The sequence below is a fragment of the Pelmatolapia mariae genome, unplaced genomic scaffold (genome assembly GCF_036321145.2).
Source record: "Pelmatolapia mariae isolate MD_Pm_ZW unplaced genomic scaffold, Pm_UMD_F_2 NODE_ptg000123l+_length_129325_cov_1, whole genome shotgun sequence".
Taxonomy (NCBI): Eukaryota; Metazoa; Chordata; class Actinopteri; order Cichliformes; family Cichlidae; genus Pelmatolapia; species Pelmatolapia mariae.
In genome coordinates, this window is record NW_027051833.1 from 1 (window position 1) to 129,325 (window position 129,325).

At 38.3% G+C, this 129,325-nt stretch overlaps 4 protein-coding genes, 3 long non-coding RNA genes and 2 pseudogenes across 10 annotated transcripts; 3 read left to right on the forward strand and 6 right to left on the reverse strand.

Annotated features, from left to right (window-relative positions):
• Positions 1-4,786: 4,786 nt before the first annotated feature.
• LOC134622662 (complexin-1-like) lies at positions 4,787-7,925 on the forward strand. The gene is made up of 2 exons (XM_063468056.2): positions 4,787-4,963; positions 6,275-7,925. Exons 1-2 carry the CDS (start codon positions 4,808-4,810, stop codon positions 6,464-6,466), a joined length of 348 nt encoding a protein of 115 aa, XP_063324126.2. The 5' UTR covers positions 4,787-4,807; the 3' UTR covers positions 6,467-7,925.
• A 728-nt stretch (positions 7,926-8,653) lies between these two features.
• Positions 8,654-31,144, reverse strand: LOC134622661 (tropomodulin-1-like). 3 transcript variants are annotated; one of them, XM_063468053.1, is made up of 13 exons: positions 30,864-31,144; positions 27,551-27,628; positions 27,370-27,429; positions 26,995-27,131; positions 20,453-20,609; positions 17,475-17,591; positions 15,743-15,832; positions 14,275-14,405; positions 13,916-14,023; positions 13,008-13,151; positions 12,493-12,637; positions 11,730-11,829; positions 8,654-10,861 (listed from the first exon to the last, which is right to left on the reverse strand). In XM_063468053.1, exons 4-13 carry the CDS (start codon positions 27,115-27,117, stop codon positions 10,843-10,845), a joined length of 1,134 nt encoding a protein of 377 aa, XP_063324123.1. In that variant the 5' UTR covers positions 27,118-27,131; positions 27,370-27,429; positions 27,551-27,628; positions 30,864-31,144; the 3' UTR covers positions 8,654-10,842. The 3 variants fall into 3 exon arrangements, with proteins under 3 accessions (XP_063324123.1, XP_063324125.1, XP_063324124.1); XM_063468055.1 differs by lacking the exon at positions 15,743-15,832; XM_063468054.1 differs by lacking the exon at positions 11,730-11,829.
• Positions 31,145-32,684: 1,540 nt separating this feature from the next.
• On the reverse strand, positions 32,685-48,461 carry LOC134622669 (tudor domain-containing protein 7B-like; annotated as a pseudogene).
• Positions 48,462-50,128: 1,667 nt separating this feature from the next.
• LOC134622670 (stimulated by retinoic acid gene 6 protein-like) lies at positions 50,129-58,842 on the reverse strand. Its single transcript, XM_063468060.1, has 18 exons — positions 58,817-58,842; positions 58,322-58,394; positions 56,705-56,805; positions 56,004-56,134; positions 55,799-55,919; positions 55,532-55,577; positions 55,247-55,372; positions 54,509-54,582; positions 53,390-53,498; positions 53,117-53,270; positions 52,758-52,833; positions 52,549-52,630; positions 52,390-52,438; positions 52,015-52,132; positions 51,795-51,914; positions 51,212-51,375; positions 50,601-50,744; positions 50,129-50,484 (listed from the first exon to the last, which is right to left on the reverse strand). Exons 1-18 carry the CDS (start codon positions 58,840-58,842, stop codon positions 50,264-50,266), a joined length of 1,935 nt encoding a protein of 644 aa, XP_063324130.1. The 3' UTR covers positions 50,129-50,263.
• A 569-nt stretch (positions 58,843-59,411) lies between these two features.
• On the reverse strand, positions 59,412-61,158 carry LOC134622668 (probable pancreatic secretory proteinase inhibitor). Of its 2 annotated transcripts, none has more exons than XM_063468057.1 (4): positions 61,095-61,158; positions 60,513-60,544; positions 60,223-60,335; positions 59,412-59,543 (listed from the first exon to the last, which is right to left on the reverse strand). In XM_063468057.1, the coding sequence occupies exons 1-4, from the start codon at positions 61,144-61,146 to the stop codon at positions 59,498-59,500; spliced, it is 243 nt and encodes an 80-aa protein (XP_063324127.1). In that variant the 5' UTR covers positions 61,147-61,158; the 3' UTR covers positions 59,412-59,497. The 2 variants fall into 2 exon arrangements, with proteins under 2 accessions (XP_063324127.1, XP_063324128.1); XM_063468058.1 differs by having other exon boundaries at positions 60,513-60,538; positions 61,095-61,154.
• A 304-nt stretch (positions 61,159-61,462) lies between these two features.
• LOC134622663 (phospholipid-transporting ATPase ABCA1-like) lies at positions 61,463-96,948 on the reverse strand (annotated as a pseudogene).
• A 796-nt stretch (positions 96,949-97,744) lies between these two features.
• LOC134622667 (uncharacterized) lies at positions 97,745-102,645 on the forward strand. The gene is made up of 5 exons (XR_010093054.1): positions 97,745-97,846; positions 97,930-97,974; positions 98,836-98,886; positions 102,200-102,231; positions 102,371-102,645. It is a non-coding gene; the product is annotated as an uncharacterized LOC134622667 (long non-coding RNA).
• Positions 102,646-119,024: 16,379 nt separating this feature from the next.
• On the forward strand, positions 119,025-119,537 carry LOC134622665 (uncharacterized). The gene is made up of 3 exons (XR_010093052.1): positions 119,025-119,087; positions 119,190-119,402; positions 119,488-119,537. It is a non-coding gene; the product is annotated as an uncharacterized LOC134622665 (long non-coding RNA).
• A 3,674-nt stretch (positions 119,538-123,211) lies between these two features.
• LOC134622666 (uncharacterized) lies at positions 123,212-124,908 on the reverse strand. The gene is made up of 3 exons (XR_010093053.2): positions 124,712-124,908; positions 123,825-124,103; positions 123,212-123,305 (listed from the first exon to the last, which is right to left on the reverse strand). It is a non-coding gene; the product is annotated as an uncharacterized LOC134622666 (long non-coding RNA).
• Between the last annotated feature and the right edge of the window lie 4,417 nt (positions 124,909-129,325).

Here is a 129,325-nt window from a genome sequence, read left to right on the forward strand (position 1 = left end):
AAGCTATCATCCTTTATTCTATTTGAACAAATATGATCTGAATGCACAAATAGGATTTTGTGAAACCAGACCAAGTTTATTTTGGTTTGATTTAGTGTTGTTAAAATAAGAGCTGAGGGCCCTTTTCACCGTGTTTTCCTAGGGAATTATTTGACAGTGAGGCTCAGCTAGTTGTGAGTCACTGCATTACTGACAGGATTCAGCAGCATTGTTTACACAGCTTCTGTTGGAAATATTCCAGATCTGGGCCATAAGCTGATCTTGAAGTCCATGTTTATCTGGGATTTTCTGACACTGACAGTATCGATTCATGTAAACATTTATTTCAGTTTCCATAGTTTCGCATAGTGCCGTGCCTTTTTCCTGACTAAACCAGTGGTCAAAGAATAGTGGTGTTTCAGTTAGTAGTAATCATTGTCTGGGCTGGTAACATTCAAAATGTCTTAACTTAATACAGCAGGTTCTCTACTAATTGGAAGGTTGGTTGATTGATCCCTAGTTCCTCCAATCTATGTGGTGAAGCATCCTTGGGAAAGATACGGAACCCCGAGTTACCACCAATGCATCCATTTGAGTGTGTGTGTGTGTGTGTGTGTGTGTGAATGTTAGATAAAAGTACTATATATTCTATAACTGCTAGTCCATTTACCATTTAAATGACACCTTTTCTCAGCACATATGAAAACAATACAATGTTTATCATCGTGTGAACATGTGTGCACATTTTAGTATATGAAATGTGCACTTGCATTCAAAGACATATAAAACGAAATTGCATAACCATGCAAAACCTCATGTTTGACCATATATGTTGACAACTAAGGACTTTAGCTGTAACCTCCCTCTCTTTCACTGTCTGATACAGATGCAGACTTGAAAGGAGCAAGTATAGCATGCTCTGCCAGATGTTGCTGTGTTGGCTTCTATGTGCTACTCATCCAATGCTGATGCAGCTAATACCTCACTTTACCTTGTATTTCTTTCCTTCCCTCTGAATTTATTCTCTTTAATAAAGAGATTCTGTCTTTCTCTGTCCTTTTCAGTTTAATACAAGTGGCTCATTAATGCTGTTGATAAATTGCTTTAAATGCTGAAAAACGTGCTGCTATTGCAATGCTTAAAATCTTAGTTGAGGATAAACTCACTGCTGGTTGGGTGTGGATAAGCAGGGAACACAGATGTGGAGTGAAACTAACTTGCATGAACATAATTTGTATAGATGGAAAAAGAAAAATGAGTTTCCTGGTGCAGTAAACTAATAGGTCAATGTCACTGAAATTCAGTTTGGATTGTTTTTATTCTCACTGAATGATAGAACTGAAGGAATTTGGAGTATGAACTTTTTCAGCCTCTGCAGTGGGAAAAAAGTCTGAGAACCACTGAGCTTATTAATAATTGTAGCTTTGCTGCTTTACACTTCCCATACAACACCTGTTCAAACTGTCTTGAGATTACAGTCTTCTTTCCTAGCCCCTGGGCTAGAGCTATTACTAGTTCTCCAGTTGTCAATCCCTTATTTTTGCAAGCCTAGCAAAGTATAAGTGGGTGAAACCAGCCGTAGGTGGTGTAGCTCCAGGGTTAGAAAAGTTTTCCTCCCCTGTTATAGATTTTATTTTTATGTTTTTTAACATTTAGAACATTAATGTGTTCCATTTCATACACGAGTTGGAGCTTATTCCGTTGAGTGTACTTTTTTACATAAGCACTGGCACAGTGTGTGTGCAACCTGAGCTGTCAGAGTTTGTTCTGTGCAGATTTACTATTGTTTTAAGTCTTCTTCCTTTGTAACAAAGTCTCTGTGAATCTGTGGAGCCCCAGAGCCTTAGAAATAGCCTTGTAACATTTCTAAGACTGATGTCTTTCAATCGCCCTCTTCCTCATTGTGTCTGGAGAGCTTTTTAGATTTCGATATTGTGTTCTTCTAGGGGATCTTTCAGCATACTTGACATGTTTAATCTGTTGCATTAAATATGACCTTTTTAATTTATTTATTTTTATTGAGGTTATAGATCAAATGAGCTGTAGGGCCTTTCTTACAGTTAGAATTTTTCAAAGAAATGTATTATTTGGGGGTTAACTAAGAGAGCAAACAAGCCTACTTCTCCACACAAGCCCAGATATCCTATTTTGCTTATGTGCATACGGGCATCCTTTAAAACTTGCGTTTTGTGACTACTCAGGTTGCTTTGTTTATGCTAAATTCTGTTTGAATATTTGATGCAATTTATTTTGAGATGTGAGCAGAAGAACTGGTGTCATTTATGTTTTCTTAATTACCCAACACAAAAATTTGTTTTTCATTTTCTGTCCTTCAGCACCCTTGCGCTCGCCCATTGCCAACTCATCTTTTCTCGTCCTCTCCCGTAAATGTCTTTTTATCTCTCTCTACATTTTGCTACAGTTTGTTTTTATTATGCTGATGAATCAGAAAAACTAACAGCACCAGGGGAAGACTGAAGGAGTAGTCAGTCTTGTGTCTTGGTTGCTTGATTTTTCTCGTCCGACGTCCTTGCCCGCCTCTTATCTTGTCAATCCCACTCTTCGTTCTAACCTCACTCTCTCGTTTACTTCACTGTTTTCTAACACAACTTATTCCTTCATCCAGCACTTTCTCCATATTGCTTCCTTTCCAACTTTCCCTCTCTCTGTGTCACACTGTAACTTCACATGAACTGTTGGATAATCCCACTAACTGGAACACTTCAACAAATTGGACTTGATTATTTTTGACAGATTCTCTCCTTCTCATCACACTCTTCGTGCTTCCCTTCTTGTTTTGTCAAAATGTTCGGATGTAGACTGCCTTGACATCCTAGATTCCTTATTCTCCAGTTCTTCTTTCCGCCTCTTCACTACTTATCGCCTCCTGTCTTTGCCAAGATTCTTCAGACCACTGGTTTTTCTCCTAATCTTTTATATCATGATGCTTGATGACAGTAGTCATGTTTGCAGAAGTCAACATTTTCTGTGCTGAAATCAGGAGGTATTATTTTATTAGATGTATAACTCTGACAGGCACAGGAAGCAGATTTGTGTAAAGCATATTCAAAGGCTCATGCCTTGTAGTTTAATATACAGAACTGTGTACTCTCTGAAATCTGTCACCATTCTTTCATCCTGTGTCATACTGATTATACTGTTAGTCTCTTGAGTACGTCTTTTTTTCCTGCTTGCTTCTGATTGTTGCAGAAACAGCATATGCCGTGTCATCTGGCAAATAACTGTATACATCAACAGTGTGCTATGCAAAAACCGTTTGATCCATAGCCTATCTGATATCATCTTTTTTCTTCAAATTCCACATTGATACTTATTAGGACTGCAGCCATTACTGGGGTCACTAACATTTAAACTACTTAGTTAATGCAGAATTCCATTCAGTTCAGTTATATTTACATAGCACCAACTCAGGTTGCTTTATATTGCAAGGTAAGGACTCAACCATCAGGCATTTACCTAGCAGCAACACTCGGCAATAGTGGGACAAAAGAACTCCTTTTCAACATGAAGATTCCCAGCACAACCAAACTCATTAGGGACAGGTTATGGGATGAGGGGAAAGAGAAGAGAGAAAAAAAGGAGAGCATAGTGACACAAGGACAAAACACAAACTGTGGGAGAAAAGACTACATTTCATATTTTTTTATTTTTAAAATGCTTTTAATGATCTCATCTACAAGGGACTTTCACCTGCAAATGCCTTTACAGCAGTATTAAATAGGGTTGAGCATAAGGTTCTTTTTTGCTGCCTTTTTTGGTATACTTTGCTGTCCATTTCATCAAAATGTGTCTCAGTTTTGTATGAGTCAGACGATTGTCGGGGCCAGATCATCTGCACTGGTCTTTCAAATAGACTTTGCCTGGTATGTTTTGGTTTCATTTCCCAAAATCAAGCAAAATGGGCCATACTGTGAGTTCTGAATTAATAACCAAGTGTTACCAGCAGAGGGTGAACATCATGGTCAATGCAGACATCCATTTCCCTCTATTTTATTGTGACACGACATGTGAGGGCACCAACTATAAACACATATTCCCCAAATGGACTGTGAAACAGTATCTGGTTGGAATTAGAATAGAAGAATTAGAGAGCCAACAAAGAGCAATGACAATAAAGCGAAATTATGGGTGCTCCACGGCAACTGTGCAGGACTAAAAAAAAATACAAAGAGTAAAGACATCAGGAATAATTTCAGTCAGTTGTGGGTAACTGAGGACACTACAGTAGAGTACTTGTTTTTATTGGGCGCCCTTATAGTGCAGTGTTTGCATTCAACAAAGTGGATGGCATGCTAGATTAATAAGAAGAACTGTGGTGTCCAAAGCTAATCATGAGTAAAGGTAAGCCCTTGCTTTTGTGGCGTAGCTCGAAGTACCACATTTTAATTTAAACCATGCTTGTAACTAACTCAGGCAGCAAAGGAGCTGTGCTAAAAGAATCTTTGAAATCAGCTTGTAAACATATTAGAGGTGCCATTAATAACTGCTCAGACAGTATCTGTTTAAGAAAATTAAATAGTGAGTGAAAAGGGCCAACAAAAGACCAAAAACTGAAATGTTTTTGCATTTGATGTCAAATAGCATTGGATACTGGCAGATAATAATAGCTCTAAGGTGAAATGCTGAAGGTTGTACCTGTGTTTGTGAAATACATCTGTCTCTATTCCATTCAGTCAGTTTATCTGCTTGTCATCTCGTGTCTCGCAAACTAATTTGACAGCTCAATCTTGAAAGCCTGCTGGAGCAGTCTAATGTGTTTCTTTTTTGTTTCTTGTGTCTCTCAGGAGGCCCTCCTGATGTTGGCAAAATGCTTGGTGGGGAGGAAAAGGAAGAGGACCCTGATGCAGCGAAAAAAGAGGAGGAGAGACAGGAGGCACTGAGGCAGCAGGAGGAGGAGAGGAAGGCCAAATATGCCAAGATGGAGGCTGAGAGGGAATCGATGAGACAAGGCATCAGAGATAAGGTATAATGAAAAAAATGGATTTCGCACTGTGCCTAACTAAGGTAGTCATAAAGTAAAATTTACAGTTATCAACCCAACAAACAGAACTATAGTAAGTCAGTCAGTCTTGTAATGAAAACAACCACCAAAACAAAGACAATAAAGAAACAATTAATGCAGAATTAAATAATGTCATACAATGAGCACTGCTTACTGCGCGAGAGATGCATATGGGCAAATTTTGTGACATTCATGTGAGAAACTTGGATTTTTAGAAGCCATTCTCTCTTTTGTTTTTCACGTACCTTCTAAAGGCTTATCATCTTGGTGGCTTGACAGCACAACTGTTTATTTATATATATATATAAAAAAAACTTGTTTAAAATAGACTACCGTGACATTGTTGTGCTTGCTTTGTGCTATTTTTAAAGCTCTCGTACCCATGAAATAGATCAGTAGAAGATCAGGAAGGAGCTGTAGAGAAGTAAAAAGCTGTTGAAAAATGAGATGAGCTTGGATTGATTTAGAAACAGTAATGGTAGCCAGGATACAATTGAAGCTACATATACATATATCTTATTAGGCCATTATTTGGACGTTTGTCTTTTTCCATGATTACACACTGTATTTCTTTTATACAAACTAGTCAGGGCTGTAGAGACGCTGAAACTGCAGTGGCTGCAGTGTAACCACTTCACTGCAGTGTGAAAGGCAGGCAGTCTGTGGGTGGGACAGGTCTGAAGGGAATAGCCCACTGTGAATCAGCGGGTTGAAAAGCAGCACTCCTCCCTTGGCTCGTCACCTCGTCTATACTTCTTAAGTTCTCCCGGAGGAAAACAAAGAGTGAGGAACAGCTCCTAAAGTGCTTGGCACCAAAAGGACACTGTCAGTTTCCTCCACAGCTTCATTCCTTTGTGCCAGATTGTGTGAAAAATGCCCACACTATGTGCATGTCCTTGCTGGAGCATGGCAAAGCTAGCAGTGTCACATGCATAGCTGCTTTATTTTATGATTACCAAATTACTTGACTGACATTTGTCAACCAGAAATGGCATCTTACAAATGTAGTGTGTAGGCGTCTATAAAAATGTGATTCACAAGAAGCACTCACTCTTTAAAAAGCTGGCTGACAGCGCAATAATACTTCTTTTTCCATGATGTTTTGATTGCAACATTTTTTTTTTAAATGGATGCTTTTTTTTTCTTTGTGTGCTTTTGTCAAATACAAATTTGCAATGTATTTTTTGTCTGAACTCTTATCAGCATATAAACAAAAAGCAATAACCCACAAATCAGTCATACTTCAAACTTGTGCTTCTGTTTCAACTCTAGTATGGCTTGAAAAAGCGTGAAGAGGCCGAGGCTGAGGCAGCAGCCGCCCAAGAAGAGCCTGCAGCGGGCAGCTTGACTAGACCTAAGAAGGCTGTGCCAGCTGGCTGTGGTGATGAGGAGGAGGAAGAAAGCATCATGGACACAGTGATGAAATACCTGCCAGGCCCACTGCAAGACATGCTCAAGAAGTAAGCTAGGTAGCTAGCTAACACTATCTAGCTTAGTTCACAGGCTACAGTTACTTTAATTTGGTTTTTCTCCTTTTCCAAACACATCTAAACAAATAACATGAAGTTAAATTTTGGCAAGGTGTTATGTTGTTTGGCAAGTCAAGGTTTTGTGATGAAGAAATGCACCAACAGTGTGAACTGCAGCCATTGGACTAAGCTAGGCTGGCTTACCGGCCATGTGAACGTTAGTTATGTTACAAAGCTAACAGCAAGCAGAGGGCAAAGACAAATGTTAGACGGTTTATCCTTCTAGTCTGAGAAGTTTTAAACTCCCTTTTCTGTCCCCTCCAAGGGATGCAAAAGCTTTCTTGCACCACTGGAAAATAATACCCTTGTACACCATATTCATTCAGTTTGTACATAAATAAGTCAGTGCATAACAACCCTCCATGTGGGCAAAAAAACAATCAAAAATATTATATATTAAAAAATATTATTCTGTATGTCTGTCTTTAAAAGAAAAAAGTAATAACTTGATAAGCCATATTTTAAAAAGGAACTTTAAAGACTACTCTTGTGTGCTCCTAAAGCTCGTTTTATGTTCAGCCTTGTCTAAAATAAATGTGAAACCTTTTGCACACAATGTTAAAATCTCTGTAAAATTTCTGTCTACCTTCCTCACACACTCCCACAATGCCCTTCATGTAGTATAGTGTTTAAAATGTTTCTATTCTCACACTGTGTCTCTTCACGTCCTGCATGCCATTTGTCTGTAAGAGTTAGTCTTGTGAATATGTGCTCCCATCATCTCGGTCTCCTTTTATCCTCTTTGTTATCATGCAAAAAATAATATGGCAATAACACCTGAGTTTGACTGTGTTTTCATGTCTATATAACCGTTAATATTATTAGTAATTAAAAAAATATATGTATCTATAAATATGTATGCTTTCAGGAAGTTTAATTTACATGTTTGCAGGGTTTTCCTTTTTTTATTTTATTGTTTTGATGAAGAATGACTGCTTGGCTGTTCATATAATAGCCAAAAACCTTAAGCTTTCAGCCATAAAACCAGAATTTACAGCATATATACTATTACCATCAGGATCACTTAAAAGGGAAAGAATAACAACAAAACAGTGTGAATAAAAAATGTGTTTTTGAATAAGCAGCGTTGAGTCGAGAGTGAATTATAAGACCAGGTTTAGCATTATACAATGATTTGTGAGAAAAAGACCGCCTTCCCTCGATACGCACAGACACACAGTGAATACTGCAGTTTGCCTTCTAATTTAGCTACACAGAAAAAAGCTGGTGTGTTTTCAAAGACGATTTAAAGTGATGCTTGATTCAGTTTCTTATTGTTGGCTTAGATGTGATGATGGTCCAATGAGGGCAATGCAGGTTGCCATGAGCAATAAAGGTTTATCATGTATGTTTCTGCCTGAGATTCAATAAAAACTTAAAACATTGTTCACACATAAAAACGTGTCGCTGTCTTATTTGTGATATTCCATATTTAAATCATGATGGTAAGTTGCACTTTACAGTCTCAGTATACATGCAGTATTTGTTAGATTGGAACAATTAAGACGTTCTGAACGGTACAATAATAGAATATAAATATGTGTTGGTGTTTGCCGTGTTGAATTTCACTAAATTAACAAAAACTAAAGACCTTCCTTCTTGAATTTTATTTCATTTTAGTTACTTTTGTAATAACAAAATTCCATTTCCATTCCACAATTATCAGGGATTGTAACATCTAGCCCTTTTACTGAATCAGTTTCATTTCAATCTCATCAGTCTCATTTTTATTTTTTATCACGATTAACTAAAATCGTTTTAGTTTAGTCCAATTAACTGTAATAACCTTGTACTGAAACAAATGATGCATAAAACTGTAATTTTCCCCTCCAATGAAATTAAAATAATTTTTTTCAGATCGTTGCTTACAACCTCCCTGGAATGACAATGAGAACCTGTAATTTTTCATAAATATGACATGTGGATTTTTTCCTTGTTGCTGTATAAAATCAATTGCAACCAAGCGCCACCACTGAGGACAGTAGCCAAGAGAGCCAAGAGGGATGGAAAGCTTCACCAGCTTGGTGTAATTCTTCTCTTTCACCACAGAGTGGCACTGTGGGCCCTGCGGTCTTTGTATCAAATGTGCTGAAGGTGTATAAACAAAGACAATTTTCAAGCTTTATTTAATTCATAAAACAGAACAAAAAATGTGAACTATCTATGAAAAAACCGAGTCAAGCAGTACAATATGAAAAAGCCCTACACAGGAGAAAAGAACATGACACACAGAGACTGTGAGAGCAGAGTCCTCTTTCACTTTTAGCTTTCAATTCTTCATCTTTATAATGAAGATAACGACCATTCACTGGACATTGGCCTTGACACCGTCAGTAACAAAGTGGTGATAAATAATAACACTGAATGTGTTATTAACCCTTAAACATGCAATCAGAATTTTGAGCAAGAGTTGTTCACATTAGGAAGACATAAACGTTTCCTAAAGCAAATAATTCATCGACAGCTAATAAAAGCTAACAAACCATCCTGTGAATTTTACTGGAACTGTTCTAATTCCTGCTTATATAACAGCTAACTCTACTTTTCCCTCATTGCACTGCTGATTTTTAAAGTTATGAGAAATCCCGCTATCTGCTCCAAAGTATACAGCAGCATAAAATCAACATTTATTCGGGTGTTTTTTTTGGCCTATGATGAGAACCATTTCATTTTGATCTCCAAAGGATTAAGGTGCAATACCATATTTCTGATTTTCAGTACCTGTCATAGCTAGACATGCTTGTAAATAGTCTGTTTTTCATATGAATAAGGGGGATTGTTATAGTCTGAAAGCTGCAAAGACATGAAAGGTTTCCTGCATACAAAAATACAACAAACCTGGATTTAGGGAGTAATGTGAAACCTGTAGTAAAAAAGTCATTTCATACTAAAACACACATTGTAGCTCCAGTAAATACAAATCAACACAAACAATCAACAAACCAGACCTGGCTGAAAGTGTAAAACAAATCCATTCAAATATTCACAAGTTGCTTGGGTTAATATAATCTGCCTTGCACTGGTGACTGTAAGCAAAAACCCTCTTGCCACTCGGCAGCCATGTAACACTTATTCTAAAAAACTGCATGTAAAGAATCTCGTCAAATTTTCTGTTTAAAATTGTTACATTTTTTTTGCAGATTTTGTCCCATCACAAAGTTTTTCAAAAGCTTTTTACTCTCTGGGAGTTTTTTTTCTAACACCATCTTTAGTTTTGGGAATTTCTCTCAGAATTTGTTGAGCTTCTTGTCTCTCTCTCTCTCTCTGTGCTCTTACAATGCCTCTGCTGTAAACACTTCTATATAACAGTGCCGTATTCGCTGGATATTTAAAGGAAAATATAAAGCACATTACACTGGCATTTGAATATTGCACATTAACAGGCAGCGAGTGCTAATATAAACGCTGGATAATGCCACAGTGTAATTTGACAGTACATTTTCTTTTACAGCAACATTTTTACTACTGGTTATTTGATTATCCAGCATAGTCAAACCAAGTCATATGAATGGCTTCTGACTCTTTCCCAGGTCTGTTTCAATAAATACGTATGTAGTGACAAATCTCACAGTTGCCAGGTTTATACAGCTATTTGTAAATTGCTCAAGAATCTGTGTAGCTTAGTATCGAAATGAGTCACTAAATACTTTTTCACACTGAAAAATGAAAAGAGAAAAACATCAGAAGATGGGGGCAAAACCAGATGTATATTTTTTTCTCAATTCAATTTAAATGAATAATTCTGACATGGCAGAAATTCGTAGTCTTGTAAGGTGTCCTGGAAGCAACAGCAGTAGTGACAACACCACTCATTTACAGCACAGTAGTAATAATAATAATAATAACTATTAAAATTCAACTCAGCAGACTGCTAAAAGTTGCCCATCACTTTTCATATGGGACCACATTCAAAACCAGACCTTAAGCCCTTCACTGAGCTCTAAACACTCGATGAAGCATTGAAAGACTCAAAATTACAGAGTAGGAGTTGGTTTGTACAAAAAGCTGCAGTTATAGCTGTCCAAGCCTAGAAAATATGTCAAAATGCAAACTTCAGAGCACAAAGTAATAATATTAATGTCACTTTTTTTGTTGTTGCATGCACTGGAAACTCAGAAGGATCTGTTAATTAATCCAAATGGATCATTTAACATTTACTAAGTAAAAGTCTGTAAGTGAAAAAGTTCAGACACTGTCTCTGAAACCAAAACAATTGAACCTGATAGCGGAAGGGGGTGACAGATGGCAGGAGTTGAAGGTAGCCCTGGTTTCTACACATTTGTCCGACACTTTGGGAAAATGGGTCCTCCTTCAAGCCTTCTCTTTCTTACTGTAGACAGAGGGAAAATGGAAGGTTACAGGAGAAAGAAAGATGAAAGACAACATCAACCTCATCATCTTAAGCAACAGCACAGCAAAGCTGACCTCTTTAACTGACAGGAAGCAAGATAGCTGACAAAAAAAGCAAGGCAAAAAGAACATCACAACAAATTGGTGGCTGCAACGTGTAAGAAGAGTTCTTCGTGAATAAATACACAGGACAAACATAAGCAAGTGGAAAGAACAGGACAGCGTCTTCTCAAACGTGACCTTAGGAAATTGTCACTAATTACTTTGTGGTTATTGCGCACAATGAAACAGAATATATGTTCAGCTCTGAAGAAAATTCTGTCTCAAGATCACGTAATAATGAAAGTTTAACAACCAGAAACTAATTACTAAAAAGTGATCAGAGACTCCATGAGAGTCCTGTGGGTCCACTTTTGGGGCTTTGGAAAGGAGTGAAAAAACAGGAGGAACCAAATTCCTCCAAAAATGCAGATGAAAAGAGCAGAAAGACCAAAGACTAATCACTCAAAGTCAGTATAGAAAAATACAGCATAATTTCAAAGTCAAATTCTGTGCTATGAGATTCTTTCTTTTTTCATAGAGGTAGTTATCTCATCTACATGTTTCCAGAATTGCAAGATTTTTGCGCTATTTCAGGAATGCCGTGGGACTAAAGAGCAGTCTCCATAAGCTAGAGATGATTAAAAGAGTGAAGATGTGGACAAGCAACAGAAACTCTCAGAAGAGTATGGCAGGAGGCAGCAGAGCTTCCGGTAGTCCGGAAAAGAACTGGGAGATGTTGGCAGCAGAAAGGCAAGGCTGAGCGGTCATACAGTGTGTGACTGTACTGTACTTTTTTTTTTTTTTACTTAGTCTTAGACTTGAACTTTTTCCCAAAGGCCCTCTCCAGCTCAGGGACAGATAGAGTGAGGGTGAAAGAGCCGTCTGTCTCCGACCTGACGACCCGGGCTTAAAGATGACGTGGGGAAGAGAAAGCATCATAAATGATGTAAAGTGGTTTTGAACATTATATATATATACACAAAATACAAGAAGATAGTAAGAGCATTTAAAACAAAACACAAACAAAATCAAATCCACATCTAATTTAGTTTTGAAGCTACATTCTGTAGTGTGAATGTTACAGCAATCGAGTCAGAGAGGATTTATTCTGCCCTAGTTTGTTGTACAAAGTAAATATTTTTGGGGAAAAAAAGTTGAAAATCAGGTCAGCAAACACAACAATTACTGGTAAAATTTGTGCATGACAGGAAACACTCCACTCACTCGCTTCATTATGTTCTCTCTCACGCTCACATGCTTTTCTTAGTGCTGAGGTCATAACTCAGGAAGGTACTGTTATGATTGGCTGAGGCTTTTTGGCAGCTCTACTGAGTAACCAACTGATGATATCACTCTCATTCTTCTATTAGCCTCTGATTGAAGTAGAACTCAAGGAGATATAGTGATGATAAAGTGCACTCATGCCCATACTAACGTCTAACTCTGTCAAATGAAACATTACTAAAAGACATAACTAAAAGAATGAAAATAAACTTTAATTAGAGTATTTACTTGAAGTTTTGTCAGTTGCCACATCCATACAGTGATCATGCAGGTGTGTGTACCCACCCAGGTCATTGTTGTTCATCATGGCATTGGAGCCCCGGAGGCGTGGACCCTGCTGGGTGAAATGATACCCAAACTTCAGCAATGTGGTGTTTTTCTCCAGCATGTTGGCTATTTCCATCTCCACTTTGTTGCCTAAGGGCTGACTCTGGAGTTCACAGAGAGTGCAGGAAAGGATGGTGGAGAGAGGAAGACGAGAGAGGAATAGATGATTAAAGGCAAAAAAAAAAAAAAAATCAGTGCTGGGATTGAGGGTTTAAAAAAAAAAAGTTGATTTCAATCAATAACTGGACTTGAAAAGCAAAAAAGAAAGGGCCAAGAACAAGGAGAGAAACAAAAATAGGCATTAGTGGGCAATGAGTCACAGATGTCCAACTATGGCATATGAGACATTGCAATGCAATCAGCGGGCATTAGACCAAAGTGGCAATGATGAACTGTGTACACTGCATGACACATACATACTGTTCCAGTGTGTTTAAATCTGTCTGTACTCTATGGAGGGTGTGAGCTTTTACCTGATTGTCTATCTTGAGCTCCAATAGTGTGGTGTTATTCTGCAGCGACTCTATGAGGGCCAGGATTCCAGTCCCTGTTATGAAGTTGGACTCAACGTTCAGACTCTTGAGCATCGTGTTAACTTTCAACATCTCTGCCAGGGCCTGAGAAAACACACAGCACTTTGTATTCAGGAACAGCTTTGAAGCCAGGCTGTTCTTGTCAGGCTTTCGTTGTGGTTTGGTCCCCGTTTTGATTTTGATTTGGTTTTTCTTCTGTTCATATTGTACAAGTGTCTCCACTGTTTCCTACTCTTAGTCTCTGTTTTGTCTATATTAGTTCCCTCGTCTTGCTTGTTTCCATCTCCTGCTTCATTTTGGTAACTGCTATTCCTTGTGCGTCATCTGTGCCCTCACTTCCTGTCTTTGTTTTTCTTCTCGTTTCCTGCTTGTTTCCATCTGTGTCTTCGCCTATCCGAGTTCCTTCCACTGTGCTATCTGCCACTTGTGTCCACCTATGTCTCATTCTAAAATCTGGCCACTGAGTATATGCAAGTCTTTTCTTTTTCCCTTTGTCTGATCATCTGCTTGACTCCACGTGTACTCCTATTTGCGTCACATTTCTTTTCTGTATTGTTGGGACTAATTTTCCTTGTTGCCTTGAGTTTGGATATCTTGCTCTTGTTCTACAGAGCTTTTTCTTCTTTTTGTTTACGCCCTGCTTTTTTACCCTCTTGGTGTATTTTGATCTGTTTAGGAGGAACTTTGTCAAACCACAACATGTTTATTTTAATCTTCATAGTGGTTGTCAAAATAGTACTCATCCCCATTAATGGTAAAAAGTGCAAAACTGGGAAGCTGTTAAGATAAAAAGGAAAGAGAACTGAAAAAAAAAAAAAGCAACTTAGGTTGAAAAGCATTAGACTTACAAATGCTACAGGGTCATTGCTCCTTGTTCCTACAATACTGAACCTCTCCACCACTGTGTTCTTCATCAGAGCCTCAGCATATGCCTTCAGAGTTGGGATAGGAATATTCTGGGTACAGAAAAACAAAAAAATTAAATGTTGAAAAACTTATTTCTATGTATTTTTGCATTTTCCCTTGTCATAAACAGTAAAAAATATTAATTGCTGTGATTCGTAAGGAAACAAATGTTTGAAGTTTATGTATAAAACTTGAAACCAAATCCAATATACATCCAAATTTAAATATAATTTTTATAATAAATACAGATTATTAAACCTGCACTGTGTCTCTTTTTTTTAACACAACCCTGCATTCTTACCTTGATATTATTGAGGTTGACTTCTACCAGGTCAGGATCATTCCTCTTTACTCTCAACAGAGTTTCCTCTACATCAGTGGAGTTGGGCTCCTCATCAGGGACTGGCTTGTACTGGGTACACTGGATCACACCTGGGGTGCAACACACGTATAATATAAAAACATATTTACAAAATCAGACTGCTGATGGATAAATTTGCTTTACTCAGGGTCTGATTGGACTAAATCTCATTTCAAAAGCAGCACAAAAAATAAGCCTCTCCATTAACTAGTTGACCCAATTTCTGAATCTGCTGCTCTAAACTTTGTAAACAGCATTTTCTGGATGATTGCTTGAGACTTTGCTTGTGTCAAGCAAAGCGAACACATTTTGTTGGTGAAAGTATAGTTTTCCACATTCAGTGTTGCTTTTGGTCGTGGAGTACTCTGCTGGTTCAGAAATGCTGTTCTTCTTCTCCATGCTTGCCCCCTTTTTTATGGTAATCCAGGCTAAACATCTGTGTAGCTTCACATTTATTTTACTAACAGGGGATTGGTATCAATCTCAAGAAGGTGATTAAGCGTACTTCCAAAGATAGTTTTTTGCAGAGCACAGTACAGGCAGAGTATTAGTATTTGGCCACAATAACCTCAGGAGATTTTCAAAATGATATTTTTTATACTTTGCAAAAGCTGTACAGAGTACCTCGTTGTAAGTGCGCTGCAGCAGAAGATCTAAAATACGGAAAAACTAGAATCCGTTTGGTTTACCAGCACGAGAAATGTGCACCTACTTTAGTAAAGGATTGCAAATCTTTGAGATTCAGTCATTAAGGTTAATATGGACCAATGCTTTTGTAAAAAGGGTTTTTGTGCCCTCCTCTGTATCGCTACTCAAGACAGAGTGACAACTTCAGCAAGAGACTCTGGGTTGCTTTATAAGGTAGTCATATTTGGATGTGAGATGCTCAGTCTCTGTTTAGAGCTGGAAGCGTAACTATAGGATGAGCCACCACACAAGATAAACAATGGCTCATTAACCTGTGAAGGAGAGCTAAAATTAATCCCAGAATTCAATCGTTTACACGATGTAGCATAACATGAAGTGCAAACAGATGAACCAGCGATAGTGTATTCCTGGCAGGATAATAGCAAAATGTATGTGTGCTTATACTCTTTTATCTACCTATCTAGTTTACTTTAACCTGTTTCACATTATTTGTGCATGTATCAAGTGCAAAACAGAAAAAATATGAGCATACACTGTTTTTGGTAAAATAAACATTCTGCAAACATGAGATCACACTTTCTTCCAATCCAACTGCAGCATTTTTCTTAAATGATGCAATTTTTTTGATACTAGTTGAGTGATCTGCTTTATTTTAGAGTACTTTTACTTGTTCCTTGGAAGTCCCTGTAATTCATGTGTACTTGTGTCCAGTAGTATACACTTTGGTAGGTGAGTGCAAGCATGTATGTGTTTCACATACTGTTAAGGCCTTGCTTGTTGACTATAGTGCTGCTGGCCAGGGCTTCATAGTACTGCTGGTTACTCATCAGCGTGTGCATGCCCAGGATGGCTGGAAGAAGAGAAGGAGACTGAAGAATGAACATTTCTTGAGAAAAAAAGGGATCGAGAAAGAGAAAGCAAGAGAGCAGTGCTGACACTGAGTGGACTTATTGATTGGCTTGCAACCTTACACCAGACCACCATGCACCAGTCGCTTTCAGCATCACAATCAAGTCAAGCATGAGAAAAAAAGAAAGAAAAAAACCTGAACACTGTATGGATTCAGCTCCCGTGTACTGGCTTTAACTTCTGCAACCACAGCTGACCTTCTGCTCTTAGCAGGCTGAAGCCAAATCAATGTGCAAGATACTTTATTTGTTATAAAAAATAATGAGATATCAGCCAGCCAAGCCAAAAAATCTATGATGTGCTCTGGCAGCAGGAAATCTGAAATATGTTTCCAGCCAAGCAGTTACTCTGAGGACACAATTAACATAGAATCATTGCCTTGTTTCTTTGTCAGAGAGATTGAGAGTATCTGACTGTTTATTTGATTACTGAATACAGTGAAGTGCGTGTATTGCAACAAGCTAAGAGGCTTGTTCACCACGAGCATTTCTCATTTTAAATCTCTGTCTTCTAACAGCAGCAGGGTTGGATAATATTTTTGTCACACATGAAGTGTGCATTGTCTTGTAATTACTCTGACAGTGGTTAAAACTAAATGTGTTTACATGGTATAAGTAAGTATACTTCCCACAAAGTCAACTCACTGTCATCCTTAATATAATAAGTTCAGCACATTGACTGCAATAACTCAGGCAGGCTAAAAACAAACAAACAAAACAGACAGAAAAAACCCCTGAAACATCAGCAACACTGTTTTAATGGCAGCTCGAGTTTCTCCTGATGGTATGGACATTGAAAAAGTTATTATTTTATATTTTAAGGGAAAGAAAAATAACTTCAAACACTACTCAGACAAAATCCAGCAAATGACAATAACTGCAGTGTGTAAAGTAGAGCTGCGTCATATCATATCATACCTGCTATAGCGGTGTCATGCACTTACATTCCCAACTGCCGCCACCTGCAAGCTGCAAGCTGATAAAACACTGGGTGTTTTCTACATCGTCATTAATATCATTTTTACATTTTTTTGTGATGTAGCTTACATCGTCCTCCCCCACGATGCAAAAAAATGTACCAGCAGGTCCAATCGCCGTGCATGAACTAAGTTTTTTGTTAAATACAATGCACATGCAACAATACGCCGACTACAAAGTAAAACAAAAAGCACAAATGTCCCAGAAGACCAGAGTTGTTCCATGCAGGACTATGTGCAGCGTACAGATACCCTGGGCAGTGATGAACTAATAGATAGAAAGATCCAGAAAATGAAGGTACGGATGATGATAATGAAGAGTTGAACGGTAAGAGTGGAATGAAGATGAAAGGAGTGCTAGAGGAAATGAGTGAAAGTTAGATTAACAAGGGCTAGTTAAACCTATGGTAGTCTACTTACATTCATTAGTGAGAGCATGCCTAAAATCTTCATATAGAAATACATAGAAACAACTCTTGAAATGGATTGGAGAAAAGTTACAGTTCAGCTACATGTGCAGACGTAAAATCCAATTAAACTTAAGTACTTTTATTTGTTCATTTTCTTGGAAAAATTAGCCTACAGAGAGATGTTGTGTGATAGTTACCTGCAATATCACAGAGTTCAGCATCGGTAGCACTGGACAGGGCTTCTTCTAACTCCGGCTCCAGAGTCACAGACTCTATGATTGGATCCACTCTTGTTTTAGGCACCCAGGCTTTCCCTGTAATATGAGGGGATATATTTTATGCAAAGTAAGTGACTGCAAGCACTACTATTACAATGACAATTATCAGTAACTTTAATTTAGCATTTAGCTTACAAGTTACATTTGACAGACTCCAGTTTTTTCCTGGATTTTTGTCAATTTAGGGACCTCTATGGCTACAGATTTGCTTCTTAAGTAGCATTTTTTCTCAAAATTACCCAAAATTTCTATACATTCTGTGTGGTGTGACCGCATGCAGTGGAAACGCAGCTTCATAGTATATACACTGAATTTCTACCTAAGGTTGAATTTGTTGAACTGCTGTGTATTAAGGTTATTAAAGTTAAAACTAAAGTAATAAAAACTGAAACTAGGCATGAACACATATTTTTGTGAACTAAAATGAAAAAAACCCCCAAAAAACTACACCTTCGAAAAAAATAAAACTAATGGAAAAGGTTTTGTGAATTTTGAAAACTAAACTAAAATACAATTACAAATGAAATGTCTTTACTTTTTGTATTTGTTAATATGTTAAAATTTGTCATTTATTACAAACTGCCTGATGAGGATTTGATGAATGCTTCTATTGAGGCCAAAAAGTTTGTATTTATATTGTAATATCTACACTGATTTTTCAAAGTTCTTGCCTCTGGCGTTTGCGGTAAATAAAATAATAAGAAATACAGATTGAAACTAATAAAAGCTAAACATTTTCAAACAATAAAAGCTAAACTGAAACAAGCAAACCCACTCTGGAAACAACCTGAAACTAAACTGAATTAACAAAAAGTCAAAATGAAGTAAAATTAAAAACTAGTAAGAAAAATAAAATTTAAAAAAACTCTGATTTTTTTTTAATTTATTTGTTAAAATAATGGCATAAACAACTTTTTTCCACAAGTGAATTTTCCTCTCACAGCGAGAAGGTGTGTGGCGGGGGTTTCAAATCCACTAGACAGTCGGGGCGTTTCTGTGTGACGTTTGCATGTTCTCTCTGTGCCTGAGTGCATTCTCTTTGGATACTCTGGCTTCCTCCTGCGTTCCTCCCATGTTAGGTTAATTGGTCATTCTAAATTGGGTGTAGGTGTGTATGTGAACATGAATGATTGTCTGTCACTCTCTGTTTCAATTCCTGAAACACAGCAATCATTTTCATTGCTACTACCATTAACCTCCTAGGATGTGGTGTCCACATATGTGGACATCACATTTTAGGTTGTTGTTGGGTCTGTTCCCACAAACCCCGCTAGTTCTAGAGACTTATTCATCATGAAAGAAAACAAGACAGTCGATCGATCGATTACTTGCGCAAGGGAGGCCTCATCTGTGTCCAGCACGAAAATGACCCCAAATCCGGCCTCCTCTCGCTGCCTTTTATTGAGAGACAGTTCACACAAAAAGTAACGCCCACATAGTTCTAAGACAAGGCTTTGTATGTATATGTGTGAACTTCTATATGTAAGAAGGAATGTGTGTGTGTGTGTGTGTGTGTGTGTGTGGTCTCCTGCTGGGCAGGAAGCTTACATCTAAAGACCTTCACAAGGATGTTGCCTGTAATAAAAGACTACAGCCCCCCACCCAGAACCTCGAGAATTTAGGGAGGGGAGGACAGAAAGAATTCCTTTCCTCACACAGTTAAACAATGTAGATGGTAAGCATAAAAATGACAAACATTTAACAATTCACTCTAACAGTTGTCTAGACCAAAATACTAAATTTTGCTCTACAGGGGCCTGATATCCACTTACGAGGACATTATACTGCCTCTATTTTATCAAAATTCAAAACGAATGTCTTCATATGTGGCTCTCATTTTTCTTAGAAACAATAATCAGGTAAAAAAAAAAAAAAAAATCTGGTGATTCTTTGTTTTTACATTTATCAGGTCCCAATCAGCCCAAATAGCAAAGAGAAATTAAAAATGCATGCCATGAAAGAGTTCAGGTCTTAGGAGGTTAACAAAGGCTCACTCTTTTGTCATAGAAAGTCATGTATAAAAAAGACAGAACAAAAGCTAAGTAAATGTGAATTACAAAAACAATGAAGACCATCAACCTGTTAGAACCTATAACTAGTACTGAATACAGTACATACAATAGTATGGAATTCGAATGTAACTGTCAGTCTAAGGTGAGGACATGTAAGACAAGGTCAGTCCAGTTGCCAAAATCAGTTCTGTTACACAAGCTGTGTGAGGTGAGTATGCTTTCATGTCACACCTGACAAGTGGCTGTCACTGACTCTAGAAGCCCAGAGATGTCTTTACCGATAGGTTTGCTATGTCTGTATTTGTGTGGCCTGCTCCTCGAGTTTCAGCCAGACATTTTTTCTGATGCTCATATGAACACATGGCTCTGTGAGAGGAGTTGTGAGAGCAGTTTTTGGAAAGTCACGTGTGACCTGTCTTGGTTAAATGTCATGGCACCGCTGAGGGCACGGCAAAAGCTGTAGCAAGTGGAGTGAGTCCCAAAGCAACAACACCAGCAAATCAGAACGTAACAAAAGTCAGAAATACAGAAAGAAACTTATAGAGTTTAAAGAGTTTGACATGGCTGAAGTTCTTCACCACCAGTCAAGTCTGTGCCTCTGTGGATTTCTGATAAACCGAGTTTTAGTGCTAACACCTGAGCTACAGGTTGGCTGTTTTCACTCATCAATTTGCCTTTTTTAAATCCATCCATGAGTCCAGAGATATTTGTTTAATTATCATAAATGACAAAGTAACACCATCATTTAAATCATATTTAAGGAAGCTTTAAACAGCTTTCATTTATTAATAATAATAATAATAACAATAATATCTTAATAAAAAGATTAATCATGACAAAATATGCCTGATTAACTTGATTTTTATTAAACACACCAGTTCCTACCTCTCTTCTCCCCGGTGTAGGGCACCAGGTCTTCTCTGTCAGGATGCTCTTTGGCCTGTTTCTCCAGATGGGCCAGGAGGTCGTCTCTTTGAAACGTCCCTGTTGGTGCTTTCTTTGTCTGGTCCTTCTGGCGCATCCCAGCAGGCAACAATGCATTCTAGACACGGATTTACATTTACATTATGTTGGTATTGCATGTTGGAAAAATAACCCATACTTTAGCTAATTTGACCAGTCTATGCTTTACACTGTGTGAAGGAATTTTTAGATGCTTTTAGCCAGACTTGCTCCCTGCTTTACAATTCCGATCCAACCTAATGTAACTCAACATTCATTCCCCAGAGAATGAATCCTTGAGTTTCCCAAAGTGCCTTTCTACTCATTCTATCATGTTAAAAAGGTTTTCGTTTTTTTTCCACAGAACTTGGTAGCAGAGACTGTAAACGCTCCAAGAAGCCAATCACATAGCAACAACTTGGTCTCAATCATGCAGACATGGTCAAGACTACCTGGTGAGGTCTAAATCGAGCACCAGAACTGGAGTCAAAGATGATTTGAGCGACTTTGAATGTAACATTGTTGTTTTTGCCAGACAGGCTGGTCTGAATATTTCAGTGAGTGCTCATCGACTGGGATTTTCCCACACAGTCATCTCTGATTTAGAGTACAAGACCACACCTGCTGTCAGCTAAGAACAGATGAGATGGTGTGAGATGATGAGATTTTTTGCTGCTGCAACATTAACACTCCATGTCATAAAGCTCAAATCATCTCAGTGACAGTGAGTTCACTGTACGCAAATGGCCTCCACAGTCACAAGAGCTTAATTGAGCATCTTCAGGTGCTGATAACAAATCCGAAGCAACTGTGTGATGCTATCGTGTAAACATGAACCAAAATCCCAGAGGAATGTTTCCTGCACCATGTTGAATCTGAGCATTAAAGCATTTCTGAGTGCTAAGTCCAACCAAGTATCTCATATCTCACCTCATAAGGTGTCAAGATGTATGTAGCTTCTGAAAAGTGAAGTGACTTACACCTGCATTCTTTCTAATGGTCAACAGAGGGCAGCTTCTTTGACTGCAAAAGCAGGGCAGTGCAAAGTCTATGATAAAATTACACTAATCAGACTTTTCAATCACATCCTTCAAGCACAGCATAGCATATCTTTCTTTATATTAGGATTAAAGCCAGTAAGTAGCTTTGTTGGCACCGTCTCTGTCAGCAGTTATCTCATGCTAAAGTGGTCTCGAACAGGTGCTTATGTGGCTTTATTTTCTTTATCTTGTTCAAACTTCTCTTTTAGTTAAGTCTTGTAATATTTTGAAGCAAAACATAAAGCTAAGAACAAATGACTTTGATTTTTTTTCTTCTGTAACAAGTTTTATGAGCTGCTGAGTGAACTGTATGATGTCAGGCCTAGACTATGATACTTACTGTAGCATGACACCATATAATTCTCTCTCTCTCTTCTCTAGCTCAACACAGGACCAAGAAATTTCCCAGACCATTAGTGCACACCAAGTTATTTTGAACCTAAAGCAACATTCAAAACCATGCTCTTAGAAGTGCTACTTATAGCTGCATATCTTATCTGCTTCTCAGCACTTAGGGGCCTCCCTTTCTTTATAAGTCTGTTTCTCTTTTTGCTTCTCACTGTTGTTCATCTTCAGTCAGACTCTCTCCTTACATTAGGAGCTTCCAAATAATAATCTGGTTGTACAGCGATTTAAAAAAAAAAACCCAACCGAACATACCCAACATTTTGCGCAGTCAGCACAATCTAAGATATCACCAACACAAAGCTTATATCAGCTGTAGATTACAGCGCTCAGTCTCAGTATTTTATTTTTAACAGCATGAGTCGGCCTCTGTTTCTCTCAGCAACCATCAACTAACAGTCACATGTACAATACGTGTGTCTATGTGTCTATGAGCCTGAAGTTGAGACGATATCATTTCAAGATATACGACACATCAAGATCCATTTCAGATACCAGTATATTTATAACGCAAATAAAAATGACCACCTGCAACAAATACAAACAAACATCAGCACAGATTTCAACTTTCTCACGCTCTAATAAATATATCCAATAATACCTGCCAGCAAAACACCATCTCCACCTCCTCAGGAAAATATCCGTCTATTCTGTAGCTGCAGGCTCTCTACAACTTTCTTAAAATGGGAAGTTGCAGTCTCACAGCCATTTTGATGGTTTAATCTATGCCAAACTTTTCACTTTGATTGGAACTTTTTCTACGTGTGATTTGTATTAATCCACACAATCAAACAACTGAGTATGAAGCAAGCTTGGGTCAGTACACTTGTGAGGCAGTACTGTGTGTTGTAAAACACAAAATGTTCTTGTAATTATTGCTGAATAATCAATAATGGCAGACATGCATGCAAACTTTCAGTCTGTTTACTGGAACTGATGTGGGAAACCGTGCTGGGAATGTTACAGTCAGAGCAAATGGGCACTTTACTGTTGTGTAAGAGGTGACCCTCATAAACAGGCACAAACAAGGTAAGGACATACGCACTGCTTCTCTCTGTTTCCTCTGTTTACGTCAGCGAGTCCCTGCAGTCACTCACTGCTGGCATGAGCCTCGCTAACAAACACACGCACATATCTACTCCACATTATACCCTTCGAGTCATCCCCTTGGCACTGAGGGGGACTCCGGTCTCTTTATGAGGAGTTAGACATTCATCTGGCAGCTATTGCAGCAGCTGTCCACACCTCGACCCCTGATTTATTACTCGGTGGTCTGTCGGTGGACGAGAATCAAATGCAGAAATAAACATATCATAAAAAGCAGCAGCGAATAAACATGAGTGCTGATGTAGTATTATAAGTGCTTTAGCTGTACTTAATACAAAAGGAGAAATACTTTGAATAACAGGGAAGACTAAACAGTAACAAGAGGTTATTAATTTAAAAGTAGTCGGATTTTACTTTTTCACACTTTCACTCTTCATTTTTCTATTGTTTCTCCATTTCTACATGTATTACTGAATCAAACACTGCCACAGACACAAAAGACCTTCATGTTTAGTTGTAATACAGAGAATCTAATCTGCGCTCAGCAACTTCTAATACAGTCGCGGTCCAAAGTTTGCATACGCTCATTATGGTAAATACCCTAAATGATTTATTTGAACTGATATTTTTCCAGGGTGGAATGAATATACAGCATCTATCTTTAATGACTTCAAAACATAAAAATAAAGAATAAAGAATTTATTTCATTTAGGATTTTCTCTAATTCACACAAGGTCAAAAGTGTGGATTACACCCCAACTAATATTTGGTTAAACGTCCCTTAGAAAGTTGCACCTGGAATAGATGTTAAACAAATTTTTCTAAGCAAAATTGGTGGAGCTCATTTATTTTGGCTCATTTTGTGGCACGGAACCAGCTTTACAGGTTATCCCAAACATTTTCAACATGGTTAAGGCTGGAGGTTCGGGAAGGCCATTAAAGAAGCTTAATGCTGACCTGTTTTATTTGGAACACCCAATTCTGCCCATGTTTAGTCTAGTGTGAAGTGAAGTTGAAGAATTCCATCTATTTGAGCAATGTATCAGTACCACTAGCAGCAAAACAGCCCCAGAGCATGATGCAACCACCACCGTGCTTGAGAGTTGGTACAGTGTTCATTAGTGCTGGGCGATATGACGATATATATCGTGTGGACGATAGAAAAGTGTCTATCGTGCCATTTGTCTTCTATCGTTTATATCGTACTAACCCAAATTTTATAAATTATTATAATAATTTTATAAATTATTATAAAATATATAATTAACCCTTTACAACTGGTCGGAGCAGGTACACTCCGTTTTACCTAACTATTTTTAAATCCCTGTAGAACTGGAACCACGTAAGGTAGTGCAATAATTTTTTTTTTGCATGTGAAACCGGAGTTGTACTTACATCTTATGCCATTAGCTTGTCCAAAGTCACGGTTTCCTTCCACATATAACTTTGCAAAAATTGCATAAGAAGCACTTGCAGCAACAAAAACACAATATTCCAAACTTGCAGCAACAAAAACACAATATTCCAGAAACAGGCTTTGCCGACGTTCAGAAGACTTCCTACGTTGGCATATACGTCAGTGCGAACTATCGCACGTCCGCCATTACCTGCCCGAAACCGGAAGTGACGTCATTTTCGCGAAAGGGCCTTATAAGCCTATGTTGGTGTTTTTAAAAGACATGTTTGACTTTATGTTTTTCTGTATCGTTTCTGGGATGCTTAGAACTCAAATTACACTGTTGGAAATAGTTTATTTTGATGCATTATAATATTTATTTTCATTTTTCCTGTAGTATATAAAAATTAGTGTATCTCAAAAATAAAACTATGAAGACACTCAAAATAAATTTCTCGTGGTTGGAAACTTTTGTATTTACAGTTTTGAGGGATACACCTCTTAAATTTTTTTTAACTAGAAATATATGTAAAAAACAAAAAAACGATTTTCAATTTTTTTGTAGTTTATTGCACTACAAGTTTTTGCAATTTATGTAGTTACTATGGACTTAATGCATACATATTATTAAAATTTGGGCTATAACGGTTGTATTGATATATGGAAACTTGAAATACTCCCACAAATGGCACTACAGCATGTAAAAACATAAAGATAAGCTCTGGCGGACTTGGTTCTATGGTAGGTCTTAAAGGGTTAAATAGCCTGTGGCAAATATATTAGTGTTGTCTTCTCACTATACATGCTCTTAACTTTATGCAAGTAAATAATATGGTATAAAAAAATGATATTTTTCGCAAAGAAACTCCGTCTCGTGGTTTGCTGCTGTACGTGCACCCAGATTTGCGACATACTTTACGGTAACTCAAAACAAAGACTGCACCCTCGGCACTCGCTGTTTACAGACTGCGTACTTTCCAGATGACCACAGGTCAGGTCGTATATCGTGATATATATCGTTATCGTGATATAAAATAATTCATATCGTGATAAATATTTTTTCCATATCGCCCAGCACTAGTGTTCATAGGTTTGAAAGCCTCATCTTTACTTCTCCAAACATGCCTGTTGCCATTGTGGCCAAAGAGCTCAATCTTTGTCAAATCTGACCAAAAGACTTTTACCAAGAGGGATTTTAACTTGTCCATGTGGGACCCTCTCAGTGCATGGCGATATAAAACTGGCTTCCCTGTGGCAGCTGGTATTCCAGTAGTTTCTGGTTTCTGGTAACCTTGAACCTGGGGTTTTTCCTGAACAACCATCCCTCATCTGAGGGTGACAGTTTGGGTTTTCTTCCAGACCCTGGCAAAGTGGTGACACATCCAGACAAGATGTGCTTACGCATAATTGTTTTTAATCATCTTGAAATGTGCACTTGTTTAGAAATGGCTCCAAGAGACCTTCCCAACCTGTGCAAATCTACACTTTTTAATTGCTCCGAGTAGTGACCAATAGACAACTGCTATGAAACAAATCCTTTTTATGCTGGCAAAGAGAAAGTACCAGTTGTAGGCCTTGGCTTTGTCAATGTAAAAGAGACTATGGAACCTTCAGCACCGCTTATGAAAAAAATGTGAGTGTATGTATATTTAATTTTATTTTGTATATACACTTTTGACCGGTGTGGATCAGAGGAAATCCAAAATACATTGCTGCTTGTGCACCCCATTCTTGTTTTTATAGAGATATATGCTGTTATAATCAGGGGTGCACATAAGTGGTCTGCAGGTGCGCATTCGCTGTCAAAATAAAAGACGCGCACTAGATAAGAAGTTGCAACGCGCGTTTGAGTACATAAGACTTTCTGGAGGAGGACAGACATTTGTTTACAACTCTTAAAGATGTCGAAGAAGCTCCTTTAAGCAATTACTTTGGTGTTCCTCCACCTCCAAAGAAATGTCCAAAGGAGTCCGAACCGCAAAAGAACCGCGTATTCTCAGAAAAGTGGTTGCAGGAGGTGAGCTGGCTTCAAACAAATGATGAACGCACAGAGATGTGGTGCAGAATATGCTGTGAAAATCCCACTCTAGCGGACAAAAACAGTGGCTTTTATATGTACGCAAACGCGCGTTGCAACTTCTTATCTGGTGCGCGTCTTTTATTTTGACAGCGAATGCGCACCGGCGGACCACTTATGTGCACCCCTGGTTATAATCAATGCACCCTGGGAAAAAATGTCTCAAAGAAATCATTAAAAGCTCAAAATTATCATGACATTCAAGCCCATGATGAGTTTATGTAAACTCCTGACCATAAATGCCATGGCTTTGTAGACTTTTGTTTTCAGTCCTTTCCTTCAAACATATTTTAACAATTGCTACTGTACTACCACTATAAAAACTAAGATTTATGTTATTTTAAAAACAGAAATTACCAGCTAACAGCAACTCAAACGAAAGCACACTGCAGCTCCAGTGATATACAATGTGATACATTACATCGTGCTGTCTGCTGAGCATGTATGCCCCCATTAATCCCCACTGACACCAACATACTGACATAGCTTCTCCTTATGGACTTCAATGTTATAAACTTACATCAGGATCCAGCTCCTCTAATTCATCCTCTAACCGCTGCAGCTCTTCTTCTGACAGTTTCTTCAGCAGCTCGTCCTCGTCTATGTCTCTGTACTTCTCCATCTCCTTCCTCAGAAGTGCCATTGTGGACAGCACACCTGGGGGGGAAAAAAAAAAAAAAAAAAAAGAGTACAATATCTTGGAAAACAACAGAAATAAAATATTTACACATCAATTATGAGCAATGACTGCAATCAATTTGACAGTTATACTGTTTGAGGGCATATACGTGGCAATAAAGCATAACAGTATTTATCATTTTCTTGTATTCTCTTTGCTCTTTGTTATTCTTGGGATGTGTTCAACAAGTGAGGCATATTCAAACTGTTCTCTCACCTCAGCAACGCCTCCAAATGAAAAAGGCAAACTGTAGGAGATCAGGAGCCTAGATTATATCTATGGATGGAAACAACCAAGAAGCGAGTAATTAAAATGAATGTTGGAATAACAGTGGGTTTGAAGGATCAGAGAAAAGCAAGGCAATGCTTTAACAGTGGAATTCAGAAGACAGACTGACCTTAATGACCCCCACCTCGGGTAAAATAACAGCAAAGGCAGCCAAGTGCCCGTAGACCTCTTGGGAAAGCAATTACACCTGAAAGAGGCACAAGTAAATAGTGTGAAGAGAGATTAATAGCTCGCAGAATTAGAAAACAATACTACGTCATGAACATGGAAAGAAGTGAAACATCATATTTCTCTGCTTGTCATCTCTTCTCTACTACTCCGATTTCTCAGAAAGCAACTGTCCGGAAATACACAAGGCTTGAAAATACGAAATTCTTTGAGTGCAAAAGAAATGTATGAGAATTTGTCAAACATTTTCACTGGTAATGCTTTAAATGTTCTTCTTTTCATTTCTCTTATATCGTCACATAGTTTTTGAGAGCTGTTGGAGTGTTCATTTTCATGCCCTCAAAAGGTTTCCATGTGCCACACTCACATCTTTAGATTAAATATGACGCTACAGCCAGCAGGTTAGTACAACTTAGCACAGAGTGAAAAGATAAAAAGCGCTAACCTAGGCCTTCTCAAAGCTAACAATTCCCATCTACCAGCAAATATACAATTAAACTGTTAACAGAATTGCTAGATGGAACTGCTCCTAGCCAAGACAAGTCTGGTATATAACTGCATCTTTATGCTTTTATGCAGGTTTTTGAATGACTTAATACTCAATATGAATGAGTTTGAAAATGCAGACAGGTGGAGAAACTGCACCGTTAATTATTATTTAAGGTGAAATATTTTGAACCCTTCTTAGGTGTTTTGTTATTCTTCTCTGCAAGAATTTTTCCATTTATTTGTCACCATTTCAATTCAGTTAGACAAAAAACAGTTGTCTGATTGAATTGGATTTGCTTACAAGTTTTCACCTATTTGCTTGACACTTGATAATTTTGCACATATCCTGTTGCTGATCATCTGCTTATTTTCTCCAAGTGTTGCCCTGAAAACTTTATAAATGTTGGATAGGTCAAATATGTTGTCCGTAAATGTGTCTCGCTCTTGTTTCTTTCTCAAACAGCTATGAAGACTCATTCCAAATCTTCCTCTCGAACTCTGTCTTGGCTCTGTGACCAGATGACTGAAAATGGATGAGCTGCAGTGGAACATTTGTGGACCAGAGCACCAAACACTGGGCACGCACACGGTCTCTAAGCCCCAAGTTCCTTAAAGCTCTAGTTCAGACTCTGACAAGTGTTGAGCTGCTACCGATGGATGCCCACATAACAACATTAACTATAACTTCACTGAGCTTGTATCAGGCGATGGGAATGATCTCAAATTAGGCAGAAAATATTGAGCTGGAGCTCAAAGTGCAGAAAATGGTGTTTTTGAGGAGCACAAATGTGAAAGAAAGCCTATCTTTTTGATCTTAGGGATGTCACCAAGTGTGCTTTGGCTTTAATCCTAAAAAGCGGGGTCAAGCGTGTTGTTCTTTTGTTCTGCTTTCTCTTTTCACTCCATGTCAAGACAAGTTTCCAAAACCAGAGATGAAGAACTGGGCTGCACTCCAAATAGCACTGCAAGCCTACTGGAAGACTGCAACCTGTTCTGATGATATCGAACAGACACTTGCCTGTATTTATAACATTTCTATAAGCCTCTGCTTCATACAGGACATTCACTGGGCAGAAAGAGCAAAACAACTAAAAATGACCTGAACCAGAATGTACCCTCTGCAGTCATAAACATCTAACTTGCCTCTTGCCCTTGAAAGCAGGCCTATCCAATCCTTAGGCCTCTAAGAATAGCTACACTGATACGGGATAATTAATCAAGTCAGATATGTGTAAAACCTTGGGAGGGCAACTGGTCTTGCATGAGCACAGCCTTTCACTAACTGAGAGCAGAAGATAAAAAGAAGATTTCAGAACTAAAGTCTTTTTAAAACTGCGTGTATACAAGTTAGCTACTCCTGGGTGAAGGCAAGATTTTTTTCAGTCATGAAGTACGCAGACATTTCTGCAATATTCACAAATCCTCTCAGAGTGAAGAAAACTGAAATATTCATCACAGAAATAAGCTCATGCAGCAATATTAAAGTAACTTGATTTTTCTTTTTGCAACTCCTCGTTAACTGCTTTCAAACAGCATACAAACAGGCTGCTGAAATGACCTCCACAACATCTTTGTGCATAACTACTTCACAGATTCACATTCAAATATAAGCATAACTCTACATATCTAAAAAAGTAAATTAAAAGTGATTTTAATTGATTCAATTACCCCTAACATATCTTAGCTGCTCAGTTTGTTCTAGGTCTGATGCTGAAATGGAATAAAACTACAATAATCACACTTAACTCTGCTCATTTTTGGGAAAGTTGAAGAATTAAACCCTAGTTTTGTGCCACACAAGCTAAAGGAAAGATAGCAGTTGTAAAAATTGCACAGATATCTGAAATGTCCCAGCAGACAACAGCTGAGAGACAACTGTTCTCCTTTACTCAGCCACATGTCACAATGCATGTGGCAGAAAATAAGCTCTGGGGAAAGGATGGCGTGTTTTATTACTGCCACTCCAAAGAAAAGCCAGTTTGGTTTGTAGATTTAAACCTGGCATTGAAGTTGTGCATACAACCAAAACCATTAAACGCCACACGTTAAATAAACCTTCAGTTTGCTGAGGATATTAAACACATCTGTGGCCATTTTATTTTTTTGCTTTGGGGCCAGCACAGAGTCATATATCATGATCTGTATACCAGACCAAGTAGCTCACTTGCTGCCTTGGACCTGGGGTCAGGCCATTTGTCCATTCTGAAGAGGTCAAAGTGTCATAATGTTTTTGTCAAGTGTAATATCACCAATGAGTGCTGTTATAATCCAGCTGATAATATAATACACGGCTAAACCAGGAGGTAAACAGCAGACTTCTGAAGCACCATTAAGAGCTGTGCTCATAAAATAAAAATGACTGACAAACAGAAGTTCCACAGCTTAGTTATTTCTAGAGTGGATGTGTGGAGGTCACAGAAAACCAGCAACTTCTGAACTCCTGTTTCTGCAAAGTTGTAATAACTTTAATAATTAAATTAAAAAATGTAATTATGATTGGTCCAAATACAGTCACTATAAAAAAAACAAAAACCACCCAATCTGCATCTTTCAGTTTAATATTTAACCTTCAGCAGCCAAGATAAATGATGAAAAACAGAAACGGGGAACTTATGTTTGGTGTTCATTTTTCCTAGAAAACCACTTTCCCACTTTAAGTAAATGTTAAACTGTAATCCAGTTCACGGTTTTAACACGGAGAAGTGACCTTAACTTATTTGACTGCTTTGCTGCCCGCAGTATAATATATGCATTAATTTCCCTACCTCCTCCAGCGCTATTTATAGCCGACTGGTCCCGCCGGGTGACAGCAACGAATACTTTGACCAGATATGGTTTCCTTCACAGCCGCCTGGAGTCGCAGCAGTGCGAAGTACGGTCCGCTGCAAGCGCGCAACTCCGGGAATCCGCCAAATTTCCCCTAAATCAAACCGTCCATGACCCGCGGACAATCTTGAATCCAGAAGATTTCAGCGCTCACAAAGTTTCCTCCCCCGGCTCTGGTCAATTCTCTGTGGAGCTGTTGGGACTGAATCTCATCTCCAGCAAAGAGCAAACCAAACTTATGGGGAAGAGATCCTCCTCCTCCTTTCCTCGCTCACGGCTGCTGTGTCACTCCTGTGATGTCACGAAGATGCGCTGCCTCTATTATCGGACAATGGTTCACTATGTAGCGTAGCTCACGATAACGTTTATGGTTTACATTCGAGCTGCAGGAGTCTGGGTAGGATATCGGTTAGTTTGGTGACTGTTAACCGCTTAAGTGCTGGACTCTGGATCCCTATTATTTTACTGTGCAATAAGTTATTGTATTCTTACAAGTACAGTGAGCAAATCAGTTTATGTTGGTTCTGCAATAAGCACCAATTTAAATTTAGGTTGGCTAAAGCGCAGACAGATGACTGTCTGTTAAAAAGAACTTTTATTTAAAACACTGTGTAGAATAATAAGTGGAGTAACAGCAGATGTTTGTTCGGACACGTTACAGTATTCTTCTAATACTGACAACTTAAGTCCACTCAAATCCATTAAAATTGTGAAATTATAATTCAGTCAGATTCAGTTTGTACAGACAGCAAAATAAAACTGTTTAAAATACTCATTTTAACGTAGGTGAAGCTACAGTTCATAATAAGTGTGTGTGTGTGTGGGGGGAAATCTGCAGTTAAAAGGACAAAGTTTTTTTATTTTCTACTTTGGTGATTAAATACATTCATCATAATAATAATAATAATACTAATAATAATGTTAAATATTATGTAGCAAAACTCAAAGCTGTTTAATAAGCACCTGATAAACAAGCAGCACTCTCCCAAGGCAGCTCACTCTGAACATTATTTACTTTAAAGGGAATATTACTGTATTTCATGTATATTAATTTTATTAGTTTTTTTCTTTTTAAAGCTACTTGAAGACGTTTGTAGTGCAGTTAAAGTCAGGTCAGGGTAGCATGACAGATGTTTACTTGATTACACAGACATTATGTAGGACTAAGATCGATACCTGTTATCCGTTACCTATTTTAAATAACTGGACATGAATAATCTGAGCTCCTTTAATATTACAAAACATATTTCTAACTTACTAGACAACTCTTTCGCTTGACAAAGGTGCCTTTAAAGGTTAGAAGAAAGGTAGAAATGTGAAATGTAAAAGTGAAATCAGGGGTTAAATGTGCAAACACTAACTTTACAATGTTAAAACTATATTGGCCAGTATACAAAATGATACTGGAAGGCAGAGGTTAAACTTGAAATCTTTATATGGTACTTACTTTCTATATTTTGAAAATACACATCACACTTGCAAGAATCTGCTTACAAGAAATTGCTGTTTATTTATATATTATATAAATAAACAGCTGCATTCACTGCAATATCAAACTCTGCAAAGTCAGCTCAGCTTAAAGAAAAAGCAAAACATGCAATAAAGAACACATGGCTTAACTAGAACCAAAAGAAAAAAATGCAGGACTTTTTTTTATTAACCTCAAGACTGTGACCCTACCAAATCTCAAAAGTCTTCGTACAGATTGAAGAACACTGAAACAGAACAAATGACATTTATCCCCATGTTGCGTTTCCATTCTAGGAAGTTCAAGACAGCTCGGCATCAATCGCAGTCATAACTGTGTGGATCCAAAGGTCCTGATCATCCACTGTGGTGTCCACTAGGTAAACTGTCAACCTGCGCTCCCAAGGCTCACCTTTGACCTCCGACACATCTTGCACACTGTCCACCACTGCGACCAGTGCACGATTCTCTACATGATTTCTGAATAACATCGAGGAATCCTCTGACCATTGGTGCTGTGTTACACCTGTGTGATCAGGAAAAGGAAACAACTAGTATGTGTACACCACAGATTTCATATAAAACATGGACATGTCTACTACAACACCCCCCCACGGCCTTTTGCATTTTGGCTTCCACTATATTGAATGTTAGTAGTGACTATGTTTGGATGGATGGATGGATTATCTCCGTCATACCTCTCTAATCTTTCAACTAACAAAACCTCCAAATAGAACTCTCAGTCAGCTAGTAAGTTGCTTCTGGTTTTCCTAGAAGCAGGCTAAAACAGGCCTTTGCAATTGCGGCGCCCAAACTTTGGAACAGTCTGCCTCTTCATACTAAGATCTCTCCAACATTCGACATCTTTAAAACCTGCCTGAAAACACATCTTTACTCACTAGCTTTTAATTTTGACTGAGTTTTTGTTTTGTTCTTTGTGTTTGTTCTACTTTTTACCTTTTTAAAATGTTCAGCACTTTGGTCAAACTGTTGTTTTTAAAAGTGCTTATAAATAAATTGATTGATTGGATACTAAGTTGGGCCGTCAAATTAAGTCATATGCAACAAGATTTGCTTGTTGAACACTTCTTTGCAAGTGGCAAGCAGTCCCATGAAGGACATTCCAGGTTTCAGATGGCAGCTAACCCTCAAACAACAGAATTTTGCTATTCCATGGTAGACATTGTAATTGTACCTAGGGCTGTGCGATATGACCACAATCTCATATCCCGATATAAGACATTTATCATCCCGACAACGAGCGATATATATCAAAAATTTTACATTTTCTGTAAATTCTGTGAGTCTCGGGCAGCTCTACTTGCGTGAAGTGTTTTCAGCTGGGCGTCGTGTACTGGGAGTCGAGAGTTACATAAGTTGAAACTGCCACAATTTTCTTTGTATTTTCTTTTGTATTTATTACACTGCGTGCTGCAGGGAAAAGCCTGTTCTCCGGTTTATTTTTTAGCACCTGACGGCTCTTTTTAGCTTCTCGTCCGTAAACACTCTGCATACTATTTCACATGATGGTTTTGTTGCTAACGACAACATATAAAAACTGCATTAGATTGCTGCAAAAACTATGAAAATCACAAATACAGTGGTAGGGCTGGACCATATCATACCGTTCACAGTAATACCGGTATAATGTTGGGCAACGATAAGAAAATGAAATATCGCGATAGAATATGGGTACAACGCGCATGCGCAGTGCCTTTGTTTTCATACGCACATGGCGAAAAAAAGCACGGTAGCGACGGAGAACGAGAAGGGCGAAAGCAGATCATTGAATGAAAAAGATTAACCAGAATTGGTTTGTAAAATTGCTGCAACTTCAGTGGTGTGGAACTGGTTTAGCTTTCATCCGTCAGATACACAACAAAGGACTATTTTTGGTAGAGAATGCTAGCGGGCTGTCATTATTACCTTGTTTTTTTAGAAAATACGGCATACTTAAAATCAATCCTTTGATTTTTCTGAAAATCAACAGTGCCCCTTATGTATGAATTCTGGTCGTGTTTACTGACCTCGAAACGATTTTATGTGGTACACGGCGCTCGAAAATCTGTTAAATGTTTTAATACGACTTTGCTAAGCTATGAAGCCGCACCGCTTGATGGATTGTCGGAGCATTACGGCCATCGTAGGCAGGAGCCTCGCGGAGTGATAAGTACTGTGCTTCAACATAATATTACTGTATTGTGTGTGTAGAACCTCTTTAAGTTTTGTGGATATTATACATGGTTATGCTGAGGATATGTCGGCCAATTTCCACTGGAAATGCCTTTTGGTTAAACTGTCAGCAAGGAATTTGCATTTGCACTGTTAATTTTTTTATATAACTTTAATGCACATGAAAAACAGCTGCTTGTTTAAGTGAAAATACACTGATGGGTTTTTTTGCACTAATAAAGTTGTGGAGTTGTAAAGTATTTTGTTTAGTGTCAGTTATATCGTTATCACAAATTTTCAAATGTATATCGTGATAAATATTTTTGGCCATATCGCCCTGCTCTATACAGTGGAGCATTAATTGATGAGTCTTAAATTATATATATTTAAATGCATGTGAACCAGTGAAGCTAAATGAAGAGGATAACTCACCTGCAAGTTGTGCAGTCATAGCCTGAAAGGGCAGCTGTCTGAACTCCTCTATTAAGGGCCTGATGAGCGTACTGTGGACCAGCTCATGCTTACCGTAGTCCAGCTGGTAGACAGACACCAAGCCATTGGAAAGACTCCCCTTCACCTTCACACGGTGCCAACTAGATACAGGTAAGCATCAGTTAAGCCATTGACCCTGACACAATAGCAACTTATTGATTTTAAACTGTGAACCTTGGCATCACACAGTAAAGCAGTTGAAGGTTTTCCTCCTAATATAAACTTATAAAGGAAGAATTCTTTAAGAATATCTTTAATAATTTTGGAGAAGACAACAATGTGTTAGGGAAGGAGAGAGAATAAGTGAAGTAGTTGATTTGTTTTGAAAAAACTGACAGACCTTTAGCAGCCATGTGTCAACTTACTTTTTGTCTATCTTGGCAGCATAGATGTTTCCTTTCTGGATGGTGGTGGTTGGGTTGGTCTTCCCTGTCTGGTTGTAATAAAGCATCATCTCCCCCATCAACACCACCAGCTTATGCAGGTCATGCCAAGCCTGCAGCACAAAGTAACCAGGGTGGCATGCCACTGGTACGAACACATCTATATTCTGACCAGGCTGAAAGAAGAGGACAAGGAAAATTACTTCTTGGTACTCCAGCTGTTTTGGGTCTGGAACAACCCAAACCCATATTCTTTACAAATTTAATTTGGCCATAATCTGTAAACCAATGTGAGAAATTGCCCACACACACACACACACACACACACACACACACACACACACACACACACACACACACACACACACACACACACACACACACACACACACACACACACACACACACACACACACACACACACACACACACACACCATACTTTGGACAAATTTGAAAAGCAAGATTATGTTGAACTTTAAACTGGACCAATTCTATTCCTTTTTTAATGCTTCAATGTTACAGTTTTATTGTTGGACTGTAGTAGAGTAACTGCATGTTTCACCATGCAAAACAATTGTTTTATTTTAAACTAAGCCCTGATGAACTTCAGTTTATTCTCTCTGAAACAAACCACTTTGGCTTCACCATGCTCCCTTTTAAACCAACTTTTTTCTGATTGGCTTCCCCTGGGAACAAAAGCATTTAGGGCTGTGTGCTTGAGACTACTATTCTTGCAGCCATCTTTTACTCCAAATAGAAGGTTATCTCATCTTCACGCACCAAGGGGAGATCCAGCAGAGGTGGCAGCTGAAGTAGTTGCGTCTGAGTTTTGGTGGGAGCATCCCCGCCCCCTGCTATGTGACGTAGCTGGGGTGAAGCCTTCACAGTGGGATCTGTAGGATTCGAGACTGAGCTGCTGAGAGACGACCTCTCCATCACAGGAGTGAGACCTACAAGTTTAAACAGCACCCAATTCAAAAAAGCACTGAGCTTTTAACAATTAAATGCCATCACTCTTATATTAGAGATTATGTGCTTAAATAAAAAAAAAATAAAATAAAAAAAATAAAAGTTTCAGGTCAAATGTTGACTGCTGGTGGGAAGTATTTCACACCCAGAATGTTTATGATGTGCACCATTACCTGTATTCATGTTGCAACTGGTGATTGTGTTATTGTTCTGCATTGTGAGCTTCTTCCACAACTCTGACTGGGCCAAGTGATGGTTGATGCTCTCGTCCAACTGCTGACCGTCAACGCCAGTGAAAAGATACATATAGACAAGTGTGTCCTTTGTGTCCTGGTTTAGTTTCAAGATCTGAAAATGAAAAGAATTGTTAAAAGAATACATGGACAAAATGTACAAATTGAGAGCTTACATTTATCGTGACTGCTTTACACAGTTGCACTTTGGAGTCAACTGATACTTAACTGCACATCTACTAATGAATCAAAATACGACAACCGTAAGTCTACCACACTGTTAGAACCTACAAGACCTGTGATTTGCCCTGTGATGAACAGCACTAATTACAGTGCCAGCAGATCCTTTATTTTGTGCATTTTGAGTGAAAGAGCCAACACAAATCATATTTGGTCCAACACATTCTCAACATCCATTAGAAGTTCATGGTTTGTGGATCCTAGGGTGGGCGGTATAAACGGTATATGGTAGAAACTATATAAATTTGGCCAACGGTAGAGATTTTGACTATACCACTCTACCGCGATAGCGCATGCTGATGGTGTCATCAAGCTGCGCCTGTTTTGGTCGAAAGCATTGCAGCAGCTGCAAACAACATCATCTGCAAATTATGCCGGGCGACAGTAATAGCAAAGAGACTAAGCACTTTTGGAATATGGGGAAAGCCAAAAACTTCCTCAAGTTCCGTACCATTGATTCATTAATGCTGAATTCTCTCGCAGCTGCTCTATTCCCATGTTGTTGCAGTATATTAATGACTAACTTTGTATTGTGGATGGATTATCTCAGTTGTTCTAACTGAAGTTTGGTCCGTTTATAACATCCTGCCATGCAATTGCATGTGTCCCTAACCACCAGAAACCCTCACGTTAACTTTTATCAAGTGGAAAAAAGTTAGCGTTCATCCTCCAGCTTCACTGTGCTAATGTTATGCTAACGTAGCTGTTTTACTAGCAATCGCATAGGACATCATTATATACCAGCTAGTCTGACTTCAGTAACCCTACAAACGTCACTGCTGTTTAGTTTTCTCTCTTCATATATGTTGGAAGTGACAGCAGAGCTGTACGATTTAATTTTTTCAGAAATCTCTCAGTCAGAACATGGCATATCATGTTTAGGTGGAAACTAGCGAGCTAACTTCCTGCTAACATCTAACTCCGTTGAATTTAATAAATTCTGTTTTCATGGATGCCTGGATGTTAAACTTAACTGCTACACCTGGTAAAGCAGCAACGCTGATCATTTTATTAAAAATGAAAGAATTTAGACAGTTTTTAACTCTCAGTGTGCCGCAGTGTTTGTTTTACTTTGAGACCTCAAGCAGACGGCGTTTTGGACCCAGATTACTTCACGAGGCTCCTGACTACGGCAGCCTTAATGCTTCGACCAGCCATCAAACGGTGTGCATTCATAGCTTACCAAAGTCGTACTAAAACATTTCTTGACAGATTTCTGCGCGCCGTGTACTACATAAAATCAGTTCAAGGTCAGTAAGCACAACCAGAATTCATACATAAGGCGCACTGTCGATTTTTGAGAAAATTAAAGGATTTTAAGTGTGCCTTATAGTGTGTAAAATACGTTATACAGAAAAGAATATATCACGATATATATCGTTACCGCACATGCTTCAAATTATACCGTGATATGGATTTTAGGCCATATCGCCCAGCCCTAGTGGATCCTTAGACCAATGACAGTAGATGCTGTCCATAGTTCTTCCACTACCAATGCTGGTTATGGTATGTCTCAACAGTCAAATCTTTCCTGTTTAGAGATACTTCATTCCATTAACCTGACAATTTGTCAAAAATCACTCCGGTCTTTCACACTGGCCATTATTCCAGAATGCAATTACAAGTTACTGTGCTTCAAAGTGAAGATTTTATTATCAGCAGCATTTACCCAGTCTATTTTTTGATGTAGATATTACCTTCATTTTACAGGCTTCAGAGCCCATAACAGCCTCCTTCACCCACAGAATGGCTTCTTGGCTCCAGTCTCCCTCAGGAACAGGAAGGTCAGCTAGGCGACATTTAATAGCCTGGGGAAGACACAATTACAAACCTTTACATGTGTTACAAGACTCGTGAAGCCTGTCTGACCACTGAGTTCTCCATCACCTAGAACAAACACAAGTAACTAACCTGTGGTGGGATGATGATGAAGTCTTTCAAAAAAAGAGGGGGGATCTCCCGAAGATCAGTGAGTTCTACTGTTGCTGGGACACCAAAGTCAATGAAGGAAATCTCCATCACTCTGTTACCGTACATGTTGGTGATCTAAAAATAAAAGCAACAAAATTTAATTTGGTGCCAAATTTCCAAGAAGAAGACGAAGACGACGAAGAAGAAGACGAAGAAGACGACGAAGACGAAGAAGAAGAAGAAGAAGACGAAAGAAGAAGAAGACGACGACGACGAAGACGACGAAGACAAAACAAACAACAAAACAAAACTTACTGGTCATGATTTTTGACATCCTCAAAATATTTCTTTAAATTATTTTTAAGTCTTCAAACAAATACATTGCCAATATTTGTTTCCTACCTCCACTCTGGCCCATTTTCCTTTGTAGCGAGCTAGACAGAACTTGCCAATGAAGGGCCTAGACACCAGGAACTCAGATGTCATCTAGTAAGAAGGGGAAAGAAAAAAAATTTTAACATGTAAAAATGTAACAGTGTTAGAAAGCTTCGCCCATTCCACAGGTGAAACGGCAATTGCAAGGAACTCATATCTGAGAGAAGTACAAATAATGAATAAAACCGAGTAAATGACAAAAGTGTCTGAAGTCTGTGGCAGGGATCAAATGCACTGTCAAGGAGATAAAGACAGGCACACAAAAAAAGAAAGGAAGCCATTCGTGCTCAAAGGTCATCCTTAAGGGAAAACCTCCAACAAGAACATTCTTTTAAAGACGATGTTTTCTGCATTCATTGTTCTTTGTATTTAAAATAAATGCATGCTTCTGAAAAGAAATTTAAACAGCCAATGTCAGGTACAACAACTGTACAAAAACCTCGTTGTCCCTGAGGCCCAGTATGGGGAATGTATTTTTCCCTCCTTATCTTTATCACTACACTATCAGCTGTTTATAACTTCTCACAAAAACACATGCCGAAAAATACAATCCTGCACACGTAGTATGTGGAAATGGCCTTATTCCACTTTCTTCCACTCTTCCATGAATGTATGTACTATAAAGTGTTATATACCTGGGAAATGAAGTAGGCCTCTGTTTCTTCTAGTAACTTGCTCAGTCTTGCAGTTCCACGGGAAGGGAGCTGGCAGTACAAGGTGCCATCTTGACACACATTTGTGACAGACACATCCTGATAGGTAACATTTACCTACAGGCAACAATATCATATTAGAAGTCATCAAAAACTTGTGTGATGCAGCAATGATGCTAATGATTAGAGTCTCACACACAAAACAGTCTTTGCATTTTCATATTATTTCTGGCTATTTAATGAGCTAAAATGAGTGCATTACGCTTCAATAAATGAAACCCAGATTCATTTATTGAAGCATAATGAACTCATTTTAAAAAGCAGTTTTATTACTACAATACATAAAAACTACAATAAAGATAATGAAAGTTTTGCTGCACTCCCAAAGTTATTTGTGTACTCTTGCATTTTTAAATTAAGTAACACATGTGTTTCTCAGGAAAAATAACAAGCATCAAGCTCTGCCTGAGGGCTAACAAATCACTTTGCTCCCAGCTGAATATAAAACTGCAATTTCCAAACCTCCCACACACGCAAACACACACCCCTACTGTAACATAAGACACAATAAAGTACGGGTAACACAGCACCACTTAGTGGTTATGTTGAGTTTATAAGGAAAATATGAAAAGGGGAGGGAAAATAATTACAAATCTAACTCTTCCCCACACGTAAACCTACAGACAGAGGGTTGTTCATGGTCTTGTCCTGTAGAGCCTTCAGGCAGGCGGAGTTGATGTTGAGGTCGTCATCCTGTGAAGTATCATAAAGTACTGCTGTAGGTACTTCACTCTCTTGGCATGGCTCTAATGTTTCCATCAGCAGGATCTTTCCAACTGCCACATTATCCATAAGCGAGAGCACCAATGGATGGGAGCTGAATCCTTCTAGGCCTGACAGGAGGATAGTAAAGAAACAGAAAAAGATGAAGATGACGGCAAGAGCATCAGGGTAACAGTGACTCCTAAAAACATTTCCTTCTTTATCTAGAGATTGAGTTTGGTCTGTATACAACAGTCAAACAGAATTTCCTAATGTTCTACATACCTGCAAGCTGAACATTAGTGGCTTGAAAGGGCAGGGAAAGAAAGTCCTGTGTAGTTCCAGCAGATTTTTCATGTTAGTCTCTACAGAGAAGCCATAGTCCATGTAGTAAGCCTGACAGACACACAGAGAGGTTCTTTGGTTTCACATGTCTACGTATATACACACACACACACACACACACACACACGTTAAATATTATAAGACTTTTGGAGACCTTTTAATAGACACTGTATTGTGATGGAGCTTAAACATCAGTCTCACACATGTTGAGACTGAACTTACAATAAAAAAAACAACAACATACAAAGCATTAATTTTCAAAAGTAAGAATGCACTCTTTCTAAGTAAGAGTGTACATAAAGTTGGTTTAGTTTAACATTAGAACCACAGAAGGGGTCATTTTAACCCCTTGGCATTTAAAAAAAAAGAAAAAGAAAAAAAAAAATCATTTTACCTCTCTGAAAATAAAACCCCATCATCTCATATTCCTACACAGGGCTTATTCATCACATACTGAATTCCTAGGTGTGCTGAATTTTAAACAACTGTTTTGACATGAAGGCTGCTATAACATGAGCCAGAGCTAGACAGATGTTAGTATCTGCATACATATTTAGATAAAAAATAAAATAAAAATTAAAAAAAAATTACTGCCAAGGTGAGCATGGGATTCTGAACTAAAGCAGAGTGGGTAAGAGGTGGGAGTGTGTGCCAGTGGAGAACTGGCCATTTTACTGACTGTACAGAGCAGCGAAGAAACCACAGCTGAACGCAACAGAGTGCACAGTATGGAGAACTAATCAGAGGGAAATACATTTTTTTGTTGCAAGAGAGGTCAAAATGACACTTTCAACAAGTTCGAAATCCTGGAAGTTAGTGTTAAGAACACGACATACAAATGCATGAATCTATGAATGCTTAGGGTCATAAGTGTGCTACAGCATATCACAGCTGTCTTAAGTGTGAGGGATGTGGTACAGTCCATTGCAGGGATAATACAGAGACAAAACCATAAATTCAAATTTCTTTGTATCGTGAGAAACTTGAGAAACCCATGCAAATACAAATATTCCAGTGTGTCAAGGTTAAAACACTTTCAAAGCAAACCATGTTGCATATCTTAATTTGCGTGAGCATGCCACTTTCGTAGGCCACTTGTCCTTAAACTTGCATTTTTTTTTTTTTATTTACATAGACTAACAGCCACACTATCAAACTTATCTACTTAAACTAATTCTTAAGAAAGGGAAACAGTAGTACCATTAGATTTTAATCCACCAATGTGTGGGATCATCTAGACTGAGAATGAAACAAAAAGAAGAGCTTTGAATGACCTTCAAATGCCTGGAGAACTCTTCCTGAGCACCACTTAAAGAAATTCCAAGAAACAGAGTTCAATCTGTGTTAAAGAGTAACATGTGAGCATAACAATATTGACTTTCCAACTTTATATGCTTTAGCTCTATTCATGTTTCATAAATCACTGCCACCATCTCTGATTTCCCAGCAAAATATAGAGAAATGAGACATGGATCAAGACTTTTGGACAGTTAAATGCTCTTACACTTAAAAACTGCCTGATGGTTTAGCCAAATTAAAAAGCTTGGCTCTATCAATATAATTTACTGAAACAAATAAAGGGGATTAAAAAGCAACAACAACAAAAACAGTGACATTGTGTGTCAGAAACTCTCAGGGTGACTCAAATTGTAGTGGGTGCAACTAAATATTTTAAAAATAAAACATTTAGGACTTTTAAGACTTGTAAACACACTAGCACAGAAATACGGTTAAAAATAAATAAATTCAAGAAATTTACCTTGACCTTGTTGGGGCCTGTGACCTCTAAGACCTGTCCTCTGGCCATCTCAGCTCCATCCTCACCTCTGACGGCTACAAGCTGACCAACAATGGGATTAGACACAGGATGCTGAATGGAGCTTTGGCTGTAAAAGCATTGCATGGCATCCTCCATGGCTTCCTGGGCGTTGGAGTAGTTCTCACCTACATACCTGAAGACAGAGAGATTTATCACTTCACATATATTCAATTTGTCATAACTTACTGTGGGGGAAAACATTTTTGTATTTTCAAATTAAATCCAAATAATGAAGGTTGCAAGACATGATTTTAGTCATAATAAATCCCAAACAAACAAACACAAAAAAAGACATGGAGGACAAACTGAATTGATATTATGTAATAATAATAATAATAATAATAATAATAATAATGGATTGCATTTATATAGCACTTTTCGAGACCCTCAAAGCACTTTACAATTCCACTATTCATTCACTCTCACATTCACACACTGGTGGAGGCAAGCTACAGTTGTAGCCACAGCTGCCCTGGGGCAGACTGACAGAAGCGAGGCTGCCATATTGCGCCATTGGCCCCTCTGGCCATCACCAGTAGGCGGTACGTGAAGCGTCTTGCCCAGGGACACAACCAAGACAGACAGAGCTGGGGATCGAACCGGCAACTTTCCAGTTACAAGATGAGCTTCCCAACCCCCTGAACCACGGTATGTTTATACTTTACTATATTATATGTTTGTATGTCCTATACTGGCCACACAAATGCTGTCTGGTGCACTGACTCAAACTTGTATTTACTGGATGAGAAGTTTCTTCTGCAGCATGGAATCCTTGATTAAAATTCATACACTCATTTCACTACTGAACTGCCTGATTAAAAGTCTCTGACTTATGACTACCGGGTATATTTCACATTGAAAGATTTGAACAAAATTATTTTTCAAAGGTTTTACATTTTTCTCTTCCATTTTGTTGACTGAGTTTAAATTATTTTTTAGATTTAATAATGCATTAAGAAGTACAAAAATGTCTGCATTAATAAAGTCTGTCTCACCTTACAGTAACGGCATTGGTGGTCTTGACTTCAGTAACCAGCACTGATGGGTATTGCACTGAGGGAAGAACTAAAGAGGGAGGAACCACAGGACTCAGGACCTTCAGACCAGAAGGAAGAGGATGCCTTATACCCTGCTGGTTTCTCGACCGTCTGTGGGTTTTATGTCTGCTCTGCTTGATTTGTAGAGGATGGCCTGATCACAGGAAAGAACGAAAACATAACCATTGTTAGAATCATTGTTGTTTTAGCTGCAAACAATCACCATTTTCACCCCTACAGTTTCTGTGTTACCCATCAGAATGCCTACTGCTGTTTACTCAACTAATACGTCACCTACACTGCATCAATCTCTTACCTTCTTCTTGTCATGTGGCAAGGGGTACTCCACATTGCATATATCAAGCAAAAGAGACAAGTTGTCCAGCACATGCTCAGGGAATGGCACCTTGTATGTGTCCATAAAAAGTTTGGGCAAAGCATGGGCCCACAGACCCTGGCTGTATTTGGAAAGGAGCTCCTTTATTTTCTGACGAACATCAGCTGAGACAACAGCACACGGTTTTGATGGAGGACATGGTGTAGAATCAGAAGTGGGACTGAATGTAACTTGTGTACAAGGGCTTTCAGGTGTTGAGGGACATGAAGAAAAATGTGTGCTGGTAGTGCTTAAATTGTTGGGCGATGCTTGTGGAGTGCTGGTGGTGCTCTTTAAAGAACCAGGAGATTTCTTGGTAGGCAGAGGAGGGTAGACCAGCCGGTCGGCTCGGTTGGTGGAAAGTTGCTCCACCTTTGGAAGAAGATAAATGAGACACACAAAAAATAGAAAATCTTAAATAAAGCCGTTAAGCATACAATCAAAGACAGCAACACACCTCCAACTTACCCCATCTCTAACACCCTTCTCTGTCATTCTAACCTTCTCCATGACCTCCTTCATTAAATCCAGGAATCTTAAATGTACTCCTGCCTGGCAGCTCCATTAAAATTCTTTGTCTAATAAATCCACTATACCTCATTTGCACACTTCCAAACCATCTCAACCTTGCCTCAAACTTTGTCTCCTCAAACTTTGACTCATTTTTAATCTTGTCTATCCTGGTCATTCCCAGTGAAATTCGGAGCATCTTAAACTCTGCTACCTCCCTCTCATTTTATACGTGTGTATTCTGTCTCGCTTCCAACTTTCTTCTTCACTCCAGTGCATACCGCCATCTATCCAGACTCTCCTTCACCTGCTCGCTACTTTTACTACAGATTGGTGCTCACAGATGACATTGCAAAGTCCAGGGAAACTCCTACCTGACCTCATCTGTCAACCTGCCCATCACCACCGCAAGCAAGAAGGGACTCAGAGCTGATCCCTGATGTAATCCCATCCCCATCTTGAACCCATCTGTCACTCCCATTACACACCTCACCACCATTTCAGTGTCCGCATACATATCCTACACCACCTCACATGCTTCTCCTTGCCACTCCTGACTTCCTCGTGCAATACAATAGTTAGTTGGCACCTTATCATATGCTTTCTCTACATCCACAGAGACACGGTGAAGCTCCTTCTAGTGCACTCTTCTGGCATGAAGCCATACTGCTGCTCATTGACTGCCACCTCTCTTAAGCTAGCTTCAACAACTCTGAGGCATAGCATAACTTTTTCCTTTGCTATAGGTCTGAAAACTAGTACTGGTAACGATTTCAACTGAAAATACTATCACTTCCTAAGAGTTTGTTAAAAAAAAAAAAAAAACTTGACTAAAAGTACTTTTTTTAAAAAGCATCACGATACCTCCACAACCACCCTTACTAATCCTTTTTTGGCATTTTAAACTACAAGTTTTCAAAATAATTGATTCTGAGACTGCAGAACTGAGTGTGAAATTGAAAACGGTCACTGGGTTTACAACCTAACATAAAACAAGACATTAAAAAGAACAAAAAAACAAAAAACTCAACTTACCATACACACGTGTGTCCACTTTACCATGTCCCTGAGCACCTGAGGATGGAGGTTCTGACTGAACATATCACAATAGAGTTCTGAGAGTTTTGACATCCACAGTCCACTGTAGTACTTCTCCAGGAGCTGACTTATTTGACTCTGCACCAGCTCCACGTCATACTCACTATCCTGCATGGAGGGATTTGAACGATCATGTGTTGTATTGCCACCTATGGGTTAAAACTTTCTACTATACCATATTATCAAAACTATGCAAAAGTTGTTTTCTTAAACAGAAAGCATCTGATGTGCCTTCAGTGATCAAATAGTTTAACTGAAAGAGTATAAATATGGATTCTAAGTGTATTTATTTACTCAGAAGTATTAAGATTGTCCTGACCATCTAAAGAGCACACTTTATATTCTAATATTGACAAAATTAACAGCAACAGACCGTACCTGGGATTGGCTGGGAATAGATACTCGCTGTAGGTTCACTTCTGAAAAATGTTTGAAAAGATAGAAATTAAGTAAATACACTTTGATACAAGCCAGTCTCAAAAGCAGAGCACTGCTGTTTGTTGTTAATCTTTATATATATGCTGTATTAACTTATTAAATCAATCATTAGTACTAGAGCAAAACTTTGTTTCATTTCAGATCCTATGATTATTGTGACCATGCATTGTCCTGAGCACTATAGCTGATAAAAAGTCAAACACTTCAATATGGTGCTGGTTAAACTGTCATCTGTGCAGCTAAATACAAGAATAATGGATTGCATTTATATAGCGCTTTTCAAGACCCTCAAAGCGCTTTACAATTCCACTATTCATTCACTCTCACAGTCACACACTGGTGGAGGCAAGCTACAGTTGTAGCCACAGCTGCCCTGGGGCAGACTGACAGAAGCGAGGCTGCCATATCGCGCCCCTCTGGCCATCACCAGTAGGCAACGGGTGAAGTGTCTTGCCCAAGGACACAACGACTGAGACTGTCCAAGCCGGGGCTCGAACTGGCAACCTTCCGATTACAAGACAAACTGCCAACTCTTCAGCCACGATCGCCCCATATCACAAGAGTGATATATTGTGATGCTGCACAGCCAAATTCACTTTACTAACAAGCTTGGTACTGTTTGTACTTTTCTTTAGTAATACATTACCAAGCCTGACTTGAAAAGATGTAAAAATATGCCCAAAGAGCAGTTTAAAAGCAGATATATGTAAAAGCACTATATTTGTGTAACTCTTGCTATACTTGGATTTAACTTAGAAAGTTGTGCTATCAGAAGAAAAAAAAAAGAAAAGAAAAATCTCAAATACCTTTGGAGTTTTTGGAGTTCATCAAGTTCTTCTCTTTCCTGTTAGCAACATAGATATCTTACAGCACAATGTGACTTCATAACAATAAGCTGTCATTCAACAGTGATATTGTTTTTCATTCAATAGTAAGCTAAATAACTTGGCCTGGTGTCTCACTCAAAAGTTTCTCAATTATTCTTTTCTTGGTTTTGTCACATTTTCAAAGCCATCAAATCTGACTTTAATGCTGATATAAGATTACTTGGGCCATGTTTTAGTTTAAACTAATATCATAACTGGAGTAAGGACACAGAATTTTGCATTCATGTAGCTATGATTCTTAAAGGCTATACATTACTAAAATTACACAGTACATTTTTTTGAGGACAGCTTAAGTTTAATTTGCCCACAAGTGTATCTTCACCTGTTAGGTGTAACACATGCTGGTTTTAAAGCTGGTTGAGGAGCTGGTTGTCGGTGTTCAACTGGTATGATGGAGCTTAAACCTTGGTCCAACTTCCTAGCATTTGGGAAGATTTGGGAAGAGTATGACAGAGTGTGACAAAGAATTTCTGCAAAGCTGAAATTACAGTTACATAAAGCTATTGTCTAACTATTGCTTATAATTCCTTGAATAAATAAATAAATAAAGCAGATATTATTTACCTGTAGTCCCCTGAGGCACTGAAACCTCTATAGCCACCATAGGGCCAAGAACGGTTTTTTGGTGAATAACATTTACTATGAGCTGAAGGTTGGCGGAGTGAAGTCCTTGGCCTCACTAAAACCAAGGAAAGAAAAACAAACCATATAAATAATGACCAATGTTTCCCCACAGATACGGTGTATGAAAACCTGCCCAATCATTATGACATTAATCTATTTTTTTTCTCTGTCTAAGACGAGACCATGATTAATTAGTTGTTCCAACTAAGAAACACCTACCATTGAGCATGTATGCGTTGGGAGGCTTGAATCTCATCTTGCAGTTCACAAGCTGGGAGCGACCAGATTTCTTCGAGGTTTTCTGCCTGGCAACCAATTCAGCAATGTTGGCAGTCTCCTCATACACTGCAGCTAAGCACTGTAACTAAGGAAAAGATTAATAAAAATTTGTTTAATAAAAATTTCTAGCAGTTATAAGTCTCCCAGTTCTTTGATGAGGCAGTAGTGTAGAGGGAAAACATTTTTTAAACAATACACTCACCTGACCCATGCTGTGCTCAAGTTTCACAACGGAGGGAATGCTTCTGAGGTAGTCCTCGAGCTTTGAGAAGCCAGCTTCTCCAGTGGGATGTTCTCTCCACACAGTGACCGGTACTCTGACTGAAGGTTGTCAATTGACACGCCGTCTTTGCTGGACTGGAGGACAGCCCGCAATATCCTCTTGACGAACTCAGCATCTGCCATCTTGGCAAACTGAGACTTGCTCAGAACTGACAAAAACAGAAAGCAAAACATGTTCTTTAAAAAAAAAAAAAAAAAAAAAAAAAAAAAACATAGAACATTGTAACTCCAAAAAAGTGAGCTTCGACAGCACATTTCTTATTTTCAAAGAGCTCTGATATATTTTACAGTTTGGATACTTTAAAAATCGACAAATCTTTGGTCCCTAAGTTAACATACCAACACGTTTGGGGCACACTTATTATGTCCGAAATCTTTTTTTTTCCCCTCTCCACTCAGGTTCATGAATTTAGCCTGTAAAGGGAGTCACAGGAGTGACCAAAGATTAGGTAGGAGTTTCAGGTGTCGAAAACCTCACCAATAAGTTTGGTGTGTGAGATTTTGGTATACCACGTTTGTATCATTGATGCAAAGAGCAAAATCTCAGTGTGTCATTACTGCACTCCTTTTTAATCCTCATGGAGAAAAATGGCGCAAAACACGGGAGTTGGCTAACGGCTGACTGTTAGCACAAAGTAGCTCGTTCGGAGGTCGGAAATAGTCCTTCATTTCGACCCACAGTTGACATAAACTATAAACCAGCGAAAAAACATCTATATTGCGCAATTAACATCAACTTAAATTTGGTAATTTTATCGACAGGGAGACGGTTAAAATTTAATAGTACCTGCACCTGTTTTGAGTCGATAACCAAACGCCTGGAAACTCTTCTCTCGCGAACTCAAAATCTCGTGCACGCCCACAACTCCCAGTAGTTAATTATCCTGAATAGCGCGATTTTGAACCGCCTCATATACGTTTAAACATTACGTCGCTTTTTTTTATTTGTCTCGTAAACATTTAACTAGCTAACACATATTTTCTTACATCACACAAAAAAGGTTCAATCAATTTTTGCGAAAAGCTGCTTTTAAGTGTTGTGGAAAATTTAAAGTTTTATCGCAGAAAAAGACTATTTTCACTATTCTCAAAGCAAATGTTTCTTGTAAATTTATTATTAGCATGCTGTTTTGCATCATTCATACAATATACCAGTAATTTTGCATCTGGTATACATTATCCTTGATTAATTGTTCAAAGTATTAATCCAAATAACATCAACTCTAGGATTTCTGGTATCATTTTATTAATTTGTGTTTTGATTTTATTTTCAGCTGACAACCTACACTGGCCTTTCTATATATGTACTACTATAAAAATTGTATGAATGCTCACTATTAAACACAACCAGACATTTAAGGAAAAGTAGTGTTTATTAGCAGTTAGATTTTATGCTGCCAAGACAAAAATAAAAATAACAAGCACAATAGCTGTGTAGTGTAGGTCAAGTAACTGTATGGCCACCTCCAACTCGAGATGTTATAGAGGTTGTGACAATATACAAAGGTTTGTTTATCCCTGCATTTATACATTTATATATTTTTTAATTTGCCTTCACAGCAGATGCTTTCATTCTGAGTCAGGGAAAGAGATGGCATGAACTCATGTTTGAATTCTTGTGCCAAGTCTGAGTAAAAACTATGTATTCCTGAAAACAATAAACACACATAATACAGTTTGTGACCCTAGGCCACAGAACATTAAAAAGAAGTACATTCACTAACTAGCAAATTAGTGAAGTTTTTTTTAAACTTATTTATGGCACTCTCAGCTGGTGACATAACAGGTAGTGAGATTATCTAGGTTAGTCAGATGGTAGTGCTGAAAAACTTCCTTCTGCTTTATAACAAGTCTCCATTAAAGGTCTTCGTCATTCATTGGATTTCAGCTTATATTTTTTTAAAGAACCAGAATCAAATGTGTTATTAACAGTCTTCTTCTGGTGGCAATTTGATCTCTGGTGGCAGCTCTGACGATAACTGTTGCCTCTGTGTTTGAGATGCCAAAATCCAAGCCTGCAGCACTGTGTCTGCTGGGGGAGATGATGAGGAGAGGTGGTGCTTTCTTAGCATGATCAGGGGAGGGTTCCTTAGTAATGTGTAAAGCAAAGCCCAACGCCTCCTGGTCCGACTGTTCACAGGGGGTTCTGAACAAACGGAAAGTGATAATAAAACAGAAGTTTAAGAAAGATTAGATGACAGAAAGGTCAAAGCAGTATAAAGGTGTCTATAAATGGAAGAGACACACAGACACACCACTGACCTGACACATTATTGTCGAATGTGGAGTAAGCAGATGAATTGTGTCTCTGCAGCTTACTTGACACCAGCATCTGACAGAAAGATACCATGACTGGGTTGTTGTGATAATGATCAGCAAAGATCATCCCAATCCATGTAGTGTAGCCTGGATAAAATGGGAAATACAATTATCAGTATTCAGAGATACAAATTCACACACCATCAGACAGGGTATTGCAGTAACATAAGAACAAATGAGCACAAAGCTGTCATTTTACATGTTTTTTTGTGAAATAATATCTTTTTGTTGTTGTTGTTTTTACTAGCTTTTATCAATATTTGACTGATACCACTTGAAGATTGGAGAAATTATCTCTTCTAGATTTATTTCAGCAATCCTGCCTGCTTTTTAATTCTGCCTTGAGACAAAGTAACTTGTAATTCTCATTGAAATGCTGCCATCTCGTGGATGCGTCTGAATGTGGAAGGCAAACGGTCTTCTGGACATCAAATAATATGAATGATAAAATTATTTCTTATTATTACTGCAGTATATTAAAAATACCAAAGAGTTTAGGTTTGGCTGTGATCTTTTTTTCTTAACTATATGTTTTTAGTTGAATCTAAGCTTACCAGCATCCATGTTCTCATACCCCCTCTGCATAATAGTTCGGTCTATGCGAGACACCAACCATGTTCCCACCACAATGCTTAAAAGAAGCCTCAGTATGCAGGTGGTCATCCCCATAACCACGTTGTAGAAAAAGAAGAAGTAGTTGAAGCAGTGAAATGCCTTCCTAAAAAGGGAGAAATTGTGATTTCAAGTTAATGTGCTTTGAGTTAAATCCTTTTGTCTTATTACTATTTGAAAAATAATTGTTAAGTGACGTTAGTATTGGAAATCAATATATATCTATTAACTATTAACTATAATTCTTTATGACTCTGGTGGTCATCTGGTTGCTTGTGAATATGCAAATCTCCTTGAAAAAGTGCCAATAATGCTTTCATACTACTTTAAATATTTTGTATCTGCTATCTAATGAGCCACTTACTGAGTATGTGAGATTTACGAGAGATTTTTGGATTTTTAAAATGTGGGTTAGTGAAATTACATCAGCCTTTTGGCATTTTTCTACCACGACTAATTGCTGCCAAATGAAAGATCTGAGTGTTGGTGTGACTCAAGAACACACTTTATATGAGATACACCTACCTGTTGTTGAGGGCTAGAGGTTTCTCTTTGTCTGTGGCATCTATTTTGTTCTGAAGGAAGAAGATCTGAACCAAAATTATTTGAAGAATCACCAGGCTAATTACAATGCAGATGGTCAGACTAAAAGAGACACGGAAAAAAATTAAAGGTCAGCCAGAGTGCACATTAATTTATATATGTAATCATAGCAACACAGTTATGGAAAGAAAAACAGCCTTACAATATAGTTCCCAGTGTGGAGAGCATGCTAAGCACTTTTCCATTCATTATAGGAAGAACCACCACGTAAGCAATCAGCAAAGCAAACAGGAAGTGGACAAAATGGACAATCAGGTAGCCTAAAAAAAAGCAGAAATAATTAACAACTGTAAAAATATTTTCATTATAATAGCTGCCTGTATAATAAGTCAGACAGCTTTTCTGTGATTAATTTCATCTACTGGCATAGATTACATCTACATAGATTTGCATTTTGATGAAAGCTACTGTATGAAAATGATTCTTAAGATTTGGTTCTCAAGTCCTAATACAGGATGTCCTATTTAGATCAGGGCAGTTGTCCTTGTTTTGAAAGTTTACGGTAAGAAAAGCTTACCCCAAAGTGTGAAAGCGATTTGCCAGCCCGAGTATCTTGCAATGGAAGCCTGGTAAAATTCATGGCACAAACGTTTTTGTGTACTTTGTTAAGAATGCAATAATTTAAAATCACTTCAGCTCTACAGTATGTGTGTTTGCATCCAAGTGTTTTGCTTACCACACTCGTAGCAGATCTAGGCTTATGAAACTTCTCAGGAAGAAAGACTTTCTGTCCTTTCCAGAGCCTCCTTAAGTGTTTCCTAAAGCAACAGTAAGCTCATTAAATTACATTTATCTGTTTGTCTGCTTGCTGGTAGTAGAAATGGTAGTCTTGCTGTAAACTAAATATAGCTAACAGTCATTATACCCGTTTCTTAAATTTCTTACCTGTAACATGCCAAAACATGGAAGGTGTAGGCAACAGAGTTAAGACTGGCAAAGATGGTAGTGGCTAGCCAGGATTCTTAAATAAACAAAGAAACATGAATGCAAACATGCATAACTTTATATTACTGTATATTACTTTGTATTCTTATAAATGGCAATGGCCATTGTGTTCCTAATATTTAACAAAAATATTATTCAATTTTCTAATACAGGTTTATTTGGTAATTCCTACTGGCAATATTAACTCTCGAAACAGCAGGAAATAAAATGTGTCTGATATACACTTTACACATAATATGTGATATTAATCACATGGTTCATAAATGCTCCCCCTCTAAAAGTCTGAAGGAACAACTTACTCCTGGCCACGATGATAAATTCTTCCAGCTGTGGTACCATGTATCCCAGGGATTCTGTCTCGTTACATGCAGTAGCCACATCTTTCAGTGTATTTTTCCAAGTTTCAATTTTGTCAAAAGTAGAACTACTGACACTGTAGTCTGCTAGTGTCATCTAAAGAAATGGAAAAGACAAATGAATATAGGAGAAGAAGCATAAATCATTTAAATAACACCAAACAAAGGGAATCAATTAGACGATTCAAGAAAATCATAAAATATACTTTTCCGTACCGTATATAGGCCTATTAGGGATATTACAACAGTGCCAATGATTCTGCTGGGAAACTTGAAGTAGGGGTCCCACTCATAAACTCTCCTTTGGAACCAGGTAAGTGGCATACTGCAACACAAAGATGGATTAAAAGTTTCAATTTGTCCTATTCTTAGGTTCAATAGCAGCTGCAGCATTTTTTTAACAGCACTGAAAATTCTCTACAGAACTGTGACACGTGTGATTTTCAATTAGCTGGATTGTTAACTCTCACATTTTTTATACTAAAACCTTTTAAAATGGCTTGAACACACCAGACTGGACTTTAAATCAGTCTGAAGCTCGGTTTCTATAAAATGCAATCATTAAAACTTAACATCCAATGTTGAGTCACATTTTATATTAGAATGAAACTAGGATACCCTGAAGATTTGTAAAAATACATAAAAATTCAGGAAATCTCAAATATTTCCCTGCTTGGCTTCTCATGTCTTTGTCTAGTCTAACTCTAACCCTCTGAGAGTCTCTCAGTCTTATTCTCTAAAACTTAAAGAATTATGAATTTGATCAACTGGTCCCTTAACGAAATTGACACCCCACTGAGAAGCTTGTTTCGCAGACCAACTGCGAAACTGGAAGGCAGTTGTTCACACTAACCCAAACAACCATCTTCTTCACTCATGCGGCTCCAGAACAACAAATTCTTCTCCCTGATAACGGGAGCGTGTTTTGACTCTGGTCAAAACATCCTTCAAGGCCACCTGCATCGACTGAAGGACTGTTGACTTTCGGTGTATGGACACTTTCTCTTAGTTAAACACGGGACACACAGACACACACGCACGCATACGCATGTACACTGACACAGACATACAACACACCCCCCCAGATGCATGCTGTCTATGCAATGAGGGGGGATGTCTATTCTGTTCTCTATTTTGTTCTCAAACTGATCTCACTTTAGGAGCTCAGTATCAGTATGGGTGGAGTTCTTTTTTCTCCTCCATTGTTCTACCTCTCTGACCTGTCTTCCCCATGTGATGTCTGTGTAATGTCTGTACGGGAGAAAGGGTAAGATGGCGCTGGTTGCCGGCAGCCTTAAACCAATTTCATTCGTGTACATGAGTGGGTGTATTTACCTATGTCCGGGTGTCTTTCGCAGCAGTCTCTTAACATGCTGAACCTGGTGTTGCTCAGTTAGCTCTGCAGAGTCCTGGCAACAGATTCAGACATTCATACTCAGACAAAATTCACTATATTCATAAAAAATTGTAACTTTCTAGTCTATTACGAAATTATTTTTATTAAGATAGCAACTGACATCGACTTCAACCAAGGCAGCTACTATCTGGGTAGTATTCATTTTATTATCTTTGTATTTTTAATGTATCAATTTTGTTTTCTTTGTTCTTTTTTTTTAAATGTAAGGAAGTTTGTACTGCAGGCTATTGTTGTTTGCCCTTCTGAAGTCCATTTCAATAGAGAATACCTGACATAATTTTTATTGTAATTATTTTTAGTAAAATGTGTATGTGTGTTGAAAATACAAACTACACTGGTAAGAATAATAGTTTGTGTGATGAGGTAATGAGACTTTTTGTCCATTTTTAACCAATAGATCATTAAGTTCAACTTGAAGACCTTGGTGAATGTAAGTCAAATTTTAATGTAATGTTAACACATCCCCACTCTACACCCTTACAAAGTTTTATCAGAATCCATTCAAAAATATTTGAGCTATTGTGTTTACAGGCAGAATGGGGCACATGCACACAAATTTGCTACCAACAACATAATATTCTTGATGGCAGTAATGACGTTATGTTGTACACGTATTTAGTAGGAATCATCACAATCCATGTATTGGTATTTCTGACCTCTTGTTCCATGTGCAGGCGTATTCGAATAGCTTTGACCAGGATGTAAATAAATCGCCCGAAGAGGAAGATGAGGGAGAGCATACGGGGCCACTGGGAAATCACCTTCTGGTATTTACCCAGTATCTTTAAAACCATAAACACAGACAATCATAAATGTGTTCTTCAAAGCTTAATGCACTAGGCAACTTCATAGCTAAATGTTCAGCAGAGTTGAATGTTTTTAATTAACATGGGTCAAATATTGTGAAAGCTTGATGGACGGTACATTGCTGGGTTTCCTACCTTACCACTGGGACAAGTGACTGTTTCCCAGGCTGTAATTCCTATCCTACAACATAAAAACACAAATGTGTAATACGGTTGTTAATAAAATTAAATCATCCACACATCAACCAGTTAATCCATCTATTTAATCTCCAACTTTTTTATTTTATTTTGTGTTTTTAGTTCCTTTTTTAAATTAACCATTAGTTTATTTTTGTTTTAGTTTTTGAGAAGCTTTAAATAATGTTGAAAAGATGCATACATAGACTATGTCTGAATATTTACCAAAATAGAGAGTAGAGTATTCCCAGCACTGCCCCTGTCATTCTGAATGGTGTGGACAGACAGGCAAAGAAAGGGAAATACACCAAGCCCACTTCTAAAGCTCCAATCAGGTACACAAAAGCTGAGGATAACAGTCAGAACAGTGTATCTGTCAACACAATTCTTGGAAACTCTACAGTAAAAAAGTAAGAGGATAATAATGTACCTCTGGCCCAGGATGGAACAGTGAACGGGACGTAGCTTTCAGAGAACAGGAGCAAGACGCTGCTTGATACGGCCCCAAAGGCAAAGCCATAAGACCAACGATTACTGAGGCTGCCTACAGTATCCAAAGGGCTGAGGCACAATGATTAATAGAAAAACAACCATAAGTACAGAAAAAGCCATAGTGATGCTGTAGTCATACATTATAGACACAAGTAAATGATTCTTAAAGGATGTCAGTGAAACTTAGTAGGGGATATCCCAAAAAGTTGATTCTGGTCATCTGGATGTAGCGTTTTCAATAGGACAACGGTTTCGTCACCCATCCAAGTGACTTCTTCGGTCTCAGCTGAATGCAGGTTTCCCCAACGTTATAAACAGTGGTTCTGCATGATGACTGAAACTAGCACTACTGACAAACAATGGGCTGACGAATAATTGTTCCCATTGTTCATCAGTGTTGCTGGTTTCAGTCATGGGAGTGAGAGTGACGAAAACTTTCTCCCACCGAAAACGAAGAACAAAATCAACTTTCTGAGAATTCCTTACCTGGATGATTGCGTAATTAATTACTTTTTACACTAATACATTAGTTTAAAACTACAAACTTATGACTGATATTTACATCTCGTTTTATTGTATAATAAAAGATAAGACACTGACTTGAGGACCCATCTGATGTTACTACTCCTGTTGACTTACACAACTATAGCAAAACGTCGATCTAGGAAAGGCAGTCTGTCGTCAATGGCCAGCCTCTGGGCTCGTTTCTGAAGGAATGACAGCACCCCTGCAATCAACACCTGGATGAAAAGATATCACTGTCACGGTTCTGGGTCATTGTGACTCAGCATTTTGAGTTTCTTATGTTTTGGTTTATTTTTGCATTATGGATTGTTTTTTGTTTCTCTGGTGCTTTATTGCTTATTATGATAATCTATGTTTCAGTTATTCTTGTTAAGAGATTAGTTCTTATGTTTGGTATTTCTCTGGATTATGATTTGCTTGGGTTTTTGAGTTGTGCTGGGTTGATTTGGTATTTAGGATTATTCTGGGTTTTGTTCTCTTTACTCTATTCGGTGTTCTGGCCTTTAGTTCTAGTCACTGTCTTCTCTGTTTTGTGTTATATTCTGTCTGTCTCTCAGCGTCGAGTCTGTGTCCTTGTTTAGTGGTTTCTTGTTTCCTGTTTTATTGTGAAAGTCTATGCAGCTTTGCTCCCCCTGTCTTGTTAGCCCTGATCTCTCCCAGCTGTGTCTCCCTCCTGTTCCCCATTCCCTGATTACCACCCTGTGTATATAAGCCCTGTGTTTTCCCGTGCTCGGTGTCGCGTCGTACTATCAGATTATGCCTGTGTGTTTCTGTTCTCCATATTCAGTGGTCACTTCATGTTTTGTTTTCGTACCAGCAATAAAGCTGAGGTTTTGAGTTGTATTCAGTGTCCGAGTCTCGCATTTGGATCCTCCTCTCCATCCGCCTGCACACAGAGCCCTGACAATCACATCATAAATACTATAATAAATAATAATGTCATGTTCGCATCACAACTGTGTGAACAAGGAAATAGGGTGAGCATATGGATCTCTTATAAAGGCTTTATTTGATCCTTATATATTGCTGCACCAGTCAGTGCTGCTCACTTATTGTGGCAGCATTTTTCTTTGTATGTTGCTATGCTGTTACCCTGCATTCCCAGTAGCACTGCGCTAGTGCTACTCGTAATCCTTGGTTACACAATACTATGCAAAAGTGTAGAGTCACCCCAGTCTTTTATTTTTTTAATGTTGTCTTCAGTAAAAGTGACTAAAGTTACCATTTAAAGTTAGAGTGCTAAGTTTTTTCTTATGTGCACACACAACACTTGTTCATTTCTTGAGTTAGGTGACATTTTTTGGCTTGTATTTCTGGCCACTGTTGGGTGGAATAGTAAATATAATATATATATATTTTTTGGGGATAACGTAGTCATTTAACACATTACTTGTGTTATAAATGTTTTTCAATTCTCTACAAAAAAAGTTAGTGATAAAAAAAAAAACCCCACTACGGATAATAGACATCTTTTGAATAAAATAGGCCTGGCTGAAATTAAGTTGGGACACTACATACTTGAGTTGCTCAAATACAAAACAAATTTCAATTATTAAGGGAGTTTCTGAAACTCTGCATTATTAATATGGTCTTAATATAGGCAGTGTTGTAGTGGATCCCTATTGGTGCTGAGGTAACAGTGCAGAGTGCAAACCATTTTTCCTGAAAATCATTTTGTGCATAACTTTTTCACCATGTCTAAGATGCAGTTTTAATGAAAGAATAGCTTACTGCTGGTATGAGTGAGAGATGCAAGATTAGGTCCACAGACACTCTTTGGTGACAATCCTCATCCAGGGATACCCTGGAGAAACAACGATACTATGAACACAATGTAACATAATGCACTGTAACACATGACAAAATAAGGAACACCTAGTTTGTTCCCTTTTGTTCTGATGAGTACAAATTAACTTGATAGACTAAAAAGACACCAACAGGACAGAGCCTATTTAAACTAAAGTGCTGATCTGAGTGGAATAAGCCTTGCAAAACCTTACCAAAGCTTTACTTACTAAATCAGATAGAGATAAAAGAGCCTTTAATAAAAAGGGTTCATAGAGCACTGATAAAGTCAGTTCAAGTTCTGTCCCTGTGTCTTTGTTTCAAACTCCTAGAATCAGTTTGTAAACTCGAACGGCGACAACAATATACAGCTGATTATAGCAAAGTAAAGATCTGTAATGTAACACATTTAACATTTAGTGTTTTAAAGTTTGTACTCACTCATGTTCCAGCAAGTTTCTAATCATCTTTCGATAAGTTGGTTCATTACTGTCCAGAAAGCTTTGTTTCTGCTGTGCTGTAAAGATAAAGCAGGCTGTGGAGTGATCCCACTTCTCCTTTTCCTGGTTTTAGTCATGTGACTAATATGAAGTTGACCTTTGACCTCAGGACTCAACACTTTTATAACTCTGCTGTTTTACTGTCCTCTGTGTTTTTTCTTTTTTCGTTTGCTCTCGCTCTTTGTCTGTCCAGTCCTTCCTCTTTCTGTCACTCTTTCTGCCACACACATACACTATCGACCACTGTGTTACTCAGTGAAAGGAGTGTAAACAGTTAGCTCACCCAGTTAGATAACCAAGTGTTCATTCACCTTGTGACTTCACTTTACAAAGGAATGTTACACTGATTCCTGTCTCTAAATAAAAAAAATCTCTTCTTTCTTTCTTCTATTCAGCATTGTCTTCACTGAAACATTTGTTCAATCTTTCCTCTGTTTCGCCCTCCTTATTATTGTCTGCTTTGGTGAAATGTGAATTTGGTGGATAACAAAAGAAAATACCCCAAGCACACTGTTGAATGATATTTATTGATTGCGGTAAGTATTTAAAACAGTTGGAATCTAGTCATCATTTCACTTGATTCTGATTGGGCCCTTGACAGTGACATCATCAGGTGTGGCGGTCAGCAGCTCTGCTCTTTGACAATCATAATGTCCATCTTCGTTGATCTGATAAGAAAACAATAATGACATGACTGGGATGATTTCTGTCAGATGACTTTTAGTTTAACATATGATAAAGATTGAAAATGAGGTCATGTTAACCACAGGTCATATTTCATCTGTGAACAGAGATAAAATGTGTCAGGAGTTACCGGGTCATGAACAAACAGAAAGAGGGAGAAACAGAGACTATTCAAGCCTATATAAGCTAAGATAATGTTTTATTTTAATCATTATCTGATAAAAAAAAACAAAAAAACCCTCACATTACCGTAGCATTGACTTTATTTATTTTACTCAGACTCACAATATTTCCTATGTAAGGATTTTATCTTATCTTAATCCTATCTTCTATAGTTTTGTCAGTATTTTTGGCAATATTGAATAAGAGCATTGCTGCTAAATTACCTGTTCAAATGTAGAACTTTATAATTTCCCATGATATAACTATTACTTTCCTAAAAAATCACTAACATCTACATGCTTATTACTCGTAAAAATGAATCAAGACTGAACTGGAAAGCTTCATTATTTGATCATGAAGCAATTATTTGTCTAATTTTTTATTTATTTATTTTTTACAACCAGAGGGATGTGCAAGTATTATATCCTCCTTAATGCAGGCTTGGGTGATGTTGAAGTAATGTGTGAATACTGGGAGTGTAGAGCAGCTGTGTGTACTCACTGTCTCTGGGCACACAGCTGACACTCATTTGCGTAAGTGTTTCCATCGCTGCCACATACAGGAGAGAGGTTCAAAGGACACGCCACAATCTCTGCTGTGTCAGGACAAGTAGGCTGGCAGAAAGGTAAACATTTGTCATTTATATTCTATAACAGATACAATTATACTAACAACATTTCAGCAAGAAAGCTGTAGCTTCAATTAAACAAATCCAATCCCTGAAAGTACTCAAATATACCTTCTAGTACAAGTACAGTAAAGGGAGAAGTTTCTATTTAAAAATATGTCACCTTTCGCATGAGTCCAGACCTCTCTTCTGCACCTTAAAAAAACAAAGAAAACTTTAAAAATTATATTAAAAATAGTTCATATAATAGTCAAGAAATAAAAAAAGGCCAAAAAAATAATTTGGCCTTCAAAGAAGTAACTACACTGACTCAAACTGTGCACTAGAATGAGAAACTGCTACTACTGTATTGTTAATATGTAAAATGTTCACTAAGTGTATGAGTGCATAGAATTTAATAACTAAAGTAAAACTGACACACCTGACATAACAGCCCCATATTGCAAAATGCGTATGCATATGTAACTAAGTATTCTGTATTTCCTATTTATAATGAAGTCAACTTAATTATAGTTTACAGAGATATTTTTTCTGTGACTGTTGTTTTTGGTGATCAGTGTTGAAGTGCATAAACCCTTCAACTCCATGCTGTAAAACAATAAAACTTCATTATGTCAGTGTGCTTCTATAACTGCAGCTGCTCCCCAAACTAACCCCGATCTAACACAAATATAATTTCATTTAATAGCACCCCACATACAGAAGAATGATTGTTTGTTTAGAATAGAGGGTTTTTCTTTGTTACCTGCATTCACACAGATGAGCAGAAGTCCCAGAAAAACAACTCTCCCGGTCATGATGTTGGTGGATGAATAACTCAGAGTGACAGGAACCCGTGAGTATGCTTCTCTTTTTAAAGGCAAATAAAATGTGTGTGTGGTGGGTGTGTATATGTGTGTGGGAACACAGCAGATGAAAATAGACACACAGACGCATGAAATCTCTAGAAACTTAGTCACCAGCACACATTAACCCACACACCCAAACATAAACTGATCTTTTGTTCATCCAGTAGCTACAAACTTCCATGTGACAAGCCACCCTTTTTTTTCTTTTTTTAATCTAGCACACAGGTACTGTGAAAGCAAAGTCAAAGTAATCACATCGTGAGTCTTTTTTTTTGAAAATGTATGAATTTATTAATGTAAAGAATAACTATACACAATGGGTAACAAACACAAACGGCCATAATACTTAAAAATGTAAACAAATAATAATATTGAGCATGAGAAGAGAAAAATCCCTACCTAGGTACTGTCTCGCTCTCTCGTTAACTTGCTACTATCTCTGCTTTTCACTATTTCACTCATTTCTCTCGATCACATGTAAGCCTTTGTTCTCTATTTCAAGTTTCAAACAAATCCTTTTATGCAGTGGATTAACTTTGTTTTGTCTATATTCCAGTGCAGAGGTTTGTTTTTACATGTCTCTTTTGCCATGATTTCCACTTTAAAATAGTTGAAATAAAAGACTATATTAAACCTATAAAGTGCTCAAATTTAAAACAGGGGTTTGGTGGGATGGGGATCAGACCCTTGGTGTTGGTAACAGAGTCAGCCCCAGAGCAGTTATCCCCGAGATATTGGAAACCCCTTCCAAGATTCCGCATGAAACAGAGCACCTGTTATCACTTTAAACCCTGGATTGGACTTCTGAGCTATAAAGCATTACAAGCAAAAATATTAATTGACATGGTCCTCGATTTTAGCCTGGCTTACTGACTAGCTCTTATAAACAAAATATCTCAACAGCTTGTCCTATATTAGAGCTACTGACAGCACAGATACCTTCAGTGTGGCAGTTTATGGACGTGGACAGAGTAGAATTTGGCAACATGACCAGAGGATAGAAAGAACTTGCAGTCTAAATAAGACTGAATGAGAGCACAAGTTTGTTTCACGCTGTTGACAATGAGAATAGGAGGATTTTGACTGAGCTGATGGATAAAAGCACAACACAAACTTTAAAAAACATTTGCCTCCTCCAGATTATGCTGGTTGGTTAAGGATACATATTCATCTTCATTTGGCACAGATACTGTTTGTTCACTCCACTGGTAACATCTTTTTTTTCGACTTGACGTCACAAAATTGCTACTGTACATAATATCCACATCGGCACTGGCTCAGGTCTGAAGAGCTTCCGTGGTACCCTCGCACTGATGTTTATAAAAGCATATCCTGGTCACACTCAGATCTGGCGGCATGCTTTGGTACACAGAAAAAAGGCCTGACAGTCCAGGTGTGTGGCCCATTGGAAAGCATGCACTATATATTTCCATTTGACTTTCAAAAATTCTTCAGTAATCCTTAGCCCTCCTTTGTCCGAACAGGACAGAGTGAGTAACAACAAGCCAGCATAGCAGACTGTACATCTTGTGCATATAACAAAGAACCACAAGATTTTTTTTTTTTGTTGTTGTTGTTTTTTCACGATGAAGGACACACTTTAAAACAAAACAGTCAAGTTTCTCTATACACACACAAAAAATTGGGCTTTTTTTGTGCTTTGATGCATGTTGGTATCTGTCTTATACATTCCTTGGCAGCCTACATACATTGTTGTTTTAATGGAGTGCTCAAATTTCTGTCTCCACCAGTTTAGGCACTATGCTGGACAATGTCAAGGACACCAAGTACGACAAATAAAAACAAAACAACTTGGTTAGCAGTTCTTAATTGTTATTCGAAGAAAAGTAACTGTCAAGGTTATGTTTGTCTGGAGGAATTAAATTACCTTTAAAAATGTAATTAGTAAAAATTACTATGCTGATGATTGCACATTTGTGACTGAAAGTGGATTGTAAAAGCTTTTTTTTTTAACCATCATTTGCAATAGAAAAAAATCCCCCAAACTGCGCTTGGTAATGAAAAGAAATCTAGAAAGATTTGACCCTGAATAAAAAAGCAGTCAGTCTGTTTTTAACCAGGTTAAAAAGGTTGAACAGATTTAACAGCTGGCAGTGACTGATCCAAATTTGTTTTTTTATATCATCCTGATTTCTCCATACAGGCAAATGTATAAACACCCTCACTGACCACAGCTAACTACTTTAGGAAAGGGGTTTAAAACTGAGAGATCTTCTGCCGTCCCCTGGGTCTTGCCCATTGAGTGGGTAGCTAGGCTACACATGCTTTCCAGTCTAATACAGCATTAAAATTCTGCTGTCACTTCAAGTGTTCTGAGTCTTTCCTTTCTTTCTGTCAATCTAGTGAAGGAGAAGCACCTGTCTCCTACCCTCACAGAAATATCTCGTCATCTTAAACATAATTATATATATATTTCTTGCATTGATTTGCATTGAGCTTTCATTATTTCAGTGTCTGTCACAATACCTGCAGTCTCTGCCTTTTCAAGAGGCTGTGCATTGAAATGCAGGTCCACTGAGAAATGATGACAATTGAAAAAGACTAAAAAGTAGAAAAAAAAATGAACGCAGTCTGTCTCCCCAGAGTTTAGTGGTCCATCTTTTCTCGGTCGTGGGGAGGGTGGGCGAAGCATTGCAACTCCCACAGATGGTATGTTGTGGAATCAGACACAGCTCTCCCTGGTCTTGTTGTCTGTGAGAAAAGAGTTCAGCTGGGAAATGTCCACTACAACAGCGTCCCGCTTGCTCAGATGGACGTCTTTCAAGTGGTCCTCGTCACTTTGGTCCTTGGCAAAATTTACAAACACCTGGAAAAGGAGGGCAAAGAAGAGGAAAAACAAATGAGACTCTGCTTAAATTGAAGTTGGATGTTCATAATGATTGTTTGTAAGTTTGCTTACTTGGTCTAAAGTGGTCTGAGAAACAGAGTAGTCCTCTATGCTGAGAGCCTCTTTGTTCTTTGAGAGCAGGGAGAAGATTCGGGCGAGAGAGGTGAGGGAGGAGGGAAGCTGGTACTGGAGCATGTTGCGGTGTTTCTCCTTCAACGTGCTCCCTGGTAGCTCCCTTTCTATGAAGTCCATTACTGGCCTAAGGTCTGGGTCTGGTCCCGCCACCCGTAGGATGATTGTGTAGCCATCTCCAAATCTAACAAGTATATTAAATATATATACATTCAGTTTTTTTCCCTGCTATGGGGCTAAAGACCAGTCTTTCCTTCATATGAATCATTACTGCAGCTGACAGAAATACAGAATCAGGATTGCTGCCATATATAGTCATAAACATAAAATAATACCATTAATCTTGCTAAAAGTGTAAAACGACTTTTTGTGAGCTACAATGTTGTGAGAGGTGATTTTTTGTGGACTCACCTGTTTTTGAGGTGCTGCACGCTGCCGAGACAGCGGAACCTGCCGTTGACCATGATGGCCATCCTGGTGCAAAGAGCTTCACACTCCTCCATACTATTACAAGACACATAAGGAAAATATTCATAAGGGGCGAATTAGAAAAAAAAAAGAAAGAAAGAAAAAGAAAGACTGTCCAGGTAAACAAACACATGGACTGGAAGGGCCTGTCGAACCTGTGAGAGGTCAGGACTACAGATCGCCCCTCTTTGATGATGCTCAGGATGGCGTTCCAGAGAGCACGACGTGCCTTGGGGTCCATGCCTGTAGTTGGTTCATCCTGTGAACATGTAAGAGCAGGTACTCAGCTGCTGCTACACAATCATATTTACCACACAGTTCACTGACTTTAGGAGCTTTAACATTCAGCAATGCTTTATCATTATTATTATTATCATTGTTATTATTATTATGTTCACTGACCAGAAACACAACAGGTGGTCCTCCTATTAGAGCAATAGCAGTAGACAGTTTCCTCATATTTCCTCCACTGTAGCTGCCAGCTGCTTTGTCCACATACTTCATCAAACCCAGTTTACGGATGCCCCAGTCTGCCACCTAGTGGAGGGTTAGAGTTTCGAGTGTGTTAAACTGTCTTCTGGCTGAAACATGACACATCATGGCTGAAAGTGTTATCATTATCAGGTAAAGTGTCTAGTTGAAATACAAAATAGGAAAAGAACCCAAACAAACAACAACACTGCGCAAGTAGAATTATAGGTGTAGTTTACGTGTAAAAGGCAAATATGTATCACGTGTGTATGCTTGTTGCTGACCTCACAGACTTCCTTCTCGGGCACTCCTCTCAGGATAGCATAAAACTCGAGATGCTCTCTGCCAGTCAGTAGGTCATTGATAGCATCAAACTGAGGACAGTAGCCCATGTTCTGATGGACTTCATCTATCTCTGTGGTTACACTGGAGTAAGAGAAAATAGATTAAAGTGGGTTTTTTAAGGAACTATGAAGACATTTATAAAGAAAACCTGAACTGTAACACCTTTTCATGAATTAAGTAGTGTTGTAATCTACATAGTGACTTATAATATAACGTCTTCTCTTGTCTCTCACCTCTTGCCAGCCAGGTAGGCCTCGCCACTTGTTACCACAGAATCTCCTGTCAGCATTTTGAAGGTGCTGGTTTTTCCTGCTCCATTCACCCCCAGCAAACCAAAACACTGCAGGAAAGAGGAAGAATATATTCTACTAAATATTTCATATTCAAAATACCATCTGCTAATCCCTAACTGAAAAAGAAATTACTCATCCTCATATGTATAAAAGTTAAAAGACAGCAATACCTCTCCAGGAGGGATGCCAACACACAGCCGGTCCACTGCTGGCTTCTGTTTGCGCTTGTAAATCTTGGTGAGCTGTCTGAGCTCCAGGATGTCTGTCTGTCCTCCACCGCTGAGGATCCGCTGTCGCTCTCTCGCCACATCCTCGTCTTCCTCTCCGATGGGCTTCAGATGACTAGTGGATGACCTGAAAGTTAGGGAGGAAAGGAGTTAAGTCTGAGTGTTGTGATATGGAGAACAAGGTTTAATGCATTTAAAACAGAATAATCACATGTATGTAATAAGTTTCCCCCACCTGGCCTTGAAGCAGAAGCGATACTGAATGAGGACGGTTATACAGAAGAAGACAACACCCTCAATGGCCATTGCAAACAAGTTCTTTCCAACCATGTCCCAGGCCAGAGGAGAGCGGAACCGGTTTTCACCTACAACAGGACATACATTATCAGGAACAAACACTTATTTTTCGTACCTTGTCAAAAACTAATAAGGACACATTTATTGCTGTAGTTAACAACTGCCTGCTGTGTTTACCGAATCTCTCCAGAGCATCAGCCATTGCTTGATTCTTCACCATGTCAATAAGTCCTCTTCCCAAGCAGAAGTGAGGGAAGATGAGGAACACATTCTTCAGGATATCATTAATGCCACCGATCTCCTGAAGGAGGAATGAAGGCAGCATTTAGCCAAGAAAGGTTGAAAATTCAATGTCAGTCATTCAAAAACCTGCAACTCTAGATATTTTTGAGTAATTCCTTATAAATTTACAAGTCTCCTGCTACTAATAACTGCTTACATTGCTTCCAAACAGCTCGAGAACAAATGTGGACACGCTGCCGTTGATTCCTATCAGTATGTTGACGCTAGTAAGAACCACGTAGGCTGTGCTGGGTATTTTAAAGAAAAATGAAGCTGGGTACATCAGAGGGGTGATTGACCATCTGAAAAAAGACACAAACAGAATTTTATATGAAAACAGGTTAAAGATAAACAAAAACGGAAAGAGCCAAAGAAATTGTGTTTGTGCCTAATTTACCCATAGAGTAGCAGCAGCAGAGCCAGCACAGGCAGATTGGTGGAGGAGACGTAGGCGTCTTGTTGGAAACACACAAAGATGATGATCACCAGTGTGGCAGGAACGATGTAGTTACACTGCAAATGGGATAAAAAAAATTTAATTTCAATAAGCTAGATGTTCTATCACGATTGTGGTCTGAAATTTTCAAGTCTTTTTTACACGGACTTGAGCCAAATGAACCTTAAGTTTAGAAAAACTAAAATGACTTACCATATCCCAGACAAAGTTGGCCAGCCAGTAGAGGAAGGGTTGTACTCCACTAATGAACTGCATGTGTTTAGCCTTGTTCACTCTCTCTTGGATGAGAAAGACCACAAAACTGGCGGGCACAAAGGACATGGCAAAGATGACGCAAATGGACACGAGCACGTCCACCGATGTTGTCATCCTGGAAAAGAAATAACAAAAGACACAACGGGAGTAAGGAGAGGCCAAAGAGATAGTTAAACCTTTGAATTCAGCACTGTAGTCACTGTAATACTCACAACGCGACTTGTGAGAGCTGCTCCTTGGTGAGGTTGAGTGGATGATTGTAGGCAGTGATGCCAAATTTTGTGGGGTCTTTTCCAGCTGGCAGACTCACCCGTAGAATGGCGTTGTTCATCACATTGAGGAAGGAACCAATGCTGTGCCAGCCTTTGTTGTTAAACCAAATCTGCATTAAGAGAGGCAATTGTGAGAGTTTCACTTGATGTAACGTTAGAGGCTAATAAAAGGAGCTTAGACATAAAACAGCAGCTTGGAGATCAGTTAAGTGTTACAAGTCTGTAAGAGTAAAGAATTATTTTTTTTAATACCATAAAAGTCTACAGCACTCATTTATTTTACCCCCTCTTGAGCACTTATTATCTTTCCACAGTCAAAGTAGCACTTAAAAAACCCCACTTAGGTTCTAATGTTATAGTGCATTTGCTGTTATTTTGGACACCAAATAGTGCCAGGCACCATTTGCATTTAAAATGTGAAAGTACAAGTACAAGAAAAATGCACATTACTTGGTACTTTGTAAGAAAGAAAACATAGGCCAATAAATCTCACCAGTGTGGAGGGGAATCTATGTAATGTTCATTATCTATGACATACTCAACATAAATAGCATGTAGGTTGAGTACTAGACATTTTGTGTGCAAACTGCAGGTTTAACAATGGCATTGTTGAAGGAATTGATCAAGGAGGCTTAACTGTAATGTCCAGAGCCACGTGCTGTTGTATAACTGCTGTCTTGTGTGTGCATGTGTGCGTGTGTGTGCTAACCTTGACGTTATTCTTGGTGTCCAATCCTTGGATGAAACTGGAAAGACTGAGAAAGAAACGATCTGCTGCAGCTCCCTGGAGAATGGGCGAGGCAGCAAACAGAAGAAGTGAGCCAAGTCTTTTTTAGCACATGTGTAAACTGACACTGTTCAGACTTGTAATAAGATACCATGTTTATCATCAGTACAGCTGTAATTATAACAGCACAGACGGACCCCCTGTAAGAGTCTTATCCCGACAAAATCAAAGCAGGCCATTATGGAACGGTTTATGGATTATGTAGTACATAATGTAATAAAATCTCTTACTCTTTCAAGATGGAAACGTCTCCTCAGCTGAGCAATTGCACGATCAGTTTCATCTGTATGGGCCAGAAATTGTGAACTCCTCGCACCTAATGAGAATCCGCCATATCTGCAATAGATTACAGCCATTTTAATACTTTGAAAGGACACAGCTGAGAAGCACTCACTCAGTATTATTGATTTGTGAAGGAACTAAAGATGCATCATGTCTGTTACTGTACCTGAACTCGTTGACCCAGATCTTGTTCTTCAGGCTGTAAGAAAGGAAAAGAAATTACTCAGTGCTTGATAGTTGCTTGAATGAGAACAATTTGCAAAAAAAAAAAAATCAAGGTAAATAATAATAACATGTCAGAGAAGTGTTACCTCTTGCCAATGATCTGAGCGTAGGTCTTAACCAGATAGTCTGAAATGTTTCTGCCTGTCAAATTCTGCAGAGTGTCTGTCTCACTGATCTTCATCTGGATACAAAAACAGACAAATCAGTTATTTCCTGTTCATTATTCATCTAGTTGGTTGCTCACACTTATTATATGACTTTTGTTTTAACCGATTTTAATTTCAATTTCAATTATTTATTTATGCACAGCCAAATCACAACAACAGTCGCCTCAAGGTAATGTATGTTGTAAAGTAAAGACCCTAGAACAATACAAAGAAAACAGAGAAAATATAATCATATGACCCCCTATGAGCAAGTGCTTTGGTAACAATGAGAAGGAAAGATCTCTAACCTGTGGTGGTGGAAGCCCCCCAGCTCCCGATGGACACTCGGGCAACATCCTCTTGCGCCCTTCGCAGCTACACTCACACAATGGAGACGGATTCTGCATGGTCCAGTTTCCTTTGTCAAACATGTCCTTCACACTTTGAGAGACTTGAGGGACCGACCACTCATCTTGAACTGCAGTGCAGGGAATGTCCCTGGAGCATAAAGGGGGCACTCATATTAAAACCTCCAGTTTGTCCATATGCATTGAGCATTCTTCCTGAAATTCTGACTGATTCTTACACGATTTATAATATAGATCTAAATATTTTTCCTAAATGTAAGTTAACTCACGGTATTGGCTGTCCTTCCATGCAGCGTGTTCCAAAGCCAGGTTCTGCTGTCAGAGCTCCAAGCAGATTGTTGGTATGAGGGTCTTCAGGCATGTCGTTACTGCAAAGGCACAAACAAAACCCATTCCTTTTAATAACAAATGACATTTTAAACTATCTCTAAAAGTAGGAGAAATACATGTTAAAAGAACATCATCACAAAATTCTAGTTAGCATTTAGAGCTCTGGTAAGAACACTTAAGAATAGGCGTTAAAACATCAGCACAGTTATGTAACGTTTTACATCTTTAATGGGCTGAGGAAAATGGGCTATTTTGCAAAACAATGGATTAAAGTTCTTTGCAGACAGATTTTATCTTACCTGATGAAGGTAAACTGTTCTCCATACATGCCAGGATCCAGAGCCAGGCTGGGGTACTTTCCAAATGGAGGAACGATCAGGCTGAACACCAAGGCAATACACACAAACACTGCCGGAAGCACAATCTGAAACATAACAGCGCTGATGTTAAAAGAGTCAAATACAGCTATTATTTTATAGAATCAGAATCAGCATCAGAAAGACTTTATTTATCCCCAAGGGGCAATTAAGTTAGTAGTTAGGAAGAGCCTCATGATTGAGCGAGGCATAAACATTCATATAATGGCTAACACTGTGTGTAGAGCCCATATATGTGGGTTTAATGCCAGTATACCTGGGCAAAGAAGCCCTTCCTAGAGCGTCGAGCATAGAGGAATCGTTTCCACAGTAGTGCTACAAACTGCTGTCTCTTCAGACTCCAGCCTTTCACTTGGTATGACCCTTTGCCATCTGTTCCACTAAGCCAGTCGGTCTCACGGGATTCTGGACACAGACAACATGATACCCATCAGCAAAACTGCAGTGTGACAACATGGAAACATAACTTGTGACACATGGATTGTAATAACTTAATGTCTGCAAATTTGTAATTTTGTTTATATGTATATATATGGTAAAATGAAACTTTAGGTACAAGCATAGGCTGAAAGATTTGATGGATGTAGGCAAAAAAGATCTTTGCTATCACTGCACTTCATGCTGGGTAATCCATTTCTACCTGGGTCACCTTCAGAGTCATTGAAGTCAAAGTCATCCTCAGTGAAGGGCTTCAGGCAGCTCTGGTGATCTCCGAACGCATGACGACGACGAGTTCTGGTGGGTACGACTCCATCTGCAGCCACATGAGAATCAGCGAGTTAAGCTAAACTATTTAAATTCCATTGTTTTGTCTTCTCTATGTTCCCTGATGCTTCCTATTTAAGACTCAGTGTACACAGCATTCAATTTCTAATTATTTCATCTAATGTTTACCAACAAATGGTGTTATAATGTAGATTGCATAGGAGACGTTAGGTGTGGAAATGTTGGAAAAAATATCCCAGATTTACCTGAAAGCTCAACTGAATCCACTCCACTGTCCTCAGCCACTTTCAAGAAAATCTGAAGAGTTAGAGGGAAATAAATTAAAATATTGGCTAAAGTGAAAACAGACTGCAAAAAATAATGCAAATGACATATAAATATCAGTTTTATTCTACTCATGACTGTGTTCAGTGTAAAAAAGTTAACTCCAACCAAATGAAAATGTAGTATCTTACTTCTTCTAGGGTGGTATCAGATATTCCATAACTTGAGATTCCCAAGTCAGTCAGTCGGTCATCAAGCTCATGAAAGAGCTCCACAAAGGCGCCATCTTTTGCAGCCTGGTAGGGCAAGACATAGGCGAGTTCATGGCCGAGATCCTCCACCAGGCGAGCCTCAGGGACATGCTTGAAAATCACATTGGAAATGAGGGAGACATCTGTGGGGAAGAATAAGCAGAGAGAGAGAGAAGTTAGTAAACGGACAGAGGTCATTTTACATTACAGCTTTCTTTGTTGGAGCTCAAACTGATAATGTGGGCTTAATTTTATAAGAAAGACAGCCACTTTGTTATTGATTCTTACCAATAGTAGTGGTTTCACTTTCTGGTTCACTGCCAAGACCAGCATCTGAACTGCTTTCTGATACACTGTCCTCCTGTTTAAAAGACAAGACAATGTTGAGAGGGAAGAAAAAGACTAAATCAGTTGTCCTTCATTAGCATTAGGCATATATATTTTCTATATTCCTATAGTAGAGTATATTTCTGTATTAATGATACAGAAAGTTTTTTTTGTTCATTTAAAAACATGTTTAATATTGCTTTTTACATTTCTTGTACCTTTTCTGTCTTCTTGCTATAGGAGACTGTGCTGGCAGAATTCCTGCATGACTGTAGTGTCAAGTCATAGTCTCTCTTGACCAGGGTCAGGTAGTAGCCTGTCCCCAAGTGGGTCTTCAGGAAAAGAGAGGAGCCTACGCAACACAGCTTCCCGTGTGAAATGATGGCAATGCGGTCACCCAGGATGTCAGCCTCGTCCATGTGATGAGTGGACAGGATGATAGTGCGGCCTAAGAATAGTAAAAAACTGAATTTGTCATTTCATTCTTGGGGGTGGATTTCTTGACTCAAATTCTATGTAAAACTACAAAAAGAACAAGCTAAGACAATATCAGTTCTAGTTACCTTGTCTGTATTTGAGCAAGAGATCCCAGATGCCCCTGCGTGCGTAGGGATCAACACCAGCTGTGGGTTCATCCAGAATCACAACCTTTGAACCACCAACAAAAGCCAAGGCCACTGACAGCTTCCTCTGCATCCCACCTTAAAAGACAACAAGAAATAAAAGTCAGAAATAGAGTTTCAGTAAAAATGTTAAACAGGAAATCCCTTTGCACAACCTGCCCAGTGAAATAAATCAAATTTAAACTAACCGGACAGGGTGCTTGTGCGAGACTTTCGTTTGTGAGGCAGTCCAACATCATTCACAATTTGTTCCATTTCCGCCTTCACCTTCTCCTCTGAAAGACCCTTCAGGCGGGCGTAGAACCAGATGTGTTCCTCGACTGTCAACCTGCATTACAGCAAGCAACAGTTCACTTAACAGCCAAAGCACAAGAGACTGAAAGTTTCCACAAAAGTCTGCCCCCAGTACTGCATACGTACATGCTGAAAAGTACGTTGTGTTGAGGGCATACACCCAGATTCTGCCGGATTGTGCTGAGTTCAGAACGAATGTCTTTGCCGAGAATGTAGGCTGTGCCAGAGGTGGGTGGAAACAACCCTGTCAGGATTGACCTTGATCAGAAACAAGAAGAAAACACAAAAATACAGTCAGCACTTCAGCTGTTCAAACTTTAAAATCCTTTATCAAGTGTCAAACTCTCAGCTCAGCAAAACTTGGGAGTACTGTAGACAACATGTGCACTATCTTACATAGTTGTGGTTTTGCCAGCTCCATTGTGTCCGAGGAAGGAGGTGATCTGTCCCTCATAGAATCTCAGGGACAGGCCGTCCACAGCCAGTTTGTTTCCATGGCTGTAGATCTTCACAAGATTCTCAATGTAAACACCTGGCTCTATGTGGCTTGGCTCTTCCTCAATGCAGACAGCTGCAAATCAGACACAAAAAAACAGCATAATTTATCCTGGTATGCCATCCAAATCTCTTTAAGTAGTTTAAAGTGAAGATGTGTTGTATATCTAAAAATTATGATAATAATGATTATGATATGTACCATCAGCGTTACCCTTCTTTGACAGAGGGGTGGAGATGTTCTTGTTCTCTTTTTCTCCACACCAATATGTCCTAGTGAAGGGAAAATACCAGGGCCTAGGGATCCCATACTGACCTGTAATAGAATGTATTGCTAGTCAAATAATTCATATTGCTCGTGTGCAATTTGTCCGCTAAAGGGAAAAATACCCAAACTGCAAAGTTTTTGCACAACTCACCAGGGAACACAGCTTCAATGTACCAGGTCATTATTCCGTACAACACAGCGTCAAACAGCATAAGGCAGATGGAGGTGGTTAGGTTGTAGCTGTCTTCCTCTAGAGGGCTGGCAAGTAGGTTTGACCACTGTATTCCCACTCCTTGCTCTTCAAAGAGGGCAAAGTACTCACATCCAAAACCGAAAGCCACAGGAGAAAGGAGACTCTGTGAAAATGAAAGAGCATTCAAATTTTAGGACAGAAAATTATGCCTGCATACAGCAAGCTTGTTTTTAATCACTATATTCAAACATAGAAGTAATATTTTAAGACAAAGGCATGAGGAAAGAGTACAAAATGCAAAAGAATCATGTTTGTATTCATAAGTATGTAATTAAATCTATTCAACACACCACAACAATTTTTGCTCCAAAGCCCACGTAGTCCTGCCAGGCAACACAAAGCACGTAGGGCAGGTAGAGAGTGAAGTATATAATGCCACCGCAGGCGGCTGCCAAGTTGGCACGAGAAAACAGCGTGCTGATGAGAAAGCACTGCATGATGGTAACTACGCCAAACGATCCCAGGAAGAGAAACACAACGCCGGAGTCACTGTAAGGCAGCAGGTTACCCATCTGAGAAGGACGTCAGACAAAAGAGACAGGGAGAGAAAAGAATGATGTCACTTGTTTTCCACCTTTTAATTAAATTTGGAGACATCATGGAAAAAGAGTCACTTAATTAAGTGCTGAGTATGAACATCTGCAATGATCAGTGTGAGTATGTTCACTTGTTTTCTATAATTTGCTGACATTCCTTCATGGTGACATATTGGGCATACATGTGTGTGTGCCTGTGGCTGCACCAACCTTCAATAACATCACCAACAACCCAGCGCTGATCAGCAGGGGGATTAAACTGCTGATGAACCAGCTAAGCCAAAGGGTGCCGTTGTTCAGTCCCATGATTCTCATGGTCTCTTTGAGGCGCGCCTCTTTCTCGTATACCACTCCCTTGATGATGATAGCTACTGAGTACATCCATGCTAAGGTCATGAAGAGAGGCATTGACCGACTCATCACACGCAGGAATCTGAAAAAGGGCATTGAATGTTACACACATATCCTCTGTAGAACCGAAACACATTCTTTTTTTAACCACAGCATTCACTTACATATCATCAACGTAGCAGGGGTAGGGCATCTGCTGAATGTAGATTCCTGTCTTCTGCTTGGTGCCAGTGACAGCTCTGATAATTCCTTGCTCGATTACATCCTGCAGGTAGGAAAACCCACCCCAGACGTACCGCAGGTCCTCAAAGGGGTCTGCCCTGGGACCAGGGTCCCAATATCTGCAAAACAAGATGAAAATCAAGAGGGTCAAAGGAAAAGGGAAAATAAATAAAAACCGTCTGGTCAACACGGCCACTTACCCGTCTTTAATCTTGTTTGTTCTCTCCACATTATCGATGTCCATACGGATTTTGTAATTGACATTGGGTGGCAGGTCAGTGCTGTTGTTGTGGGCAATGTCAGGAAACACGATTCCAGCCCAAAACCTCTGGTTATCAAGAAGACCCATGGACTTGTTGACCAATCGCTCCTCATTAGCCACTGGCTCCAGCTTGTCCAGGTTCACACACTGAAGAAGAAGGATTTTGATAAAGAATGGTTTTAATTAGAGTTTAGCTAGAAAAAAGGTGCTTTTGCAATAACTTATCTGAAAATTGTTCATATTGAAGATGCCATCAGCCTGCAGACATCCAGTTTGAGTGTTAAATCCTTAACAGCTCCAAAACAAACTACTCAGCTCTTACAAATGCTAAAAAAGTTTCGGCTCAAGTAGTCACACAGTTTCTCATTTATTACATTTATTTAAACTGGAAAACAGCAATGAACTTTACACCCTATTGCACAAACTCAGATGCTTTTGTAACCACACCAGGATTGTTTAGCTGATTTGTTGAGAGCTCCTACAGATTAGCTTCAGACTTTTTTGGTTGACAGAAGCAGACTTGTACCAGATCCTCCCACAGCAAGTCTCTACTATGCCAACAGAAAGCTAGAAAGCATAATGAAATGTGGGCGGATGATAACAATTAAAATACACCATATGCTACATATGTATGCCATTTTTGACTGTGTACGGTTGTCCTCGACACAGTTCACAGTGCAAGAAGCTTCACACATCATATGATCTTAAAGGGTGAAACAGTCAGTAGGTCAGTGAGTTGTTTGTGATTTTGCTGAACAAAGTGATTTGTATTGCATTTGTGCATTTAATAACATTATCCGCAGTGGCTAGAGACAACGGGAAACCAGGTCATGAGATTCACACTAAAATGATCAATTACAGTAATAAAATTATCTGTCTATGGAAAGTAGCTGTGAGGATCTGAAAGCAGTTCAAATGCACTGAACAGTGGAAGATGATGGCAGATTTGTACTGTGATGCCAAAAAATGTGAAATTAGCTGTTATTTTTCTGCATGCATGAAGACCTATTCTACAGACACAACTTCAGACTCACGTTATTATGGCTTTAATCCTAAAATCTCAAAAAACATGGCAGCACATGACAGTTTGTTGTGCACTTTTTGCTAATACATGCTATCTTTTATTAACACTAACCTCCATGAAACGAGAAATGGTCTGTATGGCGTGGTTGGTTTCATTGAAGACATCTCTCCAGGTGTAGACCGATCCTGCGTGTTTTTTGTTAACTGAGGTCTTAGAGAGGAATGCTGCTATATCTGACACGCGCAACTCAGTCCCACTAAGCTGGGTGTTAAGGAACATAGCGCTGGCATTATTCTGGAGCAGGGTCTGCAAAAAGAAAAAGTAACATTTAGTAACAAATAAAATCAAAGTAACAATGCTGGTTTTGATAAAAAAATATCTAAGATGCTGGAAAAGCTGAAAGTTCTTTTTTTTAATTTAAATTGTCTTTTAACCTTCTTCTTTTTGTGATGCAAAATGCCAAACTGTGAAAAAATCCTGCATTCATTCTTGCTTGTTTGGGCAGTTTATCCCTGACAGCAACTTATCATTAAACTCAAAATGCAGCTCATTATCAGCAAGTAACGTCAAAGTATTTTTACAACCCTTCACCACCAGGTGGTGCTTTATGTAATTCCCACATGAAAATGCTGAACAGATTTCTCAGGCACAGCCATGTTATAAACTACATGTCTTCTTATTGAGACGTATTTTTGAGAACATAATAACAAGTAAACTGACTCCAATAGGATGCCTCCAGAACGATGCTCACTAATCTCGGCAGAACAAGTAGTCGGCCAAGCACATGTGTGGTTGGTCCGGCTCTATTCTTATTTGAACGAGAACAAGTGTGGCCTAAATGAGACCAGTTCTTATTTTTGGTTTATGAGCTTTTTTTCCTCAGCTGCCAGATTCTCATTTCGATAGCTTCAAATAAATTCATCAAAAAATCCCAGAACATAAACACTCTTTGCTATTGAGGTCACATCAGATATATAATTATATATAATTACATTTCAGTAAAGGCGATCCTTTCATGTAAACAGGAAGCACACAAAGCAGACAGCTCTGATGTGTGCCAAAGGAAAATGCCCCTCCATGCACTCACCCTGACCAAGTCCATTTCCTCGCTATTCTCCATGAAGTTCCAAAGCTTGGGCTTCACCTCCTCCCACATCCCTCCAAGGTCCCTTAGCACACCCAGCTCCTGGAAGGTCTTATTAACCTGAAAGACCCACCAAAGATAATTTCATTTAATGGTTCATACACACCTCTAATGGGGATTTTATATGTTAAGTGATAACTATACCTCGTGGATGATCCTCTGTGTTGCTGGAGTGTCTGGTGTATAAAGGATCTTCCCCATGAGAAGGGGCTTCAGAGCTCGCCAGATCATTCTGGAAATGGGACTGGACTCCAGGTTCTTCATCAAATTGTTACAATAAGGAGCTGAAAAATAAAAATAGAGACATTTAAATGGTGAACCTTGTATTAGTAACAACAAAATATTTGACTAACAAACTGTACTAATGTGAAACTAAATTGATAGGTGAGCTCTGGACACTTACTGGAGGAGTTATCGTAAGTGGAGATGGGTTCACTGTCACTATCGTTGCCGTGGTTTCCAAAAAGGGGCCTTGTAGTTGTTGTCTTCATACCAGTTGAGAGACTTGATTTTGAGGCCCCCTCCCTCAGGATGTCCACAGACGATACGTGACACGGCCTGGTACATCTGATTTGGAGACCCTGTAGCATTTGCGGTAAGATACAGGATCTCCTTTCGCATATCCTTCCAACTCTTCATGCTGGAAAGCTGTAGTAGAGAGAGGCAGACAGAAATGTCAACATAATTGATGATTGCTAGGTGGCAGTAGGTCAAATTAGAGTTCTACTTCTCATGTCCTCAAAAAATCGGTTGACAATCTTTGGTTTGTCTACACAAACAGAGATAATGCTCCTGAAAAGACCTATTTAAGACACAAAATATCATCTTAAAATATTAGAACAATTTTTATTTTTCAGGCAGGAGGCATTTCAGGAGGCATTTTTTTTTACAGTAAAGTAACTGCATATATTTAAGACTGTCACTTTTATTTTTTTTAATTATGTAGATCCACATGGTTGAAATTCATCCTGAATGACAACATGAATGTGTTTAATACACCACTGATCACTTCAAGTGTCATCCCATATGTGTTCAAAGTTGCTCTGCACACATTTCTTCTTCAGGTATTCTCGAATGTCCTGAATAAGTAAACAGATAACGAGCAAACTGAAAATAACATGCCCACATCCTTATTTGAAAAGGGATAGTTTGTGACAACAGTAATATAAAATGTTTGAGTGCCTGTGTGTGACGCTGGAGGTGTGAAGATATTGAAGGTTATCATCTCCTCTATGGTTGGTATTCTGGACGTGTAAGTCAAGTGCTGCACTGAGGGGTGGAGACACTTAGCACTTAGCTGTCTGCCTGCCTCAGATAAATTTAACTGGTGTTCCTGGTCTATCGTTATGCCTGCGTATGTGTGTGCATGAGGAGAGGTCAGATAAAATGTAACACGTATTTCTGCACGTGACTTGCATGCTATTGCTGAGCGTCTTACATAAAAAGCAGCTGTGATGATGATATTTATCATATTGTACATCTCACATGTGTACGTTTTGTAACAAATTTTCTAACAAATAACACAGAACTTGCATTGCCTTTCAACAGCAGTTATCTCTGCTAGTTTCTGCTGCTTATGCATGTGTTTTTAATGTGCACATAGATAAAGGGAAATTGACTTTTAATTTAGATAAACTTTGTGACATTCACTCATCATTCAGTTAAACATTTGTTTGGCACTGGCACAAAATGTAACAAATCTAAAATGACCAAGATTATTTTCTTTTGCATATCCTTCCAGTTTTAATCTCCAGAAAAACTGGAATTATTGTGATGTCAACATACATTTGCATCGTTACATCAAACTGAAGGAAGCAGCGAGTTCATTCTGGTTCACACTGAGGTTACTACAGGTCATCAGACAAGTCCACACTAGTTCACTGTTAAGTTTCCAAACCGGTCATCAGCTACCTACACACGCAATTATGTCACCGACTCGTGACAGAGAAGGATGTCTTTTGTTAAAGTAAAAAAGAAAGAAAAAAGACGATAACTTCAGCAATTCCAGCGTCACACACGCACAAAAAAAATCAAGCATTTCAAGTCCACTCAAAGGGGGACTTTTGTGAAAGGAAGGGGGGTACTAGGGCATACGGTAAGTTTGAGCTTTGTGCTTTAAGCATGGAGGATGAAGAAATCAGACCCTTTCTTGAAAAAATGAGATAAAAATGTGAGAAAGAAAGAAAGCAAGAAAGAAACTGAAGACAAACAAACAAACAAACAAACAAACAAGACAGTGTGTGAGAGGCTGCAGCAGGAGGTAGAAATGAGCACAGAAAGCAGAGGAAGGTACGAGAACAAAGAAAGGTTACTATCGGGCGTTCTCGTAACTGGCAAACATCCGCAGGCTCCACAAGTACAGCCTTATTATTCTGACAACTGTTACTGAGTACATGCTCATTGACACAGAAACACACATGCACACACACACAAACGCATATAAACACATTCAAGCCAGACAAAGTAAAAACGCACACGCCTTTCTGAAATGCCACGCATTCCTGCTTTAGACTGAAAACCACAATTTTCTCTGTCATCTTTGTCACTTAATATCAGCTGTTTCATGTCATTTTTATTCATTTATTTATTCGCTATTTGCCGGGCAAACAAATATTCAATGTAGTTTTCAAACAAAGAGAAACTGAGCCTGAATTTAAAGACCTGTTGCGTCCTACATTTGCACTCGCTGAGCTCGTTTTGTATGCGGTCGCTTTGCAGCTGATCCTGCAGCCACATCAAATGGTCACATGCTTTCCTGCTCTGTCATGTACAAAGAACTGTGGGTGATGATTTCTGTCAGTATGTCTGTCTGTAGTGCTGACTGGGTGCATATCGGAGTCTTTTAGGAAGTTTTGTTTTGTGGCTGTCAAAGTACATTAAAAAGGTATCAGGCTGTGCATATGTGTATGTGTGTGTTTGTATTTAACACTGCATGTAGCCACCAGGCAAAATTTATATATAGGTCTGAATGAGTGCATACTTGCCTTGTGCTGAAAACGCTTTTGTGTGACTAAATTAATGTGTCATTTCCCTAGTGGGTTACTGCCCATGTTATCTTGGGTGACTAGGTGACTAATACACACATCCATGCAGGAACTTGCACAAAAGTACGCACACGCACATCCACACAGACATGGAGGCAGCAGAGAAAGCTCATCCTAGAGTAACCCCACAGCTGAGTCTACACGAGGTTACTAAAGTTCAAGTTTCCGCTCAAGCACACAGCTATTTAGACGAGAACAGACCCTCGGAGGGCAATCCTAAAATAATTGTGAACATTAAGTCACAAGTATAAACTACATTTACAGAACTTTGTGACCCAAATTCTCAGACAACACAATAGAATAGGAGTTGCAGGTGCACACAGTTGTTCTTTCTAATAATGTAAACCTATTAGAAAAACACATAACAATACACTGATCATTATAAAGCAGGAAAGAGTAAATAAGCTAAGAATGTTGCTGTATGCACTGTAAACTGGGCTTCTTTGTGAAAAATTCTAATGAACACTATACAAGTCAAAAAAGTTAAGTTAAAAGCTTTTCTCTTGTTCATCTGGTCATGTCAGAGATTCAGCTGACTTAACAAACTCTAAAAAGAGTTTTAAATCAATTTTTCACAAATAGTCTGCATTTGCCAGGCTTGCCAGAGAAGACAATTCATGACCCCCTTTTCAATAATTGCCACCAATCATAATGAAGGTTTTAGTATAAATTCTAAGGGGGGATTCCAGATTATTAGTGCACAAATGCCTGCCTCCTCAGCAAAACCAAAATAATCTACTTACAAACTGAGAAAAGGGTTCAGATAAAGTACTTAAGTAATTAGAGTTTAACAATACATTAAAAATTTAAACTCATCATGGCTAGCAGAGAAATGAAAGGCAGCAACTTGTCTGATTCAAACAACAACCATTATGTAAGTCTGATGTGGACCATTTCTTTTTGCATAATTTTCCATGTAGTTATGAGATGCCGGTTGATAAGAATAGTTACATCTCATTGCTCCATAATGCCAGGCTCGCTCATACTACTTATCCAGTGTTTAATGAAAAGCCACGAGGTAGCTAAAACCCTGCCCACCTTGCCCAGTTATGTGAATATTTATGTTTTCAATGCAATTCAATTCATACCGCATGCATTTTGCATGCTGTGTTTTTCTTGAAGTACTTTAAAAAGTAGACATTTTTGAAGAAAAAACCCCCCCAAACAAACATTAAAAACATTCATATCTGTACTTTTTTTTCATGAGGTTTGTCACAGGGCTGGTAATGTACAAAAGGGCTTTTTCTTTGCTCCTGAAGAGAAATTCTGAAAATGCATTAAGCTCTTTATGCCATTCAATAGTGATAAGCCCTGGCTTGAAACAGGCTGTGAATGATTTTTGGTTGGGAACAAGGGGGTACATGATTGCACGTCTCCATTCTGGCAGCTGCATACCTCATCTATCACCCAGCTAATCAACGTCATATAATCTGCTTCTAACAAAGTAACAGACTGAAAAGAATCATTTATTTGTCTTCATACTCTTTTTTTGGTCATTATGCCACTGCATGATAGCAATTAATTCCCAATTTCAGCAACTTAAAACATAACCAAGTCTCCAGTGACGTGTAAAAGTTTCTAAGCAGCTGTGGTCAAAATGAATATAAGCATGGTGAAATCACAGAGGAAGTTGTGCAAGAATAATTTCAGTTGAAATTCTTTTTTTAAAAAACGTTTTTCATGAGATTATGCTTATCAATCATTTACACAGCACCAAGCAAAAATGTACTTGGTGCGACAGAGATTGGAATAAACAGGTTGCAACATCAGCTGCTAAGAAAAGGGAGAAGAGAGAAGTACATTGATGTTCTTGCAGCTGCTTAGGAGGAACATACACCAACACCTACACACACTTGCATTCACGACTGGATCTTTATGTTTTGCCAACTCACCAAGCAGGAGCCTGAGAGAAAGAGGGTTGTGTTGTTGCTTCTCTTGTTTCTAACTACATTCCAGCAGTGCTAAGATACATTAGCTCAGACGTGGATGCGAGCGTGCATGCACGTGATTCTATACTGCTTGTCTGTGTTGATGTGAGACAGTGAAGACAGTGCACCTGGTTGCCTGAAAGCTTATACAGGAATATTTCACAGCCTGCTTACTTTTATCTAAGCTTCAACAAGATGCAGTACTGCAGTTTTTATGCTTTAGACTATAATTTATTTTCTGCTGTTTGTACAAAAACGTGATCTGTGGTGCAAAATAGCTTAAAAAAAGAGGGACCCTAGTAAATCAGAGCACACTGTGTCATTAGAGGAGATCTGATTTTATATGAGGTGTTATAAAAGACTCATATAAGAACAACCTTTTCGAATCAAACTGCACAGTGTGCTTTCTATTACTTATTACTACCTCGACCCTAACTTTGCTAGCTCAAACTGGTACTAGGTATGTCCTGTATGTGCAATATGTGAAATATCTTTAGTGAGATTTGGTTCTTGGTAAGCATTGATTTTTATAGGGGACTGAACTTTGAACACAAATACCTCAGTAACCTTGTTTGTTCGTGTTATGTTAGCATGGGGGGGTTGCATTATCTGTATACATCTGTGGTGTGTTTACCTCAACGGCCAGTGCTCCCAGGCTTTCCAGAAGATTGTCGGTTGCAGCTGAGACTTCCTGAATGTCTTTTGGATCAGACCTCACATCGCTCTGTGAGATACAAAGAGGACAGTTACTGTGCTGTAGAGATTTTTAAGGTAGCCTGCACAAATAAAAATAGATTGGCTATTTTCTAATTGCTTTTGTTCTTGCATAATATACTGCTAATGACCACAGGAAAAGATTTATCACACAGGCAGAGAAAGGTGAGAAAGTTGTGGGGAAAAGAGGAGGAATAACATTTGGGTCAAAGGTGAATGAAGAGGGACCCAAGAAAGAACAACAGGTCAATGTTAGTTTGACCTCGGTTCCCATTTGTCAGACTGCTGTAAGTATACACGTGCGTGAGAGTGTTCTCATATATCACACTTAGTTGTCAGCTGCTGGAATGTCTGAAATTCGATAAAGCACATGTGCTTCTGAAGACAGAATGGCTTTCTAAGAAGAGAGAAAGACAATTTAACTTTGTAGTCAGTTCTTTCTCTCTAATTTGCTCGCTCGTCTGCCTGACTTTCTCTTGTCTTAACAATTTCTCCACTGTCCCTCTGTTTTACACACACACGCATGCACAAATGGGGAGAAACTGACTTATGCAAGTTCTGGTCTTCATATTATGCAATTCAAATTTTTTCCTGTTGGAAAAATTTCCCAGTCTTGCATCATTGTTTTAAAGACTCAATTAAAAAGACATACACATGATTTTTTGGCTTGATAAAATCACCTTCTATGAGCCAGAAATGTTCCTTATTTACACGCGAGTGAGCGAGACAACACCAGCAATGGTTATTAACTTTACTGACAATGATGACATTCAGAGATATTCTCCATTTCTCTCCTCCTGTGTTTGTTTCTTGTTTGAACATTCTGTGCTGCATAATGTTGGCTGACCTCTTCCCATCCTTTCAATCATGACTCACATTTCTATCATGGGTTTGGAGGGAAAGGGCAGGCTTTTTGGAAACATGCAGGGAGAACGGAGGTTAAGCTGACCAAGAAATGTAGGAAAGAGAATACGAAAAGAAAAAAACCCCCAAAGCAAACAAAAAATAAACATGGGAGCACAAAATATAAGAGATTGTGGTTAGAACTATAATTCCTCTTGACCACTGACTGATCAAAAGGTGTTTTTATAAAGAACATTTGTGATTCTCCTTGCAAAAGAAGGCTAGGGACTTCTAAAAAAAAGTACTTTGTTTGACTGAAAAACACTTTGGGGATATCTGAATGAATACATTAGCACTAGTAATAGTTTTACTATAACCATGAAGCGTCACAGGTCCGTGACAATAATGCATATTTTCCATTTTAAACAGGAAGGGCATGTCTTCCTAGTTCTGGGCAGGTACATAAGATACCACATCCTGGTCAAATATGTAAACACAGATTTATAGTGCTGTACTCTGACACACTATTGAGTTACAAGTTTGTTGCTTTTTTTCATCTGTTTTCTTATGTTTCATTTTATGCCAGGAATACTAAAATAAGACATTATATAGGTATTATTAGCAATATTACATTTGATGTCAAAATTAAGATCCATTCTAAAGCCGTAACTTGTCATTTCATGGATTTCAACTTACCCGAACAGGTTTTAGGAAGTCCAAGTTAGACAGGAAGTGGCTCTGGGCCTTGTTCAGCCAATCACTGGAACTCTTACAGATGATCTCTTGAGTCATGCGGGACACGTTGCGGTCAGCAATGTGGACAAACTCCTCCAGTGGTGTGGTGTTGCAGAGATCTCTGAGATGGAAGCCGAAACCTTTTGTGAGGACCTAAAAAGAGAGGAGGGAAAAAAGACAAAACAGGATTGAGTTAATATAGAGAATAATGAAAAAGAATGCATAGGTGAGATAATGTAACAGGAGAATTTTAATGTCTGTGTGTGTTTTATATATTGAGTTAAGCTACAATGGATTTACAAGTAAAATTGCATCAAAATTTGGTGAATAACAAAGTTTCCTAGGTGACTGTTACTGGCTCTTATATGACTACTATCCAAAAAACACGCACAAACTGACAAATTCCTGAAAGCTGACCATGTAAGCAAAACAATGATGTTACCAGAAAAAATCTTATTGAGCAATCATGAGGTAAGAAATGTTCTGAATGGCGATGCTGGGTAAGCCAAGAACAAACTGGACAAACGTTAAGAGTACTCCAGCACTCCAAGCAAAACTCAATTCCAAGAAATTAATTTAGTCTTAAAAAATGATCCCTCTTTTTCTCTTTTAAAATCTCACAAAGATAGAAAGAAATTCTTTAAGCAGCTACAGCCACAATTAAGGCCCCTTTTCCTCAAGACTGTAGAAATGTGTGTATTTGTGTCAGTGTCTTGTTTTGTAAATGTCCTTGAACATTTTTTGTTATGCCATCGTGTCGATTAGGCTTCACAATCCGCACAGACAAACACAACTTCCAGTCTTTTCACTGGGAAAACATCAGTGCTTACAGCAGACAGGTCGAGGGACTGGGAATCACTCTCACTTTATACAACAAAGGACACAGCAATATATGGCAACACATACTTCCTTGAATTTTCTCTCCTCTCCTTCAATAATGCTCTTTATGAAATTTCTGGCCAAAAGGACATCGCGCTATCTGATCAATAGCTGTCCGGGAGAGAGGAATGAGATGAACAGATGGTAAAACATGATCCCAGAGTGGGAATTTGTCTCTGAGCTTTGGTCTCTGCACGTGAGGAGAAATGTGGGGAAGGGAGGAGTGAAGAGGAGCGGCCATGTGACTTCAGCCCTCCAACTGCTAAGCAAGGATGATGTGATGTGCTGAGGTGGGAGCTGTTGTTGAGGGTAGGCAGATCAGTCAATGTATGTTCTATGGAGTTTGTTTGCATAGAAGAAGAAGTGTTCTGTGTGTTGACCTACGCATGAGCATGTTCTGAATTATGGAAAATTAAACACAAGACGAGAGGAATCGTTTCAAAGTGAGGGAGGTAACAACAGAAAAGGGAGTTTTGAATGTAAAAATAATGGAAAATAATTAAATTACTGACTTAAAAAAGAAAAAAACAATATATATAAGCATACATGACCTCATTCAAATTGTTTCCATTACACTGGGTTTAAAGAAAAAACAAACTGAACAAAAAGACTAATGATAAGGGGACAACCTCTTCACCCATCTGCCCCTCACCCACTCTGATTTTTCTCTCGGGTATTAAGGGCTTAGCTGTGCCACAGCAGAATCCAGTGGCCCAATAGATGCTATGAAGCCAAGGTCATTGGATTTATTCACAAACACTGTGGCCAGGGGTGGTTATGATTATCTCATAAAAAAGAAAAAAAAAACCAAACAAACAGTGATACAAGTATTGGTAGTGGTTCTCAGGTTATTAGAGAAGCTGCACGAAAACATTTAACCCATTAGTGAATGTTACTGAAGAAAGATTTTAAAATAAATAATAATGAGACTAAACTGTCATCATTTACCTTCTCAAGATTGACATCAGCCTCCACTATATGCTTCAGGGCATCACGAGGAAGTGACGCATTGTGATGCAGGAAGTGAGAAAGGGTTTCATCATCACGCAAAAAGTCTTTCAGCTTGAAACCTAAAGGAAAAAAATCCAGGTACACTGATTAAAAATAATAATAATACCACTTTCTAGTGGTTGATTCTGACATAAAGACAAATAGCAGATATCCCAGGAGAAGAGGTTTAAACAAACTGCTTTCAAAAAGTTATAAGCTATATCGAAGCACATATCTGCAAAGAGACTGTTTTTATATTGTCAAAATTCAATCCCACAATTATAAAATTGAAAGGCCTTAATTAAAGATTCAGTGATTCGATGATAAATGACCTCCACAACATGTGACACACAGATAATCCGTTTTTTTTTGGAGTGACTAATTCGAAAAAAGATAAAGGAAATGAACAATGATGGCTTTACCCAGAAACACAATGTCTCATCTGCACTCGTTGTACTTTGCTGCATTCCAGTGAAGTCAAACCATTTCGGAAACTGGCTTGAGTAAGCTGTGTGGTTAAACACATGCACGCACACACACTGACTTCTCTCTATTCCTCAGCTCCAGGTTTGGAACTCAGCCGGGGTTACTACAGGGCATTCAACTTTGGACTAAATATTGTGTCTTCTTCTCCTCTATAAGGATTTAGCTCCCCAGATTTTCCCATCTCCCCTTTAACACAGCGTTCTGCACTCTAACTAACATTTTAGACCATTTGAAAGCCATCTATTTACTAGCCGTGAATGAAACTACTAACTAGAATAATCATGTAGCAAGAACAGGAACTCCTTCAGCTTGCAAGAATAGATTGTTGGTGGAACGACATACTTTTATATCAACTTTTTTCCTTTAAAAAAAGGTTTACGCATTCTTTTACCACCCTGCCTGATTACTGGCCGTCTATTCTGTTTTTATCTGCTCTCATCTAGTCTGTTCTCAACTATAAATCAGGAATGCTTGTTTAAAAAACATCTTCCTACAACCCCTCTCATCTTCCATTCCTTTCCATCATCTTAAGTAAATCTTTTTCTGCTCTCTGGTTTTTATAACAAGCACAGATGCAAACGCACACAAACTCATGCAGACAGGAAACACTTGTCTCGACTGAACTGAAAATCCCCCGAGAGGAAATGAAAGAGAACAGTGTGTTTCTGTGTGTTTGAGGGCATATGTGTGGTGTCACATTTTTTACTGCCTGCATATCTACGCACCATAGTGTGTGAATTGTTTGTAAGGGTGAAAGTTTTAACATCTACATCCTTTTAAAGTCCTAAATACCCTTACCAGTCCTTATGGACCTGTGCATGTACAACTAATTGTGTGCCTTTGTGTGTCTTTGTCTATGTGTGACCTCAAGTCCCAGCTGGTAACAGCTAGGGAGTATTAATAAGGTCTAATCAGCGCCCCAGTAGGAAGTCAAAGCTCCCATGGTGCACCGCATCCAAAGACCCTTCGGGACACACCAGTGTGGATGGTGCAACCTTGTTGAAATGGAAAATCTAGCAGTACTTTGTGCAGTCAGGAACTTATCACTTATCAGGAACAGGAACAGTTTTTGAAGTATTTGTTTGTGTGTGTTTTTCCTGCGTTGGTGCCAGCCTGATATGAGGGCGAGCTCCATATTAACATTTGCAAGTCTGTACATGTTCCTGGCATTACCTATCAATCTTGTTTGTAATTAAACAGTACTGACATCACACACCTTAGTGACCGTGGCATCACTGGTCAAACTAGTTCAAAATCAAGCTGTCATTTCTGTCATACCAAATCTGTCTCAAAAACTCATCTAACAGACTTAAGGTGAAATTAACCTCAAGGGAAAAAAACACTGCTGGACTGTCTACGAGTATGTTGGCATGTGAGCCTATTTGTGTTGTAGATCACTCTCCATTAACTGATTGTTGATGTTACATAACAAGAACTATAATCACTGTTCTGAAAGTTTTTGAGTGTCTTTGCAAACTGTTGTTAAAGTCTCTACTTCAAAAGCTCAGGCTCAAAAAACAAAACAACACTCAAATAAAGTCTTTTAAAGCAGTCAGGCAGATTGAAGACGGTGGAAGATTCACTATGCAATTCCAATTAAGCTTTACTTCTGTGAAGATTAGCAATAGGGTTAAGAATCAAAATCAAAATATATTTACCTCTCATCTACTCTTATGATATTAAACACATTTCAAAAACATATTGCATATATAGCAATGGCAATATGCAACATATTGGATATTGCAAATTTCTGCTGAACTGTTTATTTTGATGTATTTGTCCATGTCATCTCACACCACAGATATCTGTTAGATCTGATCAATGAAAATAACATACAGTGTCATCCACTTGTCTTGTTATCTAAAGTTAAAAAGCTTATCCGTGTCCACAACACTTCACAATCCACCTTTATCAGTTAAAGTCTTATTGAAATGACCTCCCTACAAGTGCTGAATTATTAACCAACATGTGAGAGGCTCCACTCTCAGCTCTTTGATCTAGGCTGTTATTCTTATAGCATCACTCTGAAGCAGCACCAGCTCTGTTTGCCCTCTTTGGCATCACACAGCGCTGTCTCTGCTCTATATCAGCTCATTTCCTTTTGTGGATTAAAAGAGATACTGAGTGGAATATGGGATTGACGACTATCAGACCGCTGCGCTTTCACAAAGCAATTATGATGAAGTGCACAGATACAGAGAAACTGTGTTAAAAAGAAACCCCATGGCTCCCTGTTCACTCCATTTAAAATAAAATGTAATAACGCACAGATAGATAAGATATATCACTGGTTTTTAAGGCATTCCAAAGAAATTCTGACAGAAAAAAGGAATACGATATCGCACGCCACACAAGGTGTGGAAACTGAGAAATCTTTACAATTGAAAACTGCCAGTCCATATTTTCTTTGTCTGAGCTGATTTGTTCGCAAACCATGCTTTGCTTTGTAGGAATCATTGCATAATGAACTGTACCTCCAGGCTAACAAAACAGCAAAGTCAGCTAAGGTAGCCAAAATAACAAGAAACTGATTGCCGTGTTTTATTGCATAATTTATAATTGCTTTAGCTTTTCAGTATACCAGAAAATAAATGTACTTATTAGTGCGTGAGTATAAAAGCAAGGAAACACTAATGAGTCAAACAAAAGAGCAGCCAGATTAATTAGACTTCCTCGTTTCACATCACCAATTAAGGGAGGTTAGTAGTTACATCACTGCTGTTTAATGTTGTTATACACTGTCCTGAAATGCCTTCCTTGTGATCCTCCTTTTTATCCTTTAATAATGTTTTTTTTTTCCATAACATCATTATATGTTTCCCCCCTGAATGTGCAAACTTTATCGGTAACAGACAGGAAGAAACAATACTCCAATCCAGACAAAGTAGAAAATCCTTATTATGATTATGCTGTGATTGTCAGAGCAGTTTAGACTTTTCCTGCCTCTTGCTACCACCAGCGACACATAAAAGCGGAGAAGTGCAACACCCACTAGCTGCTCGGAAAACGGGCCCATGACATCTGGTGGACTGAGATAAGGGGCCTCTGAGTACTCAGGGTACCATTAGTTGCACGAGCTGGTACACTGCAAACGTGATCTTAAGTCACTTTATCTACGTTTAGCATATTTTTGTCAGTGTATTGATCTGCAACGACTGAAGTCTATCTCACTGCAGATCACAAGACATTACAGCTCTTACTTGTACCTGGAAATATATTCTTGGGTCTTTTTCAGAGTAAAAAGGGAGGAGGTGGGTTAAAGGGTGATCAATGATCAATCACCTGATCCTCAAACACTTACTAACACAAAAAATACCAAATAATCAAAGGCACAAACTTACGAGCAGTGTTTTTCTGAAGCTTCCTGAGGGCTCTTAGCAGTCCCTTGTAGCCTTCATAGCTCTTATCATTCTGAGTGTACAACAGGATCTTCTTGGCATCAGTGAACAGACGGGAGATTCTGGTGTTTAGAGAAGGATGAGAATTGGATGAAACAAAAAAATGTGTTGTTTGAATTCTGTGAATCAGTGCATAAATTGTTAAATATTAATACATTTGATGGCCAAAGTACTCACATAGAATCATTAAAATTTCCCACCACCCCAGGACTCTCTCCAGGCGTGGGATTACGGAAGCAGGGGTTGTTGGCATTACAGATGATACCTTGTACCCAGGGCAGAGTACCTGCTGAAGGCATAGCCTTGTTTGGGAAGTGACCTGAAAAATATACATACAAATTCAGATATAATTTGATGTAATAATATCAGCTTTTGTTAAATGAAGTCATAAAACAGATGACAGACACTGCAGAAGAAAACCTGATAGTATTAAACTACCAACTGGGAACATATACATCATTGCAATATCAGTATTAAAAAGTGCTGATTTAATCTTTAACATAATTTGAACTCTTATGAGCTAACATTACAGATATAACCACAATTGACAGAGGGGAACCAGTTATTATAATACAAAAGATAAGAAGAGAAAGCGAACCATTGTCAGAAAGTTGACACAGCCATGAATAACTTTCTGTCATGAGTTTATTGGGTTAACTGGGATGCAACTGAATTGAAAATTTAAGGAAATTCTGTTGGAGGTGGCAACTTTCCTTTTCAAAAGTGAAAAAAAAAATCTTTACAAATACTACCAGGATTATTTTGTGCTTTCAATCAATGAGTTCCAATCTTATTGACTTAAATGAGGCCAAAGTTGTGAAACCAGCTGTGTTGACAGCCAGTAATGTAATTCCCCGAGTCTTATCACATGTTCACTCAGTGCAAGCAAATGTTGGCAAGTCCAACAGATTCTTCTATGAATAAAACAAAAATTCCCTGGATGAGTAAAGTAGTGATCTAACCCATTTGGAATAAAGTTTTCCTAAAAAATAATTTAAAAAATGCAGAACAACTGTTAGAAAGTTCAGACCGATGATACCCAGTTCACTTAAAAGTAGGAAAAACTTGCAGAAATTTTTAAGATGATGATTTTAACAACACTTACATTCATGTTGTTCATAGGGCGGATAATGTATTCGGACTGATATCAGGATGAAAAAGATGAACAGGGGCCAGACGATCTCAATCAGCAACTGGATCTAAGACACAATGGATGATGACAAAGCTTAATCAATGAAAAGAAAGCAGGCTTTACAATCTTCATGTGAAAAAATAAGTTAATCATCCCAAAACAATGGGTAATCTATTTTTTACCTTGCTTTTGTGTGTTTGTGTATTTACAGTTCATCTAAGGGTATTTCTACTCCTTTAAGACAGAAAAATATCAAGTGCGTGAGGAAAGGGGCTATCAGCTGTTGCTCTTCAAACATTAATCCCAGCATGACTCTAAAGTAAAGTATATGGGTTAATAAGAGCAGACAGAGTGAGACAGAGAGATCTGCTGGATTTAAGGACTGTGGGTTTGTCCATCTGCTCCATATGGCTTCCTCGCTTCATCTGCTTTTGACACAGGCTTTAACAGCATGCTAGACATACAATGTAGGGATAAAGAACAAAGCCAACGTCTCAGAAAATGTACTGTATCCCATTGTTGCAAATAATTGGACCGAAAGTCACGCAGCTAAGCCGTCACTTTGAGCAGCATTTTCGACTTGATGGACAAATGGCTTAATTGTACACAGAGAAGCCTCTCCATTTATAATGGAATACTATTCAACAGTTGGGAACTGAATTTCATTTACATAACTTTGAGTGTGTAGGCATCAAGCAACACAAGAGTAACTGGATAATGGATCTGACACATAATTGTGTCATCAAGCTGTCTTCAACCGATTCACAGTAAACAGTAGCACTTTTCTTTTCAAGTGGCTCAGAGGACAATTACACTGTTGCCATTGCATTGGGCTATAACCTGTATAAACGAACTTCTGCAATGCTTTTATGACTAGGCATGTGGCATTGGAAGATCACATTCAAAGTAAACCAACTAAAAAGTGAGACAAAGCATTAGTGGGAAATCATAAAGGATGTGTCTGTCTCTTTTGTGATGAACAGCATAACAGCATAGATATCTAAGTTCCATGGGCAATAGTAAGAAATTATAGCAACGATAAAACCCAACTGAAAGAAGAAAAATAAAAGGTACACAATTTCCTTGTGGCTATTGAATAAAAGGTATTTAACCCCCCCCAAAATGGTTTAGTGAAACACTGATAAATAGGAAAACATTTTAAGAGTCACGACAAACAGATAAAACAAATACACAAATACAGGATTAATCAGTCAATTGAGCTACACTGCTACTTACAGTCTGTCTCCGTCGGTAGGTGAAGTTCTTCCAAAGCAGTAAACCCAGCTGAGTGGAGACTGCCATGTTGCCGTCTTTCCAACCTCACTGAGCACGCTCCTGCTCCTCACTGTGAATCCACACAGACAAGAAAGAGGATCAAACACTGTATACAGGACTCATCAATAACAATCTGCTCTGCGTGAAAAGTCCACTAATTAAACAAAGTCAGCTAACTAATTAACTAACCCTCTATTCCCTGTGGATAAAGACACGGATGACAAAAAATATACCCCACTGACGCACAAAAAAAACAAAAAAAAACAGAACAGAAAGTTGTTACATGTTACATTAGCAAAACCATGATTACCAAGATCACGCATTTGTACCGAATATGGCTGTAAAGTCGGCCTCATCATGTGACAGTAGGCCATGAACAGAAATGTATCACCTTTACGAAAACAATACACTCAAGCAGTTATAATCAGGAGAAAAACAGCATCCTGGAACGCAGCAAGCATCAGCTGATTGGAAACAAGAAACCAAAAAATAATAATGATGGCAAAAACATTCACCTATTGAACAAAGTGTTTAAATCTGAAACTCAGAGCCAAGCCGAAAGTGTCGCTACAGTCGACAAATGAAGCCAACTCTACTGACTGAGGAAGGGTGCTAAACCCTGCAAACTCAGGTCCACTTCATGTAGCCCCGTCTGTACCAAAGTTAAGTGACGCTTCTTCTGGGAGAATGACTGGGTGGGTGGGGGGGAAATTCGTCATGTGGTACGAGTTGTTAACTACCACCCCCCGACACCCCCCCCCCCTTCTTTTCTTTAATCACAAAATAAAATTCATCCTGTTAACACTCAGTATCGCACACAATACTGCGTCTCGTTTAAATGTTAAAGTTATCACTGTAAACCAATTTGTTCCTATTATTTAAAACAAAATAATCCACTGATTAAATGGAGTTTCTTTCAAATGCTTGTGAAAATCTGCGTGGGCGGAAACTTTTCCCTGCCTATTTGTTTGCTCTATCTACAGCTCGAAAAGTCCTTGGATATTTGCTCAGATGTGTTTTATGTAACACGATCTAATGAGACTACCTTTACAGTCACCTATAGTTTTAATTTCAGTTTCTGTTTTTTTAATACCAGGAAGAACTGATGATAGAAAATTAATCAACGTGAATAATTAAAACAAGAAAGCCTTGGAAATCTGAAACACGGCATTATCAAGAATTAGTCAGATAAATTTGTTCTCCTGGTGATCAAAAGTTAACATAAAAACTCTTTAATAAAGAACTTATGAGTCACTGCTACTCAAGGCTGATACAGTTATTAATTAAGGTCTGAAATCTATTTTACTTAATGTTAACTGCAGTTGGAGAGGAAGACGTTGTAGCATGTTCAACCATATCTACTTTCTTCTATATATAAAATGACATATCAAAAATAGTATAAGGGCTCATTCCTGACATCTCAACATTTCACTGAGCTCAAAAACTATTAGCAGTAATGCACTTTATGTATTTTCAGATTTGATGGTTTTATTGGTGATGAAGTTGGATTATTTTTGGTGGGAGAATTAATGCTGTGCTGTTTATTACGCAGAAGTCCTTTATACAGAGAAAAGCTGGCTGGATTTCACAAAGAGCAGGATGACAAAATAACAATGTCAAGGACAGGGTGATGTTGAAACATGATCTTAACTGATCTGCCTGTGGGCTGAAAAACCTTGTCCTTATTAAGCCATTCATGCACTTCTCTATGGTTTAACACCGCATTTTCCCTATTTCAAGCAAATAACATTTTAGTCAATCTAACCACATTCTCAGGTGTTTTGCAGAATGAAGCGAATTGATAAGATTACTGCCAAATGAATAAATTGTTGTATTAGATTTTTTTCCACTCTGTTAACAGAGATACAAGAAAACATTGTATGTAAGAAAATAAAGAAAAAGTCAAAATGAAAAAATATTGTTAAACCTGGCTAAAAGAGCAATTCAATAATTATGACCGCTCATCACTTACTGTCTTTTGATACCAGTCAGTCGGTTCTAAAACACACATTTTCTGCAGCTACTGCTAAGTGGCTGTAATCAGTAAATCCACTTAAATGCATTAAATGTCGCAATAAAAACTAACATGAACTTTGGGAACAGCAAACAATACTCTAACCCCTGTCCTTATTCAGCTGTACTCCTACATCTGTTTTCTCCATGAGTCACTTAATTTAATAACAGAACCCGAGGCGCATATATAACAGTTTCAGAGAAACAATGTAAGATACCTGGAACTGACTTGTTGAGAGCCTCTTCACTGAAAAAACAAAACTAAAAGCAAAACATCAGCTGTCTGATTTTTCGTTATTATTTTTAACGCTGTTGACCATTTCTGATGACCATTCACTGAGGACGTGGGGGAGAATTCTGAAAACCGCGAAGACAAAAAACATCATCAGCACGATCTCGTGTTTTATCACAACTGATGGTGAATGCGGAGAACACCATGTTTATTACCATATCAGAAACAGCAATGGTGCTGTAGCAGATGGTGAACTATGCATACAATGCATTCTTTCTATGCATTTCGTCATTTAACACACACACTGAATCGATGTCACTATTCTTTTCTACTAAATACATGGGATTTAAAAAGAAAAACATATGTTTTGTCTTATTACTGGCAGAATTTATTGTTCTGTAACTGCCCCCCCCCCTTCCCCTCAACTGAACCCCGTGTTTGCGTCCTTATTGCCAATTACAAACCTTTGCATTCATTTACCTTTAATTATATCTATATTTTATCCAATAATACAACCAGCTCAACATGACATCCCGATAAATCATTATCGATCAGTCCACCCTCCGGGATTTGTATGATTCTGAGACACGACGTGGTGGAAATGCGTCGCATACACAGAGACACGAGCGGTTCTGCTTAGTGATGAGAAGCCCGTACAGTGCAGAGCCAATGCGCCTCTAGTGGTAGACACACAAAAAATGTTATTTTTAATACTTGTTTACCATCAATCCTTGCTCACGTGTTGTATCACTCTCACACATGATTTCCCCCCCTTGACTTCATTGTCTTGCTTTGTGTAAAACACCTGACAAATCACTCAGAGCGAGTTTTTAAAGAGAGCGTTTTCGGTATTAAGAAAAAAAGAAATATAAAATCGTCGATGCTTTACTGGAAAGACGCGTTTATGCTTCCCTAAATCACGAATGAAAAAAAAACAACCTACAGTAATGCATCTCGTCATCACTGCGTACATAGGTACACATAGAAAACCTACGGTCTCGTCACCACTGCGCACATACACATAGATTTAAAAGAAAAAGACTTTTCTTCACTGACAAGAAAAAACTAAAATAAAGGAAGAAATTAAAAGCAGCATATAGTTAATAGTCATAGTTGAAATTGGCCACCTTTTGCACTACAACCAAATGTCAACGCTATAACAGACTTCAAATCATCGTCTGACAGAGAGTTTTGTGCTTCTGTTTCATTGTGTTACTGAGCTGAGGTTACTGGCGGTCATCAGCTTTGCGACGCTGACCCACAGCAGCAGCATCAAGTAAGCCAAAGTGAAGGTAGAAGTAAGGTGAGCAAACCTTCAGCATTAAGAGGCAACAAATGGGACGACAAAATATCGATGTAACAAAGACCACCTATACAGACAACCGTTACCATGCAAAGCGCTCTGTCGTGGATTTGCGTTAATTGAGGAAGAATGTAGATATTGGGCTTGTTTTTTTGCTTTTACGTCTTTAGTTTTTCTTTAAGGGTTTTCAAATGAGGACACTGCAACAAACTGCCTTTTATTTTTGGTATACCTCAGCGGAAGTCCTGTACTTGACTATGGCTACCTTGACATCGCTTTTTAACACCATATAAGACACTTGCGCCACAAAAGAGCAAAAAATAAGGAAAGAAAAAATGCATTCACTTGTACTTTACAAAAAACCCCAACAGTACTGACTTAAACTTAAAGTGTCTATTCAGGCACATTAACGTCACTGGTTAACTCCGCGACGTTAATGCAAAAACATCGACTAATAATTAGCCAATAATTAAAGGATAGAAATTTTCATCTAAGAAGAAAACTACATTTTCACTCATGTCCACTGAGAATATTAAGTTGACAACATCTGCATAAATAGTAATGTGATTTTTTTTCTTTAACAGAGGTATGTTCACACTCTTTGTTAAACAAAGAAACGCACATTTTTCTCATAAAAGTCAAAACTGCGCTTCCAAATCACCGACCTGTATCCTGCACGGTGTTTATATCCACTCCTTCTCATAAATTGAAATCCTTCGTTCAAAACAAGTTGTGAAGGGTAAATAAAATGTTCTCCTCAGTTGTTACGGTGCTCCGTTGCTCTTTCTCACACTGGCTGACAAAATGTTTTTTTCTTGTCCGCCAGGGTTTTATAGCGCAGCTCGATGCGGAGCAGAGAAGAGCAGCAGCAGAGGTAACTAACGGTCACCGTTTGTTGCTGCTCCCATATAAGGAAAGCACGTGCGGAGGCAAAACATGTCTTAAAGGGCCAGCGACACCCGCGCGCCTCTGTGCACTGTGCCGCTTTTCAATAACTGGATGATTCATGAAAAAATTCAATTAGCAACAACACTTCTTTTAGACTTAATCAGATTACTGACCATTGTCCTATATCCGTTCAATAATAATACTAATACTAATAATAATGCGCTATTATCTTTCTCTTGATAATTTAAGTAAAATTATGCACAGTGAATTGAGTTCAAGAAATTTAAAATGAGATTAGGTATACAACATAATCGTAAAAATGTAGAACACAATACACGTGTAAAGTGTACTGAAGTGGCAGGTGGGATTAAAAAGAGAGTACCACATTATGTGCATGCATGTATTGAATTATAAATATGTCTATCTATATTATATGCATGTATTAGATTCTGTAAATATAACATTTCCATATCCATATGTTGTGTGGGTAATGGGCATGGATATATTGATAATTTAGAGAATGAATGTTTAAAAGGCCTATACAAACACAGAACAGTTTCTATTTCAAAAGGTCCTGTAGATAAACAAGGGAGTTGCAAAAATACTGGATTTTCAATCAACAAACTGTACACTTGTATTCTTCCTGAAAAGCAATACTATAGGTGAATATTAATGTGGTTCTATTCTGTATATGTGTATTCTGCCTCCTGGCCAATGTGTGCACAGATAGTCTCCAGCCCTCTGTGACCCTGAAAAGGATAAGCGGCTTAGAAAGCGCATGGATGTTAGCTTGTCATTGCTTCATTTCTAATTGCTGCTTTCATCCTTCAAACCTAAACTCAGATCACGGCAGGCTAAGACCACTCCAGGTCACGTGGAGTGATACGGTAATGCACAATAAACAGTAGATGCTGTACAGCAACTATGTGCTGTAGTGATTTGGATAAGAAATGAGATTATCCTCTTTCAGAGCTGCAGCAGTGCTATCACAGTCAGCTGGGATAACATTGCTGGGGTAAGTAAATAGATCCACTTCAAAGGGATGCAATCCAGCAGAATCCCCTTCGAGATGAGTTTGAGTTTTGATGTCTTTCACCGAACTCTGAAACTAGGAAGCTTTTATTTGTAATTCTTTGCTTTGTATTGCACTGTGGTCTCTTGATGTGACACATGTCAGATATGTTTTATGTGGCCTGTTCATAACTTACTGACTGACTGAACAATGTTAATATTTAATAACTTGTGTAACTTGACTAATCTCAAAAGTTTAATTATAGCTGCCACAAGTTGCTGCTGGTCATTCATATGCGTCTATCAGGCCACCACTTTCACTTTGATCAATGACTGTGTCCAAGTTTACAAAAAACAACTTTCACATCATCACTTTTTAAATTTTCTTTTTCTTTGAATGTAAAGAGAAGCAAAAACAGAAATTCTTGTAGATTCTGTTTAATCTTAACAGAATCTGTAAGAATCTGTAAACTCAGGCTCTTTAATGAAATGCTAATAACCAATGCCTTCAAGAATCAAGAAAAATTGTTACAATCTATTCTAATGAGAGAACACTATCTCTATCACTTTGCCTGCTCACTAGCCCCAAAACCTTTGTCAACTTGCTAAGTGTGGTTAAATATGGATAACTGGATAGCTCTGCTGTCCAACAAACTTCCATTCAGGAACAACTCTAAAACCTTTGCATGTCCACAAAGTCAGTGACAACTGGCAACAACTTCTGCTGTCAGAAAAAAAAACATCTTTTGACAAATTAAACACCACTACTGTCAATTTTTTGCAAGATAAAAGTTTTGACTTTTCTTTATCTCAATCTCTCTCTCTCTCTCTCTCTCTCTCTCTCTCTTGCTGGTCTGTATCAAAGGGATAAGGACCAGCAATCCCCCCCACCAACACTGATTCTATTTGTTTACTGGTAAGCCTTTGTTGATGTTTGAGAAAAGCTGCAAGATGGGTGCATGATGTATTACACAGATTCTCTGATGTACAAAGAACATGACAGTCATCTGGCAATGACATGTCCTTTGATATACTGCAATGAATACTGACTAAATGAACTGCAGAATCTGTCCAGAGTCTTATCGTCCTTTGTGATCTTGCAAACTTCAAATTACTCAGCTTTAGAAAATAAAAGAAACATTATAAACCTCAATATACTAACTATATAACTATAACTGTTCTCTAAACATGGGGTGAAATTAAAGCACCATCTCCTGTCTGTCACAGTAATCAGTTACAGAATCTCCAGAATTTTGTGAATCAGTGAAGATGGATCACAGTTATCTAGGTCATGCAGTAACAGTAATTCACTGACTGAGTTATACAATAACCTGTTTAGCTGTTTATTTTATCTGAAGACTTTGGACTAACTAGGGAAAATTTAAACTGCTTCTGGGCTACAGAACTCACCCAGCAGGCATTACAGAGATCTAAATGAAAGCTCTCAGAGTACTTAAAGACAAAACGAATGCTTGTCTGACAAAGCCAAGTGGATCCTAAGATGCATGTCTCCTTCTCAGTTTACTGTAACAACTCTGGACAGTTCATTGTTTCATTAGAGTCTGTGTTTACGTTTTGTTAACTCAGTCAGTGCTGAACTGAAGGCAGTGTACACAAACACTAAGGTAATTAGTCTTTCAGCTAGATACATATAATGGTTATTAGCTTTTGACTGAGCTGCACACTTTAAGTTCTCTGGGCAAATCGTTGTTTCTTTTCTCTTTGCAACAAAGGGATCTGAAATAAAATGGAATCTGTGTAATCTCTTTATTGAAACAGCTTATTTTATCCACAAAAAAGACGCATTGTGACACAGTTCTGTTGTGTAAAAAAATGTAAAAAAATATAGCAAAACCTTGCTCAAGTTTCCATAGTTTTTAAAAACATCTGTCTGCATTAAAAAAGAGAGCCCGACCACAACAAGTGTTTTTCTCAAAACTGATATTTCCAATAATTGTCCATTTTCTTTGGCTGTCCAAAGTAATCTTGAGTGAAACAATCAATAATCATTCTATCTTTATTTATTCCATTGAAACAAAACAAATCATACACCACAATGTTTCAGACACCCAAATCACCTTCCTACAAAGAGACAATTATACCAGTGTTTCCACAATGAAGACTGATATGGTGCCAAACCTTAGATCCATTAACCTCCACACTGATCTCATTCTTAATAATGCTTCAAATGTACTGACTCCAGCAGTTACAAATGTCTCACATGCACTGAGTCAGCTGGTTTCCTCAGTAATGTGAGCCTCGTTATAAACTAAATGGTAACTGGTTCTTATATAGTTTTTCTAATTTACCTGAGCATTCAAAGTTCTTCATACTTCATAAGCTACATGAACTTTCTGTAAACTCATTCTCCTATAATTCATTCACAGATGAGCCATATAGAGCAATCTTCACTCTGTCTGTACATGCATTAAATTTATGTAAGAGGATGTTTGCTCATGTATACATCATCCGACATTGCTTTTAAATATCATCATTGTTGGTCATTTGATCTGCAGAAAGATGTCTAAGATATTTAACCTTATTACAGACAGTAAGATTATTATCTGATTATTTAAACTTGAAAATCTTTGATATCCATCCTCCTTGGTTCTACAAATCATAGTGCAGTGCTCTTTCGTTGTGTCTGTTTCTCTATATTTCTATACTGTTTTCCACACCATAAGCAGAACATGTGTGAAGAATTAGAGACTTACTAGGACTAAATACCATAAGATCATCTGCATACATAATATTACCAACTATGCACTTAGTTTTATAGGCTCTGAATGCCTTTGATAATTCATAAACATGCAGATTAAAATCTATTGGGGACAAATTTGCTCCTTGTTGAACTCTGTAGCCCACCGAGGGGCCAAAATGATACCCCCCCCCCCTCTCACACATAAAGACTAATGAATTTCTAATGTTCAAAAACAGTTTAATAAATGCACTGTCAAGAAAAGTAAGGGTTAATGATACAGCATTTGTAGAGGAATGTGTCTTGAAATTACAATAGTATACATTGGTGAGCTGGCAACCCAATAATGTATATATATCATCAGTACAAAGGTAACTAACTAACTATTTATTTACCAATAAAGAACATTTGAATGATCCAAGCCAACGGTCATATCTTCATGTGGTCACAAGTCTGAATTAGAAGAGAATCCAAAAGCACATTAATTTCCTAAGAGCTTGTAGTGTTGTGATCAAGTAAGCGAACTCACACTGTGCCAGCCATGGCAAACTATTGTTCTCCAGTCAGTGGTAATAAAGACACCAACCCTTTACATATAATTGCAATAAATGAACTGAAGAACACTTCACAGGAATGACAGATATTCTGATCAGTTTTCATGAAACTAACTTTACATCACACAGTTTCTCAATCCTCCTAGCTCACACTAATGAAAACAGGCATCTCCAACTATCCTTCTGGACTGAACAGAGCTGAGAATTTTATACTTGTGTGCACCATTTAGATTTTGCTGTGTGGATTTTGTGAGTCAGTTTTATTCCTCTGATTCTTGCTGTCTTAAAATACTCTGAAACCAGACACTGTGACTTCTTGTTTTTCCTAAATGTCATTGTCATAGCATTTTTGTACTTCCCACTGAAAATGTGAAAAAGTAATGGAAGGGAAATATGCCAGAAAATACTTTTTCTTATTGTGACTCATCGTGACTAAGAAATCAAGCCACTGTTAGCAGCCTTGTTTGTGCTAAGGCGCAATTTGCACAGATAATGTGATGTAAACTCTGAGATATTAATAAGGGTCCACAGTTATGGTGCACGTCTAGTCAGTCTCTTTAGAAAAGGCATCGAAAATGATTAATTTAATTAACTGGTTAAGTCCTTGAAACCACTGAGAAAGACCATAGTTATTATTACATGGGACTAAAGCCTTCTTTGAAAAACAAACATATCAGTGTCACTGGTGTAGTTTGCTGTTTCAAAAAACACAACACAACACAATCATCTTATAAAGCTTGTTATCTGAGACACTTACTTGTGTCTAAAATGTGAAAAACACAAGAGAAGCACATGGGCTTAACAAGGGAACAAGGCTCCCATGTCAAGGTTGATCTGAGTGATGAGGTGAAGAAGCCATAATCTCTTCAATAAGGACTTCTCAAGAATTTCTTGCAGGCAGTTTTTATTCTGGGTTTCTGAATGTGGGTTTCCATTAAAATACAGCTTGTTGATTCTCTCCCTTATGCAACTGAAAGCATATCTACTGATCTTTTCATCTCCTATTTCTGTGAGTAAATATTTTAATGTGTCTTTATCTCAGTTAATGAATCGTTTCTTTGTTTCGTTTTTGAATAAGGACCAAAAGTGTCTCAGCTTCCTCGTTTTCGGGTTGACCGATAGTAACCCCGGTCTCTCTCTTTTTGCAGGATTTAATTACCATGCAACATGTTTCACTTTCAGCCGTGCAGCTCGTAAATTGTCCTCCTTGGAGAAACATATTATATTTTTTTAAGGAGTACCTATGCTTGAAAAATATGCGGGAGCAGAAAAACAGGAATAAAACAGGTCAGGATGAAAATGAAGAAGAACAGGAGGAGGAGGAGAAGGAGGATGATTTTGTCCGATAGTAACCCCGGCAGTGGAGGAAGGGAGGTTTGTCCGATAGTAACCCCGGCAGAGAGAACGATGGAGAAAAGCAGAGTAGGAGGGGGGTGGTGTACATATCACCTAAATTTAACTCCGCATCGCAAAAAATGTGTCACATCTGTTTGCTGTGCTTTAAAGAAATTACTGCCCTAAAACTGCATGGTTTTTAAAACCGTGTCAGTGCCACATGCCACCCGTGGTCTTTTGCACTAAGCAATGCGGCGAGATAAACACGAGACGGGAGTTTGTGATTTTTTTTCTTATATGTGCATATATTTATCTAATGATTGTCACAGAAAACATAGAATGAGTCTAACAACAATAGGACACCTTTCTTCTAACTGTCATGAAAGCAGCAGGCTACAAAAATGACTCCCGTATTCAGGAGTTCTGTTATATCGACTCCCTGCATGCAACGTAGACATCTTATGTAACATTCAGGAGCTGTGGGAAATTTGATTTAAAAATTACTGAGAAATGACAAAAACATTTGATAGTAAGATAAAATAATAATGAGGTTCTTGTTCTAAACTCCTATAACGGACTACTGTGTTTTATTGTCTGGCATTCATGTAGGGCAGTATCATTTATGATTATGGCAGCCAGTGTCACTGTTCCGTAAGTGCTCCACAGAATGTAGTTTACATTCCTCTCTTCTCAGGAAGTGAAAAATGCAGAATGGCCTAAAGACACATGCATAACACAATCAGCCTAGTCTTTAAATTCATATTTGTCAGATGTCAGCAGATATACATATTTAGCCTATCTGGAAAAATGAGCCCATGTTAAACATAGACTAGATGAAGGTACTAACGATTCATCTGTGAACATCATTAATGGAATAAAACATCAGTGTGGAAGTCATTGCCTTTAGTCATTGCCTAAAGCAGGAGCATGACTGGAATCATTAAAAAAACACAAAACAAAACAAACAAAAAAAACATTGGTACGTTATTCGACTGCAGCCTGTGCTCTGTGATATTTTGTGTGTTTGACTTTTGTCTTACAATATGTATATTTATCATATTTATTGTGTATGTTATTCTTTTAAATATTTTTAAAGGCCCAACAAGGGACAGACATATTTCTTTTTCTATTTCTTTTTCTATCCTTGTCTTTCGGTTTTCGGAAGTTAAGAACGGCATTTGAATGCATCGCGGTTTGACCGCAAGTTACCTCGCACTGCAGCCGCCGGAGAACTGGGTGAAAGGGGAATGATGTCACTGCTTAGCCGACGAAGGAGAACAATAAAGACGCCGAGACTACTGGAAATGGTTACTGGGCATAAATACAGCAGCGAAGACGCTTGAATGATTTATCACTTAAAGCATGTTTTAAATCTGAACATGACACAGATACTAAGTTTACATTTCTTAAACTTACAGTATCATTTAACGTGGAGTCAGTTATACCGGATAGTTTTAAAACAGTTTTGTTTACCTTTTCTTTTTCCTGTTACATAATCATAAACAAAGAGGCTTTCATCTGTCAACTAATGACTTGTTAATAGTTCACTTAACATGTTTGTTTTTATTTTCATTGCCACACTTCAACACTTATATAAAGATCCATAGCTGCAAATAATTTCAGATGAAATCTCAGAATCGTTGTTTTTTGTTTCCTTTTTAAACAATTTGTGTGTTGTGGATCCAACCAGGTCACATCAACAGCAGAAACTGACACAAGCTCAGCTCAGAATGAACTATATATGTTGCAAGGTCAATCCGTGCTTCACTGGATAAGTAAAAATCTGATTTAATTGGCTCTGATGTGGCAAGAAGTTCTAAGAGGACCGGGGCATTTAAATCACAAGAAAGGGTCAAAAAAGGATCACAGCTTTGAATCCATGACCTATGACAGAGTCAAAGGAATAAATAGACATACAATATTATTATTACTTTTCTGTATTGTAATTTACAGATCTGAAGAAACAAAATAACCAGGAAGGCACATAAGTAACCTTTGGGTGACCGTACAAATTTTGTGTTGAGTACAGTGTGGTCACTGAGCTGCTTTCTTGTGTGTATGTAAGGTGTATATGCGTATGTTGTTGTTTTTTTGATCATGTGGGCTATTATCAGTTGCTATTAATTATCTCCAGATCTTAGCGACAAAAATGCAAACTGCATTTTGTCATGTTGTCCTTTATTTTGTCTCTTTGTTGATTTATTGCATAAATTCATGACCAGTAACTCACACACTGAATAATGATTTTGCATGTAGCTGCAATGAAGCTCTTTCACTCCACTGGGGACGACCTACAATTTGCAGTTGTTGAATGAGCCTGTTGTTGTTGTTGTTGTTGTTCCACTGGGTTTCAGATTTTTTATTTTTTCTTTCTTTTTCTGGGAACCATCTGAAAGAATGTATTCTCACAAGTCATGACCCAAACTAATTTGTATGCTGTTATGTGCCCTATGTCCTGCTTTATTTTGCATTTCTAAGCAAGTCTTTTGGTAAACAAGTGTTTCAGCTTCTGGGACCAACTACATAAATAGATCCATACAAAATTATAAAATGTTCAATTATAAAATGTTCCCACTATAACATCTCTACAACAAATCCAGCTATGATGATGCCTGTAATAAGGTTGTTGGCTTCACAATTGTTTATGCTTTGTTTAATCATCTCTAACGTGATATTAAAGGACCTTTTGAAGGGTGTGAAAAGCTAACTCTTGGCCTTTGAAATAAAAGCATGGGAAATGGCTACTGAGGCTTTCTTCTATATTAAAACACCCAACTTTAGTCATGAAAAGGACATGTTTATAGTCTCATACCAAAAAGGCAACAACAAAAGGTTAAAACAAATCTATGATTGTTGATTTTTTTTAACTTTTAAATTTTGCTAAGGGTGTGGTAGGTGTGTGTAAACAAAGGTAACTGTAGACAGTATCTCTCTGTTAGGCCTCACCTCTGCTAATGTGAGTCGTTGAACTGGACATCTTAACTGTGTTTGTGGTCTTTTGGAGCCTTTTAATGAGATTATCGGATCGTTATCTCGGCCTGTTGCAAGGTGGAAGCCATCCTGACATTTCTTTATCTTATTAATCTTTTACTTAGCACTAATTAGGAGGTATCTGGTGCTGATGACACTTCAAACTTTCATCAGAAAGCCAGTGGGATCTTTTATTAACACTATATGGTAATAATGTGGAGTTAAACTGGACAAAATTGGACCTGCTGGCATGAAAATAGTTTACATCTTGCCAAGTTTTATTATTTTGTGTCACCAAAGTGATACAGTACTGGTTATCTTCAGGCAAGGATTCGAAAACCTTTTGTTTTTATTGTTTTTAGGTATTTTTCACAGGAAACTTTAAAGATCAGTACCTACAGCTGATGACATTGTGTATACCCATGAAAAAAAAAAGCAATGATGCAATTCACTGTGTTCTGGGAAAACACCTTTTTCGAATGTATTTTTTTTAAATAAATGGGCTACAGTTAATGTTACAGATATATAAACTCATAAACGAAACATTCGTTACACCTCTCCTGTCCTCAGCACCTTTTATGCAACATGAAAAGAAAAGAAACACATTTCCTCTTAAGTTGTATTGATGATAGTACCAAACAATTAATTTAAAGGACTCATCGGGGAAAGCGCTGTATAATATATGATTTAGCATAGGGGAAAATTGTTTGTTGAATACTGTATAATGTGTTTACAGTGAGCTGTTAGTGGGCTGCTATTGTGAACTTTTCTCTGATCTGACCAGAGCGTATGTGTGAGAATTTAAGGATGTTTATGTGAACATATTTATATGTGATATGATTTTATCTCAATGGATATCTTAACCACAGCAGCACTCACTGAAAACTCCTCACAAAATCAGCAAGCAGGTGTCAGCAAAGTGTCAACCAAACTGTGGCACTTTGTTTTTCATTCAAGTTTTCATTACTTTGATGACCTTCAAAAAAGTTGTAAAATATTTTCTGACTCACTGCTAATGGGCTGTAAACCACACCACGATGTTACTTTTTGTCAGTTTATTCCCGACCCTGTACAGGAATTCCTTTCCTTATAAAGGTGGATAATTTATGGCCACATGATCAGATGTCCTTTTTGGAATGCAACAAGTCTTGCATGTTTGGATAACTCTGCAGGAGACTGCTCTCTTTGAATATGGCAAGAAAGCAGGTCACAGAGACAAATTTATGCATTAGAGTTGCACTTTTACTGTAAGCTGCTTGCATGTTTTATGTCGTGATCACAAAAAGGACTTAAATGTAGACACACTAAGTAAACTGGAAGGTGAAATAAACAATAGTGACCTAAAAAAAACTTTTTGGCAAGCAAAAAGCCTCTGGTAGAACAGATAAGTCCCAATAAAACTATCAAAGAAACATCTGCAGATTAAAGCTGAAAATCTAAAAAAAAATGCAAGAAGGCCAAAAAACATAAATCATACTGGGAATAATAAAAATCAGCTGTTGTGGATCTGTGCCACTTCTTTTTAGATATAACAGAATAAGACAAATGAGTCTAGTTTACACTATTTTTGTGTTAAATTAGAATTTTAATGCAGACTTTCTCACAGAATATAATAATTCTAACTGACCTCCATTGTGCTGAATGTGTGAGGAATACAGGAAAGAGACCTCAAACATCTAAAATGATATAGAAGTTATTATATGTGAATAGTCAGGCAGGGGGCAAGTTTTCATATTTTGTCATTTGAATGTGCAAATAGTGTGTGTGTGTGTGTGTGTGCGTGTGTCAGTGCTGACTAGCCATCTGCCGCCCTCTGTTCTATATAACGGTCTATTCTTCTCAAACAGCTGGCGACCACACTGACCTCCGCCTATTCTCTCTCTCTGTCTGTCTGCTTTTCTTTTCTCAGTCTAAGTATTTAGGTCCCTACACTGCATGTGGTATCCCAGCCCCACCATTTAACGTCTGTTTAAATGCTCTTTACTTTTTCAAAGGTAACGCTCAAGATCACATTTGTAACTTTGTTTCACTACAGAGCGATCTCACTGAAAACAAGAAGTTGCTGTTGTGTTGTTGTCCTCCCTCAGTGTTGTGCTAAATGTTTAAAACACTAAGAGTGAGCCTGAAACACAGGGGAGTGGAAAGTAACAAGGTGACAAGGTTACTGGGTTCAAGATCAAATGTAACAAACCTACCAATGTCAAACACACCGATTTAACTGTGGGCGAGACCAAAATTAAGGGTGTTTAGTCTTTTTTGCTAGAGAAGATTTGAAATTGTGTAGTGTTTGTCTGACTGAACCCAGGAGACCTGCTGGCTGATGCCAGCTTTTATAATGTAGAAGTAGGTTCACCAGTTTTCCTGATAATTTTTAACTCAAAACAGATGAGTAACCTGTAGGTGGTGTCATTATTACATTATATCTATGCATGCAAGCAAAGCTAAAGTTTGCTATAAATGTTGTTGTTTAAGTAATTTTAATGTATTCTATGTTAACCCCTGGTGGTCTCACAGTCTAAAAAGGTGAACAGGAACATAATTTAAGAATGTTTCTGCAGAGATAACCTGTTTTTATGTGTTCAGATCTTCTTTTCGTTCCCTTTATTTTGCTCCTGTCTCTTTAAACATTTCACCCCTGCTGACAACTTTCAGCCATTTTAGGAATCTCTGCACACTGTTTGCAGGGAAGTAATGCTATGTTATTTTGACCCCCTCTTTCTGTTCTGCCTCTTTCACCCCGCCATTTGGAATTCTTGTCCTATATTTTTCTTTCTCTGATTCTGCTGTCGCGGTTGTTTTCTCCTGTCAGGGCCTCTGTCTGCTTGTGCTGATCAAGCAACATTTATGTCCTGTGCAAGTTATTCATGCTCACAGACACGCACATGCACAACCACACGCACAACCAGCAACACACAGGGAGTCTCATCAACCAAGTTCAAAGCCATGCTCAGAGATAAGTTATTTAGAAAAGCTAAAGGAATTTATTTCCTAATAGGTTTTGGTTTCAGCTGTGAAAGTTCCCCTGCATGTAATAAAACACAGCCGACAGCTATTCTTTCTCAATCTTAAATGATGCTGTGCTGGGGAAGATGTCTCTGTAAACGCTTTTGAAACTAGGCACACACGGATGCAAGCACGCATGCATGTACACAGACATACACAAACAGATTATTACAGCAAAGCTCTGCTGTCATTCCCAAAGGAGAACCCGTGGCTATTTTTGGCAGTGTGGAGGACTTAATACCGAGTGAGAGAGGTTTATAGAAAAAGGATTGAATAACCCCCGTGATCCTCTCTAGAGTGAGAGAGACCAAATTATTGCTGGTAAGATAATTTGCATTAACACAAATGACAAAACAGAAGTTTTAAAGTTATAAATATAGCAAAAAAACAAACAAACAAACAGTCTCCTCATTTTTCTCAAGTAATTTTCAGTAGATAACTGGAAACTTGAAAACCAACAAGTCTATCTGTAAATGCCAGTGATAAAAGTATCTGTCTGTGGTACCTTCAGAGGTTAATTATTAACATGTACAGCTCATTTTATGTAATATACAACAGCTGAAAAGTACAACACCTTATACTAGAGCTGAAAATTTTGGCTGTGTGAGAAACAGCCTGCTTTCAAAAGAAAAACACATTTGCTATTAAATGCAATATCAATAAAAAACCCCCCAGAGATAATACTAATGAGAGGCCCAGTGACAGCAACCAATCTTGCATTGCAGTGGCACATTGTGGTACATAAAGTTCAACATTTTTAAAAGGCTACTTATTAACTAGAAAAAAATATATGCTAGTGAACCTACAAGTTCCTCTGCTGATTAAAGAAGTAAAAAATACAACTTTATAGGTGTATGGCGCCTTTAAGGTATTGATTAAAATATCTACATATGTATAAAAAAATTCTTCCAAAGCACATCATCATCATATATTTGCTTTAAGAAACTCTGCTGTTCCACAAGGGACATTATAAAAAAAACTCTGAAATTCCAGCAAAAGTACTTAATACTCTTATCACTGAACAGTGTAAACTGGCTCTAATCTGGGAGGACCTGGTGTGCAGCTGAGCAAAAAATGCATTAGACTCTGGCCTTCTTTGCAACTCCCAGGCAAAGTTGCTAACATGAGGAAAAAGTCAAAAATTAAATAAAAATAATACTGGATGGAATATCGGGGGGGAAATTGTAATGTTTTACAAAGAGACAGCTTAAGGTGACTAAAAAAGAGCATTGTGAAAATTGTGAGTTTGGGGTATTTTAATGAAGGTAAAGTGTAGGTACTGTATCATACTACTTTCTAACACAGCACCACACCCTGTGGACAAACATTAATGAGAGCTGTTTTCCTCCCATAACAGGGCAGTGACCCAAAGCACTGCTCCAAAACTTGCAACAACTATTTAGAAAGTGAAGCAGTCATCTGACATTCTGTCTCTAGTGAATCAGGTAGCACACCAACACCAATAAATTGTTGTGGGACCCGCTTGACCATATGATGCATAATAACAGACAGCTAGAATGCCAAATGTGTGTAAACATGTGACTGATCATCATTGTGATGGTGATAGCTGATTCTTAGATCAAAACATAATCCAATAAAAACATTTCAATTAAATTTTTAAAGATTAGTCTTTCAAGCCTCTGAAATGTCTTTTATACACTTCAATTTCATGAATAGATTTTCATTTTTCCAGTCCAGCGACTGTCAAAAACACACAATTCACTTTTATTGCAGCCTGCACTTGCCTGCACATGTTTCAGATCTGCTACAATGTTAGTGAAAGCGATTTAAGGGAAAACCTAGTTGAGATCAAAAAGACAAAGCTGAACAACTCAAACGAGAAAAAAACGAAGGAAGCATGGAAAAATGAAGAAGGAAAAGAGCAGAGGTGTATAGATTGTGAGAAGAGAGGACACAAATAGGGGACAGCAAACCAGCACAGCTGCCCCAGTGAAAAAAGATGAGCCTTTTTTCTTTTTTTAACGTTCCTCCTCATGCTGCTCTCGCCGCATCCACGTGAGAGACAAGGGGAAGGAGGGGAGAAGCAGAGAAATGAGGAGAAAAGGGCTAAAAACCACTGCATGGCAAACCTGCGCCATCTCTCAGCCAAAAACCCTCCTTAAGAAGTTCTTTGATTAAAGACTTAGGTTTAAAATGTCTTGGTATAACAGTGAGGTATTTAATCAAATCAAATCAAATCACTTTTATTGTCACATCACATGTGCAGGTACACTGGTACAGTACATGTGAGTGAAATTCTTGTGTGCGAGCTTCACAAGCAACAGAGTTGTGCAAAATACAATAATGTAAAATATTACAATTGTGCAATAAGACACAAAAAGCACAAGTTAAAGCCAAATATAAGAAAAAAGTTGTAAATGAAATGTTGAATTGATAATAGGATAAATAGAAAGAGAAGTCTAAAAAGGAAAAGAAAAAATGTTAAGAATGGGTATATTTCATAGCAAGATGATGACCCCAAAAGACATCTAAACGCACGTGCTTGTGCTAGGTTTTTTTTTGCTGTGAACCTGAGCTGGTTTGCTGAAAGCTGGTTTGGCGATTTTGGCGAAGCCAGTGACTCGGGGATATAAATAAATCTGTTATGTGATGGCTTTGGCCAGTGGAACCCGGGAACCAGCTACAGGATTCCATCATGATTTAGTCAGCCTCTTAGTCTCCATGAAACCTGGAAGAATCCCTTATCCTGGTGTCAAATCCATGCACAGCACACTGAACAAAACACACTGATGTGTATATAATTAAACATATTTAACAAGCGAGTCCAAAAAATTTTGACAACGTGACTCAGGCTGAAACTGCTTATTTCTTTTACAGGAAAAACTTGCAGCAAGCAGCAGTATCATAATGAAGCCTTACCTAAGCAGTCATGCGAGCAGTTATTTTGTGGGAGTAGGCCGTTGCCTCGAGGAAATGCCTGATATCTCATACTGAAACTCCATGAAATTCTCTAGGTGTTTACTTACAGAAAGGACTGGCTGGTGTCTCTTAACACATAATACACGTTGAAGAAAAGTAGGAACATATAACACTCATTTCTTCCAGTTACATTTACCAATAGGGTGTGATCGTCTCTGCTGTCAGTCTTGTATTTCATTTCCTTTAGCCTGATGTGAGGACGATGTGTTCTCAAAGTTGTTTGCTTTTATATTCCTAAAATAGAACTGAAACTAGAAGAATGGCCTCCAATTTTTCTTCTTTGCACAAAAGGACAAAAAAACTATTAAACTTGAAGAATGATGTCTGCAGCCTCACAAATGGCATTTTCTCTCATCTGTTCAAGTAGTCCTTGTGTCTCTCATAGTAGTCTCCCTCAAAGAAGACTAGAGTTTTGTCACCTCAGAATCTGATGAACTGTGGTTCTCTTTACAGTTTTTTTTGAGTTCTCTGGTCACTTCTATCACATCATAACATTTAGCTAAATAAATAGACAAAATCTATTGGTTGATCAGTAAATATACCTGCTGATCGACATGTTTAAACACATTTCATGACATTTCTTTTTCAACAATACTTTTAACAGAAGTAAAACTTCATTACAAACATACATCTTGCTAATCTGAATAATCTCATACAGAAAAAGAAATATTTTTCCCCCTCTTGTACCTCACCTCTTCTCTCTACTAAGGTAGCAGCATCTTATTCCTGGTAACGCTTCACTGGCAGCATTTTCCCGTTAGTGCTGTTTTTGTATGAAGGCCACAGTATCTTTGTGTAGTCTGCTCTGGTTGGTCCCAGGTGCATTATGTCCTCTCATGAAGGACAGTCTTTCAGTTTAGTGTGCATTTGTTTTTCTGTGTGTTCTTGTAGAGTCTACGTATATGTTGTTATCCATATTTGTTACATAATATAATTTCAAAATGACCATGAAGGTCTGGATCTGTGGAATGAGTCATCTTATTCTCTTTGGACTCCAGCTGCAACAGCAAGACCAGCGGCAATGACAATGCTGGTCTCCAGCGCCATCTGCTGCACCACATTTGGAAAAACACTTTTGTGAAACAAAACATCCGTATACATTTTCAGTTCACTTGGTTGTTGTATTTGCCTTTTTTAAAAACTTGTTTTGACCTTTCCCACTTTCTCATAATACATAAAGGTACAAAGATATGACGTATGAAGTAATGAGGCTTATTTGATGGTAAAATCACACTGTTGTCTTTAACTCTTTAACTCACACAGAGTGTCTTTAACTCTGATCTTTAACTCCTGATCATCTAGTGAGATTATCTCTTGCATCAGTGCAAATGCAGAGTTGACATCAATAGTGTGAAATTAGTCACATTTACAGAGAAATACTGTCATCCTAGAAAAATACTCCATTGATTTAGTGTATTACATACTCTCACAGCAGAGTTAGAGCATTGCTTTTACTATAACAACAGATTTTAAATTTGATTCAGTTCAGCTGAAGATTGTCAACAAATGTGGTGTATTTTACAACTTTGTCACACAGCTTCTATTTGGTCAGCCTGCTAAAATGTGTTTTAAGAGTTAAAACAGCCAGGTGATATAAGCAGTCCTCAGTTTATTAAATATATTAGACTTCATGTTCCCACAATCCAAGGAAATTTAATTGCAATATACTCATGAAGCCTTTGATGGTTTGAAGTATTAATTCACACAGCGAGAGGAATAAAGTTACATTAGAGATTTGAAATAAGATTGATAACTGTAGTATTTCAATTAAAATGGAACACTGTCACTCAACTCATCTACTGAAAAAGAAAAGAATCGGTTTTCTTGCCTTTCCTCATCCAAGGGTGTTCACTCTGAGGGTTTTTATCCCCCCCAGTTGCAAAAATGAAAGAGTTAACCAAGCAGAACCAGGCATTGATTTTTACATTTTAAATAGTGCTGCTTGAAGTAGTACTGAAACTTTTACACGTCAAAATGTTTTATTTCAATGTAAAGCACAAATTTAGAATTTAGATAGAAAAACTTTGCTTTACAACCTTTAATGAGACTTCCACAAAAATAGCAACATTGCATTTTCTCTTCTTTAATGTCACATCTGCAGTGGCAGATGTGTGGAGCAGAGAGAGATAGGACCCAAGTGCAGACATTGACGACAGACTTAACTGTGAGTGAGCCTTTATTTACAGTGGGGACAGAATACAAACAAAAACAGAAAAATGTCAAAGACTAAACTAAACAAAAACATAAACTGGGAGGCAACTATAAAAGCAATACAAAGGAACTAAAAAACTTGAGAACCTGATTGGAGACATGAAACACAGAACACGAAAACCTGAGACAAGGAACCCTGGAACAAGTAGAGGATGACGCGCAGGCAATCCAGCAACAAACAGATGAAGACAAAGGGCTTAAATACACAGATGGATAACAAGGGAATGAGACACAGGAGGAGAGCACAGCTGTGAGAAATCACACACAACGAGACCGGGAAGGAAAACGGAAAATGCTAACATAGCACACAAGACTGTCAAAGTAAAACAGGAAACATGAGAGACACGTAACCCAAATTATGTTAATCATATAAACTCCACAAACTGCATCTAGGCTCCTACAATTTCAATGACCCTAAGACTAGAAGGAATCACCTGTAATGTTGCTCTTAATTTATTGTCTTAATCGGGCCCTAATTGTGGCTTATTTTCTGTCCAGTATACAGTGCTTTACAAAAGTCTTCTATCACCCCTGATGTGTAGCAAACACAATGGGTATAAATTATATAAGGATTAAACGTAGTTTAACAAACTTGAAGGTCAATATTTGTTATGACCACCTTTATTCTATAGAATAGCTATACAAGCTTCTTGCAGCAAATCCAAAGCTCTTTTTTTTGTATGTTGGCTGGTGTCTGGACTCTTTCCTGTCCAGTTGATCCCACACAGTTTCAGTAATGCTAAGGTCAGATTCCAGGAAAGCCAATCAATGACTGATAATGTTCAGCTGGCTGTTTTCTCCCATGCTTGATCACAGAGTAGGTGGATCGACTGAAGGGATGGAGCGTTCAGGTCCTGTGTCAGGTCTTTGTTGGATTTTTCTCCCCTGTTTCTTAAAGACATGACTTTCTGATACAGTATCATCTGCTGTAGATAATTTTTTTGGGCTTCTTTTTAAATGTTTTAGGAACAGACAACACGCCAGACTGATGGCTCTTTGGGAATCACCTTGCTGATACAGAAATGCCCTCTTAAGCCAATGTCAAAATTTGTTATCTTTGACATTTTTCATGATTTCAACTTATATATTATAATTATATGTTTTTGCATCAGACACTAGTAAAGTGCCTAAAGCTACACTTTAAAATAAGTGATTTCTTTGCTATGTTTTCTGTTATGTGTAGACACAACATTACTTCATCCTTTGAATTAGGTGCCAATGTTATGCTTGAACGATTCAGAGACCATTGTAAAATCATTCCTTTGAAAATAGACAGTAGCTGATCATTTTCAGAGGAATGGATTGAACTCAAAATGACTATAAAAGCAACTGATGTGCAAAGAAAAACATTGAAAGACCTTTGAAAGGCCTGGAGAATTATTTTTAAATTATTGCTTGTTTATAACTTAATTTCTTTAAAAACCCAAGACAAAAATTCCATAAAATACCATTGTTGTTAATTTGATCATTTTCTTTTCGGGCTTAAATGAAAATTAAATCTGCAAACTTTTCACGTATTTCTCAAATCTCTCATGCAGTGTTGTAATGTAAGACACACACAGCAGCAACACATGTAAGACACAGCAACCTATGACGCATGTTGTGTCCAAGTAATGTGAAGTACGCATATTAGCAAAGGTATTATTTCCTTGCATGTGGATTGTTCACATCAGCATAATTCCAATTTTATGTTTGTTTCTTTTAGATATTCAGGTAAGAGGAGAAACATCTGTAACCATGAGGCCCTGTCACCTGACAACACTGGCCTGATCATATTGGATTCAGCCTTGATGGAATGACCTCCTTCAATGCATGAATACAGTCACTGTACAGGCATTTCTGAGCTGTGCCACATCAATGGCCATGCACTTTGTAGATTGCTTTGCAAATTCCAAGTTATAATATTAAGAATGGCATTCTACTTCAGGGGCTTTGCCTTCAGCTAAACAGTCAGATTTGATACAAAGGACTACTTTTGGAACTTGAGCAATTCACACATCTTCCAGCAGAGGGTATTCGTGAGTAGAATCAGTGGCTCCTCAAAGTGCTGCATAAGAGAATTAGAGTAAAGAGAAAACATCCAGTGAGTGACAGTTCTGGGGTGAAAATGCCTTGCTGATGCCAATGGTCAGAGGGGAATGGCTGAACTGCTTCAAGCTAATAGGAAGGAAAAAATAAATTAAAAGTGACCAAAAAAAAAAAAAAAAAGTCAGCAATAAGCCAGATTGTATCATCTTCATGTGGGTCATGAGGATCCAGGGTGTTGTCTTGCTCAATGCCAAAGCAGAGCAGTTTGAATAGGGAGAAGTATCAGTATCACACAGGAACTGTGTGATCTTGTCTTTAATCATAACTCAGTAAAGTTTGATACATAAAGTTTAGCTATTTTTTTTCTCCATGCAACACCACAGCACATCTTTTAAAAAATTAATAAACAATGGTAATTGGATTTAGAGTGAGCTTTTTTGTACAAGCACATAAAGCACTCTTGTAAGGTATGTTCAGTGTTAGAGCCAATGGGTACAAATCCTTATAATAATTTCACAATCTTTTGGGGACATCTTTTTTCTGTACCACACTGTATGTTATATTTGCAAACAAAGTTCTAAAATGAAAACATTGTGAGATAGTCCTACATTTAAACTGTTGCTCTAAGCTTTTGGATGAGGTTAGGCGACCGCATATAAAACTGAGAAAACTGTATATTGACATTTTTACATAAAAAGTTCCTTCCAAGAAAACATGAAAGAATAAATCAACTTGAACTCCAAAATAATGAATATCAGTAAGGTCAGCACTTATTTTCACAGAATTTAATCTATGTAAGAAGCCTCACGCTGTCAATTAAATCTGTAATAACTGTGGCACGGACACATTAAGGTGAACATCTCATTTTCAGGAGCCAGAAGTCTGTTCGTACCATGCATGCATTTCATATTTTATAGATAAGGACACCCACACATAAATAAGTATAATTAGGGGATAAGGTGCTGAAGTTAAAAGATAAACTTTAAAAGTCAGAGATAAAAGGTCAGAAGGTTGAATCCAATATGAGAAAATTAACAAGGTACTAAGGCACCATGTGTGATTTCTTAACAAAAAAACCCTTGCAGGTACTCTGTATCTATAGAGTGGAAAGTTTTAATAGTAATTTATAATTTACTGGTGCCTTATTATCCTGTCCTTCAAATTGGCTGATAACATTGCAGTAAGTCAGTAAACTTAGGCAGGTAGACATGGTTAGGACAACCTGCTGACATTCCCAGAATAGGAAAAAGAAAGATGGTTTAAATAATTTTGAACACCAGACTGGCACCGGTGGTCTGAGTATTTCAGAAACTGATGATCTACTGGGATTTTTCCACACAACCATCTCTAGGGTTTACTGATAATGGCCTAAAAAAAGAAAATATCCAGTGAGCAACAGTTCTGGGGTTAAAAATGCCTTTCTAATGCCAGAGGTGAGAGGGGAATGGCCAAATTGCTTCAAGCTAATAGGAAGGGGAAAAAAGTCAAATTACACTGCAAACACACAACCTTGAAACAATTGGGCCTTGAACACTCCTGTCAGCTAAGAACTGGAAGCTGAGAATAACCTTTTCACTGGCTCACCGAAATCGGACGATAAAATGTAGGAAAAACATTGCTATTGGTGTCAAGAAACATTTGAATGGTAGTATCATAATTTGGCATAAACCACATGAAGGAACAAATCCATCCTGGTTTGCATCAGTAGTTCAGTCTGCTGCTGGTGCTGTAACGGTGTGGGGGATATTTTGTTGGCACACTTTCGACCTCTTACTACCAATAGAGCATTGCTTGAATGCCTCAGCCTGCATGAGTATTGTTGCTGACCACATCTATCCCTACAGTGCACCCATCTTCTGATGGCTACTTCCAGCGAGATGACACACCAAATCAGAAATATCAAATTATCTTAAACTGGCTTCTTGACCATGACAGTGAGCCCACTGCACTCAAACGGCCTTTGCAGTCACAGACCTTCCAATGCAGCCAATGATACCATGATAACATGGTAGATGATGAATCTGCAGCTGTGTGATGCTATCATGTCAATATGAACTCTTAGGATCTCTTAAGAATATCAGTAAGTTGTAAAAAGGTTTCCAGCAGGTTATGGACAAATATAACTGATTTTGCACGGAATCTGCTAGTCCCTCTTAAAAAAAAAAGCACAGGAAAGACATCGGTTGTGTGCACAGGACAACCTATAAATGGCATACATTTAAACTGGTTATACATTGAAGACGCGCACTGAATTTCTTCCTGTCAGCTACTACTTCAAATCAAATTTATATGGCTTGTTTATTAATTCATGGATGACAACCTCAGAAACCAAAACTTGCCCAGGTAACAGGTTTTCTATCCCAGATTTGCTTGAGGAAAAGCCAGTAAAAAAGGCATTTTGCAGACTTCTCAGCTATTTGGCTTTATTGCAGTGTCCCGACCACTTAGGAGACGCCTTCATCTCCTGGTTCAACAGAAACTTTCATTAAACCAGGGAAGGATGATCAAGGTCAGTAGAATCTACTACCACTTGTTTGTTTTTAGATTCAGTTCAGTAAGTCTGATTACCCACAAAAACTATTCTCAGTTGGTTTTTGGTACTTCAGAAGGCAGAAAACACATTAGAGTGAAAAAAAAATGGTAAAAGTAAAGATACTAATGCTTTCAAAATGGGCTGGGGAGAATAAGAGAGGCATAGTGTTTAGAAAGTTTGCTGAACTGCACTTTATATTTGTATAACTTTTAAACCACAATCCTGTGATGTAAAATGCCCCAGTTTTCCATATTTGAAAAATATTTTGAAAGAAGGCAATTCTGAATAGCTCAGCTAAAATCAGTGTTTCAGTGTTATAATCAAAGATCATTTTCCAGAGTTAAATAAGCAAATTTGAGGTTTTTCATATTTTTTCTACACAGAGTAGATCACTATGATCAAGGCTTCAGTCATCACAACATTTAAATGAATTTAAATGTTGAACATTTAAGTGATCTAAATAAATAAATGGACTGCATTGACTATTGCTGTAATGTATCAAAGGAATAGCATGTTTAAAGATTAGAAATGATCTTTTTTTCTGGAATGCATGAATGGCTGAGTTTTAGCACAGGAACAGGTCTGCAGAGAAAAAGTTACTCCATAACACAGAATATCAGCTACAAGAGAACAAGATGAATTTTCTTTTAAAATTTATATAAAAAATTGTAAATTTTTTTCATTTATTTTGAACTTTGAGACTTTGATATTCCAATTGTCATGGTCCAGGTGAGTGGCTGTGTTTTTCCATAGAGCTGGATACCTGATGGTAATTTGGACTGCCAGTGTTTAAGACCAGCGCACTCAACGAGTCTTTGCTAGATCTTCTGCTATCCTGCATTAGTGTGAGCCCACCATGTTCGCTCATGTTTATCACAGTCGCTGTTTATGCTTACCTGGTGTATTTTTCCCTGTGGTTTCAGTAATCCTCCTGCTCATCTTTACAGCTTGCGTCAATACTCATCCTCTTTTGGACGATGGTCTTCTTGGCATTCACAGACACAGCCTGAGCCCCGTTTCATTCCCTGCTTCACCTGCCTCCCTCTTTGTCACAGCAACTTGGATTCTCTGGAACATTCCACCTGGACTCCCAATTACTGGAAAATCACCTGGACCTCTTTGACCTCCTCACCCCACATCACCTTCCACTTGCAAAACCAGTAAGACACTTGAAATTAATCACTACTTACTTACTTACCTGACCAACCGCAGTCATGTTTTTGACATTTTCTCTCTGTGTTTCAGTGACACTGAGCTCCACCGCCCGAGCCACGACCCACTCCCCGAATTCCCCTTAGCTCCCACTTTATGTTTGACTCCCTTCATAGCTCACAGCTCATGTTTGACATTTTAAGCCTTAAACCACTGTTTATAAATAAAGCTTTGTTATCACGTCTAAACCAGTGCCTCCGTCTGTGTCTGCATTTGGGTCCATTCTCCCTGTCTGGCCATTCCACCGTAACACCAATAGTTTCATTAAACCCAGAAGAGTCATGAAAATGTAATTTTCTCGACAGGCTATTAAAGATTTTGAAATTCATTGCAAAACCGGAATTTCGGGCTGAAGATTGTGTTAGACTTTCAGAATTATTGTAGTGTCTTGCTTAACCAGCCCTGTTGCTGTTTAGTCAATTGTAAAAGATTGTACCGTTTTGGGCTTAAGGATCTGGAAACACTTCTCATGCTGCTGCTAATAATAAAAAATCCTCCTAAAAAACTAAACAAAAACTGTTACAGACTAAAGTTGTTTTACCTCTGTAATTATTCTTCACCTTGGAAAAGAACACAGAAGTAGGATTTACCGTCCAAGTAATTAAATTTTAATCATTTTATGTGTTAAACTCTGAAGAAAATAAAACCTGTGACAGAGTTTTAATCAGTTCAGTTCTGTGGGTAACCACTGCAAGTGCCAAAATAATACATATTTAGTAGGTTTTATTGATATTTCCTCGCAAAATGTCAGAGGAAAATCAGAGCCTCGGCCTACTGACTGTGCAAAGATTAGAAACAGAGTAATACAAAGGACTAGATCTTCATTCATACTGTCAATGAGATACTTGCAATTTTAATCAAAGTTAAATGTAAGTAATAGCTTTAAGATTTGATGAATGAAAGATTTTTAATGTCTCATATAACCAAGGGCGTAGATTTGGCATGGATGGAAGGGACATGTCCCCACCAATATCCAGCGATTATTGAATTGTCCCCACCAATAATTTGATCTCTTCCAGTAAATTAAAAGAAACCCGAAAGAAAGAAAAAAAAAACGATCTGTCAACGTCTCATTCACCTAGCGGTGCAGAAAGAGTTAAATTACGCTCTCTACTGGAGTCCTACCTCATGTGACAAATATGGCCAATGTGATTGGCTGTGCCTTTCAGGGAGCTCTGTTTAGTTTTAGCAGCGGCAAGCCTGCGCTGCGAGGACCTGCAAGGAGGAGAGGAGGATGGCAGAACCTGGATATAAGAAAGTATTTTTCAAAGAAACCTGTAAGTCACTTAAAGTCAAGTTCACTCATAAAATGTGTCCGTCATAATAACGTTACAGGCTATGCTAGGCTTTGGCCCACATCAGTCTAAAACTGTATGTAACCATGAATAACGTGTTTTGGAAACTAACTGCACAACATGCAGCACTATTAGTTATCTCAGTCTCCCAGAGTAGCATTTCTAATTTTGATTGAAACTGTCAGAGAAAACGGCAGCCTCGAGCAAGCCAGGAAATTAGTTTACAGAGGCTGTTAAAATTATATGTCTAACGTTAAAATGTTGGTGACACAATAATTTCATCCTAATGGCACTGACATATTCATAGGGTTAATTTTTGAGACAAAATATCATGAGGTAGTCGTGATTTTGCAAATATTCCACCTTGTATTGCAGTTTGCACAAATTGTTTTAAAAATGCACTCACCCTACAAACATTACTGATGAGTCAAGATCTGCACAAATTGACAGAAACACTGAAGCAGCTAAACTGAAGCAGCTACACATTTAATTCTTATTGTCATGTATGTCCTATTTGTCAGGTGACAGAAGAACCAACACAAAGCTCAGAGAGTAATGGTGATACAAGATCACAGGTGAAATTGGATGATGACTTGTTGGTTCATTACTGTATTTGAAGCACATGTGTATGGAAGAAATATAGTGTCATCAGAATCCAACTATTTTTAGACATTGAATTTATAACACTGAATTTTTATCCTCCAAATTTCCCTGCAAAAAATATTCACCTGCAAAAATTCGCCTGCAAAAAATTCACCTGCAAAAATTCACCTGCAAAAAATTCAACTGCAAAAATTCACCTGCAAAAAATTCACCTGCAAAAATTCACCTGCAAAAAATTCACCTGCAAAAATTCACCTGCAAAAATTCAACTGCAAAAATTCACCTGCAAAAGTGATGACCTTAAATGACCCAAGCCAGAGCAATCAGCACTAGATCGAGTCGAGCGGCTCTCAGCCAATTAAATTACGCTGTTTGATCACATGACATCGTTAGCCAGCAGTGTGTCTCCTAGAAGATAGCTGTTTAGAGGTGAGGGATTAAGGCTGTATCCCAATTCAGGGGCTGTATCCCAATTCAGGGTCTGCAGCCTTAAAGTACGCAGCCTCAACGATCCTCAAGGGCCGCGTACTCAAAGACCGCTAAGGCCGGAAGTGCGAGGCTCGTGAAATGGGACGGTCTAGCCTCCGTCGCGCTGCCCAGGTTGCCTAGCAACCATAACACCAACCGCTGGAAACGTTTCATACAGCTTTGTTTGACAGAAATGAAGGAGAACATATTTTGTTCGTGTGTTTGTTTCTACACGAGCTTTGTGTGATTTAATAAGTATCTGAGGCTGAGACCGCAGGACTGTAAAACATGATTGTTGGCCTTCATTTCTGTACTGAACAGTCATTTAGGATTAGCTAGTAAATAACAATTAGCCAATGTTGTTCATGAGACTAAAGTCAGTGTAAATATGATATGGCCAATATTACAGTTATTATATTAATCATTATAAGTTATTACAGCAGTGAGTTTGAACTCTCAAATCAAATCACTTCTATTGTCACATCACATGTGCAGGTACACTGGTACAGCACATGTGAGTGAAATTCATGTGAGTGAACTCTGTGTCTAACACTGAGCTTCAGTAAAGATTCAAGTTCCAGTTATTTATAAGTCCTATCACCTTAAATCTTCACTCAAAGACAAATATGTTTGACAGTGTATATGTATTATATATAAGAGACAAATGTTGTTCGTTTGATATGTTGGCATTACTAAATTTGGCTCAATGCTCACATATATGTGTAAAAAGAAAATGTACGAGCTGTGATAACTGTTGCTGATAGAATGAAGAGTAGACTGATATATGAAATATTCCTTTATTAGGTGAGAAAATCAGACCATGTCATAACTGCTTTAAGTCATACAGAATAGATATCCGAGCCTTAAACAGGCTGACTTCTGCTAAATGGGTCAAACTGGGCAGAAAGTATACAAACACATAACATCCTTATAGAATATGATGTAACACTATAGATCAACTTACCTCTGAATATATAAAGCATATAAACAATTACAACAATATGATGCAACAAACACAGCAGTGCTACTAATCCAAAATACTCAAAGCTTCATAGAACTGAAACAAACATTTATTTTCAGCTCCATTCTGCTGCTGATACATACTTTAGGTTTCTGAATATTAATCTTGTTGCTGCCTTTCATAGTGTGTAACTTGAAGGCCCTGAGTACTTTCTCCCACACTGAAAACACTGGAATGATAACATTATTTGAACATTACCTAATAAGACTGATTCAGGACAGACAATTAGTTATTTTAAACTTTTCTAGCAGTCCTTCACAACCAGGGAACAGTCTGTCTATTCTCTCCATCTGTCAGCTGCTGCTGGCTCTTCCTCCTCCTCTTCCTCACACACTGCTGAGTTTGTCCTGGTGGATCATCAGGGGTGCAAAGCCTCACAGATGATGTGCAGCAGTGGGTCCCTCAGTCTGTCCTCACTCTGGACACTTGCAGTCGTCACACATGGAAATCAAATGTGTGATAAGCTGCAGGATTCAAACACAAGTGTAACTTATAAATACATGTTCATACTTTTATTCCACAATCAGAGAGAAAGAAACAGAGAGAGAGTGCAGGACAGACAGACAGGTGACAGTCTCAGGTGTATACACTGCTACAAAACAGCACAAGAGAAGGAGGATTTAGTGTTTGTGTTATTACGAGTGCTAAACAAGAGGAGTTCCAGATGGTCCAGTGGACACATGTGTGACTCCTGTGATTAAAGCATCTTTCTTTCAGCTTAACGAGTGAACCGTCAGCTCGTTCAAACACACGTTAAAGTCCGTTTGGCTCGACACCACCAAACAGAGGCAGCAATATAACATAGCTAACATTAACAGTGCAGTGAATCCTGCTTGTACCGTGATATTCAGGACTGCAAACCGAGCAGCATCACTGACTTTCAGCTTGTTGTGTTTGTGGATTTATGGCTGACTTTAATTATCCACAAAATCATCACATTCTCTGTAAGAGAATCAATGAGTACTAAAAATGTGCACCTTTACCTGTGTGTTTTCTGGAACAGGAACAGGGTAATATCTGTGACCCAACTCCCACAGCTGGTTGGGGGACTCATGTTGTTTTCTGTTCGCAGTGGATGGTTGTCCCATCCACTGCAAAATGTATTAAAATTATCCTCTAGTCGAGGAAGAAAGATGTAATGGCAGCAAAAGAGGTGTGCAGCATTTGAAATGTCAAGAAGGCCTTCTTCCTCAGGGTTGTGAAGAACATCGTAGTAAATGCATGTAACGGCCACCCAGAGGTCTCTCCACAGTCGCTCTATTCTGAAATAATATATAAAAAATATTTAAATTAGGTATGGCCTTTCTTTTGGTGTGTATGAGAAATTCCCTGCTTATTTCTAACCCTACATGAAATGTGTGCATGACAACAGTAATAATACATTATCAGGGCATGTAGGAAGGACCCAGGCATATCACTTAAAAGGTGTCAAAAGGGTTGTGATGATCAGTGGCAACACATGAGATGACAACCAGACCATTAACACAGAATGAACATTCTTGGAAGGAAGTAACAGACTGGAAAAGGTGTGTGAATAACTAAAAATAGGGCAGAGTCCTGAAGGCTCTTTGGGGTTTGTAGGACCTGTCCAATATTTTCTTCCTTGAGGGGTAAATAATGGAAATTGAAAGAAACAACAACAACAACAACAACAAAAAACAAAACAAAACAAAAAACACCTGACACATATCAGACAATATATCCTGCTGGATAGGGCACTGTTCTCTAAAGACATATTACTATAAAACTTTTTTCATAAAACTATACCCTTTAAATGTTTATGTATTTTTAAATAATGGAAATAAAGCTGCAACACCTTCCATCTTATGTCAGAAACATTTGAGGTTGACAGTATTTTATGAGAACAAACCTTTGATTGTGCACACTCATTCCTGAAATGAAACTGCCTCTTCCTGTGCCACGAACAGTAAACATCAGCCGTGCAACCTCCACATTTTCCCATCCGTGGTTGCCACGAACCCTGAAAACAAAGAAGAGTACCCCAAAACATTCGAAGCTTTAAACAAACTTAGATCTGATGATAAAGAACAACTTATGCCTTAATCAGAGTGTTTTTAAAAATGTAAAAGAATCCTTAAAGTCTTTGATTGCTACTGCTCTAGAAGGCATAAAACATGAATTGTCTCATGAATGCACTTTCCAGCATGTGTCATTATGAAGTTTAATTTAACACAGCTGTTAAAACATTTTTCAGGATTTACTGGGTTGATAACAATTATTTAGATTTATTGAATTTATAGGAAATTACACAAGTGCCATCTTGTATCATTATGATCTGTGTAAAGAGACAATTTTAAGAATACTTTTGCAAAAACACGTTAAAGTTGGAAGTAATTGGCCGATGTTCCAATCTTGAAGATCAGCTGTGCCCATTTGTTGCACATTGTGGGAATGGAGAAGTTGAGGCCCTTGCAGGCTCCCCACAATTTTCCCCAAACTGAGTGACCCAGCTAATTCAACACCTTTACTAAGCAGTGCTGTTATGTAATTGGATACAAGGGGTGAGATAGTAATATTTTCCCTCCTTGGTTGTAGCTCCCTGACATTACAAGGGTAATCATTTTATGATGTCGGGTTCAGTGTTACACCAGGATTTCAAATACAATATCATCATCAATAAGAATTAGTATTATCATTTCAGAATTGTAGGTAACCACTTTTAAATTCCATAGACTACTTATTTGTTTAATTTGATGTATTCACTCTAGGAGAGCGCAGAGGAAATATCCCGTTTAACTTATGCTATCTGTTTAAGTTTAGATAGTATTTGTAAAGATATTGACCATATCCTTTTCTGAAAGTGTGGATATAATGGATGGGGTAAGGTACTGGCATGCCACAACTTTATAGTTGTTAAATTCTGGGTACAAGTATACATGCCCATCTTGTACATGTTTTTTTAATATTATTATTATTATTATTATTATTATCATCATCATCATCACCATCCTACCCAATTACATGTTTCTTTTAATCAGGTTATGCTGTTTTAATGACTAACACAAAAACTCCATAGCACATAAAGAAGCACAGATATCATCACACTGTAACGCCATGAAACACAGACAAGCAACATAAGGGCGGGGGTACACCAGTGTACACAGTGGTTGCGGACGTTGCAAGTCCTCGCGCCTCCAGCTGAGCTGCTGTCTCCATCGGGGGGGTGGGGGGTGTAAACATTGGATCCGGGGAAGGGAGTGTGGTGAGTGCATATCAGTGCCAGTGTGCGTGCGTGTCGGGGTGTGTGTCCCGAGTTCAGCCTGAGAAAGTGTCCTTTTGCCTATTAGGCAAAGATCAACAGTCCGCAGCCTACGCAGGTGGCCTTGAGGAATAGGGCAGAGAGTCAGTTCGTTCTCGTTATCATATCTCCTGGAAGAATGTTGTTGTTCTCCTTGGCGTCAACCTTCAAGCAGCTGGCGCCGTCCGGGTGGGGGTATAGCCGCATTAGAAATGTAGGTAACTTGTTTAGTGCGAACGAACTGCATCCCTTTTTACGTTCGTTTTAATGTCCATCACTGGTCTCCAGGTGTATCTCTCTTTTAAGAGCTGTGAGCTCCTCCAAGATCTTTCCCATATTTCGTTCAGTAAGAACAGTCTGAGCTCTTCCCACAATCAATCAATCAAAGCGGCCAGCCTTGTGCGGTTTTGAACAGCAGTCACCGCATTCTTCAGTTTCTGATAAGCCAGGGCCAAGCCAGCTCCAAACAGCAAGAACCCTGTTATCATGGTTCCGAATAGGTAGATGTCTTCAATGTCTTCGATAGACAGTCCCGCCAGGCACACGATGCGCCACTTCTGCCACCCGTCCATCGTGTATCCAGCTGGAAATGTCCCTGCAGGACACTCAGGCTCTCCCGAACCCAGGCTTCTCATCGAGAATAGAGTGTCAGTTGCCTTAAGGGACCAGCCAATCAAATCCATAGTTCTTTTTTTTTTTTTTTAGTTTCGGAGAATAAGAGCAAGAATGAGAGGCTCTCTCAGGGATAGAGTCAGGCAGACAACACAAGACAAGGACATAGAAGCATTATTGCATTTACCTGACTTAAGAAATGTGTATACAGCATTAAAATGGTGTAAATTGATAGTTAAGACCAATACCACAAACAGAGCTATCTACTGAAGTAACATTGGAAAAAGAATAAAGATAAATAGAATAAAGAATAAAACATAAGTAACGTAACATAACGCCACTTGGTATTGGCTGCTGTGCTATTGAGAAACATCAAGTCCTTTCAGAGTAAATTCATTTACATACTGGACATTTAAATGAAAAACCTTTGCAAAAACTCAAATGAAATGAGATCAAATGCCATTAGTAATTACAAGATTAAATCACGTAAATATCATCATCATCATTATCACCGCCATCATCATAATCATTTCCATCATCACTGACCTTCAGAACTGATTTTGAAGCATTTCAAATATTTATAGCATTCAAACAGGTAATCAGAACCATAATCAGGTTATAGCCTACACACACACACACACACACACACACACACACACACACACACACACACACACACACACACACACACACACACACATGCGTGCACACAGCATGCCTCCACAAAGTACTTGCAGGTTAACAGCTGCTGAACACAGAGCTGATAAATATTTTAAGGGGTACACAGATTTTCTCACCAGCTCGCTTCCCCTGCTGATGTATTAGGTGGTGTTACGGCCAAAAAGGATGTGCATGACTTATTGATGTGACCGAGGAGACTGCTAGATGATGAATGATGGAAGGAAATAATAAGAATTTATGCTCATTATGAAGGGAAGGATTGCTTTTGTGTGCTCATTAACACTGAGTTTGTTTATGCATGCATTATGAATTAACTTAGGTCTTCGACTTACCTCGATAAACTGATAAACTTCACTCCGAATTTCAGATCTTTTTCACAAACTGGGGTTCAATCTAGGACTTTCATGTGCCCCTCACAATGAGTTAGGTTTAGGTAGGTTCCTGTCACTGCAGTTTCAGGAAATTACAGTGGCTCACATTCATTTTCTGGGCACAAACCATAACTGCTAAATGCCTAACTAAATCCCTTGTTCCATCTTGACATTAGCATGATTAATATGTTGGGGACTTTCTGGCCTCAGAAGGGAATATGTCCCCTTAATGTGCAATACACGTGCGTGTGTACACACACACACACACACACACACACACACACACACACACACACACACACACACACACACACACACACACACACACACACACAGGGTACAGTACAGTTTACCGCTAAAGAATAACATTTGTGTCTTGTCAGCATTTTCTTGTCACTGTATGGGGTCAGGGCAGCTGTGAAGACACTTAAGCTGACTATAAAACATACTGAATGTACTTTTATATTGAGGACTGGCAGCAGGAGGAGGACATTTACTGCAATACCAGCTGAGTGAGTTGAAAAATGATGAGAAAAGGTTGTTTTTATGAATGTCTATATGAATTTGCAAGTATTGATTAAACTTGGATACAATGCTTCCACGTTCCCATAACTACAAATTCATTTAGTTTTTTTTTTCTATCTTTCTTTCTTGAGTTGCCATGCAAATTGCCAAATAAGAAGCACATTTTCATTTATTGAGACTACACTTCCATTGAAAATGTTTTCCCAGTTATATGTGTGAAGTTACTGACAAACATGATCTTGGTTATCTCAAACACCTGTGGAGAACAAGGGCCTTGTTGCAGTTTTCTCTGTTCTGTGTGCTTTGATGACTTCATCTCACAGCTTCTCTCAGGACCTCAGGAGCTATTTTCTCCTTTCTTTCCTTCTTTCATTTCTATCCCCTTTGTCGGACCCACTTCCCTGTTTTGATCTTACTTTGCTTGTTTTAGTCCAGCTATTTAATCATGGTATATGATACCTAAACCCTCTATTTTTCTCTTTATCTCACTATGCACCACTTATTCTTCTCCTTAGATTTTTACCTCTGTTATTTCAGTTTTTCTTGTTCCATGCTGTTCTCCCCACAATGTTGTGTTCTCTATACCCGCCTGCCTTGTGGTCCAGGGTGATTACAGTATTTATGTCTTTGTTATTCTTGATTTGCAAAGCTGTCCACAGCCACTGCTTAAATTGTTACGCTTCGTGCTCGTGAATGCAAAATGAATCCTGAGTGTTTCTCAGCAGCAGCCGAAGCTCAGTTTTACTTATCTTGACAATTTTTCTTTTCTGTCCCACAAATCCAGATGTAGTAGCCTGAATGCAGTGCCGATGAAGAAATTTGTGCTTTATAGATATATGCACACTCTGCCGTGGACGTACCTGTGTGTGGCACTACACTATTAAATATCGAGCATTAGTAGTGCCGGGAAAAAAAGAACTTGGCTCAACCCATTCATTTAGATGAAGCCAATTAGAGGAGCTGTCTGGGGATAAGGCCCTCACTGGGCCATTTATATATACTGCTAATCAGCACACACACACAAACACACACCCAT

Bases quoted from the DNA above. Each gene is read 5' to 3' on its own strand.
- LOC134622662 (XM_063468056.2), top strand. From the start codon at position 4,808: ATGCTTGGTGGGGAGGAAAAGGAAGAGGACCCTGATGCAGCGAAAAAA. The intron at 4,964-6,274 runs GTATAATGAAAA...TTTCAACTCTAG, and splicing joins GACAAGGCATCAGAGATAAG to TATGGCTTGAAAAAGCGTGA.
- LOC134622661 (XM_063468053.1), bottom strand. From the start codon at position 27,117: ATGGCACTTCTGAGGAAGGAGATGGAGAAGTACAGAGACATAGACGAG. The intron at 17,592-20,452 runs GTAGGAACTGGT...CTCATATTACAG, and splicing joins CTACACCGGGGAGAAGAGAG to GGAAAGCCTGGGTGCCTAAA. The intron at 13,152-13,915 runs GTAAGTCTAATG...GTGTTTTCTCAG, and splicing joins GCAATGACCCTGTAGCATTT to GCCCTGGCAGAGATGTTGAA.
- LOC134622670 (XM_063468060.1), bottom strand. From the start codon at position 58,842: ATGATTAGAAACTTGCTGGAACATGA. The intron at 55,373-55,531 runs GTAGGAAACCCA...ATGGTTTTAAAG, and splicing joins TCACTTGTCCCAGTGGTAAG to ATACTGGGTAAATACCAGAA. The intron at 53,499-54,508 runs GTAAATACACCC...TTTGTGTTGCAG, and splicing joins CGAAAGACACCCGGACATAG to TATGCCACTTACCTGGTTCC.
- LOC134622668 (XM_063468057.1), bottom strand. From the start codon at position 61,146: ATGACCGGGAGAGTTGTTTTTCTGGGACTTCTGCTCATCTGTGTGAAT. The intron at 60,545-61,094 runs GTAACAAAGAAA...TGTTTTTTTAAG, and splicing joins GCTCATCTGTGTGAATGCAG to GTGCAGAAGAGAGGTCTGGA. The intron at 59,544-60,222 runs GTGAGTACACAC...TTTTCTTATCAG, and splicing joins CAGCTGTGTGCCCAGAGACA to ATCAACGAAGATGGACATTA.